We start from the raw sequence: 118438 nt of genomic DNA on the forward strand, positions 1-118438 counted from the left end.
TCTCGATATCCGTTTTTGAAATTCCCGCTCGCCAACTCGGTTTGAGGTTTACGGCCAGCGTCCGTTCCCATCGCCCATTTTCTCTTTCGTCAATGGTTTGCAGGTACACTGAAGTACAAGAACGCCTTTACTTATTTGTTCCTGCGTATACGTCGTATTTCCTCCGCCACCGCTACGTGGCGTACGTCACGCGAGGACCGTTCCTATTTTTCGACGCGTACCGTGAAACGTGATCCTGAAGTGATATTCTACAAAGTGACTTTAAGCTCTTCCAAAGTCATTTTCACTTCCAGGTACTTCTGACGAGACCGATAATATGACACACCGCGGTTGGATCTGGATTTTCACAGTCATTAGAGCCATCTAAGAGGAACCATGACTCCCTGTGGCCCGTGACGAAAAAGAGCAAAAAAAAAAAAATCAAATAAAATAAAACATCTGTTCCCGTATACGTACCGTATATCCATATCTGTGCGTACAAATGTGGAATACGGCGGTGCCTCGACCACGACATACGAGCCGACGTTTGGCTGATTTTTCTGCTCTGACTTGTGAGCGCGACGTTGAGATATGAGCGCTCTGCGGCGGCTTTGTCAGATATGGAATGAGCAAACAAAACCCAGAAAAATGGCTTCAAGCTATTTATCGCCTCTCTTGGTGTAAATTTACCGTCAAACTAAACATCAAACAAAGAGAATTGCATCTTCTGTATTTACAGCAACCGCATAGCTTAGCTTTACATCTGCTAGCTGAAAGCTATCGCGAACGTTGGCGATTACTCGCATCCGTGTGCGTGTGCTATGACCGGCGTTGGGAAGCGACGAATACATGAAACTAGATGATGTACTTTCATTTCAAAATTGGTGTACGTGTGAAAAATTACATTACTGGGAGAAAATGTACAGTTTCAGTTTCTTTTGGAAATCTCCAGTATTAAAATTTTAGTTACAGTTTACTTTTAGAATAGTTTACTTTTGAAAATAGATGCACAAACTCTGAATTTTATTAATATTTTAACGTCACTTACTCCTCGAAAGTCCACACTTGTGATTGGCTCTCTTTGGTCATGTGCCGTTCTGGTCTAGTCTCAAACATGACATATTTTTCCAAACCTTGAAGTACCGTAGATCCCGGCCTACACAGCGCACCTGGTTGTAAGCCTCGGTACACAGAAAGAGCTTAACCTAGCGTTAGCGCAGGGCTAGCATTAGTGCGGCGCTAGCGTTAGAAAGAGTTTAACGCTAGCACCGTGCTAACGCCAACTGGTTGTAAGGCTCGGTACGCAGAAAGAGTTTAACGTTAGCGCGGCGCTGGCGTTAGAAAGAGTTTAACGCTAGCACCGTGCTAACGCCAACTGGTTGTAAGCCTCGCTACACAGAAGTAGTTTAACGTTTGCGCGGCCCTAGCGTTAAAAGACTATGATTAGTGCGGCGCTAGCGTTAGAAAGAGTTTAACGCTAGCGCCGTGCTAACGCTAACGCCGCATCACCACATAAAACGCAGAGTTGAAAGCATGTGGGAAAAAGTCGCGGCTCGTAGGCCGGATATTAGGATACTACCTTGAATATTGATTAGCTGAGATTTGGAAAAGGTCGGATACGTAGTCACACCTTTTGAACACAAAAGGAACGTTGCCTTTTGAACATTTTCAACTTTATACGTAATTTTGGACTGTTTCATACATAATTCACTTATCTGCGTTGTCAAGGATAACAATGTTGCCTAAATTTTACACATTTGTCACTCGGTTGACAAGGTATGGCGCGACAAACACTTTTTTCTATATATTTACACCTTGTGTATTTTCATCAATTTGTTATTTCTGTAAAAAAAAACAAACAAACATAAAAATGGGGTAATTTCCAAAATATTGATCTGTAGTTCTAATCTACTTTTTTGGGGGGAAGTAATCATACAGGGGACTATGCATTCATTCAAAAGTTATCAAAATGTCATCAAATATATTACATGTTCAACCGGGTAACTTGCGATTTTTCTCATTTAAAAAAAAAAAAAAAAAAAACCCTGCAAAATTTTGTATCGTTTACTTTGTGAGGCTGGAACGGATTAATGGCATTTCCATTCATTTGAACAGGGAAAGGTGATTTATTTGCGTTTAAATTAAAAAAATTCCCCAAACGGGACACCCGAACAGGAAATATATTTCGGAGCCGTCCCGCTACGGTAGCGTTCAGACCCGGCGTTGCAAACGAAGCCGCGTCGACGCCGGGCACACGCTGAGTTGCATATTTAGCATCGATTATACCAACTCCGACTTTGTCTGCTCGCGACGCGGAGCCGCCAGAAGCCGGATTTCCAGTCTGCCGCGGCGGCCTCACGGGACCGCGAGGCGCGGGGAGGCGGCCGGCCGCGGGTCAAGGCCCGCGGACCTCCCCGGCCGCGGCGGGATGGGCACGGTCGCTATGGAAACACAAAGGGCCCAGCAACTGGTAACTAAGTAACAGGAAACAACAGAGCCGCGGAGGGCGATGAGTCTGGTTAATCGCGAAGGGAGGGCGGGCGGAGAGAAAGGGGAGGGACGATAATATGGCAGCGAGGGCCGCGCCGCAGACCGACCGGTACCGGCGGAGAGCTCATTGCCGCCTCGCGTGCACTCCGGTGACACCAGATTAGTGTCAGAGACCGACACAGAGAAAGCGAGGCGGCAACCACCGCAGGGGAGGAGAAAGACGGATTTCGACTGTGCCTCGGGCCGACACTCGGATTCATACTGGAAAGGGGGGGGGGGGGGGGCAGATCCCGAACGGTCCGTTCCAGGCCCAACTCCTTTATTTTTTTGAATCCGATAATCCTCCTGCGATTTCCAACACGACAACAAAACATCGTTACGGACGACGATTCAACAAAGCCGGGGTGGGGGGCGGGGGGGGGAGGGGGCCACATTGATTACAGGCCGCGGCGTGCGTTTATGATTCGTGACTTCATCGGACACTCGTCGTTGCGACCAAAAACTGTTGCGGGAGACACGCCGGAAGCGGGTGGTCTCCGCCCCCCACGCCAGACCGGAACCAAAATGGGCAAAAGCGGGGTTATGGCAAAATATTACAAATAGCAGACTGCGCAACTTTTCAATACTTTAGTCCTGATCATCAATACTTGCTGGTCCTCACCATCAGAAAACGATTACGTCTCTGCGACCTGATGAACATATGATTTGATATGGATTCATCTGGGCACGGGGGCTCATCTGGAAAGCGTTGGTCTCACAGTTTCTGAGGTCCCGGGTCCAATCCCGGACCCGCCTGTGTGGAGTTTGCATCTTTTGCCTGTTACTTGCGTGGATTTTCTCTGGGTGGGCACTCCGGTTTCCTCCCACATCCCCAAAAACATGCGACGTTAATTGCACGCTCTAAATGGCAGGTGTCAAACTCAAGGCCCCGCGGGCCGGATTCGGCCCACCGCATGATTTTACGTGGCCCGTGAAGCCAAATCACACGTCAACTTCCGTGATTCTTGTTCAGATCTTGACCAACATGTCAAACTGGCATGTCATAAATCATAACGCTGAAGTATTGCAAGCATTTTTACATTACCAAACATCAACAATAGTTGAAAAAAATGTTACCCTTTTTCACGTGTCAATATGATGAGGCGATAAACAATTTTGATGGTTTCACAGTCACGACGGCCCTCTGGGGGAAACCCGAACTACAACGTGGCCCGGCCCGTGACAAAAATGTGTTTGACACCTCTGCACTAAATTGCAACTAGGTGTGATTGTGGGAATGCGGCTGTTTGTCTCGATGTGCCCTGCGATTGGCTGGCGACCGGTTCAAGGTGTTACCCCGCCTCCTGCCCGTTGACAGCTGGGATGGGGTCCAGCACTCCCGCAACCCCTGTGCCCTTTTCTCATTTCAAAGAAAAAAACCCTGCAAAATTTTGTATTGTTTACTTTGGGAGGCTGGAACGGATTAATGGCATTTCCATTCATTTCAATAGGGAAAGACGATTTGCGTTTTGGTTTTGAGTTTTTGGCCAAATGACTCACGGGCGGATGCAATGGAAAAAATCTCACTCAAGCCATCTGAAAATTTTAGGGGCATAATGTGAACACTTTGGGGGCAATCTGGAGCCCCGCAGCTTTTGATATTGTTTAAAAAGATATCCAATTTAAAATCAAAAGTCACGTAAAACCGCGCCAGGCAAACTCTCAGGCACGGATTCTTCCCTATGTAGCGCCGTTTTGTGCTCCGTTGTTTTGCTCAGACGGGTTCCGTCACTGCGGGGCAATAAGCGGGGGCCGGGGAGGGAAACGTGTGCTTAAAGAAACCTCATTAGCTAATTTAACGCAGACTAGCGCTGACTGATAGAACGAATCGCAAGGTCAACGACAGACACACTCGTCGGCGCACTTTCAATTGTTTTATCGAACAAACGGTAAGAAAAGAAATACACGTATTCATTCAACTCGCTTCGCCGGTTCAGAGGCAGCCGAGGCTGCACTGTCATTTGCTGAATCCGGCGTCCATTTTTAAAGTCACACGCATTCAGTCACAAATAGACATCGACACTACTGTACAGTAGAATGTAATAATAGTGACTTTGCGTGGATAAAAAGGAAAAACAAAAACACACCAAAAAAACTTTGCATCTTACGTGCATATATTTTTTATTATTTTATATATTATAGTCGGAAAAGGGTGGCATGCCCTCTCCGGGTCGGGGAGGAGATTCTGTTGAAGTATCTTGTGGTCTTGTTCACGAGTGAGGGAAGAACTGAGGGGGAGATCGACAGACGGATCGGTCCAGCGTCTGCAGTGATGCGGACTTTGTATCGGTCCGTTGTGGTCCAGAGGAAGCTAAGTCGAAAGGTGAAGCTCTCGATCTACCAGTAGATCTACGTTCCTCCCCTCGCCTATGGGCACGAGCTGTGGATCCTGACCTAAAGAACAAGATCCTGGATCCAAGCGGGCGAAAAGAGTTTCCTCCGCAGGGTGTCCGGGCTCTCCCTTAGAGAACGGATGAGAAGCTCGGTCATCAGGGAGGGGCCCACTGTTGAGCCACTGCTCCTCCGCATCGGGAGGAGCCAGATCAGGTGGCCGCGGCATCTGATCTGGATGCCTCTCGGGTACCTCCCTGGTGAGGTGTTCCGAGAACCTGGGGACGACCCAGGACACGCCGGAGAGACTACGTCACTCGGCAGCCTTGGGAACTTTTCGGGATCCCTCCGGAAGAGCTGGAAGAAGTGGCTGGGGAAAGGGAAGTCTGGATATCCCTGCTGAAACTACTTCCCCCGCGACCCGTCCTGGAGAAGCGCTAGAAAATGGATGGAAGCTTTAAACTACATAGAAATAATATCAATATTCGGTCACTACGTCACGGGTTTCACCTATCGTGCGGTGTAGTTTGGAATCGGCAATCGCTGTGATTACAAAGTTTAGCTTTTGTGCAAGAGTCACGACTGGTGTAGTGCAGGGGTGTCAAAATTTCCCTCGGAGGGCCGTTATGAAACCATAAAAATCGCCCCATCATATTTACACGTTAAATTTATGAACTAGTTTTGGAATCAAAAGTCAAAGGGGTAATCTTTTTTTTTCAACCGTTGTTCATGTTTGGTAACAGAAAAATGGTTAGAATATCTCAACGTTACCATTTATGACGTGACAATTTGAAATTTTGGTACCAATTTTCCAAACAATCACGTTAATTGACGGATGTAATTTGCCTTTGCGGACCACATAAAATCATTTGGTCGGCCAGATCTGGCCCCCGGGCCTTGACTTTGACACCCGTGTTGCAGCGGTACACTCACCCGACTTTAGCGCAAACTGACGGTGTGGACATGCGCCCAGCGACTGACGGGCGACCAATTCAGGGTGTAGTCCGCGTTTCGCCTGAAGTTAGCTGGGTTAGACTCCAGCACACTTGCGGCCCTTGTGAGGATAAGCGGCTTAGAAAATAGATGGATGGCAGATTTGAGCAGTTGGTGTTATGAAGCGATATGGTAAAAAAAAAAAAAATGCTTGTAACATGTGTCACGATCACAAATGACTAAATTTACAATGTTATATATTTATCAATTTTCTTTCGTGGTCCACATCGTTCCAGTTCTGGTCCCAGGTCCTCGATTCGGGCACACGTGCTGTGAGCGTGTTGAATTGACATCAAAACATCGCCAGTGGAGTTTCCACGTGGGCCGAGTGGCGGCTCCAGGACGGGACTCAAAGGTCGCCGCGGTTTTCAGCTCCACCTTGGGAGAGGCAGTCGTCGTCGTCGGGTCTGTTTTTCACGGCGGCGGCGGCGCCGTATCGCGAGCGGGACGGGCGGCGTAAACTCGTCACCCTAAGTGAGGCTGATTCCCCATCAGTGGCCGTCAGCGCGTCTGCCACGCGTCGTCTTCCCTTCAACACTCACGGCCTCGACGTCACTTTGATTCCTCGCTCGGCCCTGCTCGCCGGCGCCCTGCTGCGGTGCCCCCGGTCCCCACCCCCAACGACCCCCCCCCCCTCCAGCTCTCTTTCAGGTTCCATCACATATGCAGGGGATGTGTGATGAGATAAATGCGTAGCCTTCAGCTCTGAGTAGAACTAGACGGTGTCACAAACAAAATCAGTAGTACATGAAAACGGGTCCAAGGGCTTTGCAAGGACACGTCTGAGGGATGCCGGCGACTGTTTGGAGTCCGATTTGTCTGGTGCGGGTCACTCGAGCGCTCCGAGGTGGCTGGGAGAATACCGTCATCTGCGGATTGAAGTCAGGAGTTTTATTTTGGACCCAGGAGTCGGAGAGGGGCGGAGGGGGAAGAGTGAGGCTCCAGGGAGAAGCGATGGCGAGGGTGGAGGACTTCAAATACTTGGGGTCAACAATGCGGAACAATGGTGAGTGAAGTGAAGGAAGTGAAGAAACGGGTCCAAGCGGGGTGGAACAGTTGGCGGAAGGTGTCTGGTGTTCTATGTGACAGAAGAGTCTCGGCTAGGATGAGGACGGGCAAAGTTTTGAAAACGGTGGTGAGGCCAACCGTGATTGACGGATTACAGACACTGAAGAGACGCCAGGAAGTAGAAATGAAGACGTTGAGGATCTCGCTAGGAGTGAGCAGGTTGGATCGGATTAGGAATGAGCTCATTAGAGGGACAGACAAAGTTGGATGTTTTGGAGACTTGGATGGTTTGGACTTTTCCAGAGGCGAGAGAGTGAGCAAATTGGTAGGAGGATGGTGAGGATGGAGCTGCCAAGGAAGAGAGAGCGACAGGAAGACCAAAGAAAAGGTTGATGGATGTTGTGAGGGAGGACATGAGGACAGTTGGCGTTCGAGAGGAAGATGCACGAGATAGGCTTGGATGGAGAAAGGTGACACGCTGTGGTGACCTCTAACGGGACAAGGCGAAAGGAAAAGAAGAAGAAGAAGAAGAAGGGGTGGACAGGAGTCGATTACCTTATGGTAACCATAACTAATGGATATCACGTTTTTAGCAAAAGGGAAGTTGAAGTTGAAGAAACTCCGGCAAGCTTTCACAGTCAGTGTAAAACGAGGGACCAGACCTTGTCCACGAGCCTCGGGTTTGACACCTTCGTCTTCGGCCTTGCAGGAAACGTGAAAAGGTGAATATTTTACAGAATAATTTGTATTCACAGTAGTTCGACTCCAAAACAACAACAAAAAAAAAAAATCAGGAGGGGGTGCGTTTACGGAGGGTGAAAGGTCATTCCCTTCAAGTTTTAAAATCATAACACGACATGCTAACGTCCATAGCGCGGAGAAATCCACTGAAATACTTCAACGCAACTACACCACGCAATGTAAATAAGGTGCTCATGAGGCCGAATCATGACATCTGCCGTCAAGCGGTAGCGCCGTCTCTGAGTGGACTCACATTTTACGTTTTTGTGTCAAGTCGCAAATAAGAATTTGAGTGTCGACCGTTTATCGGTGGCAGGGAAGGTCACAACTAGTGTCGTCTTTGCAGATAGTCAATAATCCTTCCCCCCAAAGGTCTTAAAAGCCACTTCCACCTGAGGGTTACTGTCAAAATAAACATCAAATAAAAGTGTGTGCAGTAAAGCCTCGGTTCTTGAACGTCCCCGTTTTTGAACAAATCGTTTTTGGAACAAATTGGTTTTTCAACTAAAATTTTGAGATTTTTTTTTTTTTTTTTTGCTTCTGTGTTCGAACAAAAATCGGGACTCGAGCGCCCCCGACAAAACCCGGAAATAACATATTGCGCGCGGCCAGACCAGCTGACCCACGACAGATACGGCAATGCACTCCCAGCTGAGCCTACTCTACTACTAAAGCATACATTTTAAGTAAAAAATAAATACATTTCTTAAATTATTTTATTATATAAAGTATTTAAATTATACATGCATTTCTACTATGCAGTTAATTATCAGGAAAAGCTAAAAAAAAATCACTTTAAAAAGCCTAAATTTTTAGGCTTGTGGAACGCATTATTTCTTTTTCCATTCATTGTAATGGGAGACATCGATTCGGTTTTTGAACAAATCACTTCTCGAACCATTTTCTGGAACGGATTGTGGCCGACTTTGCCTTACTCATGTCCACTAGCGTTATGAAACAAAAGCAGTATTGAAATTGTGGTACTTCTAACCCTTTAAGTGCTGCGTAATTCAACAATGGTATTGCAGCAACACATGTAGACAGACAAAATAATTACAGGCATACTGTATATTCTCTTTCGTATCTGCGAAATACGAGTACTATTACTGCAGCATACTCGACAGTTGTGCCAAATGTGTAGTGCGCATGTATAAAACTGCCCAGTGGTGGCTCAAGTCCACACACTACGAGGTTTTGGGTTTTGCAAGTCCGGGTACGGAACCCATTAATTCTGAAGTCAAGACTCCGCCGTAGTTTTGGTTAGACAAACATTGATTGAAGGTTTTAACACTCCGCAGGATCGTTGGGGGTTTGTCTGAATCTGAACGCGGTCCACGCGTGTAGTCCAGGCCTCGATTGCAGGACTAGTTTCCGCTCGGCTCTTCAGCACAAACATCGGTCAGAAGTCATTCCAGACAAGTGCGAGGCAGACCTGCACCGATCTTTATGCATGCGCGACTTAACGTGACTGATACCCACCGAGGCCGGCTCAGATGGGCGCCCCGTCGGCGTTGTCGCCGATGCGGAACCCGTCGGCAAGAACCAGGCCGGTCCCGAGAAAAAAAAAAGACTGCCGGAGACCAAAATGATGAAACGGGATGAAAGAGCTCAGCACAAAGGGCTCGGGCCAATCACCGGTGCTCCGCATTTGACGTGGCGTTGGGTTGTTGTTTTTTTTTTTTTTTTTTTTTGCCGGGGTGGGGCTTTTTGTCCGACGTTCCATTTTCAGAGAGTGCGGATGGAGACATGAGGACGGGGCGTCCCACTCACCCTTTTGCGCGGCCGGAGGAGACTCTGCTGAGCTGCTGTCATGGCAACAGCAGCAGTCCCCACCGCCAGCTCGGGCCTGTAATGCACAGGCCAGGGGGGAGTCGAACACACGCGCACACACATCCACGTGCACACGGGCGCAGAACTGTACAAACAAGCCCCCCAACGGGGCGGGGGGGAGAAAACAACAAAAACATCCAGACTATGTGTGACGCTCCCGCCTCCATATAGATTTCATTTTAATATAGATATGTATATTTGCCTCCCGCGTGTGGACAAGTGCTGACATCGAGAGCATCCAATAATTGCGTGGCGATAAACGGAATTTATTTTTATTTTTTTTAGATACCCGAAGTGGAAGTGAATTAAGGAATGCTGAATTGTTTTTTTTTTTTTTTTACCCTGAGCGTGCAGATGTTGTGCAATTTTTTTGTGATATTTTTCGATGCATAGACAAAAATCCCTCCCCGCGTTTCGTGCGTAATTTCGCAGTTTGAATGGCAAACGTCTTATTTGAAGGCCCGCGGCTGACCGGATGGCGATCGAACAAAGAACCCCCGCGCTTTGTTGCACAACGGGACGTTCGAAACAACCCTGCAGCGTCGTCGTCGTCCCCCCCCCCTCACCCCACCCCAACTCACACCCCCTTTTTCACGTTGAGTGCAAAAAAAAAAACAAAACAAAACAAAAAACGCACGTGCCAAAAGTGTCGTCGTCCTTAAACCGGACGTCGCAAAGAGGTCAACGCGGGAAAAGGAAATCCAACAAATCCGCGGACCGGAGCATTTCCTCCTTTCACTTCGCGTTTTTTTTTTTTTATTTCCATCACCCCCCCCCGCCCCCCCCCTCCCGTTTTGCAACATCACCCCGAAGGAGGCCGCGCTTTTGTTGCACAACGGGACGGGAACACCCAACCCTTTTTTTTTTTCTTCCCCTGTTCCTGACATCGGACGTTCGCATGCGGCCTGCGTGCCGCGTCGTCTGGATGTTGTTCCGGTGACGCACATGCACGTCGGAGATTCGCTCGGGGGGGCGGGGGGGGGGGGGGACGACAATGCAAAGAGGCGCATGAGATGCCATTCAAACAGGTGTGAGGAAGAGGCCCCCCCCCCCACCCCCCAATCCCCCGCACCCCCCACCCAAGTCGGAAGTAGGTCGATAGAAACTGAAAGCGACGTGTTGTTTCTTTTGTCTCTTTCCTGAGCTCAACAAGAAGGTTTTACTCACAGGTGGGAGATGACCGCCCCGGTGTAGGACGCCCCCCTTTTCCCACCCGTGCGGCCGAAACTCACCCTTTCCCTCCCCTCTCTACCTCCCTCTCTCTCTCTCTCTCTCTCTCTCTCTCTCGCGGATCCTCAGCTCCCTAATTTGAGGAAGTGACATTTTATCACCGCTGCGGTCGGGACGGCGCTACTTTGCTGCAAACAGGTGTGTTGCCGTCCGGCCCGGGTCAGTCGCTTGCGACCAAAAGGGCGTCCCAGAATCCGAACCGAGCCGCGTCGGACGTGGGACGGCTCCGGCGGCGGCGACGGCGGCGGCGGGGTAGGACGGGGAAGCAGGGGTGTGGGTGGGTGGGTGGGGGGGGGGGGGGTGGCGGTTAAAGGAGGAGGAAGCCGCTCAAGTGTGCTCTTTATTAGCCGGGCCGTTGGATCCAGACGAGCGAGAGGGAGAAGGGCCAGCGAGGGCGAGCGATGGCAACCAAGAAGGCGGCGTGCGCGGATGCGCCCAAAAGGAGCCGGAGCCGGAGCCGGAGCCCCGTCGTGCTGGAGGCGGAGATGTTCACCGAATTTCAGGACTGGTGCCTCCGCACCTACGGAGACTCTGGCAAAACAAAGACCGTCACCCGCCGGAAATACAACAAAATCATGCAGACGTTGTTGCACAGCGACGAGTCGGACGGCGTGTACGTCGACAACAGCCACATTAACGCCAAATTCAAATTCTGGGTGAAGTCCAAAGGATTTCAGGTGGGGACCAACGTTTTGGGAGAGCACAACAAGAAAGGAGCCCCGGGGAAGCCCGTGCTGTACGTCCCGGTCAAGTCAACGGTAAAGTCTGCTTTTGCGTGCGTGCGTGCGTGCGTGCGTGTGCGCGTGTGCGCGCGTGTCCGCGGAGCTGTCCCGTTCCCGTCTGCTCTGCTCGAACTTGTCTCGATTGTCGGATTCTGCGGTCCCACCTCCGCCCCGAGAGCCGCTCCACTTTGTCCGTGCGTGCAACATCCCAGCCGGAGCGGCCCCCGCGCATGCACTCTCATCCCTGCTGCCATAGCAACGCCGGTGCCTCCCGGCAGTGGCGATGCTGAGAGGCTGTTGTGCACAGCCGTGACAGCCGAGCGCAGCCCCCACCCCACCCCACCCCCAACCCCCAACCCTCCCCTCACCAAAATTGACAACCGGACCCAGGACGACTCTCGCGCGCTTCGGACACTCCGGGGTGCCCCTTTGGGGGAGGGGGCGGGGGTTAGAATCACCTGCTCACGACACGCGCCCCCGCTCGCTGTCCCGTCCGAACCCGGTGACAAAACGCGCAAGCGTATGCGATCGCATGCGCCGCGTTTTTCCCGTGAAATATTCCCCCAACCCCGTTTTTGAGTCCGAAAAATGTTGAGCGGCTGACAGCGAGCGGGTAAGCCCGGGTGGCACTTTTCCATTGTCCTGGCCTGGATGCGGATCGACTCGCAGGCACTCGTTGCTCTGGCAACACCTGTGTCAGCTCCGCCGTCGGCTGGCTCGTCCTGCCGCATTTGGGTGTCAACGAGGCGTGAGGCTCAAGTCGCAGATCCGCCGCATATATCGGAGGCCGGTCGCAACTGTGAGGGGGCAACGGGGGCTAAATTGCTGCCCGTGCACGCCCGTCCGGGGCTACGCGTGAAACGAAAGGGTCTGAGAGCTTCGCGCAAACAAACGCACACAGTCGGCGCTAAGTACGAAAGGTCAGGTCGTCTGTCCCACGTCACGACGTCGTCTTGTCACGGTTTTCGTGCGGCCCCCGTGGACCACCGTTTGCGACGGGCCTTCTGGCGCTCATCAGACTCCCGCCCAAGTTACGTTAACAAAACCACGGGACACGTTGTAGCGGATTTGTAGCAGATTTGTTGATTTGGCTCGCCGATCGCTCCACAGGTGCTCCACCTGCGGGGCTGCACAATTTCGACGCGGGCCGAACCGCCCCGAGAAGCGCCGCTAATCTCTGCGCCGTATTACGTTTCGCCCCCGGACAAGAGGGCAGGTGGAAAGGGTCCGCAGGTGCGCGAGCCGCTCCCAAAAACTGGTGACGGCGTCTTTTGTGCGGATCAAAGTTCCGGCATTGATTCGTCGGGCGGTCTTGGGGCAAATCTCGCTCTTCTGGCCTCTCGCGGTGTTCAGGACCTCTGCTGAGCTTTCCGTGAGAGAGAGAAAAAAAACAAAACAAAACAAAAAACAAATAAAAACTGCAGCAACCAGTTAAATTCTGTACAGTGCTGTGAAAAATAAAAAAAATTGGCTTCCTTCTAATTTTTTTTTAAATATTTTTGCATATTTTCCCCACTTTATGATCACCAAATAAATGGAATTATCACACCTAAATACACAATTTTTAAATGATGATTTTATTTTTAAAAAAAAAAAAAATATTGAGAGCTACCTGGCCCTGTGTTCAAAAAAAAATAATGTCCTACCTCTTCTGACATCATTCATTAACTCAGTTTTTAATACACTTTTAATGACCACATTCAAGCTTGGTTACCTCTTGGCCCGTTTTATCCAGAAATCACTTAAATTGGACAGGAAGTCAGTGAAAACAAAATGCCACTGTCCAAAGAAAGTCAAAAACAAAATAAGAAAGAAAGTAAGGCAAACGGATCAGTCGGGAAAGCCGTTTCGAAAGCTTGAGGACTCCAGCGAAGCACAGTGAGAGAAATTAAGAAAGCACAGAACAGTGGGGAACATTCCCGGGAGGTGCCTGGCCGAGGGAAATTCGGCAAAAAGCACAGAAACGACTCGTGCGGGAGGTCGCAAAGGAACTCGGGACAAGGTCTGTAGAACGGCAAAAACGGGCAGTTCCAGGGCTGAAACCACAGCTGACTAAAAAGAACATGAAAAGTCATCATAGTTTTGCAGGCAAAATAAATGAGACGCAAGACTTTAGGGAGACTATTCCATGGACTGACAAGAAGAATGTTTACCTTTGTGGAAGGTAAGTTCCTGGTCATGGCTGACGTGAATTTAACACAGCATCTCAGAGAAAGACTAGCAAAGACGGTGGCGGTAACGTGAAGTTCCGGGGTTTACCTCCATTTTTTTTTTTGGACAAATCCACACAATCCTGCAATGGAGAGACCATCCAAATATCTCCAGAGGTGTGGAAAAACTCATTTCCACTTTGAGAAAACGCTTGATTTGAGCCGTTGCTGCTAACCAGTGAGCCGTTCCCTTTTCACGCAGAGTCAGGTCGCCGGCCGGATGCAGTACCGTAGTTAGGGTTAGTACAAAAGGTCATACGTATTTATTAAATTGACATTGGTCCGCTGAGCTTAAACACTCAAGTGGAGAAACTAACGATATGAGAGGGCGGGGGGTGGGGGGGGGGCATATTTGCTGCTCATCCCCACTAATATGGAAAAATAGCAATCAATATTATTGTTCGATGTAAAAATAGACAATAATGACATCATCAAATAGAATGAAAAGAAAGTTTTTGTCACACTGCATTAATTGAATGGGCATTGTGCTGCTCTTCCTGGAGTTACCCACCTTTGCCACTCAGAGGCAGTATAAGACAGATTGATATACTGTTCTTCGAATAGTGACAAAGTACCGTCATATTTTCTGTCCACATGTTTTGCTGGACCGTTTGTGTTCAATTCGTTGCTTCAACAGCTGGTGCACCGCTTTAACATAAGTACTCAGCTCGGCGACGGAAAGTCTCAGCGACGTACTCGTTTCAAATGCTGTACAAAACCGTTTTATGTTTGATTTGACAGTAAACTTCAGATGGCTGCGGCAATAAACAGCTTGAAAGCTTTTTTGATGAAATTGTTCATCCATCCATCCGTTTTCTACCGCTTTTCCGGGTCGGGTCGCGGGGGAGGTAGCTTCAGCAGGGATGCCCAGACTTCCCTTTTCCCCAGCCACTTCTTCCGGCTCTTCCGGAGGGATCCCGAGGCGTTCCCGCGACAGCCGAGAGACACGGTCTCTCCAGCGTGTCTTGGGTCATCCTCGGGGTCCCTTTCTGGTGGGACGTTCCCGGAACACCTCACCAGAGGGGCGTCCGGGAGGCATCCGAATCCGATGCCCCAGCCACCTCATCTGGAGGAATTGTTCAGTGTTTGCCAAAATGTCGTTATTGGCGAAGTGAACCGAATCCACGGCTCGTTTCTCAAGTCTGTCAAAGCAGAACATGGGCCGAATGACAACAATTCCCAAGCGTCACTCGCACCTCGAGGCACCGCTGGATGTTTTATCGTAGAAAAGTCGTCATTTTGCGACCAATGGAGCAAAATTGCGTCATTCGTGGCACAGTGTGTTTCCACGGCGACTTTGTGGCCAATATCACGTGGAGGGGGGAGCTCAGCACCGCTTGGGAGACGGGAAGAACGGACAAAATATTAGGCAACGCAAGCTGCGTCTTGTCATGAGTCAGAAGCAACGACTCGTTCGCCTGCTATGCGTGCTGATGCCCGCTGGACTATTTGAACGTAATTTCGCTTGGTTTGTTTTTCGCGCTTGCGACCGGCGGTCAACAGGCTTCGGCGGTCCGGCGCGTAAGTGACGCCCGTCCCCGCAGAGGTCCCGAGACGCCACCGCGAGGTTCACGGCCTCGCGGCCCCCCGAAGCGTGGGCATGGGACGCCCCGCCGCAGCTGCTACCGGGCGGTGCCAAGTTTCTGTACGGGGTGGGGGGCGGGCGTCGGGAGGACGGGTGGGGGCGGGGGACGGACGCCGGACGACGCGCGCACAGAGAAGGTCTCTTCTATGCGTCCGCCCGGCGTACAAGGCGGCTTCAGTGCGGGACGGGACAAAGGCTGGGCGCAGTCGTGGCCAACGGTGGCGACTCCTTCAAGAGGCTTCTGTCCCGGCCAGATACTGAATTCTTCTCAGTCCGTGGCTGTGTGCCGCTCTTGTCTCACCCTCTTTCTGCACGGCTCTCCCAGCAGCCCCCCCCCCCCCCCCAGTGCGCAGAAGCAACCTTGTTTAGCTCCCATTATGTCCTGATTAGAGGACGCCACAGAGGAGGAGGGGGAGACGGACCAGAGGCAGACGGGAAAGAAAAGCTGCGCCACACAATTGCGTCCCGTGAAAGGCAACCACCCCCCCCCCCACCCCCGAAAAAAAAAATGCATTTGCCTTCACGTGAGGGTGTGCGGAACATTACACACACGGGGTGGGGGGAATATATGTTGCGAGCTGTTGCTTTTAGTTGCCATGTCAACTGAAAGCTGCAACTATCTGTGATTAGCGTCGCCGCGGGTTTCGGTGGCCGCTTGACAAATCGTGCGACTCTCGCCGAGCCTGCAAAACGTTGCGACGGGGGCGCCGGCAAAAAATAGGTGCAGGATAACCCTGATGTTTAAATTGAGATGAAAATAACAATTATTTTAATAATCAATTCCTCTAAATAGATTTTTTCATGGTTAATCGGTGAATCTGAACAAAAAAAACCCCAAAACATTTTTACATTTCATTTCATACAAAAACAGGAAATTATTTCAAATTGAGAGAATCCCACAATTTAGAGTGATTATGATTCAGCCACTGGTTTGCTCCGTAACATGTCAGAAAGTTAAACAAAATATTTTCCCATCTAAAAATCAATGTTTGAAGTCTCCTTTAATGGAGGACTGCAGAAATGTAAGAATATTTTCGGTTGAGGCCGAATTACTCAGGATGAAGTTTGAGATCAGCAACGTCTCTAAATGATTAATCGACGATCCAAAAGGTTGTTGGGAGATTTGATAACCGTTTACCGTAATTCCCAGGCTACAGAGCGCACCTGCTTATAAGCCTCACCCAGTACATTTGTAAAGGAAATACCACTTGGTACATACACAGCTGTGTAAAAGCCGCAAGTGCTCACATTAAAACCCGAGATATTTGCAAAAACAGACGGTACACAGAAAGAGTATAACGCTCGTGTCACCGCGCTAACGCTAGCGCCACGCTAACGCTAACACTAACGCCGTGCTAGTAGGTCCAGTTAAAAAAAACACTTACTGAGACACGGCAGTAACACACTAGCGCAGCGCTACAAACAAAGACGTAGACAGAGTTTAATGCTAGTGTTGCCGCGCTAATGCTAACACTAACACTAGCGCCAAGCTAATGCTGATGCTAACACTAACACCGTGCTGGTAGGCCCGGTTAAAAAAAAAAAAAAACACTTACCAGTGAAAATCACTGGGACACAGCAGTAACACACTAGCGCAGCGCTACAAAGAAAGATGCTACAGAGAGTTCAACTCTAGTGTTGGCGCGCTAATGCTAACACTAACGCTAGCGCCACGCTAATGCTAACAATAACACTGTGCTAGTAGGGCCGGTTAAAAAAAACATTTACCGGTAAAAATCACTGAGACATAGCAGTAACACACTAGCGCAGCACGACACAGAAAGGCGGTACACAGAGTTTAACGCTAGCGCTGCGCTAACGCTAGCTAACCTTAGCGCCACGCTAACAGGGCCGGTTAAAAAAAAAAAAAATATATATATATATATGCCGGTGAAAATCACTGAGACACGGCAGTAACACACCAGCCGAACCGGTAAAAAGTCACTTCCTCGGCACATATATTCCACCGATCTCACGCTTACCTTTTCCGCTCGAGTGCCCCCTTGCTGCTGTTAGAAAAAATGCACAAAAGAGCCGCATCACCGCGTAAACCGCAGAATTGAAAGCGTGTGGAAAAAAAGTCGCGGCTTGTAGGCCGGAAATGACGGTCGTTGTTGAATAATTGTTGCAGTCCAAATCCAATCGAGGAAAGTGTGCTATCACATGTCAAATATCAATATCACATATCTGATATTGGCACGCATAAATAACGAGATGCTTGCTTCGTTTGTTTGCCGTTGAATACAAAGATGAATGTCTTTTAATAACGACCTAAAGTTATAATGGCAAACGAGCACCTTTTTTTTTTTTTTTTTTTTTTTGTTGTTGTAGGTTGAAATAACACAAGGCACTCGTTTCCCATTAAGCCTTAAAAAGGGATCGATAAAGAAAATTCACCGGCTTTGGACAGTCTCATCCTTTTTTTGCGCGTGTGTGCGCGCGCGTGATAGGACGGAGACAATTAAACGGGCCGACGTGCGGTTTTCGATTTACAAACCGAAGGACTTCATCTGGACTGCGGCCTTTTGTGCGGCGGATCTTATTATTCTTAACCGTCGCAGGTCTTGAAAAGGGGACCGGAGACGTTTGCATCTCGAGGGAGGAGGGAGGGGGGCATCATCGTTATTATCTGATTAATTAGGCGACGGAGGAGAGCCTCTTTTCGGGAAAAGGGCCACACAGTCAAAAGAATATTGGCCCTATTATTTCGCAGCATTTGCGTAAATACTTTTTTAGTTTTTGTTTCATCGCCGGCCGGCAGCACTCATCAGAGGACCGCACGGCCTCCCCTCCCAGGGCTCCGAAATCTTCAGCGCCCTCGAACCAGAATCTCGGAGCCGTTCATAGGCTGGGAGTCGCTCGTGCGCTTGTTCCGTCGCCGATTCCGAAGGTGTGCGGTCACAGGCGACGTCTTTGCCCGAGTGGACTCCAAACAAAAACAGTGCCGCGTTGAGTTTCCTTCGGGTTTTTCCAGACGCGAGCTGACTATTTTTTTGTTGTCTTGACTCGAGATTCGAGCGCCGATTCAACTCACTTCACGATGAGCAACAGTTGGGCAAATAGTAAACGATTGGTTTAAAAAAAAAAAAAAAAAAAAAGAAAAGCTTTAAGATGTTGAATAGCGCTTACCGTCAAACCAAACATCAAACAAAGAGAATTTCAAGTTGTTTTCAAAACCATCAAGCAAGAACGGACCTCTCGATCAGTGGTTCTCAACTAGTGTGCCGTGTGCCATGAGAGCTCAAATGGTGCGCCGTGGCAAATGATCAAATTTCCCTTAATTGGTCAAAATATTATTCATTTACAATAAGAAAAAAAAATTATCTTTCTTCATCGATCTATGGCAGCGGTGTAAAAAGATAGAACAAAAAAATGCTTTCCTATGAGATGGAAGAATGTGTATCCACACTTTGCCATGTTTTTGTTTGTTGGTGTGCCGTGACATTTTTCAAATGTAAATTATGTGCCGTAGCTCAATAAAGGTTGGGAATGCCGGCATAAAATGGAAAACAGCATTGACATGCTAACAGTTAGCATCGATGTCACGATTTTAGAACCCTTTTGTTAATGCGATGAATCTTCAAAATACAAACAGTGGCGCAACACATGTAGACAGATCATAGAACAATACCCAGGTGCATATATTCTTCATCCTCTATGAGAAACGACTCATGTTACACCATCTTACTGAGTCACTGACAGTAGTAGTAGTACAAGAAGAAGTATAGTCTTCCCGGTAGTCAAGGCGGGTACACCACAAGGAGCACCACGATCAACTGAATTGCAGCACTTAACTGTTTGATTATTTTGTGACAGAAGAGTCTCTGCTAGGATGAAGGGCAAAGTTTATAAAACGGCGGTGAGGCCGGCCATGATGGACGGATTAGAGACGGTGGCGCCGAAGAGACGACAGGAAGCAGAACCGGAGGTGGCAGAAATGAAGATGTTGAGGTTCTCGTTGGATAGGATTAGAAACGAGCTCATTAGAGGGACAGCAAAAGTTGGATGTTTTGGAGACAAAGTTAGAGAGAGCAGACGTCGATGGTTTGGACACGTCCAGAGGCGAGAGACTGACTAAATCGGTAGAAAGGTGACGAGGATGGAGCTGCCAAGGAAGAGAGAACGAGAGGAAGACCGAAGAGAAGGTTGAAGGATGATGTGAGGGAAGACACGAGGACAGGGGGTGTTATAGAGGAAGATACAGAAAATAGGCTAAGGTGGAAAAACGACAAAAATGACCCCTAAGGGGACAAGCCAAAAGGAAAAGAAGAACTGTTCAACTCTTTACATTCTGTTGAATTATGTTTTTACTCTGTATTGTACAGCGCTACCTACTTCGCCTGGAAAAAAGACCATTTTGTTGTTTTGGGGAGCACGTAGAACGGATTAATGGCATTGCCATTCATTTCAATGGGGCAAGATGATTCGAGAGCGTTTTGATCGTGGAACGAATCAACGTGGCATCTCGGGGCACCTCTGGATTCATCTGGAAATATTTCAAATGTGGTTATTTTAGCTGTGCCTGCACTCGTGTCAAAGTACTTAGCGCACAAACGCACGCCGGTACAAAGATGGGGGGGCGGGGGGGGGGGGGGTCGCCGATCGCCTGCTCGGCGTTTCCTCCCTTCAGCACCGTCTCTGTTGCCATGGAGAGACCGTTCTTTCTTTCCCACAGGAGGAGAAATTAACACCATTTTTTAAAAACTGGCCCGGGGGCCTCCCCCCCCCCACCCCCCGCGTGCGGGAGACAGTCGGAGTTGCGCTCCTAACACACCCACGCACGTCTTTATGCCGACAATCGAATCCCTTTTCCCGGGGCCGGGATCGGACGAGCCGGGGCGGGTGGGGGGTTCCGAAAACGGACTGGATGCAGAACGGCGGTCCCGGGACCTCACCGAGATAATCGGGAACGTCGCACTCGCTCGCCGATAACGTTCATCACGCACGCAGGACAGAAGGTTGGGGGACGGGGGGCACCTAATGTGGATTTAATGACGGGTTTTGTGAGCCGAGGCAGACGCGAGGGGGTGACGGTAAAGCGAACGGGCGGCGATGAAGGAATAGAAAGGGGGCGTCGGCGGGGGGGTGGGGGGGGGGGGGTTTCGGAGAAAAAACGCCAGGGTAATGATCTCTTATCCCTCACGTGCGCCTTGACTGCCCGCCATTAATCATCGGCGCAAACGCCGGCTCGCTCCATTGTCCCCTTTCCGTGTCCGTTAGCCGGCTCGTGTTTGCGGACTTCCCGTCCCGTCAGAAATAATCACGTCGCGAGGCGCGGCTCGCCGTGGACGTCTTTCGACTTCTGTTTTTGGGCGCGCATATTTTCAAACCGATAACTGCGCTCCTACGACGACGCTCGTTGTCATGTACGGACAGTATTGCCTTGAGAAATTAATTTGCTCGGTGACGACGCTCGCGTCTCAAAAGAGTCAAATCGTCTTTCCCCGTTGAAATGAATGGCAGCCCGGTTAATCCGTACTGCCTTGCTCCCAGAAAGAACAACCCAAAACGTTGTCATGTCCATTTTAATGTGTAAAACAGCACCTTAAAATCATAATCGCGCAATTGGATGGAATATGAAGATTGAAACTAATTTTGCATCACATTTTGTGCGGTGGAACGGCTGGTTAAAGTGTTGGCCGCGCAGTTCTGAGGATCTGGGTTCAATGCCGGACACGGCCTGTGTGGAGTTTGCATTTTCCTCCCCGTGCCTGCGTGGGTTTCCTCCGGGTACTCCGATTTCCTCCCACATCCCAAAAACACGCAACATTAATTGGGCACTCTAAATTGCCCATAGGTGTGATTGTGAGTGCGGCTATTTGTCTCGATGTGCCCTGCGATTGGCTGGCGACCAGTTCAGGGTGTACCCTGCCTCCTGCCCCTTAACTGCTGGGATAGGCTTCAGAACTCCCCGTGACCCCCGTGAGGATAAGTAGTAAAGAAAATGCCACTCACAGACTACAGTCGCACTCACAATCACACCCATGGGCAATTTAGAGCGTCCAGTTAATGTTGCATGTTTTGGGGATGTGGGAGGAAACCGGAGTGCCCACCCGGAGAAAAGCCACGTAGGCACAGGGGAGAACATGCAAACTCCACACAGGCGGGGCCGGGATTGAACCCGGGACCACAGAACTGTGATGACAACGCTTTAAAATGTCTTCCTTTAACGAGGATCCCTCTTTCCGACTGCCGAGCTTGAGCTCCGCCCCCTTAGCTTACAGTTGTCCCGCAAGCTTCCAAAATGGCGACCGAACAGAACAGGTTCGAAGTGGATTCTCTATCGCGTATTCCAGAATATATTACGGTATGTTTTTTTGCTAAACGCGTCAGAGTTGTCAAAGAGAGTTCTGCAGAGAGGTGTCAACTATTTCGCGCAAGGATATTTACACGTAATTTCGATTTTGGACAGAGCAGGACGCAATGTCAGAGTCACAGCGAAATTTTTGACGCCTCACAAACTTCATATTGAAATCCAACAGGATAAAATAGTGGAATCGCACTGCGCGCGTAAATCAGGGTGAGTACTTTTTACTTGGAAAGATCACGAGTAATATCATTGTAGTCTTTAGAAGTGGGTGGGCGATATTGTCCACATTTCGTTGTACGCGCGCTCTTCCGCGAGCCTTAATCCATCATAGACACTTCGTCAACTGTGTTTTAGGCTTTGGAAAATGAACCAAGCGGGCGGGCCCCTTGTAAGCTAGCAGGTTCTCTTTCATCAGAATTGCACGTTCCCCAAGCGCATCTGAAGCACCATTTCCTTCGTAACATTAGCGTTTCCAGGCGCACGCTACTATCAACCGGCATTGCTTGTGGGGCAATACGGCGAGAGGGGGCGTGTCAAGATAACGCAGCTATCTGATTGGCTATTATCGCACGAGTGATTAATTGACAGGTCGGAAAGGTCCATTGCGGACATTAGCAAGGAGGTCATTTTTGATCGTAACGAATGGAAATTTGATGACGACGTGGCCGCGATCTTATTTGAACAGTCACGGTAGAACCGAATTAGAATTCACGATCGATTCTCCGTAATGAGATTAAATATGATTTTTAAAGCCGTCGTATCGCAGCGGGCGAATCGGGTCTTGACCTCTGTATGTCGTCCATCGGGGGGGCGTGAAAGGTTCATTTCACTGTTTGACTAAGTTTTGTTTTTAAATGACGACGTTTGGCAAAGTGCGTCGGCGTCGGTGTGCCGCTGTTGACTGGTTTTGAGCTCTTAAAACTCAGTTGACGCAATCGAGCAGCCCTCATTTTGTCTTGAGTTGCATAAAAAGTAAAAACGGGTTAAAACTGCGAGCAAGTCTTTCATTTCGCCTCACTTCACTGAAAATCGGATTAAACGGACAAGACGAGGCCAGAGACGGACAAACTTCTTTTTTAACAAATTTAACAAATGCCTTAAGATACGAGCGACTCCACTTCTGAGTTTTTTGAGGTACGGGGCTGAAGTATTTTTGACATTTGAACGCGGTATGGCAACGGGTGTCAAACTCAAGGCCCGGGGGGCCAGATCTGGCCCGCCGCGTGATTTCACGCGGCCCGCGGAGGCCAACCATTTCCGTGATTCTTGTGAAAATCTGCAGCAAGATTTCAAAATCGTCAAAAGCGTTTTTTGCGTGACCAAATATGAACAATGTCGGAAAAACGCCATTACACTTGATCTCGGAATCAAAACAAGTTTATGAATTTCACGTGTGAATATGAAGAGGGGATGACAGATTATGGTTTTAGGGGAACCGTAACTGCAATATGGCCCGCGACAAAAATGAGTTTGACACGCCTGCTCTATGGTGTCGGTGAACTCATCTCAAATAATGAATAATTCTTTAAAAACGCAGCAAATGGACAAAAGTTGGGTCTTTTTTTTTTAAATTATGCCAGGCACGATTTTCATTTTCATCACTATTTCCATGTTGGAAAAAAAAAAAAACCAATTAATTTATGCGCAGATTGCTTTTCCAGCCTTTGTACAGAACTGTCATGTTTTTTTTAAATTTTGCACAAATAAGTTATTATTGTGCAAATACTCAACATCTGATGATTTATTCCTAGAAAAATGTGAGGTGATGGAGCAGACCTCGACCAATATTTCACTGAATCCATAAAAAAACTCTTTGAATCGATATTGAATCATTTTACGAATATGACACCATTTAAATGTTGAATTGGCTCATCAGATTGTGACACTCGGTACGCACAGCAAATGGACAACTACCGTAATTTCCGGCCTACAGAGCGCACCCGGTTATAAGCCTCACCCAGTACATTTGTAAAGGAAATACCATTTGGTACATACTTACACCTGTGTAAAAGCCGCAAGTGTCCACATTGAAACCCATATCAAAACACGAGATATTTACAAAGAAAGACGGTACACAGAGAGTTTAACGCTAGCGACAAGCTAATACTAGCGCTACGCTAGCAAGGCCGGTTACAAAAAACATACAGCTCTGTAAAAGCCGCAAGTGCCCACATTGAAACGCGAGATACTTACAAAGAAAGACGGTACACAGAAAGAGTTTCACGCTAGTGTCGCTGTGCTAACACTGGCGCCACGCTAATGCGAATGCTAACACTAACGCTGTGCTTGTAGGGTCGGTTAAAAAAAAAATCTTACAGGTAAAAATCACTGAAACACGGCAGTAAACATGCTATCGCTGCGCTAACAGGGCCGGACCCGTAAAAGTCCCTTCCTCGGCACATGTATTCCACCGGTCTCACTCTTACCTTTTCCGCTCGAGTGCCCCCTCGTGGCCGTCAGAAAAAAATGCACAAATTAGCCGCATCACCGCATAAACCGCAGGGTTGAAAGCGTGTGGGGAAAAAAAGTTGCGGCTTGTAGGCCGGAAATGACGGTCGTTGTTGAATAATTGTTGCAGTCCAAATCCAATCGAGGAAAGTGTGCTATCACATGTCAAATATCAATATCACATATCTGATATTGGCACGCATAAATAACGAGATGCTTGCTTCGTTTGTTTGCCGTTGAATACAAAGATGAATGTCTTTTAATAACGACCTAAAGTTATAATGGCAAACGAGCACCTTTTGTTTTTGTTTTTTTTTTTTGTTGTTGTAGGTTGAAATAACACAAGGCACTCGTTTCCCATTAAGCCTTAAAAAGGGATCGATAAAGAAAATTCACCAAGGTCAAAGGTGATAGTTTGTCCAGCTAATGGATTTGGTAACAAAAATGCTTGCCATATTTTTGTGTTGTTGTTGTTGATCATTTGAGACAATTTTAAATGTCGCTACAGACATGAGGAAGAATCCTGATTTGCTTTTACGGGCCACATAGAAAGAATGCGGCGGGACAGTTCTGGCCCCTGAGCCTTGAGTTTTACACCTGCGACCTACTGAATCCAAAAGGACTCGAATCGCAAATGTGAGGAATCAAAACCGTGAGCTACTTCACGGAAAAATATTACGTGCGGTCACACGTGTAATTCTGTGTACGCACATATGTACGGTACGGTACATGTCATGTCGTCATCCGAGCCGCTTATCCTCACAAGGCACGCGGAAAAGCTGGAGCCTATCCCAGCTATCTTCGGGTGAAAGGCGGACGACGCCCCGAACTGGTCGCCGGTCAGTCGCGGGGCAGATAGCGACAGCATCGCCGAGCGGGAATCGATCCCACCCTCCCCGCGCCAAAATCAGGCGTGTGTACCGCTACGCTGGTACAGTCAATGTATTTTTTTTTTTTTTTTTTTTTAAATTGTAAACTTCCAGTTGAAGTTCCCCGCTCATGTATTTGTGCACGTCGAGCACCTGTATTTATGCGTCGGCCCAACGGATCGGATTTGCGGCTCGCGGCCTGCCTTTTGTGACCCAGCTGCTTCCCGTGAAGCTCGCTCGCTCGCCCCCCCCCCCCCCCTCCCCACCCTGACCTGCCTGTGCGCAGGACCGCTTCTCTCTTCCCCGTCGTGTGTGTGACTGCCAGCGGGGGTGGGGGCGGCCGGCTCAAACCCTCCAGTCTCCTAGCAACAGAGCGGTTTGTTGCGGGACAGGGAGCCGAGGATGGGGGCTGGTTGCGCGGGCGGCTGGGGAGAGGAGCAAAGTCCTGCGGGATTACAAAGAAAGAGAGACGGCGGAGAGGAGAGGAGGGCGAGGGCGCTTCGGCGTCGTGCTCGCGACGACGACGACGACGTCTTGTTGCCATTTAGGGCCGCTGCCACGTCGCCGACGAGACCAAATCGCTCCGGCGCCGCTCGGCACTTGCCTCCGGCTCAAACACGCGGACTGGAGACCCCGCTGGGCCCACGTGCCAATGGTTGACCCCCCCCCGCTTGACTCTTTTTGGAAGCCTTTTCGCAATCTGGCGTCGAGCCCAAAGCGGCCGTCGGCGAATTGCTTTTTCTTACCTGTACACAACAGGTTGCAAATATTTTCCGTTTTGAGCGTTCTTTTTTTTCCAGCCCCCTATGAAAAGATCAGTTTGGCCTGTTCAAAATTGAATATTGATCAGTCCATTGATTGAAAATTTATTTTGCATGAAAGTTCAGCCACCCTCCGTGACTGTAACTGATCAATTATGATTATTAGGTATTATTTTGATACGTCCCACCTAAGAGGTTGCGACGTGGCGTCGTACTCGCCAACCTTAAAGAAACTCACAGCGACTGATTGATGTGAACAGAACCGCTACTGGGTTGACATACGCGACCGAGTTTGATTCACATCTAACCAAATGTGTGTAAATTAGATTATAAATTATACAGTGAAAAAAATATGGATTTGAACACCCTGCTATGTTGCAAGTTCTCCCACTTAGAAATCGTCGGAGGGGTCTGAAGTTTTCATCGGAGGTGCATGTCCGCTGCGAGAGAGATCATCGAAAAAGAAAAATCCAAAAATCACAATGTATGATTTTATAACCATTTACTTGTGTGATACAGCAGCAAATAAGTATTTGAACACCTGAGAAAAGCAATGTTAATATTTGGTACAGAAGCCTTTGTTTGCAATTACAGAGGTCAAACGTTTCCTGTAGCTTTTCACCAGGTTTGCACCTACTGCAGGAGGGATTTTGGCCCACTCCCTCCACACAGATCTTCCCGAGATCAGACCGGTTTCTGGGTTGTCGCTGAGAAACACGGAGTTTAGGCTCCCTCCAACGATTTTCTATTGGGTTTACGTCTGGGAACTGGCTAGGCCACACCAGAACCTTGGTATGCCTCTTACGGCGCCAGTCCTTGGGTTTTCCTGGCTGTGTGCTTCGGGTCATCAGACCTGGCCGCGACCCATCTTCAGGGAAAGAGGTTGTTCCCCAAAATCTCACAAAACATGGCCGCCGTCATCCTCTCCTTCATACAGCGCAGTCGTCCTGTCCCATGTGCAGAAAAGCACCCCCAAAGCATGATGCTAGCACCCCCGTGCTTCACAGTAGGGACGGTGTTCTCGGGGTGAAACTCATCATCCGTCTTCCTCCAAATACGGTACGTGGAATTATGACCAAAAATTCCATTTTGGTCTCATCTGACCACAAAACTTTCTCCCATGACTCGTCTGTATCTTCCAAATGGTCATTGGCTTAAGTTTGCCAATGACCGTTGACCATGACGTCTTCGTGTATTACCATCAGTCACCTTGGAAACGGTGGTCCCAGCTCTTTTTCAGGTCATTGACCAAGTCCTGTGGTGTAGTCCTGGACTGATTCCTCACCTTTCTAAGGATCATCGAGACCCCACGATGTGATATATCTCGCACGGGGGGCTCCACTCCGATCCAGATTGACCGTCATGTTTACCTTCTTCCATTTTCTGACGATTGCTCCGACAGTGGACCTTTTTTTTTTTCCCCCCAAGCTGCTTGGGAATTTCTCCGTAGCCCTTTCCAGCAATTTTGTCTCTGGTGTCTTTGGACGGCTCTTTGGTCTTGGCCGTGTTACACGTTTGAGTCTTACTGATTGTACGGGGTGGGCAGGTGTCTTCTGATTCAGGATCATACGTGGAGCGGAGGTGGACTTTTAGAGGCGGACTAACGGGTCTTTGAGGGTCAGAATTCTAGCTGACAGACAGGTGTTGAAATACTTATTTGCAGCTGTATCACACAAATAATTTCATACATTGCAATTTCTGGATTTTTCTTTTTAGTGGACATGCGCCTACGATGAAAATTTCAGACCCCTCCATGATTTCGAAGTGGGAGAAGTTGCAACATAGCAGGGGTGTTCAAATACTTTTTTTCTTCACTGTATGCTTTTCAATCTCGGGCTCCATTTTTTTCAGTCAAGTTGATTCAAGTTACAGGAAAGTTTTTGTCCGTGACTTGATTATGATTCAGTTGCCGGTTTGGTCAATACCGTGTCAGAAAGAAAGAAAACAAAGACAAAAGTGTGAAATATTGTTTTCCAAAATCGGGTCAAATGTTTGCAAATGTCTTATTTTCATCAAACACATGCTTTCATAGAGGAGTGCAGAAATTTGTGAATATTTACCACGACTGAGAAGCTGACATCAGAGGATTTGAACAGGTTTGAGATCAACAATGGCTCGATATGATTCATCGATTATCAAAATGTTTGATTTGATTTGCTATTGATTAATAAATTCACCTTTATTAATCTCCAGAGGGGAAATTCATCGCTTACGGGCAGCACTCAGGAGATTATTAAAGAAAAAAAAAATTAAGTCAAGTAAATAAGAATACAGGGTAAGAAAGATTTTTTTGTAATTATAATTTTATTTTAATAATCGCTAAAGGAAAAAGAGAACGCGCAGGCCCCCGAAGTCGGCGTCCAAATCCCGCTTCCGAGCGAGCGCCGAGGGATTCGGCAGAGATGCAGCAGTGCTGTGGGTGCAATGCACACCCCGCACTTGTATGAGATTATCTAAATCCAGCATGAATGGACCTGACACCATTGTCCCGAGCAGCGGTAGCTCCGGTGATGTCACCGCGAGTTTTTTTTTTTTTTTTTCGTTTTTTTGAGGGGGGGGGGGGGTTGTGATGATACCTTGCTAGATTACTGCTGCAATGATGAGGTGGAGGATTGTTATCATTTCATTTATTAGCGTTACATTTGGCCCATGCTGACAGGGGAGAGTGGCTGGGAAGGGGGTGTGTGTGTCGGGGGGGGGGGGATTAAAACAAACCCGCTCTGTGAGCTGGTTTTAGTTGCCATGGCAACGATCATTACCTCGCACTTGGGAGAGCCGGAGCAAGAAGAGAGAAGGAGAGGGGGGCGGGGGGGGGGGCGTAAGAAAACAGCGCGAGATGGTCCGTCCAGGACGGATGGACGGACGGGACGAAGGCGACGCGAGGGGACGGGAGGGGGGGGGGGGGGGGCGAGCCTGATCAAATGTCAAATCCCAGGAATGCCAAGGTGGGAGGGAGAAAAGTCTCCTCCCGTAGTGGGACAACTTTGTGAACTCGGGATGGTCCTACAAACCAAGATCACTTGCAAATCAGCCGTCTCCAAAACTTTCTCGTCCATAATTTGGATGAAAATATTAGTCAAAGTGACTCCACGTAATATTTCCAAGGGGATGGAGAGTAACGAACCGGCAAACGCGGGGAGGGGAAAGCACCGTGCGACGCGGCGGACGGAGGCGGTTGTCCTGGCGATCCCGCTTCCAGCGCGATGTCACGTGACCCCTTCCGCCCGCCACACCTGCCCGGGGAGGAAACGGCTGGCAGTTTCTATGGCGACAGGGTCAGCGGTGCGGGAGAGCAGGATGACTGCCAGAGGTGGCGGTCGGCGGGAGGGGACTCGACGTCGCTCTCCCGGCTGCTCTATTTTTAAACGGCGTCGGAGGTGAGGAGACGTCCTCGCGACTCTGCGACCGAAAGACCAACGCGTCGCGGCGTGTCTGCGAACAACCCGGGTAGCCCTGTCGTTGGCCGGCGACCGGTCCGGGGCGCGCACCGCCTGTCTCCTAACGTCGGTCGGCGTACAGCTATCCCACGAGACTAATCAAAACAAGTGGTAAAATATGGATTGATGGACACATACAGGCCTGAACGCAGAAGGACTCGCGTTCAGTACTTAGGAGGAAGTACAAATGCAAATACTACTCCTCCAGGAATGTACAAAAAGTAAAAAAAGAGATGCGTAAAATCGCCACACACCGTACTCAAGTAAGAGTAGCGTTACTTGACAATCACGTGACTCGGGTAGAACTAAAAACTGGTCCTCCAAATCGTTCCTTTCTGGCGTCTCCCAATTTGCCACCGTGAGGAATGAAAAAAACCCGTCGTGTGCGTTTCAGTGTTCGGACGGCAATTCAGCCCAGGACAACTCGTCCCTGAAGCGAGTGGCCGTGGTGGAGGACTTCTTCGACATCATCTACGCCATGCACGTCGAGATCGGCGCCGACCCCGGCAGAGCGCCCAAGCACGCCGGACAAAAGAAGACCTACAAAGCGGTGAGTTGGGAACGTTCGAATTAAATGTAAAGGGGAACACAAATGATTTAGCAACACATGCAGACTGTAAAACAACACCAAAATACTCTTTATCTTTGGCAAACAACGGCCAATATTTTTCCACTTCCCAGAGACACCTTTGTTTGTGTCTTTAGTACTGTATTATAGTTTATTACATTATTATTATTATTATTATTATTACAGTACACTACTCCCCAAACCCCCGGTAGGCATAGTGGGCACAGTAGAAGGAGGAGTGCAAACCCATCGAATTGACGCTTTAAAATCATGATGTTACATTCCCGATGTTCTATTTCAGGGCGTGTCAAACTCAAATTCGGGCCAAAATTTGAAAATTGAACAAATGAACCTTTTAATATGGAACCAAACAAATTTTGGTTTATCAATCAATATTGAACAATATTGGCTAATGGCTTATAGAACTTAAACGTACAGGTGTGCAAAATCGAGTTGCTAATAATACTATTAATAATAACAATATTATTTCTAATAATAATAATAATAAAAACATATCAATGGCATATTAAATAAAATTTGCATCCTTCTGAGACAAATGTCAAAATTAGCTTCTTACACAGGCTAAAAAAATTGAAAAACTACGAATAAATCAACCATTCAAGTCTTAATTTGAAATTATCTCGCGGGCCAAATATAATGACACTGCGGGCCAAATTTGGCCCACAGGCCAGACTTTGACACCGATGTTCTATTCGATTATGTTATTCGTCAGTTTTTTTTTTTTATATAAAGTTCAGTTGCTATTTTCCTTTGAAAAAAGATATTCCAAACGTTTTTTAAAATGATTAATGTGAAAAGACCAATGTTTTGAGTTACGAGCAAGCTAACAAAACACAGCGAACTCGTGTGTCAAGGCACCAAAGGTTGGATGCAGGGGTTAGGTTTTCTTTTCGTCCAATCAGATTTCAACCTCTCTGCGTCGCCACGTGAACGTAATCCGCCATCACGGTCAGAAGTGCTGACCCATGTGACTTCAATTCGATATTGGCTAAGGGAGGTTTTTTTCTAACTACCGTAATTCCCGGCCTACAGAGCGCATCTGGTTACAAGCCTTACATTTTTGTACAGGAAATACCATTTGGTACATACGCACGCCGCAGCTGTGTAAAAGCCGCAACCGCCCACATTGAAACGCGAGATATTTACAGCGAAAGACGGTAAACGGAAATAGTTTAACGCTAGTGTCGCCGTGCTAACGCTAGCACCACGCTAATGCTAACGCTAACACTAACGTCGTGCTAGTAGGGCTCGTTAAAAAAAAAAAAAAAAAAACTTACCGGTAAAACTCACTGAGATACAGCAGTAACACACTAGCACAGCACTACAAAGACGGTAGATGGAGTTTAACGTTAGCGCTACGCTAATTCTAGCTAACCTTAGTGCCACGCTAACAGGGCCGGTTAACCAATATATATATATATATATACCGGTGAAAATCACTGAGACACGGCAGTAACACACCAGCGCAGCGCTAACAGGGCCGGACCGGTAAAAGTCCCTTCCTCGGCACATATATTCCACCGGTCTCACGCTTACCTTTTCCGCTCAAACGTCCCCTTCTGGCCGTTAGAAAAAATGCACAAATTAGCCGCATCACCGCGTAAGACACAGGGTTGAAAGGTTGAATCTATCTTGTACTGCCCCCAAGTGGCCATCGTGTGCATGCCAGAACTAGCAGCGCAGCAGTGTGCATTGAAGTGGGAATTGTGGGGAAAAAAAAAGATGGTATTTAATAATGTCATGGTTTGTTTTAGGGTTATTATAGAGTACTATTTTTATAATTCAAAAACACTTTTTTTTTGGTTTTGTTTTGCAAGCGGTTGTGACAGATTAACGCCATTTCCTTTCATTTCAATGGGGAAAGATGATTTGATCGATGATGATGTTTTTGAGTTCCGAGCGTGGCGACGTGGGACAAATTGAACTCATATCTCGAGGCACCGCCGTAGTATTTTTTTTTTTTAAACTGTAAAAAATGTTTGAAAAATGTATTGCGTCAGGCGGGAGGGCCGCGCGTCTTTGTTAAGAACGTGACATTTTTTTTTTTCTTCTTCTTCTTTTTTTCTCTCGCACTGGCAACGCAACGTGTAATTTTTAGCATCGGCAGTTTCCAAGGGAACGCAAAACAACTTTTTCACCGTCGCCTCCGGAAAACGAAAAGGCGAACGCGGGGCCGTGCGGCTTCCGGCGCAGAGTGGCGCGGGACGAAAAACCGGCTCGCTTTTGTGTGCAGGACTTTGGTGGAGCGACCGACCCCCTCCCTCCGAGGTACGGGGGGATGAATTTCTACTTGTGCCCCCGCCCTGTAGAGAGGTCCTGTCATATCTGATCGAGTGTACCCTTTTGAGGATGTGGCATCACTGGGGCAGGGCATAATATGGAACTGTCACTGTGGCCTTCTGGGAGGAGTGCGCTCCTCTGGGTGGCCTTTCGCTCTCAGCCGCCTCAAGGGGGGGCTGCGATGTGTGGAGAGGAAGGAGGGGGAGTGGGGGTGGATTGCTGGGCCCGGTGGGGGGGCGGGCACCCCTGCCGTGTCTCTCCGCGGTCTTGTGAAGGTCGCCTTTTACCAGGGAAACGCCAGCGGGGACGAGGAAAAGGGGGAGGGCGGCGCTGGGGAGTCGCGGGTGGTTGGGGGAGGCCGAGCGTGGCGCCAACACCGAGGCGGAGACGCCGGTTCAGCATTCCGGAATTTGTTTCCAAACGCGTGACTGAGAACTATGTAGCGCTGGATTGTGGAGGGATCTGCTGTGGTCAAAATGGCACCCTGTGACGCACTTTAGACTCTGGCATGAGTCACCCCGTCCCCCACTATAAGAACTCGAGGTCCTGCCATGAACGGGGGAAGGAGCACTGCCAGGAGGGGCGGGGCCTGGTTTACCGCTCTGGCACTCGTCCCGTTAATTGACCACGTATTTATGCTGGAGTTTTCGTCACCGGCTTAACACGTTTCATTGAGTTTGCACCGGGTCACCGGGTGGAGGACGCCGTTTCTGAAATAAAACCCACTGGACATTATGCCTTTGCCTCGGGGTCCTGCTTTTGGGACCTCCCCCGCACCGATGGCTCGTGACAGCTCCTTCGTTGGGATTAGCAGTTATCCAGCCCAGGACTGCAACGGACGCTTTAGAGCGCCTCGTTGTCAGCTGTGAGTGCCAGCAGATCACGTAGCGAAAGACGGTGGAGAGAGAAGGAGGGATTTCTTTTAAGTCTGCTATCGTCTGGACCCAGGGTTACCGCTTTAGAGTGCGTTGTTGTCGGCCATGAGTGTGCGTATGTCACCAAGATAAGGTGGAAGAAAAGTGAGACGTGGCAACAAGTTATCTGCTACATTTGCAACGTATATTTAACTAGCCTGCCATGGCTTTTTCTTTGATATATTTTGGTTTGAATGGTTGCTTTAGAGTGCCTCGTCGTCTGCCCCGAGTATACGCATCTATAAAATACATCTGACTTGACAGCCAGGGTCTAGACCGAGGGTTATCGCTTTCGAGTGCGCTAGCTGGCCATGGCTCTTTCTTTTATATATTTTCGTTTGAATAGTTGCTCCAGAGTGCCTCGTTGTCAGCTGTGAGTGCCAGCGGATCACGTAGAGAAAGACGGTGGAGCGAGGAGGAGGGATTTCTTTTAAATCTGACTTGACAGCCAGCATCTGGACCGAGGAGTGCGCGGTTGTTGGCCATGAGTGTGCGCATGTGAGAAGGTGGCATAAAAAGTGAGACGTGGCAACAAGTGATCCGCTACAATTTCAACCTGCACTTAGCTAGCTGACCGTGGCTTTTTCTTCGATATATTTTGTGTCATGCTCCTGGCTTCCTGCTCAGGCTGGGCGTGGCTAGCCAATTAGTCAGCGCACACCTGCACCTTGTCCCAGCTGATGCCTACAAGTGTATATAGGACCCGGGGGACGACCTGTCCCCGTCGTCCTTGATGTCTCGTTCCCGCACCCCTGTTTGGCTGACGTCTGCGCTCCGCGTACCGACCCACGCCTGTCCACTGACCACCCTCGTAAGCCTGCCGTACTATTCCTTCTGATTGTTTGGACTGTCCGCCCGATCCCAGACCTTGGACCGAATAAAGGTTTCCTCTGCACTGTCTGCTTGTCTCTTGAGTCGTGCATTTGGGTCCACCCTCGAGCCCCGTTCATGACGTTTTGGTTTGAATAGCTGCTTTAGCGTGCCTCGTTGTCTGCCCTAAGTTCATGTCACAGATGAGTGAACGGGGAAAAAAACCGTCTGACATGACAGCCAGCAACTGGATTGAGGGTTACCACGTTAGAGTGCGCTGTTGTCGGTCATGAGTGTGCGTATGTCACCAAGAGAAGGTGGAAGAAAAATGAAACGTGGCAACAAGTTTTCCGCTACAATTTTAACCTGCACTTAGCTTAGCTGACCATGGCTTTTTCTTTCATATATTTTCATTTGAATAGTTGCATTAGAGTGCCTCGTTGTCTGCCACGAGTACACGCATGTCACACATGAGCGAACAGGGGAAAAAAAAAAAACATCTGACTCAACAGCCAGCATGTGATTCGGGGCATCAAGCGTGCGTGGCTCCTTTAGAGCGCCTCATTGTCACGCCGTGGAAAACCGTCGAGTCCAGCCACCGGAGGTTTTCAGTGGCTATATTTTCATTTTTATGGTTCCAATATCTGCAGAGAAAAGACGCTAGACTAGACAAAATCGTTTTGGCGTTGTCCAGGTCGTCGAACGGCGCCATCAGCAGATGCCCACAGCGTTCGAGCTCGGAGAGAACGGCCTAATTTTTCCATGATTTTGAAACCTTATTTTTGTTTCTAATCTTTTCAATTCGATGGTTGTCATTGACACACTTCTCGCCCCTCAAATCGACTTTCACTTCACGGGGACTTTAAAAGACGCCGTTTTCCAAGTTTACAGCTTTGAAAAGGTCCCCCCGAAAATTTAGCAATATGAATCAGAAGAGAAATCGATGCGAGTGAGAGACGAAAAGGGAGGGGAGGGAGCCCACAACCTGTTGGGACGTTTTGGCGCCAAATTTTTGGCAAAATCCCACTTTTGATGTGATCCCCCCCGCCGCAGATCGCGGAGACGTACGCCTTCCTGCCACGCGAGGCCGTGACTCGCTTCCTAATGAGCTGCGGCGAGTGCCAGAAGAGGATGCACATCAACCCCAGCGCGGCGGAGTTCAAAGGTAACGCGACCCGCGGACGGCCTCCTTCCCTCCGGAGGCGTCATTATTTTTCAAAATCAACCTTTAGCGGCCGACGCCAAAGCTTTTATAGCAGGTACCGCCTTCAAATATAGAAAAATAAAAATGATATATTTGGCTCCCAAAGTGGCACCGTAAGGTCCGCCATGAAAATAGTTGTTGGAATATTATGCGCATAAACGGGAAAATGAAAAAATGACGGCAATGAATTGTGTTGCAGGCGGCACGGTGGCGCAGCTAGTAAAGTGTTGGCCTCACAGTTCTGAGGTCCCGGCTTCAATCCCAGCCTGCGTGTCCTCCTTGTGCCTGGGTGGCTTTTCTCCGGGTGCTCCGGTTTCCTCCCACATCCCAAAAACATGGAAAATTAATTGGACTCTCTAAATTGCCCATAGGTGTGATTGTCAGTGCGGCTGTTGTCTGCCTCCATGTGTCCTGCGATTGGCTGGCGACCAGTACAGGTTGTACCCCGCCTCATGCCCGTTGACGGCTGGGATAGGCTCCAGCACTCCCCGTGACCCTTGTGAGGATAAGCGGCTAAGAAAACGGATGAATGGGTGAAATTGCCTCTAGGTGTAAATGTTAGTGCGACTGTTGTTTGTCTACATGTGCCCTGCGAGTGGCAGGCGACCAGTTCAGGTTGTACCCTACCCACCTCCTGCCCGTTGACAGCTGGGATTGGCTCCAGCACTCCCCGCGACCCCTGTGAGGATAAGCGGCTAAGAAAACGGATGGATCGATGAAATTGCCTGTAGGTGTGATTGTGACTTTGGCTGTTTGTCTACATGTGCCCTGCGATTGGCTGGCGACCAGTACGGGGTGTACCCCGCCTCATGCCCGTTGACAGCTGGGATAGGCTCCAGCAATCCCCGTGACCCTTGTGAGGATAAGCGGCTAAGAAAACGGATGGATGGATGGATGGATGAAATTGGCCCTAGGTGTGATTGTGAGTGCGACTGTTGTCTGTCTCCATGTGCCCTGTGATTGGCTGGCGACCAGTATGGGGTGTACCCCGCCTCCTGCCGGTTGACAAATGGGATAGGCTCCAGCAGTCCACGTGACCCTCGTGAGGATAAGCAGCAATGAAAATGGGTGAATGGAAATTGCCCCTAGTTGCGATTGTGAGTGTGGCTGTTTGTCTCCATGTGCCCTGTGATTGGCCGGCAACCAGTTCAGGGTGTGCCCCGCCTCCTGCCCGTTGACAGCTGGGATAGGCTCAAGCAATCCCTGTGAACCTCGTGAGGATAAGCAACTAAAGATGGACTGATGGATAAAATTGTATTTGACATAAAACTAAGATTTCAACTAAATAAATGTTTGAAAACAAACCTTTCAGCAAGATTAAATGCAAATTTTCATGTCCTTAAAGTTCAGTCCAATTGCATGAAATATTACATTATGGACAGTTTGAACATCAACACTGCGTTTTACTGCAGTTGAAAAAAAAAAAGTCATAATAAAAAAAAATAAAAATACAATGCAAAAGTTTGAATTTAAAAAAAGATGAAATCAAATATCCATCTCCTTAGCTGCTTATCCTCACAAGAACCGGTTCGGCAACCAATCGCAGGGCACATCGAGACAAACAGACGCACTCGCAATCACACCTATGGGCAATTTAGAGTGTCCAATTAATGTTGCCTGTTTTTGTGGTGTGGGAGGAAACCGGAGTACCTGGAGAAAAGCCACGCAAGCATGGGGAGAAGATGCAAACTCCACACAGTCGGGTCCGGGATTGAACCCGGGACCTCAGAACCGCGAGGCCAACGCTTTACCAGCTGCAATCCCCATTTATGCACAATGTAAATGTTGATACTGCGCACAATATTACAACAGCTGTATTTTCATTTCATTTTTTTTTTAAATCTTACCCAAACAAATTGATGAAAATAAACTGTTTTAAAGGATTAAGTGAAACATTTCGTTGACATAAAAGTTAAATACACGTAAACGTAACATATTTAAAAGTTATGCAAATTCTGAGCTTTGAATTCAGTTCCGCTTCCTCCCACTTACCCAAAAAGATGCACGCTAGCCTCGTCGAAGAATTCAATTGTCCGTAATATGCGAATTGTTATTTGCTTGTCTGTGTTTGGCCGGCGACCAATCCAGGGTGCACCCTGCTCGACGCCCGTTATTCAGCCGGGATAGGCTCCGGCTCACCGGAAAGAGGAGAAGCCGTGTAGAAAATGGATGGCCGAAGAAAGAAAGACTCGAGCGGGCCCAGGACCACCGGTAGGATGCGGGAAGACTCCCCCTAGTGGACGATGGGGAGGATGCAGACATAAACCTTTCACTTATTTTGTTACAAAATTACCAAAATAACGATATGTAATACGTTTTAAAGAACACACCCGTATAGAAATTAATGAAAAAAAAGTGATATAAAAGAGCAACAAAAAGAATGTTGCACTCATTGGCGTTTTCCACTCGGCAGAAAATGACCGCCCGACCTCGCTCGTCCCGGACCTGATTGACTACAACATGCCCTTGACTGCCACCTACCTGAAGCAAATGAAACTGCAGTGCATGACCGCCACCGAAAGGGTAAGCCTGTTATTATTGTTGTTGTTTTGAAATTGTTATTTTGCATTTCAACACAAAAGAGGGGTAAACAAATCCATTCATCTCCATGTGGCCTGCGATTGGCTGGCGACCAGTTCAGGGTGAACCCCACTTCCTGCCCAATGACAGCTCGGATAGGCTACAGCACTCCCGCGACCCTTGTGAGGATTAGCGGCTCAAAACATGGATGGAAGGATATATACATGATGAGGAGGATTTTTGAGGGCGATTACCAATCAATGATGACCAATCACTAATCCCATTACAAATTGAGATTTTCATCTACATTATTGCTAAATATAAAAAATATAGTTACAATAAATAATTGTGTAATAATACATTAATTAATGTATCTACTTTTTGTGACACAGCTGAAGCAGTTAGCATGGCATCTAACACAGCTAGCATGCGCTATTGAGCAAAAACATAAAAGACAAAAAGAAAAATGACGAAAATATTAATCTTGTAGCATTATTATAACAAATCAAAGTTTACTTTCCTAATTGATCCTAATCCAGCACTCACACGACCCTCGTGAGGATAAGCAGCTCAGAAAATGGACAGGATATATATTGCGCTTTATTTTTGGGAGCGATTACCGATCAATGATAACCAATCACTAATCCCGTCATAAGATATTCATCTACAGAATATACTTGCGTGCTTAAAATAAATAAAATAAAAAAATGTATTTACAAAATATAATTGTGTAATAATACATTAATTAATGTATCTACTTTTTGTGACAGCTATTTTTTTTCTGGAGCGGTTAGCATGGCATCTAACACAGCTAGCATGCACTGTTGAGCAAAAAAAAAAAAAAAACCCAAGAAAGACAAAAACAAAAATGCTGAAAATATTAAGTTGGAATCTTGTAACATTTTAGCAACAGAAAAGTAAATGGAGTATTCAAATCAAAGTTGACTTTCTTAATTGAATTGTAAATGATTTGCGATTAGTTCAGGGTGCGCCCGATGACAGCCGGGATCGGCTCCAGCACGCCCGTGACCCTCGTGAGGATAAGCGGCTCAGAAAATGAACGGACGGATGGATTGTAAAGGAGTCACTCGGCAATGTTTTAGAAACCAACACTTGCACGTCTTGAGTATCAACGCACCGAAAATAATCCGATAAATGCAGCAAATGATGTGATGGATTATTAATAAAACATCACAAAATATGAAGAAGGAAAAAAAAAGGTTAGTGGTCCGTTTTTCATAAATGTCGCCGCCATAAATTGTCCAAATCTGGAATGGCCGCTGCCACGTCACGAGGGCGAGAGGAGGGCTTAACCCCCCCCCCCACTCGAGGGTGTGACGTCACACGCGAGACCACTCCCACGCGAGGGTGCCCCCCCACCACCACCTACCCCCCCATCCCCCGCTCGACTGTCTCCGAAGTGCAGGGAGCGGCCGGCACTCGCCCAAATAATAATAATAATAATAATAATAATAATAATGTGGATGATGAAGAAATTTGGGAGTCTGGCTGCGATTTGCGGGTGAGTACCAACAAAATACAACAAAAAAAAAATGTCGACACTCGCGTTTTGTAGATGGAGGGGGGGCCCGGGGGGGGGGGGCAACCCCGGCATCACCATCTCTCGGTCAGCGGAGCAAAAGTACACCGAAACCGGTCCGGATTTCTCGGTCCAATTTCGCCCGCATTTTGGCGTCGGTACATCGGTCGGTGCTGACCCAAAAGTAGATTCTTGCAGGGCTGCTGAAATATTGACACAAATCCGTTTGAAACACTTTGGTCAAAAAAAAAAAAAAAAAAAACAGGCTCAGCCCCCCCCCCCCCCCCGCCCGCCACCACCATTTCGGATACATTACAAGATACAAATATGTCACCTCAGCAGCGGCGAGCAGTAAAATTAATATTTTGCCTTCATCCACTTAGTAAAAGAAGATATTTTTCGTTTTTTAAAAAGCGCAATTTTTGCACACACACAAAAAAAAAGTGGTCAAGGGAACGGGTGTGGTGTGTGCCAATTTCAAAACAATAACATCTATCCATGCATTTTCTTTTGCTGCTTATCCTCACATGGGTCACAGTAAGTGATGGAGCCTATCCCAGCTGTCAACGGGCAGGAGGCGGGGCACACTCGGAACTGGTTGCCAGCCAATCGCAGGCCACATAGAGACAGCCAACAGCCGCACTCACAATCACACCGAGGGGCAATTTATCCATCATTCCATCCATTTTCTTTTCCTGCTTATCCTCACGAGGGTCACGGGGAGTGCCGGAGCCTATCCCAACTGTCAACGGGCAGGAGGCAAAGTACACCCTGAACAGGTCGCCAGCCAATCGCAGGGCACATGGAGACAAACAGCTGTACTCACAATCACACCAAGGGGCAATTTATCCATCCATCCATTTTCTTTGCCGCTTATCCTCATGAGGGTCACGGGGAGTGCCGGAGCCATTCCAGCGGTCAACTGGCAGGAGGCGGGGCACATCCTGAACTGGTCGCCAGCCAAATAGAGAATCACAATCACACCTAGGGGCAATTTATACGACCATTTTCTTAGCTGCTTATCCTCACGCGGGGCACGGGGAGTGCTGGAGCCTATCCCAGCTGTCAACGGGCAGGGGGCTGGGTACACCCGGAACTGGTTGCCAGCCAATCACAGGGCACATGGAGAGACAGACACAATCACACCTATGGGCAATTTAGAGTCTCCAATGAACTTTGCATGTTTTTGAGGATGTGGGAGGAAACTGGAGTACCCGGAGAAAAGCCACACAGGCACGGGGACAACATGCAAACTCCACAAAGGCGGGGCCGGGGAGTGAACCCGGGACCTCAGAACTGGACCGCCAAACAATAACATATAATAAACATAACATTTTTAAAAGGAAGTGTACAGTGTTCAAATTCGGCAGCAGTTGACAATTTGTGGGTCAGCAACATCATCATCATCATCATTGTTGTGACAAATTATGAACATGATCAATGTCTTTACCCGGGCTAATAGCGACAATTATTGAATATGGCATGATTTGAAATCATTTGAGCAAATTTGGTGTGTCAGCTCCGATTCCCGCTCAGTGACTGTTCAGGGCGTAGTCCGCCTTTCGCCCGAAGCTGGCCGGGATAGGCTCCGGATCTACCGTGACCCTTGTGAGGATAAGCGGCTTGGATAATGGATGAATGGTTGCGTCAGCTCTTTGCATTCATCGTTGCCCAAAAAAGTTGCTCTCGCTTTCATAAAGGTCAAGGGTCAGTGGTGTTGATTGTGCAAAGAAAAAAATACATATTGTGCAAGCTTTTGACTGGGCAAGGTTATCGCACAATTTATATTTAATGTTTTCGACTGGCAGAATGATTGATGGCCAATATTTCTGGCACAGTTTTTGGTTCTCCAATGAAACAATCGATTCATAATTGACGTACTCATTCGCTATTATGACGTATACTGTGTATTCGTCCATTGGGATCCGACTATTTACTGGTGCTGAGGTACCTTAATTACCGGCCTACAGAGCGCAACTGGTTATAAGCCTCGGTACACAGAGTTTAACGCTAGCGCGGGGCTAGCGTTAGCGCGGGACTAGCGTAAAACCCTTTCTGTGTGCCAAGGCTTAGAACCAGGTGCGCTAACGCTAGCGCCGTGCTAATGCTAACGCTAGCGCCGCATCACCGCACAAACCACATAAACCAACACTGATTCCCTTCCCGGCCATCCTCCCGCAGGATGACTCGTCGGTGAGCAGCGAGGACATGAACGGCGCCGAGCCCGCGTGGGTCGCGGCCGAGCGTCCGCCGGCGCCCGAGCCCAGTCCTCCCAACGGGGCGAGGGTCTGCAACCCGCCGGCCGCCGTCAAAGAAGAGGACGGTGAGTTCGCCGTCGTGGAACATGTCGTTTTTTTTTTCCTCCCCCATTAAAATGATTGGAAATGCCGTGAACGTATTTTGGACGGTGGCCTGGAAGTGCAAAAGAGTCACACAGAGCGTGAAACTGTTTTACATTTAAGAAAAAAACAAGATTGCAGTGGAAGGCAGTGTCTGAAATGGAACCGTCACAATCGATGTAAAAGTGATCTTGTTCTAAATTATTCCGTAATCTGCAGTAAAAAAAAATTTCCCCCAAAAAACAAAAAAATTCTCCTGTGAGTATTATTATTTCGTCTATCTCCATGTGTTGCTCCACCGTTTGTTTTCAAACATCCATGGCCTGCAGTGTTTTTTGCTTTTGGTGTTTGCGTTAAGCTAGCACAGTAAAGGCAGTTATGCGGTCGTTATGAATACACGCATAATTTTGATACTTTCCGTTTAGCGTGACGGTCGTGTCGGCAACAAAGCTTGAAGAAGTTGGCAAATTTGTGAGCGGCGTCGCTTACTTTCCTCCCGGAAGTGACTCGACGTAGTACTTAAGTGCGCCGGGCGTTGGGTCGGAAACAGCTCGGCTTGTTCTCAGTGGACTAATCCCAGTAAATCCACGTTTGCGGTGGGCGGGACCAAATGTGCCGCGCCCCACTCGGGGTGGGCGCCTCAGAAAAGTAGGACAAAGGGGAGGAGGACTCGAACACGAGCGTCACGCCACTAGGAAGCATCGGCGGAGTCACGTCCGCCTGTCCGTCCATTCGTTTTCCTAGCCGCTTATCCTCACGAGGGTCGCCAATCGCAGGGCACACGGAGACAAACAGCCGCACTCCAAATCCCTCCAATGGGAAATTTATCCATCCATTTTCTTAGCCACCTATCCTCAAAAGGGTCGGCAATCACAGCGCACATAGAGACAAACAGCCGCCCTCACAATCACACCTATGGGCAATTTATCCATCCATCCACTTATTTTCTCAGCAACTTATCCTCAAAAGGGTCGCCAGTCACAGGGCACATAGAGACAAACAGCTGCAGTCACAATCACACCTATGGGCAATTTATTCATCCATCCATCCATTTCCTTAGCCGCTTATCCCCACAAGGGTCGCCAATCACAGGGCACATAGAGACAAACAGCTGCGCTCACAATCACACCTATGGGCGATTTAGCCATCCATCCATTCATCCATTTCCTTAGCCGCTTATCCCCACAAGGGTCGCCAATCATAGGGCACATAGAGACAAGCAGCCGCGCTCACAATCACACCTTTGGGCAATTTATCCATCCATCCAATTATTTTCTCAGCCACTTATCCTCACAAGGGTCCCCAGTCACAGGGCGCATAGAGACAAACAGCTGCAGTCACAATCACACCTATGGGCAATTTATTCATCCATCCATCCATTTCCTTAGCCGCTTATCCCCACAAGGGTCGCCAATCACAGGGCACATAGCCATCCATTTTCTTGGCCACTTATCCTCAGAAGGGTCACCAATCACAGGACACATGGAGACGAACAACCGCACTCACAATCACACCTATGGACAATTCATCCATCCATCCATCCATCCATCATCCATTTTCTTAGCCACTTATCCTCACAAGGGTCGGCAGTCACAGAGCACAAAGAGATAGACAGCTGCACTCAAAATCACACCTTCAGGCAATTTATCCATCCATGCATTTTCTGAGCCGCTTATCCTCACGAGGGTCGCGGGAGTGCTGGAGCCTATCCCAGGTGTCAACGGGGCTCCTCTGATCACCCCCCCCCCCAATTCTGTAGTGGCCTTTTCCTGACATTTATTTGCTTTCCAACGGGAGGCTGAAGGTGTTGTGCTCACAATGGCCGTTATTTGTTTACCAAGGCCCTACTTTCAACCTGTGCTGCCACCCCATTATTGACTTTCGATACGATGTTGTTCTCGGGATGAGCAAGTTTTGCGTTTGCGCCGAGCCGAGCATACCTTTTGGAATCTTGGTGTCGGTTTACCGTAGCACATGAAATTTAGCTATGCAGGATACAAAATTAGTTATCCTGGATTCAGTTTTTATGTAGCCACGAAAACCTTGCATTTGAGCAGCCGTGCGTAGACCTTTTCCATTTTTCCATTTTGCTGTCTTTGTCGAGTTTTGCCTGAATCCAAAATGGGAATCAGCCACGCAACTCTTCCCCTCCAGCAGACGACAACTCCTCGGAGAGCGGCAGCGGCAACGGGATGCCGGCCGCGACCTCGCCGGAGGTGCCGCCCGCGGGCGCCGACCCCCCGGAGAACCGCAACGGCCCGAGCGCCCCCCTGGACTTCAGCGCCGCCTTGTCGTCGTCCTCCTCGGACGACCAGCAGCCGGTCAACCTGAGCGAGCGCCTGCTGCCCGCGGGCTGTTCGCCGCCGAACTCCTTCCAGGCCGACCCCGGCAGGAAGTACCCCATCAAAACTGAGTACGCCAAGGTAAACCCCCAAACTTGACATCCTCGCAGAATGTTTATCTCACCCTTTTTTATGCCTGACAAGAGGACAAGTCAAACTAAACATGCAATAATGTAGTTGCAAAAGTGTGCACACCCTCTCACGACCGGCGGCCGTGCGTCGACAGTCGCCCCCGTACAGCTCAGGAAGTTACGACTCCGTCAAGACCGAACTGAGCATGTGCGCCGAGGACCTGACCTCCGGCCGGGCGCAGATCGTCGACGACGACGACGACGATCACGACGACCACGACGACGGCGATAAGATCAACGACGCTGAGGGGATGGATCCGGAGAGACTGAAAGCCTTCAACGTAAGCGACCGGACGGCCTGGAACTATTTTGTCGCCAATGCAGCAAAACAGGCGTGGGGGGCGGGGGGCATGCAAGCTCCCCACAACCAAGGCTGGATTTGAACCTGCGTCCTCAGAACTGTGAGGCAAATGTGTTAACCGATGACTGATGACTGAAATTGAAAATTACTTTTGTGATTGTGATTTGGGTTGGAATCTACAGCGGCGTCAAACAGTGAGTGTCCAACCATCCGTTTTCTTTGCCGCTTATCCTCATAAGGGGCGCGGGGAGTGCAGTTGAAAAGCGTTGGCCTGGCATTTTTGAGGACGAGGGTTCGATCCCGGCCTCACCTGTGTGGAGTTTGCATGTTCTCCCCATGCCTGCGTGGGTTTTCTCCGGTTTCCTCCCACATCCCATTAATTGGACACTCTAAATTGCCCCTAGGTGTGATTGTGAGTGTGGATGTTTGTCTCTATGTGCCCTCCGATTGGCTGGCGACCAGTTCAGGGTGTACTACCCCCGCCTCCTGCCCGTTGACAACTGGGATGGGCTCCAGCGCTCCCTGCCACCCTGGTGAGGATAAGCAGTAAGGAAAATGGATGGATGGACGTTTCGAGGAGCTCATCGCGACTGCCATCTGAAGTTTAGTGTCAAAGTAAACATCAAATGAAGAAGTTCATCTAGCTAAGTGCCGACAAAGCAATATGCCATTGACGGATAACAGATAGTACCAGTGTTATAACCTATTAATTAACGAATATTTGGGACAGACAATATAACAATCAATAAACAAAATAATAAACATGAAGACAAACAACATAACAATACCCATGTGCATATTTTCCCTATCCTCTGTGAAAAAATGACTTTTATTCGGGCATCTTACTGTCCGCGCGTGCAGTATATCCGGTCGCCTTCGAAGGCATAATGTGACACGCGAGCAAAAATGTTTTCCGGGCGATGCGAGGGTTGAATTTTTACGGGTCGTGTGCACGATTCCTAACAACCTCTCCCGTCTTCTTCCACTCTCCGTTTTATGCCCCGCCCCCTCCCGCAACCCCTCTCTTTTGTTTTCAACTCGGCACCCCCCCCCCCCCCCGCCGCACCTCTCAGATGTTCGTGCGCCTGTTCGTGGACGAGAACCTGGACCGCATGGTGCCCATCTCCAAGCAGCCCAAGGAGAAGATCCAGGCCATCATGGAATCCTGCGGCCGGCAGTTTCCCGAGTTCCAGGAGCGCTCCCGCAAGCGCATTCGCACCTACCTCAAATCTTGTCGCCGCATGAAGAAAAGTGGCTTTGAGGTATTCATAAATCATCTTTTGATATATTTCAATATGATGTCACGCGCACTTCCTGACATTTAACCAAGGCAGAGTGGTTGCGAAAACGGTCCAAAGAACCGAGGAGAGGATTTTGTGTGAGTCCCCCCCAAAAAATGTGGCGAATTGTTCCCATCCATCCATTTTCTTAGCCGCTTATCCTCATGATGGTCACGGGGAGTGCTGGAGCCAGGGTTAGGGTTGGGGTTGTCTGTCCTCATGTGCCCTGCGATTGGCTGGCGACCGCACTGGTCTTGATGCAATTCACAGTGGAACGATCAATGAAAACCTATGATTTGCATATTTCAATCAATCAATCAATCAATCAATCAATCAATCAATCAATCAATGTACTCTTAAACCCTGTGTACAATAGCTGGATTATATTTAAGATTAGCCAGATCAAATGGAAACAAACATCCATCCATCCATTTTCTTAGCCGCTTATCCTCACAAGGTTCGCGGGGGAGTGCCGGAGCCTCTCCCGGCTGTCAACGGGCAGGAGGCGGGGCACGCCCTGAACTGGTCGCCAGCCAATCGCAGGGCACATCGAGACAAACGGCCCCACTCAGAATCGCACCTAGGGGCAATTTAGAGTGTCCGATTCACGTTTTTGGGATGTGGGAGGAAACCGGAGTGCCCACCCGGAGGACTTCACACACCAGGGGCCGGGATCGAACCCGCGTCCTCAGAACTGTGAGGCCGACACTCGACCAACTGATACGCCGTACCGCGTTTTAAACATAAATATACATATTTACATCGATTCCCTTGCAATTTGGCCGGCATCCGAAGATTCTGACAGCGCCCGTACAGATTTTGCCCGAATCCCGCCGGCAGATCAGACCGACGCCGCCTCACCTGACCTCCGCCATGGCCGAGAACATCCTCGCCGCCGCCTGCGAGAGCGAAACCCGAAACGCCGCCAAGAGGATGCGGCTCGACGTCTACCCGGCGGTAAATATCGCGCCTCGCTAGCGTGAACGAATCGAATCAAAAGATGTGAGTCACTTTCGCGTGATTCCATTCATATCGCTACAAAGCGTTTGTAATTGTGCAATTTTCACGTCTGACATGCGAGCATGACGATCCATTTTAGCTACAGGAAGAAAAGTACGACTAAATGAATTCCTCTCTGCGTACCTACCGGAGTCTCTCCGACGGCTCTGTGCCACTAAAGCGAAACGTCCGTACGCAGGACGAGCCCGCCATCGCCGACAAGCCCGGCCCCCGAGACCCCGCACCCGTGGCCCCGTCGGGTTTCGTCATCTCCAGCGCAGCTTTTGCCCAAGACCAGCTCTACACCAATGGAGGCCTCAACTACAACCTGCGTGGGTACGGCAACCCGCAGAACGCCGCTGCGGTCCAAACCAACGGTGAGCAGAGCTGGTGTGACGTAGTATTGAGAAAAATAACGGTGGGGGGGGGGGGGGAGACGACGGTGAAGGAAACTAGCCTACCGCCACTTGTTAATCCATAGCAGGTGGTTAGGATAGAAGGAGAACAGGAACAGCCGCTGACGCTAACGAAATACCGTAAACAGGAGCACATTTTGAGTTTATGCTAGCGAAATACTGTAAACCGGAATACATTCTGAGCTGACGCTAACGAAATACTGTAAACTGGGGCACATTTTGAGCTGACGCTAACGAAATACTGTAAACAGGAGCACATTTTGAGTTTATGCTAACGAAATACTGTAAACTGGAACACATTCTGAGCTGACGCTAACGAAATACTGTAAACTGGGGCACATTCTGAGCTGACGCTAACGAAATCCTGTAAACTTGAGCACATTTTGAGTTCATGCTAGCGAAATACTGTCAACTGGAACACATTCTGAGCTGACGCTAACGAAATACTGTAAACTTGAGCACATTTTGAGTTTATGCTAGCGAAATACTGTAAACAGGAGCACATTTTGAGTTTATGCTAGCGAAATACTGTAAACCGGAATACATTCTGAGCTGACGCTAACGAAATACTGTAAACTGGGGCACATTTTGAGCTGACGCTAACGAAATACTGTAAACAGGAGCACATTCTGAGCTGACGCTAACGAAATCCTGTAAACTTGAGCACATTTTGAGTTCATGCTAACGAAATACTGGAAACTGGAACATATTCTGAGCTGACGCTAACGAAATACTGTAAACTTGAGCACATTTTGAGTTTATGCTAGCGAAATACTGTCAACTGGAACACATTCTGAGCTGACGCTAACGAAATACTGTAAACTGGAACACATTCTGAGCTGACGCTAACGAAATACTGTAAACTGGGGCACATTCTGAGCTGACGCTAACGAAATACTGTAAACAGGAGCACATTCTGAGCTGACGCTAACGAAATCCTGTAAACTTGAGCACATTTTGAGTTCATGCTAACGAAATACTGGAAACTGGAACATATTCTGAGCTGACGCTAACGAAATACTGTAAACTGGGGCACATTCTGAGCTGACGCTAACGAAATACTGTAAACAGGAGCACATTTTGAGTTTATGCTAGCGAAATACTGTCAACTGGAACACATTCTGAGCTGACGCTAACGAAATACTGTAAACTTGAGCACATTTTGAGTTTATGCTAGCGAAATACTGTCAACTGGAACACATTCTGAGCTGACGCTAACGAAATACTGTAAACTTGAGCACATTCTGAGCTGACGCTAACGAAATACTGTAAACTTGAGCACATTTTGAGTTTATGCTAGCGAAATACTGTCAACTGGAACACATTCTGAGCTGACGCTAACGAAATACTGTAAACAGGAGCACATTTTGAGTTTATGCTAACGAAATACTGTAAACTGGAACACATTCCGAGCTGACGCTGACGAAATACTGTCACTAGAGTACATTCCGAGCTGACCCCCCGATCGCCACAAGTGACGCAGAAGCTCAACATGCGACTCGGCTTTTCTCAGTTTAGCTAGTTGACAGGCAGGCAACTCTACACTCTGATTCGCTGAATTCCACCTCACTCGATAGGTCAGGCCCGCCTTTTAAAGGCGCACGTATATTCCACATTGCAGATACTACAGTGGTCCCTAGTTCCAGTCCCTCCCCCTCACTATTCTGCAGTGCAAGTTTTTGTCTTTGTGCTCATTTCAGGTCAGCATGACCGTGTCGAAACGTCTCAATGAGGTTTCTGCCATAATTCTCCCGAGTGACGTGGATCGCACTTGCGTCCGCAGGTCCAACAGATCTGAGTATGAAGTCGGTCGCTCCCAACTCCTCTTCCTCCAGCTCCAACAGCCACGGCCAGGGCGGCGGGGGCGGAGGCGCTTCGGCCCAGCTCAGCCCGCCGGAAGTCACGGCGGTCAGGCAGCTCATCGCCGGCTACCGGGAGTCGGCCGCCTTCCTGCTCCGCTCGGCCGACGAACTGGAAAACCTGATCCTGCAGCAGAACTGAGCTCCGGTCCGCGCTCGGCCCGTCTACAAATGTAAATATGTCACGCTGACGTGTAAGTCGCGGGGGGTCTTGGACACAGGCACAAACGAAGAGGAGCGGTTCTGGCAAGCACAGCGGGTCCCGCAGGTCCCGCAGGTCCTGTGAGGTACCTTACTCATCCGCATGACTATTTATGCATTTGGTTCCCTCGCTCCGTCTTCTTCTGTGGTCTCCCCGCAAAGTTTCTTTCAGCACCTCAACCCCATTTGTCTCAGGAAGTGACGACGTGTGGAGAAAACTAATCCGACTGTACATCTTGCGCAGTTTTTCCCGACCTTTATTGAAATTAAGCACATATTGAACAGTACAAAAAATCTCTCGCCGCACCGCCAAACAAAACCGTCACGCAAAAAAAAAAAAAAAAAAGTGTATTTACTTGCAATTATGATGAGTTTGTTTGAATTTACTCACAAATACAGTATACTGAGTGCGAAGTCTCAATCAAGGCTATCAATTATTCAGGTGGTTGCGCTGGTTGACAGTGGATTAAAAGTTTACACACCCCTGTTCAAACGGCAGGTTTTGAGACCAGGATGAACAATTTCACGAGTTTCTCAACAGAAAATGTTTAAACCTTCTTTTCAGAGTGGGAAGTAAACGCTCCAATTTCACATTCAATATCACGTTCAGTTGGAGTCAACATACGATTTACTTCAGCTGTTCCAGGAGGCTTTTCATGCCAAAAACCCGAAGGGTTTCGTTCACACCGGCATCTTTTGGGAAGTGTTCCAAATTCCGTCCGCTTTGACTAAAAGGCCGAAAGGAAAGAAAAGCGGGCCGAAAGCCCGCTGCCGCCCTCACCGTATTGCACTGGAGGTCCGGTGTTCTTTTGAGCAGTGCTGTGTTGGCACCATCCATCCATTTTCTTTGCCACTTATCCTCACGAGGGTCACAGAGAGTGCTGGAGCCCATCCCAGCTGTCGACGTGCAGGAGGCGGGGTACACCCTGAACTGGTCGCCAGCCAATCACAGGGCACATAGAGACAAACAATCACACCTAGGGGCAATTTAGTGTCCAATGAATGTTGCGTGTTTTTGGGATGTGGGAGGAAAGCGGAGTGCCCACCCGGAGAAAACCCACCCAGGCACAGGGAGAACACACAAACCCCACGCAGGCGGGTGCGGGATTGAACCCGGGACCTCAGAACTGTGAGGCCAACGCTTTACCAGCTGCTCCACCGTGCCGCCCGCCATCGAACATACCTTTCGGAATTATGGTCCAAAAGTTCAGCCTTGCTTTCATCAGACCGTAACATTTTTTTTTTTTTAATGCATTTTGGGATTTTTAAAAAAAATTTCTTGGTACAATCCGGCCTCCATCTTGCCCCGCCACCCAATAATAATATGAAATAGCCGGAAGACTGGCGTCATTCCTGCAGCTTCACTCGCCTCCTTCTTAATTTTTCTTCAATTTTGGAGCGATGTGGACTTCTCGGTTGTGGAATTCTTCTTTTTTATGGTTGGAAAAAAAAAAAAAATCAATCTTGGTCTCATTTTATTCATCTCACCAAAACGTGCAATTGAAACAAGGGTGTGTAGCGCTTTTATAGCCACTCGAATTGTTCCGCCTGACACCGGCGAAGATAGATGAACAAAATACGTTAATTGTAGTTAATAAATCATCATTTTGGGGCCGGTCTTCCGGCGACGTCACGGTCGGGAATCCGCCGATCGTCGTGAGCACCGCAGAAGTTCAGTCGACCCTCGCGGGATTTCTCTGCGGGTTCCTTTCACGCCTTTTGATTATTAACCCCCAGATGAAGTCCAATATCCTGTACGGCGACGAGGTTGGATTAGGCGATCGCCATCTGTGCACGGAATAATGAAAAAAAAATAATAATAATTAAAAAACATCCTTATCGTTGCTTTTACTTCTACAGAAGTCATGGGGATGCTGCGCATTCAATCCAAATGAGGAGAAAAATGTATCAAATGTGTCCTTAAATTTTTTTTAAAAAGTAAGAATAATAAATAAAAAAATGACAACAATATTTTTAATGCAAATTCAAAAATTCACTGGCAAACTGAAACACATGAAAAGGTGTATTACTAAGGTAGTAAAGTCTTAAATTATTATTATTCAATTTTAGATAAAAGGCACAGAATTACAAGAATCAAGCTTTAAATTCCCTTGTTAAATGTTGAATTTAATATGAAAATATACAACTGTAACATGAAAAAATAAGACTTTATTCTCATATGATTACGAAGCATTTCGTCACTAAAAAATATGTCTTAAAACTAAAAACATTCTCATAAAATGTCAACTAGAATATCTGAATTTACTATTGCAACATTACATCTTTGTCGAAATTTTTTTAAATGTATCTTAAGGTACAAATAATGTTTAGAATATTATATCACGAGAGGCTTCTTAAAGAGTTTGAAAGCCGCTAAATATTTAACGACTTTTATGAAAGTGAAAAAAATGAATGTCAATTCATTGCATTACAGTGGTTCTTGTCTTTTAGTCAAAGTAATTCAAAGTTAACTTAAAATTAAAAAAAAATTAAAAGTAGCTTGCTCTCTAAGTAGTATCATCATGGCTAACATTTAAATACCCCCCCCAAAAAAAGAAATATATATATACAGGGCCCAAAATTTTAGTCCTAAAAAGCGCATTTATTAAAGTTAAATACAACTGAACCGTACTAAAAATGTACTCTACGGAAAAAGTTAATAAAATAAGTTGAAATAATGTGTATGTCACTGATGGTGTAGTGGTACACACGCATGACTTTGGTGCGGGCAGCGTGGGATCGATTCCCGCTCAGCGAGGGTGCCGATATCTGCCCTGCGACAGACTGGCGACCGATCCAGGGCGTAGTCCGCCTTTTCGCCCGAAGCTAGCTGGAATAGGCTGCGGCTCTCCCGTGACCCTTGTGAGGATAAGTGGCTTGGATCCTGACATGACATTAAATAATGTGTTGCATGGTTTCAAGCGCCATTCTAACATTTGATCGTGTTTTGTATTTATTTCAGTGATTCTTTCGGTTACCGCTAGAGGGAGCCAAAGGAGCGCCAGGAAAAATCGAGACATTGTTTGAGAATATTACTTTTTCTTCAATTCTGTAAAGAAGTAGCTCATTTGATACATTTTATTCCCGATTTGGAGTGGAATGCGAGCTTTTAAAGACGCTGCTGAAGTTGTACAGCCAAGTGTCCGCCATGTTGATTTTTTTTTTTTGGGGGGGGGGGCTACAACGGTCCCGTCGGATGCGCCGATTCCACACGTCCGTAAAAAAAAAAAAAAAAAACGAAAAAAAAAATCCCGATCGTTTTTGTGATGGCTTTCAATCGCGTTGGCTTTCCCAATTGGACCCGGGCTGGCCCGCGAATATCGAATTAAAAAAAATAAATAAATAAAAAAGAGGAGGTCACACACAAAAAAAAAAACTTGTCAGGGAAGAAAGAGATTAAGAAATTATATTGTCGAGTGCGTTGAGAAATTGTGCAATGTTGATGATAATCACTCCAAGGTGCACGATTTATGTTGCAGGCAAAAAAAAAAAAAAAAAAAAAAAGCGGGCGTCATTGAGGGCGATGTTGTCCGGTCCGAAAAGTCGCGCAGAATTGTAGCCAACTCGATTGTCGCTGTTCTCCACGTGGGTCATAAACGTCATCATCAATTTTCAAACGTAACACCAATTGCACTTTTGTTTTTTTTCCTCGTCGTCGTCGTTCTCGTTGCTGATGAATTGTTGCGCGCAGCTCGTCGCGCGCATCGGATACCGCTCGCTCAACTCCGAACATCCGCGTGCGGGCCCGCGGGGAGGAACCGAGGCGCCCCCCCCCAGCCTCCTCCCCCCTGCGTGACCCCGCCCTACGATCATCATCATCAGGCTCATCGATGACTGAAATGGTGGCCGTTTGACGCAAGAGACAATCTTTGACAAAGATGTAATTAATTACATCAGTTTACGCTCCCTGCTGTGTGGCGGTGGGGGGTGCAAGGGGGGGGGGGTGAAGTCTGAGGTCCGGACCCAGAGCACAGTCTGGCATTTTTCACGCTGAGTCACTCCGCACAAACACGGTTGTCAAGTGTGTTTCTTGTTTATGGTTTTGTGTGCCGCCCCCCCCCCCCGGCCCCCTCCGAACCCCTCCCCCACGCTCCCCCCCCGGCTCGATGTAAGTGTCGTCGTGGACCGTTTGTGTAAAAGTGAAGTGACCCAATTTGTACAGAGATGTAATTCAGTCGCTCGGCACATTCCAAACAAACGACAGTTACGCTAGCAAGCAGCCGACTGGGCTCGCACCTTACAAAAACAAACAAAAAAATAAGATAAAAAATACACAAGATATATATATATATATATATACGTTTTTATTTATTTACAGTTTACGACACATTCTGTATCGGCGCCCGTCCACCACGCAGTCGAGGGCGGTCCGTTCGCATTTCAAGCGCAGTCTCGATCCGCTATTGCAAGTTTGGAAGCACTTTATAGCTCAGGATTACGGAAAAAAACAACCCGGGGGTGGGGGGGGGGGGGGTGTGATACGTTGCCGGGTCTCGAACGCCGAGTCGGGGGTCACGGGTCGCTCGGGAGGGCCCGCGCCGGGCGCCGTGGAGGCCCGAAATGGCGTCGAACCTTCACACTCGCGTGCACGCACAACAAAATAAATGTAACTCTCACGTCAGCCAGAGAAAGAGGGAGGGGCTTATTGTTTGGCAGAGCCAATCAGCGTTTGGGATTTCACACGGCTTGTCCTTCCGCTTTGGAGCTTCCTTTCACGCTCACAAGTTTGGACTCTCACAAAACAAAACAAAAAGAAAGTCTCCAATGACAAAAAAAAAAAAAAGTGTTTTTTGTTTCCTTCCTGTGAGTATTTTTGTACAGAGGCCCTAAAGGGACAATAAAAAACAAAATGAATGAAATTTTCTCATTGTAACGAGAAACTTTTCTTGTTTGGATGAGAAAGTTTCTCTTTAGAATGGGAAACAACTTTCTGCCCCCACCCCTCCCATGTCCCTTTAGCGGCTCCGTAATTTTGCTTTCGTAAGACGGGCTTTGATGAAGTTTTTTCGGGGGTGTTTGCATCAACTGTTCTATTTCATGTGAGAAAGTTTTTGCTGTGTGTAATTTTTTTTTTCTGTGATTTTTGAGAGTTGTTGGAACTATGTGGTAAATGTTTTCAATCTAAGTCTGTTTTTTTTTTGGGGGGGGGGCGTTTCAGGGTATGGTGTTTTGGTTTATGTGAGAGTTTTTGGGGTGCATTTGAGAGTTTTTTTTTATGCGCGGGAGATGTAAAATGTGAATTTGGGCCTACATATCTGGTTCGCGGGCGTGTACCGCCCCCATCGGAAGTACCGTAATTCCCGGCCTACAGCGCGCACCTGGTTACAACCCTCACCGAGTGCATTTGTAAAGGAAATACCATTTGGTACATACATAAGCCGTACGTAGCTGCGTAAAAGCCACAAGTGCCCACATTGAAACACTGAAACACGAGCTATTTACAAAGTGGGTACATGGAGAGTTTAACGCTAGTGCTGCTGTACTAACGCTAGCTCAGGCTAGCGCCGCACTAACAGCGCCGGTTAAAAAAAACATACTGGTAAAAATCACTGAGACACCGCAGTAACATGAGATATTTACAAAGAAAGATGACACACAGAATGTTCAACGCTAGCGCCGCCGCGCTAAGGCTAGCGCCGCCGCGCTAAGGCTAGCGCCGCCGTGCTAAGGCTAGCGCCGCCGCGCTAAGGCTAGTGCTGCACTAACAGCGCCGGTTAAAAAAAACATACTGGTAAAAATCACTGAGACGCCACAGTAACAGATATTTACAAAGAAAGATGATACACAGAATGTTTAACGCTAGCGTCGCTGCGCTAATGCTAGCTCCACCGCGGTAACGCTAGCGCCACACTAACAGGGCTGGTTAAAAAAAAAAAAACATGCCGGTAAAAATCACTGAGACATGGCAGTAACGCGAGATATTTACAAAGAAAAACAGTACACAGAAAGAATTTAATGCTAGTGCTAATGCTAGTGCCACGTTAATGCTAGTGGTAACGCTAGCACTGCACTAAAGCTAACGCTAACATGGCCAGTTAAAATAAAATTTACCGCTAAATATCATTGAGACATACCAGTAACACAGAAACAACACGCTAGCACAGCGCTAACTCTAACGCAGCGCTAACTGGGCCGGTAAAAGTCACTTCCTTTAGCCGCTTCACCGCATAAACCGCAGGGTTGAAAGCGTGTGGAAAAAAGTCGCGTCTTGCGGGCCGGAAATTACGGGAGTCCTGACGCGGGCGGGAGTCTTCTTCGCCTCCCCGACTCGTTTGTTGTCGTTTTGCGCTTTGTTTTGTTTGGCTGCCGTCGCCATGGCGCCGCCACTCGCGGGCTCGTTTCATCCCGACGTCGTAGCGGCGCCGGCGTTTGCGCGCCACGGTCCGTTGCTTTCGTTCTCCTCCCCCGCCGGATCTTCTCTTTGCATCGACGGAAACGCCCCGGCAGCTTGTGGTCGGATAACTGAAGCGTACTGTATAGCTGTACAAAGAGTAACAAAAAATATGCTTTTTTTTTTTAAATGTTCTTTTTGTTTTGTTTTGTTTTTCCCGTGTGGGTACAGCGCTGTTTGGGGAAAAAAAAAAAAAAAAAAAAAAAGAGAGAAAAAAAATCTCGAACGTGGTTTTTATGAAGCCGTTGCCTGTTTGAATTTATCATTTGGTGGTGGTCTGTGACGCTGTTGTTATTTATTTTGATTTGATTGGTCGCCCTCTCCTGCACTGATAAAGACTGTAGCTCGGTGCATTGGGGAGGGGGGGGGGGGCGTCCTGTGTACCCGTGTGAAACTTTGTATTGACCCCCCCCCACCCCCAAGCCCCTCCGGTTTTGGACTCAGTGAAAGTGTGATGTTTACATGTACAGTTTTTCACAAATTTTCTTTTGCATTTATTTTAGGATTCCCCCCCCCCCCCCCCCCCCACTACACTCACCGGTCGCCCTTTCCAATTTACACCCACTCGCGCGCAAAAACGTCTTCTTTTGCCATCCGGAGTTGAAAGGTCACGGCCCGGGCTCGCTAGCAGAGAACTCCCCGACGTCTCTGAGTAGGCCGGCAAAGCGAAATACGAATCCGTTCTCTCTCGTTTTGTTTTTTTGTTTTTGTGGCCTAGAAGGAGAGTTCGGAGTCGGCACGTTCATAAAAGTCAAGCGCTCAGAAAAGCGTAATCCGGTACCCCCCCTCCAAAAAAAAAAGGGGTACGCACGTCCTCGGTCACGTATAAGCCATTCCCCCTTCTCCCGGCCTTGAACGGGGAACCACACAAACCTCAGGAAATACTCCGCGTGGAGTCCGCATCCGCCGATTTCCTCCGACGCGAGGCTGAAATCGCAGACGAAAAACACATTCGCATTTTTATGGAGATGTCTATTGTTTTGTACATTTATCATTGTGTTTGCAAAAAAAAAAAAAAAAAAAAAAAAAAAAAAGTGGATCTTTTTTCCCGGTTCGTGTGACTTAATATTTGGATTACGTTGGGGTGTTTATAGGTATGGATATTTATTATTGTATGTGGAAATACAAAAAAAAAAAAAAAACCTGTTTCATTTTTATGTTTCATGCAAAACTGTCCAGGTGAGATTTTTTCTGCCTCTTACATATCACTTAAGGAGGGACCTGTGTGTTTGTTTGGAAAAAATTAAAATTAAAAAATAAAAGAAAGCGCTTTTTCAGTGTTGCATCAACGCGGTGGGGGAAAAAAAACAAACAACAAAAGAAAAAGAAAAACAAAACAAACAAAAAAAAAACACAACACGGGTGGGAGGCTCTCCTTTTCTCCTGAGATGTCAGTAATTGAATAAAATAGTGCGATGAGCCATCAAAGTGCGACCTCGCCTCGTTATTTACATATTTCATTCGACACGTACGCACCACTCATCCCGCAATTCCTAAATCATATTTCTGCAAATATTCTTCATCGTTTCAAGACTGAAATGAATGTACAGTGATGCCGAAGTTCTCCACCACAATCAAAACGGTTTGAGATGTAATTTGTTCAAAAGCCGAATCAATGTTTCCCATTACAATGAATGGAAAAAGAAATAATGTGTTCCACGCCTAAAAAAATTAAGCTTTTTCAAACATTTTTTAGCTTTTCCTGATAATAAACTGCATAGTAGAAATATATGTTTAGTTTTGGTTCTCAACCACAATCCGTTGCACAAAACAGTTCGAGAAGTGATTTGTTTGACAACTGAATCAATGTTTCCCATTACAATGAATGGAAAAATAAATAATGTGTTCCAAGCCTAAAAAAATTAAGCTTTTTCAAACATTTTTTAGCTTTAGCTAAACTGCAGAGTAGAAATGTATGTATAGTTTCGGTTCTCAACCACAATCCGTTGTGGAAAATGGTTCGAGAAGTGATTTGTTTGAAAACCAAATCAATGTTTCTCATTACAATGAATGGAAAAAGAAATAATGCCCAAAAAAATTAAGCTTTTTCAAACATTTTTTAGCTTTTCCTGATCACAAACTGCATAATAGAAATATATGTTTAGTTTTGGTTCTCAACCACAATCCGTTGCAGAAAACAGTTCGAGAAGTGATATGTTTGACAACTGAATCAATGTTTCCCATTACAATGAATGGAAAAATAAATAATGTGTTCCAAGCCTAAAAAAAAAAAAAAAGCTTTTTAAAGCAGACAAAACGGCTGCCTTGGCGGAGTCAAACTCTCACCAGAAACAAGTCCGACTTGCTGCTGGGACCAGACAGTACCAGGCGCTCGCCTTGGAACCCCACCTCCAAGCTTGGCTCCAGAGGGTTGGGGCGGCTGATGACTTGTGACTGGGCAAGGGAAACCGAGATCAGTTTTTTGTACTCTTCGTATGGGTTTTGCGGAGTCCTGCTTTGTCGGTTCCTCACCGGGGACCTTTTTGCCGTGGGTGACCCAAGCAAACAATATCACACAAGGATGCTCGAACCCCCCCACCACGAGAAGGTGACGGCTCAAGGGCGAGACCAAAATGCATTCGAAGTGAAAATCAAAGTGATGCATATTTATCGCTATCATTTGTGTTTATTTATGTTTACATTTTGATCGCAAATCAACTGAACACAAAATTATGGCAGATTTCCCCCCCCCCCCTTATCTTAGAAAATATACTTCTTTTTAGTTGATGCATTTTCATGAGGTTTTAGTTTTCTTTCTTTTTTTGTTGTTGATGTTGTTGTATTACGAATTGAACTTTTTGTCCACGAGAGGGCGGCAGAGTTACAGAAACGCCAGCAAGCTGCCATCACTTGTTTTTTTCTCTTCTTGCTGGAGTCCAATCATTTTGTGACTTGTCACTTTTTTGTGGGGGGGGGGGGAATTGTCCACTTATGTTGAAAATCTGAGCTTCTCCCACTGTTAAAACCAAGTAAACAAATGAAAAAAAAATTCAAAAATAATACAGCGAAAGATGAAAATGAGAAAAAAATTGTTTTGAGTCCCCCCCCCCTCCCTAATGTTTTGGCATGTCCTCATTTTTTCCTTTTGTCGTAGTTAACAATGAATCCGTCACGTCTTATTTTCTTCTTCATCCGGGAGTATTTTAAGAGAATAAAATCATCAATATAGCTTATTCCGCTTTTAGCTATTGTTGAGAACATATACAGAAGGAGCGACTGCATGGATATACATTTACATATTTAAAGTTTATATTCTGTGGTGCGTTTTGATGTGATTATAAATACACAGAAAACCTATTTATTCTTTCAAAATAGTGAATATTTAATTTTTTTTTTTTTTTTTTTACAAATACAGTGTTGATAACGGCTCGCCGTCCAATGATGCAACGTTGCATGCTATGCTAAATTCAGCACTACAAAATTTCGAATTATGTGCCTCAGTCGGATGGACTCCTATCGTGTTTTTGCGTCCGCTTTCAAGTCGTGTTGTGTATTGGACAATTAAATATCGGCAAAATTGTTTCTATCTGGCGACTTTCCGGGCCGAAACCGACAGCTGAAGCGCGAGCCGACGTCTTTTTGACCTGCAGCCAAACGCGAGCGGGCGCCTCCTGCGCTTTGGCCTACTTCTGAAATATGATTGACACGTTGACGCGGCAACCGGGTCAGATTCCTCGGCCCGGAATGTTTCGCAGCTGCAGTATAGCTCGAGTACATCGCGGGGCGGAACCTCAGGACCGGCAAGACCTTCTGTGCTGGGGGGAAGCGCTGACCTACATTTACAATCTCATATTCTAATATTTGTTCCAGAAATTTGGATTTTGCAATTTTAATCTTGGCTGTACTGCTTCCAGTCCCTTAGATACTAGACTCTCTTTTTTTTTTTTGCATGTTTGTCCAATCAGGTTTTAGCGTTTATGTGCTGCCATGTCAATCTAATCTGGAAATTGTCACCCCTGACAAGTAGAATTCTACGTTTTTATTTTTCTAGGTCACCAAATTGCCGACCTGCCAAATGACAAATATGATTTTACCCTCAAAAATATGAGTACAGTATTTGTCCACCCCGGTACTGTACATACTTTATGCCCTGGAGACGTAAATCGAACTTTCATCCCGTTTCCGTCCGTCATCTCATTTGCGGCCCGTCAACGTTTCGTAACCTCGAAGTTCTCGACGGGCCAAAAATGCAGCACAAATGTAAACAGGCCGAACTTGACAAATCAATTTAATTTGAGTCGAGTTGAGTTTTTTTTTAAGTTTTAGCCAAACAAGTCCCAAGTCCCAAAATTGGCGACTCCAATTTTTTTTTTTTGCAGACCTAGAGAAAGCCGATGACAAAGTACCAAGTGAGGAACCGTAGTACTGCATGCGCAAGTCTGGTGTGGCGGAGAAATATGTTAGAATAGTACAGGACGTGTATGAGGGCAGCAGAACAGATGTGAGATGTGCCAGAAGTGTGACAAAAGAATTTAAGGTGGAGGTGGGACTGCATCAGGGATCCGCTCTGAGCCCCTTCCTGTTTCCATTAGTAATGGATAGGCTGACAGACGAGGTTAGACTGGAATCCCCTTGGACCAGGATGTTCGCAGATGATATTGTGATGTGCAGTGAAAGCAGGGAACAGGCGGAGGAACAGAAAGATGGAGGTACGCGCTGGAAAGGAGAGGAATGAAGATTAGCCAAAGTAAAACAGAATATAAGTGCGTGAATGAGAGGGGAAGGGGGGGAGGAGTGAAGAAATGGCGAAGGTGGATGACTTCAAACACTTGGGGTCAACAATACAGAGCAATGGAGAGTGTGGGAAGGAAGTGAAGAAGCGGGTCCAAGCGGGGTGGAACAGTTGGCGGATGGTGTCTGGTGTTCTATGTGACGGAAGAGTCTCCGCTAGGATGAAGGAGGGCAAAGTTTAGAAAACAGCGGTGAGGCCGGCCATGATGGACAGATTTAGAGACGGTGGCACTGAAGAAACGACAGGAAGCAGAACCGAGACATGAAGATGTTGAGGTTCTCGCTTGGTGTGAGCACGTTGGATAGGATTAGAAATGAGATCATTAAAGGGACAGACAAAGTTGGATGTTTTGGAGACAAGGTTCGAGAGAGCAGACTTCGATGGTTTGGACATGTTCAGAGGCGAGAGAGCGAGGGAATTGGTCGGAGGGGGACGAGGATGGAGCTGTCAAGGAAGAGAGAGCGAGAGCGAGAGGAAGACCGAAGAGAAGGTTGACGGATGTGGTGAGGGAAGACGTGAGGGCAGTTTGGTGTTAGAGAGGAAGATGCACGAGATGGGCTTGGATGGAAAAAGATGACACGGCTGAGGCAACCCTGTACTGGACAAGCCGAAAGGAAAAGAAGAAGAACAACAATTTGGCACACGGCAATTCGAGTCGCCCGCTTTCGTGTTGCTGGAATTTGGACACAAATCGGACGATCCCAAACTGCTTTGGTCGCCCCAACCCGAGAAAATGAACCCTCCCGCTTAAACTATGTTGACCCGAACCAGGCCAGGACCGGGTCCGCGGCGGACACTTTTGAGGGTGTTTGACAAGCGCGGGCCGGCCAGACGGAGATCAGGAGCCAGCCCAGCGTCGCTTCTCGGCCTGGAAAGTGGAGCGTGTATTATTACTGCAAAGGCGTCGCGCGATTTCATGCACCGGGTCAGGGTGAAGCTAATTTTAAACGCAGGTCACCGAGATGGACGTTTGGGGAAGGGGGGCCGGGGGGGACGTAGACACGGACACGAGGCGGCGGGGGCCGCGCACGTTGCCGGCTCGTGCGATTCAGCAAACAGAAAGAGCTAAAAACAGGACGACCCTGAGCGGACAAACACGAGCGGTATCAAAAGTCATCGCTACCGATAAGCGAGGAGCCGCGCCGCGATCCTGTTTACGAGCTTTCCACTGGCGAGCCGCGAGGCCGGCCGGGGCGCCTTTGGCCCACATTCCTGTCCGGGTTCGCCCGAGCACGCTTTCCATTACAGTGTACATCGTTACATTCATTGATGTACAGCAAAAAAAAATAAATAAATAAATAAAAATGAAAAATGAAAAATCGACCCATCACCCGACATCATCAGCAGATGTCACACCGGGACATTCGCCGTTGAAAACACGCAGTGGCGCCTGCTCCGGGACACGGAAGCGCTTTTTGAAGAAGAGAACATCTCGGAATCGAGTGAAGTGACCTGGGCGATTTTACCCTATCCTTTTGAGCCATATTTAGATGATATGCGGATGACTTCTAACGTACAACAGACTCCACAACAGTATGTACGAGCCACCCCGGCCGAAGCCGTGCTCGGCGGACAAGGCACATCGACACATTTGGCATCCCTGACTTCCATACGCGGACCTTTTGTTCCGTTCTGGGAGGGTTACGACCCCCTCCCCCCCCCCCCTCCTCAACTATTGTTTATTTTAGTAGCTGTACACACACACCTACCTGTCATTTGGAACCCACAAAGCTGTCGTTCCATTTTTCACGACGAAGCGGGTCTCTTGCAAACTTATGAAGGGTAAATCCATCCAATATCCGACAATTCAACGAGTCGGCATTTTGGCTGACACGAAGGAACAAAGAGCTGACTTCCCGCAGATAAAACTTGTATAAACACACGAGGCCGCCTGAGTGGACGTCTGCCAATGACGTCACTTCCTGTTTCTTCTCCAAAACAAAACCCTCGAGAGGATTTTCATAGCTACAAAAAGCCAAACACGTCAAAATCATGTCGTGTGGCGAAAAAACGGATGGTCCATTCCATTAAAAACATACTAAAAAAAAAATCATGCTTTTCGTGTCAGTGGGGCTTTAAACCATTTGGGAACTAATATGATGTAACAATCAATTCATTTTACATACACTTATTGTACGTTTATTAAGTTATTGTCAAAATGCGTAATTCTCATTTAAATTCAATCAAAAGATTTACTCGGCACCGATTTAAAAGAATGATCGTTGTGCACACTTTATTATACCGAGTGAATATATATTTTTGTTACCTCATCAATGCATGAGCTGGCCAAGTTTTAAAAATGCTTTAAAAATACTTGAACATGTAATGGAAAATTTCCCATTTCATCTTACATAACTGGCTTACGGAAGCGTATTACTGCCACACCCAAAAAAAAAAAAAAAAAGGTTGCGTTTCACATAATTATGTGATACGTTTCACATAATTATGTAATACGTTTCACATAATTAAAATCAACGAGCGTATGTTCAGTAAGCGTATGTAAAATGTATTGGTTATGTGAAAACGTTTTCAAATAATTATGTGATACATGACCTTTTTATTGTTTTTTTTTTTTTTGGTGTGGCAATAATACGCTTCCGTCATGGCTGGCGTGTTTTTGATGCCCTTAAAAGTGATTTGCATTCGAAAAACTGCAAAGTGCACTTTGTCTTGGAGTACAGTCCGAGGACTGCGTTTGTTTCCGGTCTTCTCTCGGGGCAACGAGCGCATTTACCCGTGGCCGACACAGAAGACGAAAGCTTTCCGTTCGTTTATGCCTGCCCGCGTGCATCAATGTTTCATAACTAAACGTAACGTGTAATAAATGTAAACGTGCGGAACAAAAAAGAAGGGACCCGAACTCGCCTCGGTTTTACATTTCACGCCCCGGGGACGATGTTTTGTTTTCCGCTGTAGAGTCGGGTTGTTGTCACGCGAGAGTGTGTGGCTTGTGACCTTTCCCCTAGAAAACTTGGAGAGCCCCCCCCCCCCCCCCCAAAAAAAAAAAAAAAAAAACTGCCCACACTTCGCCTCGCCTGTTGCTTGTCAACGGGAGATTCCCGTCTGACCTTGCTGACACCGGACTTTTTTTGGCAAGTGTCGCGGGGGCCATTTTTTTTTTTTTTTTTTATGGCCAGGAATAGAGCAGCTTTTATGGGCATGGGGGGGGGTGGTGGCAAACAATCCATTTGGACTTTCACGTGGTAGCGGTCCCAGGAGGAGGCCCCAGAGCTTTCCTGGACTTGACTGCAAAAATTCTGAGCAGACTTTGCCCGGCGCGCTTTGTCAGCTCTCCCGATGTTCTTTTCGCTTCTCAGAAATGTTTGCGCATACATACGGGGCGGCGCGGCGGCCTAGCGGTTGGCGGGTTCTGAGTTCGGCTGTTTGAACCTTCGCCAAGATCGTTCTGCGCGGATGTTGTTGTCCCGTGGCCTCCTCCCACGTTCCACGAAGAATATAGGTTAACCGAAGGCTGTATGGGGGGGGGGGGGGGGCGGTCCAGAATCGTCACTCCAGCACGTACATTTTCCGACCGCGGCTCGGTTGTGACCCACTTTTAAAGGAGGTGAAGAAAATTTATGGTATGAAAATAGCCTCGCTGTGGAAAACACATTTGCAGTGAACTGCCGTCTACTCGCAGTTTCGCATTTCACAAATGTCCCGATTCACTTTTTTTTTTTTGTCAGCTGATAAACACTAAGAAATGATATTTATGGATTTCGTGCCTTAATATTCTATGAGATTACGCCAAAGCCCCGGCCGGGGGGTGGGGGCTCAGTTCCCACTGAGTGCCGGTCCGCGGCGCCATCGGCCTTTTTACCCAAAGTCAGGTGGTCAAGATCAGAATTCTGTCATCTTAATAAACAACAACAAAAGAAAAATGCTGTAAACACAAACAAAGCACACACAGAACAAATGTTGTAAACTCACGTTGCACACAGGAAGTCCGCCAAGCCGCTAGGGGGCGACCAATCCCACACAGCTGCATATGGGTCAGCGATTCTCAAACATTTTTTGGCACGCCCTCCTTTTTGGAGACGACATTTTCTGCAGGGGGAGGGCTAAAAAATAGTACACGAGGGTAGGGGAACGTGGGCGGCACGGTGGTGCAGCTGGTCACAGTTTTGAGGTCCCGGGTTCAATCCCGGCCCTATCTGCGTGGAGTTTTCATGTTCTCCCCGTGCCTGCGTGGGTTTTCTCCGGGCACTCCAGTTTCCTAAAAACATGCACTCTAAATTGCAACTAGGTGTGATTGGGTTGTCTGTCTCCACGTGGCCTGCGATTGGCTGGAAAGGTGTCTCCTGCCCGTTGTCAGCTGGGATAGGCTCCAGCACTCCCTGCGACCCTCGTGAGGATAAGCAGCAAAGAAAATTGATGAATGGTAAGGGAACATTCTCATCATGACAGTGCACCCCCCCAGTTTCGAAAAAACATGTGTTGAGAAACGAGCCCGTTCCGGAAACAACAGCGGCCCCAACATGGCCGCCACGCGGGCACTTGGATTAGTCGGATTGCATCAGGGCGATGGCCTCCCTCGTGTCGACGGAAGTTCGTTGTGAGTAGCATGAAACGATCTTATCAGTCATATGAAGAGAGAACAGATGCTACGACTGATTAGTTTGTGTTTATGATTTGTGGCCTAAGAGAAACGTGATTACCGTAATTCCCGCGCAGCGCACCTGTTTCTAAGCTAAGGGCTAACGCTAGTTAGCATCATTTCTGGCCTACAACCTGCGACTTTTTTCACGTGCTTTCAACCCTGTGATGCGGCGCTGGCGTTAAACTCTTTCTGCGTACCGAAGCTTGTAACCAGGTACGCTAAGGCTAGCGCCACGCTAACGCTAGCGCGGCATCACCACATAAACCACAGGGTTGAAAGGATGTGAAAAAAGTCGTGGCTTGTAGGACGGAAATTACGGTAACTCTGTCGTGTTGTGAGCTGGAGAGAAAAAAAAAAAAAAAGCAGACCATTAAGCATGCGCGCAGGCATTTTTGGAGGCAGGTGCTCAAGCCCAAAAATCACGACGCAACGTGAAAAGGCACAACAAGAGAACCGCAGTTGAGATCTTGTTTTATGAGGCGGAAAACGAGGAACCAGCTGCGAGGAACGAGAGCAGACGGAATACTGACGACAATGATGTGAAAGTGGAGGGGAAGAGAAACCCCAATGAACCCGACACAGGGTCAGCTGGGATAAGCTCCACCAGATCCGTGACCCTAATGAGGATAAGCGCTGTGGAAGAAAGATGGCTATTTAGTCAGACAACCAACGTGAGATGGATTTATTTTTGTTTGTTTCCGGGCGGCTGGTAAAGCGTTGGCCTCACAGTTCTGAGGACCCGGGTTCGATCCTGGCACCGCCTGTGTGGAGTTTGCATGTTCTCCGCGTCCCTGCGGGGGTTTTCTCCGGTTTCCTCCCACGTCCCAAAAACGTGAATCCGACACTCTAAATTGTGATTCTGAGTGCGACCGTTTGTCTCCATGTGCCCTGCGATTGGCCGGCAGCAAGTTCAAGGTGTACAATGACAGCTGGGATAGGCTCCGGCGCTCCCCACGACCCTCGTGAGGATAAGCGGCGAAGAAAATGGATGGATGGATATTTGTTTCCACTTGATCTTGCTAATTTTGTATTACAGCTGTTGTACACGGGTATTAAGCGTACAATGATTGATTGATTGAATTATGCAAATCACAGGTTTTCATTGATCGTTCCACTGAAAATTGCATCGAGTCAGAAAAAGAGGTCAAAGATCGCGTTGCTGAGTTTGTTTACTGAGTCGCCACAAATTGTACTCATGTAAGAGTACTATTACTTTACAATAATGCGAGATAATACCATATGTCAATATTGTACAATAATAGATACAATACAACAATAATAGATACAATAATGTAGCGTACAAAAGTACAATAGTATGGTGCAAGTAAAAAGTAGTACTCAAATTACTACAGTAAGCAATGGGGGGAAAAAACTACTCAAGTACTGAGTAATCAGCAAAACCCAGATTTTTTTTTTTTTTTGGGGGGTTAGATGTTTTGTTATATAACTATATTTTCAAGTACTTGTATCACTTCCGTGTTTAATTTGGAGTAACCTCAAACGTATAAAACATAACCACCACCGTCAAAGTTTATTGCGGACGGTGTCCTATTTATGGATTCCCTCAAAACCATAACGATCATAATCAGGATCATGAATGCGCAATCGCTGCGATTATTTATTGCGTACAGACAGTTGCCCTCGCCGTTCTTTGTGCGATACATTTTTGCGTGTTTGATAAGTCACGGGAAGCGGCGACAACCGACTATGAAGACGTACGTTTTGAGATTTGGTGAAATCAATGTGAAAAGATGATTTTTTTTTTTTTTTAATGAACTTGAAACGTTGACGCTCGTCACTCAAAATTGTCCATCCATGTCAACGTGATTGTGAACGACCGCTGAAGTGTCGCTGTTATTTTCTTTCCAGACATGCAAGTGAAATGATTTGACGATAATAAATCATATATTATCTATAAATCACAACGATTGTATGACATCTACTGTAACGGTAATATGTAATATTTCCTCACAGGATGACCCACAAACGTTTTTGCAGCCGCGTCTCTCCGCCCAAGACCGGGTTTCATTCCCTTTGACCTACTTAAGAGCGACGGCCAAATCGACGTCGCCGACGCACGCAAGGCGACTCGACCCGAGTTACGAAATCGCCGCGCCGCCGAGGTCGCCCGGAGAACCGCTTTCGCTGGCGGATTCCGGGAGAAAAAAAAAAAAAAAAAAAAGGACAGCGTGGGCGGCAAAGTTGAAAGTTTGATCTTTTTTTTTTTTAATTTCATCAACAATGGGAAGTCACATGAAGAAAAACATTTTTTTTTTTTTTTGGTCGTGGGTACAAATAAAACTATACAAAGGCAAAAACAAAAATTATATTTACTGGAAAAAAAAAAAAAAAAAAAAAAAAAAAAAGTGAGTCATGGTCACCGCCACCATCTCCATCTGGACCGCGATAGCAAGTTGGCAGTGACTGTGTCGGGGGGGGGGGGGGGGGGGGGTGTCATCTAGGAGGAGGAGGAAGTGGCCGGCGGAGGAAGGCCGGAGGCCTCAGACTTCCCGGCGGCGTCGCCGCTTTCGCTCATCTGCCGCTTCAGAAGCATCTCCCTGGCGATGCAGGTCACCTGACCGTTGGCCACCGTGTAGCTCCCGTTCCTGAAAAGAACGCGAGCGTCAGTTCGGCGACGCCGAGGACGGACAAAAAAAAAAAAAAAAAAAAAAAAAAAACACACACACACACACCGGTGGTGTGACGGTCTGAGCGCTCCCCCCCCCCGTGCTGAAAAGTCTCCTTGTGATGAATGCGCGTGCGTTACGAATTCACGGTTTCCCCTCAGAGGGCCGTTATGACTGTGAAATCATATTTACACGTGGAATTTATGAAGTACTTTTGAAATCATACAATCAAGGGAAGGGTTTTTCCAACTGTGTGTTGACGTTTGAAAAACACAAAAATTGCTTGCAAATATCTCAATATCACTTAGGATGTGACAATGGGAAATTTCGGCGCAGATTTTAACAAAAATCGTGGAAGTTGTTACACACGATTTGCCTCCGCGGGCCGCATAAAAATCATGGGGCGGCCCAATGCTGGCCCTCGGGCCTCGAGTTTGACACCTGTGACATAGAGAGAGCTTACATAAAAAAAAAAAAAAAAAAAAAAAAAAGATATTTCACACATATGTACGTTCGCTGTGTTCATCTTTCTGAGACGAACACAGCGAACATGAACGCTCGGCGACAAGTTGAGCGATTGTCTGGAAGTTTACAAAATATGTGCGCATTATTATTATTATCATTATTATATGCGCTTTACTCATAAAAGAGACTTTGCAGCACTGGGTGCGCTCAAACCGTCACACCGGCCCCGATGGACGGACGAAGAGCAAAAATTGCAGGCAGGGGCTGCTGTCATTTATGTATTTTGCATTTTAGGGCCACTGGAAAATAAAAAATAATAAAAAGTCTGAATTAATTGGAACATGCTTCAGTTTCACAAGATTCAAATGTTGCCTGCTGATGGAATTTTCCAGAATTATTATTTTTTTTTAATTCCAATCATGTGCAACCGACATGCTCAAATTTACTGACTGCTTGTCTCGCATAATGTTGATTATTTTTCGCTGAAGAAATTTGGGAAAGCACCGCAAGCGTTCATGCGGGAGGCAAACAAGGGGGCCCCCCCCCCAGAGCCATCAACTGCTTGAACTCAAACCACGGAACATAACAACGATGCAATGTAATATTCATAATATTTTTCCAAAAATAAATATATTTTGTGCATTTATTTATTTAAGCAAGATGTTTAATCTTTTTTTTTTTTTTTTAAACCTAAAATGTTCTCCGATTTTTATTCTATTTTATTGCACCTTGTGGAAAAGCATTCATCATTTTATTGTATCCACAGCAGATAATGATTTTTATTTTGATTTAATTTGAAACAAGCATTTTACTGGCTGACAGAAAATACATTTAAAAAAAATTTTGGGGAAGCCAAGGAGCAAATAAAAGCTACTTTTATTCGGCTCGTCTTAAGTGCGCGGTCATCAGGGGAAAAAAAGCGCTGAAATGACCCAAACGCAAGCATTTTTGAGTTATGAAATTTGGCACGACTCCTCGACCTCATCCGGAAGCTCGAAAAAAAACTGCATTCAAACGTCTCTAATTTTTGCTTCTGGCATTTCAAACGTGGAAAGGAGCGGAAGAACCAGCTCTCGTTTGGACTGCGCCGGTTTGCACCTGCCTTCCGGACTTTTCTGTTTGCGGGCCACCGCGACCCGTCTCAAATTGAATAAATCGCTGGAGTTTTTGTCCATTCGGCAGACAAAAATCCCGAACGCAGACGGGCTTCTCTATTTTATTTTTGCGCGGCCAAAACTTTTCGCTTCACGTAATCTTACTTTGGGGTTTCGGCTCCGGGCTTTGCGAAGAAAAAGGAGGTCCACCAGTGGCCAGAGTCTTGTCTCGGAAGTCCTGCGTGGGGGGGGGGGAGCACACGCAACACTTACAGACAGAACGACAAGCCCCGCCCCCAAAAGCCCCCCGACCCGGGTCGCAGCGTACCAGGATGGTGTGGGATGACCTCCCCCGTGTACTCGGCGCTGCTGCAGGAGCTGCCGCTGGAGGTGGAGCCGATGCGCCCTGCGGAAGGACGCACGTTCATTGGATCAGAACCACAAATATGTATGTCAGAAACATCCCAACAATATAAATTTCTCTCTGGTAGTTGGAGACACTTGTACACAGTGGAGTGGACCCTCACCGGTTCCGAGCAGTTTTAATCGACTTATTTTTCACACATTTTAACTTATTAAAACCACGCTGCAAACATATTTTGTACAACACAATTTCATAGGGCGGCACCTCAGCTGGTAAAGCGCTGGCCTCACAGTTCTAAGGACCAGGGTTCGATCCCGGCCCGGTTTCCTCCCGCATCCCAAAAACACGCAACATTAATTGGACACTAAATTGCCCCACGGTGTGATTGTGAGTGCGACTGTCGTTTGTCTCGATGTGCCCTGCGATTGGCTGGTGACCAGTTCAGGGTGTACCCCGCCTCCTGCCAGCTGACAGCTGGGATAGGCTCCAACATTCCCACGACCCTTGTGAGGATAAGCGGCAAAGAAAATGGATGGATGGACATTTTTGTGGTTTCACACCGTCATCAGCGCGTGAGTGTATGGGTGTGAGCTGCGGTCGACAGCAGCGCGCTCATTTTGTTCTCCTGGTGTACAATTAAGAGGTAAAATGGTCGCCCGTGGGTCACAGCGTCGGGAGGTTTTTAAGCGCATGCGGAAGCCGGTAAAACGACGCGACTTACTTCTGTAGTAGTCGTGGGTGGCAATGAGGGAGCCGCTGGATGGAATTGCTGCCATTTTGTCCGACCTGAGATGGAAAAACCGCTGAACTGATGGACGGAAACCGCAAGGGGGGGTTCCTGAGGGCAAGAGCGGAAAACGCAAGTTATAACAATACATGCATACATGTTACGTCTCCTCCGCTTTTCCAGTTTTCTGGCAGCGTGTCACACACTTTTCATGTTTTCCCAAAGGAGTTTCCTCAAAATGGAACAACCATATTGGAGCGCCGATTCTTCACGCGTGCTTCCACATTTTGGACTCCTTGACGTGTTACCGTTCTGCCTCCGTTTGTATTTCACTTTTTTTTTTTGAAGCAGGCGCTAAGGCGAAGCTCTCAATTTACGTTCCTCCCCTCACTTATGGGCATGAGCTGTTGGTCGTGACCGAACAAACCGGATCCAAGCGGCCCAAATGAGTTTCCTCCGCCGGGTGTCCGGGCTCTCCCTTAGAGAACGGGCGAGAAGCTCGGTCATCAGGGAGGGGCTCAGTGTCGAGCCGCTGCTCCTCCGTATCGAGAGGAACCAGATGAGGCGGCTGGGGCCTCTGATCCGGATGCCTCCCTGGTGAGGTGTTCCGGGCACGGAAAGAGACCCCGGGGACGACCCAGGACACGCCAGAGAGACTACGTCTCTCGGCTGGCCTGGGAAAACCTCGGGATCCTTCCGGAAGAACTGGAAGAAGTGGCTGGGGAAAGGGAAGTCTGGCTATCCCTGCTGAAGCTTCTTCCCCCACGACCCAACCCAGGGAAGCGCTAGAGAATGGAGCATGTCCCACTGGAAAGAGACCACTGGGATGACCCAGGACACGGCGGAGAGACTATGTCTCTCAGCTGGACCGGGACCACCTCGGGATCCTTCCGGAAGAACTGGAAGAAGCGTCTGGGGAAGGGGAAGTCTCGGTATCCCTGCTAAAGTTACTTCTCCCCACGACCCGACCCGGAAAAGCGGTAGAAAAATGGATGAATACTGTCCACCTTTGTTACACGGTGTTCAAATCAAATTACGTTCATAACAAATGAGTGATGAATCATTTTTTTTTTGGGGGGGGGGTTTAAAATCACACAGAAACTCTTAAAACTCCCCCTAAATGCTGCTCTCGGGTTTGTTTGAGCAACGTCAGTTGTTTCGCAAGAAAAGGACTTCGATGTACAGCGGAGGGGCAAACATGTTTGCAACTGATAATAAGCACGTTGAAACGGTGACTCAGACCGAGGGCCACGTGCGCCGTGTTCCTTCGCGCGTCCACATACGTCGCTGCGGGCGTGTACATATGTATACACAGACAAGCTGCCTGCGGGGATCCGGTTTCAACTCGTGCGAGGCGGTTTTAGGACTACGTCAGTGACGAGATAAGCAAAGCAAAGCTGGAAGCTTCCCACGGGGATTCACGGGAAGACATCTGGACGCTTGAACGTAGCAGGTTGAAATCGGTTTTCGCAGAATCCAGACGGCCCGAGAGTTCTTCCGACTGTCACTCGGCGGACTTGTTTGAAAAAAAATTGACGCTCCGGGCAAACTTCAGATACTTGCGTGAAGTTAAGTTAAAAGAGGGAAAAAAAAACAAAAAACGGGGGGAATAAAATGTTTTTTTTTTGCTCTCATCTGTGGACATGGAGAAATATTATTTTTTTTCTCCTTATTACAAAACTACATATTTATGTTAATTCTCGAGTACGAGACCTTTCCATTAAATGACTGTTCCTTTAATTTGCACATTCACCCAGAGCACTTCCAGGAATCTTTTACCATTTTTCCAACAGTACTCATGACCCCCCACATATAAGTTTCTTCACAGGAAAATGTCAAGTACTGCACTTTATTGTCATTCGGAGGCCATCTTGGAGTCTTAAGGATCCGCTTAAGTGGACGCGAGGGGGGCAGATGGCTTTGGGGATTTTCGAGGAGCGGGCGAGTACACCGTGTACCGCGTAAACGAGACGCTTTTGTACAGCTGGCCAAATAAACATTGAGGAATTTAAAAAAAAAAACACCGCCGGGCTGCTATGTGCTTGTAAAAAAAAAATAATAATGAGGACCAAGATGCAACTGGGGAGTCCAGGATAGATAACGCACACAAAAATCCTAGTTTGTGGCCACAAAATACTAAATTTACAAGACAGCTAAACCTTCTGCACAAAATATTAATTTGTGACCACGTGGTAGGTATGACGTACAGACAGACAAAATATGTATAACAGATACGTGAAATAGATACTTCCCAGGTTGGCCTTGCAATCTTTAACTGGATCAATAAACATTTTCAAATAAAAACAGTACAATCTACATAAACCAAGAAATGGAAATGAAATACTAATTTGAGATAATGAGGTAGGTACAGTTTTACGTGCCCACGTTATATGTATTTCGTGAGCACAAAAAAAAACCTAATTTGTGGCCAACAAAATGGGTAGAACGCGAGTATGAAATACTAACTTTTGGCAAAAAAAAAAAAATGGTAAATGGTACAATGATTGCGTAAAATTGGTGAGAAGGGAAGCAAAATAAATAAATAAATAAATAAATAATGATGATATTTGGGGGGGGGGGGAACAGTAAAGTTGGGAAGGGCAACAAATGGAGCGCACCATCCCGACAAACTCTTGAGTAGCTGTTGAGGCTCGAGATGAAGACAATGGACGGCGATTTTCTCATTGGGGATGAGCCGCAAAAAGATTCGGACAGGCCCGACTCGGTCGGGAAACCCAAATGTACAGTACTTGAAAAGACGTCGCGGATTGTAGTTTGTCGCGAAAGTGCGCCCCATTTTCTTCCCGAGACCCCCAAATTGCTGACCGGAAACGGTTTCAAAGGTTCGGTTCTGAGGCCAAGATTTCGTTTCCACCACCCCCACTCCCACTCCCACTCCCATGACGTCGCGTAAACAAGTCCGGTTTTCGTGCTCGTGGGCCTTTACCTTTGGCTTGAGCTCGGGAGGCTCTCGTTGGTCGCTGGTGCGGTTGGAAGGTTCGGATGGCGGCGGGCGGGGCGGAAGAGCTACTCACTGGTTCCAATGGCCCATTTGTGGTTCGGCGGCGACGGTGTCGACCTTCTCGCGGTCACTCGACGGCAGAGTCTGCCGCAGGAGGGCGAACGGCTCGCTTTTAATCGCTCCGGGGCCTGCGGGCGGAGACTGGCAGCGAGGCAGGCGTGGACGCGAAACGTGACCGTGTGGGACACCAGTGAGGGCGTGGTGACGTCATAACACCCCCCCCCAAGTCTCTGCCTTTGTCGAAAGAGCTGGAACTGATTACTGGAAGAAACCGTCTCAAAATCATATTTGAACGCCTTGAAACCGTCTCAAAATCAGATTTAACCCCCTTTAAAGAAAAAAAAAATGCGTGCGGTGTCACATTCATGTCTGAAACAGATTCGTACAGTTATCACTTCCCTGGTGGTCTAGTGGTTAGGATTCGGCGCTCTCACCGCCGCGGCCCGGGTTCGATTCCCGGTCAGGGAACTACTTTTGCCTTTTTTTTTTTTCCCCACGTCGTTTATATCAGTGATTTCCAACCTTTAAAGAGCTAAGGCACATATTTTACAATCGAAAAATCCCACGGCACACCAACAAAAGTAAATGTCACCACTGTATGTAATTCCTGCCATCTAATAGAAGATGATTTTTTTTCTTTCTGTCTGTCATTGTGCCTCACTGACATGAATAGATTGAATAAACATACATTATTCATTGAAATAAATGTTTTTTTTTTTTAGCAATTACATAAAATTGGATAACATCCCACGGCACACTGTTTGGGAATCACTGTTTTATATTAAAAGCGTTACAATTCTTTTTAATTGGCGACAAAATTTGAGGGAGCAGACCTCGATGGTTTAGACGCGTCCAAAATGAAAGAGAGAGCGAATATATTGGTAGAAAGCTGATGAGGATGGGGCTGCCAGACCAGAGACAAGATTGATGGATGTTGGAAGAGAAGACATGACGGTTGTTCGCGTTATGACAGGAAGACGCAGCAGAAAAGGCTTACATGGGAAAATATGACGCGCTGCGGCGACCCCTCGCGGTACAAGCCGGAATGAATAGAAGATTTGGCATTCAAATGAATCTTTTTGTTTAATTCCATTAACTACTGACAATGTAACCCCCACCCCCAAATTTAAAAACCGGATTACAAAAGATCCAGTGTTGTTTTGGCAACCCATCCCCCCCCCCCCCCCGAACTGCTGCACATAAAACAACAGAGTACGTACGTACTAAAGTTGGACAAATTCCATCCATCCATTTTTTTAACCACTAATCAAAATACTAAGCTTGGTTAATGTCTAGCTCACCTGTAACCATCATGAGGATAAGCAGGGCCACGAAATGGATGGATGGAGGGAAGAATGAGGAAAACAAATCAAAGAGTAATTATTAAAAAAAAAAAAAAGACACCTTGCTGGACAGCAAAAGATTATTCTCTTCTTTTCTATTATAACAAGATACGAATAATTATCATTTTGTTGCATATCGTGGTTGTAAAGAGTTATATAAAAAAAAAAACCCAACAAGAGATAGCCGTCATCTTTCTCATCTATTATTTATAAAATATAGTGTCGTGTTCTGAAATTCCGTGATTCACTTCACATGGGAGACGGGAAGAAAACAAAATGCAAATAAAGCAGGGATGCATTCAATGACACTTGAAATTAAACATTTGAAATCTTTTCTTTTTTTGAGGGTACCGTTGGCGGCCGATTACATTTCGCGGGCAAACCAAATAAATGAAAAACGGGGGGATGGGGGGGGGGTGTTCTTTCGAAGCAGGATGTCCCGGACTGCCAGTCATCTTCTCTTCTGGAAAAGAAAAAAGAAAAAGAAAAAACATGAAAGGTGGGCCGCCGTCAGACGCGATCCTCAAACATTCGACGCAAAGTATCGCCTCGAAATACTTCGCTTCCCAAGTGCCACCAAATGACCAAATGCAATATTAAATTTGGGGAAGGTTATAAGATGATTTTTTTAATGAGTCTTATGAAATGTATTGCACAGAAGGTAAAGTGTTCTTAGATACCTTTAAAAAAAAAAAAAATAAAAAAAAACTTCTTCATAAAGATTCAATCCAAATATAGAGAGAGCCATGTCATTATGCAAGCCGCTTAAGCTCACAAGGGTTGCTGGAAAGCTGGATGGTTAAAAATCGGTACAGTTAAAAGTTAAAATAAACAGAGTTGCAATTAGGTTATCAGTTTTCTTTTTACAAGGTGGGGGAATATTTGTAAGTGTGTGCTGAATTTATGTTACTTTGGAGGGATTTCTATTTCAACGTGTTTTGTTAATTTGTGAAAATAAAAACTTTTGTTTGTCATTTTATTGTTGTAAACAGTGTTCAAGAAAGACAGGAAGTGATGTGTTGACGAGGACGCTAGCGACGAGCAAACGCTAGTGAGGCCCGTGTTGTACCACGTGGAAGAAGACGAGGATGCTAGCGACAAGCAAACGCTAGTGAGGCCCGTGTTGGACCACGTGGAAGAAGACGAGGACGCTAGCGACGAGCAAACGCTAGCTTGGCCTATGTTGGACCACGTGGAAGAAGACGAGGACGCTAGCGACGAGCAAACGCTAGCGAGGCCCGTGTTGGACCACGTGGAAGAAGACGAGGACGCTAGCGACGCGCAAATGCTAGCTTGGCCTATGTTGGACCACGTGGAAGAAGACGAGGACGCTAGCGACGAGCAAACGCTAGCGAGGCCCGTGTTGGACCACGTGGAAGAAGACGAGGACGCTAGCGACGCGCAATGCTAGCTTGGCCTATGTTGGACCACGTGGAAGAAGACGAGGACGCTAGCGACGAGCAAACGCTAGCGAGGCCCGTGTTGGACCACGTGGAAGAAGACGAGGACGCTAGCGACGCGCAAATGCTAGCTTGGCCTATGTTGGACCACGTGGAAGAAGACGAGGACGCTAGCGACGAGCAAACGCTAGCGAGGCCCGTGTTGGACCACGTGGAAGAAGACGAGGACGCTAGCGACGCGCAAATGCTAGCTTGGCCTATGTTAGACCACGTGGAAGAAGACGAGGACGCTAGCGACGAGCAAACGCTAGCGAGGCCCGTGTTGGACCACGTGGAAGAAGACGAGGATGCCAGCGACTTTGTTTATTGGACAGTGTGTTTGTTTTTGTATACATATTTGATATTCCATCCTTTATTTTGTTATTAAATGTTCGGACTTTTTGTTGCGTAACCAGATCTATTATTTGACAATCTGAAAGACAGTTAATAAAAAGTGGAGTTTATTTGGTAGCTTGTTTTTTTTTTTTTTTAAATTCGTATAACCTTAACTCATAAGGGGAAATATTATTTCAGAGAGCTTTTGAGAGGGAATAAGTAGAGTAAAGTTGTAATAGAAGTTTTGAATAATTATCATTGTGTTAATTGATTAGTTCCTAATTTAGATTTCGAAAAGAACTCAGGTTAGCCACCTCTCGTCAAAGTATTATATATTACATGTGCTTAAAAATGAATTGAAATGTTAAAAATCTACTGCGCTGGGTAAGAAAAAAAATGTTGAAACAGGCCGCGTGCATCAGATTCCTCCCACCGCAGGTTTCAAATATCATAAAAGACGTTTGTTTGTTTCGTTTTTTTCTTCTCGTCAGCGCCCGCGTGCCACTTGTAGGTAAAGGGGCTCACCTTCGCACCGCCCACCATTTCCTCAAAAGACTTGAACGTGGAGGAGTGTCTAGGACGCAAAAAGCACAATTTGTTCAGGTTTCCTCGAGCGAGGACGACAGTTTGGAAAACTGCACGGGCCGCATATTCACCTCATGGATGGCACGCTCACGGTGTGGCTCAGCGTGCTGTCATCACACGAGACAGATGGAAATTACGCAGATGAGCGTTATTGAAATATGTATATGTAGTACGTACACAGTTCTTGCAACGCTTACCGCGGTGGGCTCGGGAGAGGCAGGGCTCTGATGTGTTGGCAGCGTGGACACAAAAAAAATGGAACAAAAACACAAATATGTAGTGAGCTTTTGCGGCATTTCATTTCAGCTGAGCACAAAAAATGTATTGCCCACATTTTTCTCAAAAACTTTTTCCATAAATCTGCCGTTTTTAAAAAGGTGTAATCCAGAGGAAATGTATTTTATTTGTCAATCATACAATGTAATATTTAAAAAAATATGTTGAAAATTCTCAAGAAATGAAACTCTGAACTGTTCTTGTGATTTGTTGTATTTTTTTTTATATCTTTGCTAGCATTTTCACTCTCTTGCTAAATATTGTCTAGATGTGACATCACATAATTTGCCGAATCCAAGCGACATTTCGAACAAAATCTCGAGACTAACTTTGACGCTAATTTATTTCATTTCAGTTGTGTTGAGAATTTTTTAATTATTTCTGAAAATGAAATTTTAGCTACATTTGTATCCTAGACAAATAAAGGTCATGGTCCCGCCGGTCCAGCCCTGGCTGCGCGGGTCTTGTTCGGGACGTATTCATAGCTCGCCGGCGGAGCGTGTAAACACGGAAGCGGAGGACGTCATGGAGCCTACCCGGATCGGACGGGCTTGGTCCTCCGGCGGTCGGTCTACCTTGCGTCGGTCCCGGCGACGCCGGGTCTCTCCTGCTGGGTCCTGTTTTGGCCAGATCGTTCTGTCACGACCCATCGAAACGGAAGTAGGACCCAAATGCAGGAGTGGGGAGACGCAGAGGTAATCCGGGAAAAACGTTTATTGTTCCACGGTCGGGGATCGAGCAAGCAGTCAGGACGTCGGGCCGAGAGAGCAGGTCAGCTGGCAGGCGGGAGTCGGTACACGGGAGATCGAACAAAGCAGGCAGGAGTATCAAAGGAGTCAGGCTTACGGGGTCGGTCGGAGAACAGCCGGAGGGCGGTGCACACGGGTTGTTGACCAGAGATACGGGAGTGCCGGAACGGGGCATGAGTTGCGACGATCTGGCGCCGGACCGGTCGTCCCCATGGTCCGATATACACAGGGGCCAATCAGCCAGCATGAGGCGCAGGTGTGCGGGAACCCGCACAGCCAGGGCTGGACCGGCAGGACCGGCAGGACCGTGACAATAAAATACATTTCCTCTGGATTACACCATTAAATATTGATTTTAATCATTCAGGGGAGGTAAAAAAAAAAAAACTATTCAAAGCGACCTGGATCACATTCAGACGTTCACAGATCCAGTCCAATCGGGAGAACCTGACGGCCTTCGGAAACATCCGGAAACTGTAAAACCGCGACAGCCGCTCACGCTCGCCACTCGCGGGAATTACGGGAATTTGCCGACAGCCGGCGTGAGGATTTAAGGCTCCTTGTCGGCCAGCGTTATTAGCAGATTCCTTTTTTGTTTTTTGTTTTTTTTTTTTAACACGGTGGCTTTTGTAAAATTTGCAAATAACATTCCATATCTCGACGGCGTCATTTTGATTAAGATTCTTCTCGTTTGCCGCAAGCTGTCGATTGCGGCGAGGCGTCCCTAATGAATCGTCCTTTTGCTATTACCATCAACCGCAAAGTAATCGAGTCGACTACTCGACCGCTCGGTTTCGACCCGTACCGTCATGCGGACCACCGGGAGGGGGGATGGGCCAAAAATGATCCGTTGTGGAACGCAAACTTATGCTTCCGATGAAAGCGAAAGAACGAGAATGGCGTGAAACCGCCCGAGCAACGCATGGACATAATGCAACGAGAACAAATTGACAATCTTTTCCCCGCCTGGGGTGTCGCCCAAAAGAGATTCAAAATGTCGTCGGATCGTCACATACGAGGAACGGCGTACTTTATGCCTAACACTCGATTCCAGCGTTGGGTCGCGACGGAATTCACGTATGACAAGGTTAAATTCTGATGCGGGTTGAGGCAGCTGCGTCGATACTAAGTATTACTTATAGGCGTCACGGCGCAAGAGGAACGACTTGACTGGACTTGCTTGAAATTCAGCAGACACGCCACTTGCTCAATTTTTGCCACAGTCAAACTGCGAGCTTAAGACTTCATCTGTCCATTTTCTTAGCCGCTTATCCTCACAAGGGTGGAAGGAGTGACGGAGCCTGTCCCAGGTGTCAACGGGCAGGAGGCCGGGTACACCCTGAACAGGTCGCCAGCCAATCGCAGGGCACGCACATCGAGACAAACATCCGCACTCACGATCGCGCCCAGGGGCAATTTAGAGTGTCCAATGTTTTAGGGATGTGGGAGGAAACCGGAGTGCCCACCCGGAGAAAAGCCACGCAGGCACTGGGAGAACATGCTAACGCCGCACAAGTTGGGCCAGGATTGAACCCGAAATCTCAGAACTGTGAGGCTAACGCTTTCCAGCTGATCCACCGTGTTTGGTTTTCTGCTGTGGTGCTTTTGCAGATGTCAACACACCCTGTAACGGAAGTTCGGTTCCTGGTCTGTCCCTTCGCACGCGCCGAGAAGTTCTTGCCATCTTGCCTGTACGACAACGGCACTACTTAGGACGTGCGCCGTTTTTGCGGTTGTGAAGTTTTGTCACGATTTGAGTTCAATTTCGCCGCAGCCGATGGCTTTCTCCCACCGGCGTCGATTTTTTTCCGACCATCGCGGAAAAGGAAGCCACGGGAGGTTACCTCATCTGGGCCAGCCTCCTGGTGATGGCCACGCCCACGTTGGACAACGCGGAGGAGGTCACGTGACCCGCATGGGCCAGACCTTCCTTGGTCCTCACGCATCTGCAGCCAAAAGGGAACGAAGAAGAACAAAGAGTGTGTAGTTGACGAAACACCAGGCTAACAGACGGTTCTACGCCGGACCTCCCGCTAATTCCGCCGGTCCTTGGACTAATTCGGGCCGTAAGGCTATTAACAGAGCACCAATCCTATCGGACTCCGAAAATCCCATCACTGGGTCCTTTGAGGAAACCGTAACACGCGAGCACCTGACAAAAACAACATCCCGTTCCCAAATGCGAAGGAGGAACAAAACAACTCACACGCTGGACTGGTTGATGTCGTCCAGGACCGCCGAGGCCGTGAGGTACCTGCCCGAGAAAAAAGCGTCCGCGCGGATGAGTTCCATAATCAATCGCGAGCGCGTACGAGCGGCACGCAAAGCGGTGAGCTGATAGCTGAAACACGCGATGAGCGAGCGCACTGACGGGGAAGAAGTCTGCACTTCCTGCCAGCCTTTGGACAGGTTCTCTTTGAGGTTGGTGAGAGGGCCCAGACCCAGTTGCCTCCTGATATCCGCAGCGTCCCGCTCCTTGGTCAGCAGAACCTCCCTGAGGGTATGAATTTCCTCTTCCATCTGTAAACGACAACAACAACAACAACATCAAGATCGCTCCGACGAGGTTGCGGGCGCTTTGCCCGACGCCTTCGCCCGAAAACCCGCTCGCACCTTGGCAAGTTCGAACCTCAGATTGTCCTTGTCCATGTCGCTCAGCTCCGCGGGGGCGCATCCGTTTCCCGGCGCGCCGGAGGAGAAACTCGTGGGGGAAGTCCCGCCCAAGCCTTTAGCGCGACGACAGCAAATAAATTCATCAAAAGCGCAAAAGACACAATTTAGTCTTGAAAACCAGTTTGTTGTGCGGATATTCGGATTGGAACTATGCGCAATTATCATACGAAAAGTAATAATTGTTTCTGGGGGGGGGGGGGGAATCTCTGTGCTCAGATTTTTAACATTTTAAAAGTCAAAATGTCTTCATCATCGTGTCCCAAATTGAAAAAAATAAATCCTTAATGCGGCTTTTCAATGAAAACAAACATAAATGCATTTTAGCGTCTGAGGGAAGAAGATTACGATTAATTTTTTCAAACACCTCAGAGGGATCCGCGATCTGAAGTGCCAGGATGCGGCGGCCATTGTGCACTGGCGCAATAACAGAGAGTTAAAAAAAAAAAAAAAAAGCGTCAGAACAATTTTATTATTTCCAGTGACGAATTTGGATGCTCGTGCGAGCCATCTCTTGAGAGAGATGCACGTTCGCCAGCAAATAGTCTGCACCAAATTGTGCGTTCCGGCTCAGAAGAGGACGCGTTGCTCACACGTGCGTTCGGCAGAGTGACACTTCGATCGCAGATAAACGCTAAGTAGAGTGATGTGAATTTGATCCCTGCACCGGGAGACAGATATTGAGCTTCGCGTTCGTATTTCAGTCACCAGCGGTCACATTGTACGGTGCCCCTGCTGGACTGGAGGAGTAAAAACACGAGACTCGCGTTTGGATCCTTGCGATTACGCATGGTCCTCTTCGCCATAGCTATCATTTCAAGGCAAAAGGGGGAGCCACTTTGATTCATACTTCTTCCATATTTCTCCGGCACACCAGACTTGCGCATGTGCAGTACCGCAGCTCCTCTCTTGGTACTTTGTCGTAGGCTTTCCCTAGATCCACAAAGACACAATGTAGCTCCTTCTGACCTTCTCTGTACTTTTCCACGAGCATCCTCAAGGCAAATACTGCATCTGTGGTCCTCTTTCTCGGCACGAAACCGGACTGTTGCTCGCAGATACCGAGTCGAGCCTCCACTACTCCATTATGTGACTCATCAACTTTATTCCTCCATGTCAGCGATTCTCAACCTTTACTGAGCTAAGGCATTAAAAACAAACTTAAAATAAAATAAAATAAATAAATAAACTTAATCTTACAATAAAAATAATGAAAAAATAAATAAACTGAAACTTACATTAAAAATAAACCAAAATAAAAAAACTTAAACTTACATTTAAAATGTCACGGCACACCAACAAACAAAAAATATCACAAAATGTGGATACACAAGTTAATTATACACATTCTTCCATCTCATAGAAAAGCATCTATCTTTATACGCTGCTGCCATAGATAGATAAAGAAAGATACATTTGTTTTGTTATTGCAAAGAAATCATATTTTGACCAATTAAGGGAAATGTAATCGTTTCCCACGGCACACCGTTTGAGCTCTCGTGGGACGTCCATGCGGCACAGCGCTCGATGCGACAGGAGAATCTCCGCCAGGATGACGGGGCAAAGTTTAGAAAACAGCGGTGAGGCCGGATTAGGGACGGTGGCGCCGAAGAGACAGCAGGAAGCAGAACCGGAGGTGGCAGAAATGAAGATGTTGAGGTTCTCGCTCGGAGTGAACAGGTTGGATTAGGATTAGAAATGAGATTTTTAGAGGGACAGCCAAAGTTTTGGCGATAAGGTTCGAGAGAGCAGACTTTGACGGTTTGGACGTGTCCAGAGGCGAGAGAGTGAGCCAAATTGGTAGGAGGGTGGTAAGGATGGAGCTACCAGGGAAGAGAGAACGAGAGGAAGACCGAAGAAAAGGTGGAGGGAAGACGTGAGAGCAGTTGGAGATAAGAGAGGAAGATACACGAGATGGACAGAGATGGAAAAAGATGACACGGCGTGACGACCCCTAATCGGGACAAGCCGAAAGGAAAAGAAGCCGATTTCAAATCATCAAAATTCCTGTTTAATAAGCTTTCCATTGGCACAAAACTTTCGAAAATAGGATAAAGATGAAGAACGTTCTGAAAGCTTGAAACTCATTCAATTTAAAAAAAAAAAAAAAAAACATTCTTAAAATTTCGACCCCCATCGCTTTTCCATAAGCCCATAAATTGATCTCTTTTCACCGTCGTTTAAAGTGTCTTGATTTTCTTCAGATTTGCCACAGGGGAAGAAAAAACGTTACCTATATCACTGCAATCGTTTTTTTTTAAAGATGTTTCTAGTAATAATCCTCGCGTATATGAAGATGTAGAACTTGGACAAAATGCGTCCACTCAAATGGAGCCGACGGACGGACAGATCGCGCTGCTGTCCGCAGTTCTGATCCCTGTGCTAGTTGCGGCTAGCGGCTAATACTGGACAACCTGTTGTACACGGTCGTGCTCACATATATAGCCAATAATAATAATAATAATAACAATAACGTGTGACTATAGACGCCAAACAAAACGGGGGAGGTGATCTTACCTGGTCGGTTCATGGCTCGTTGTCAGGTTTCGAACGTACGAACGAACGAACGAGGCTCGTCCGTGTGACTACTTTGTTTGCATCCAATCAGCCCAAGTGGGGCGGGGGGGGGGGCGCATGCGCACGCACGCACTCGTGCACGCGCTGACGCACGCAAAAGGATCACGAGGCTATTCATAGAAATACAGCAAATTACACACACTGCACGCCGGGGTGCAGTCAGAGTGGTGATGGGACTGGATTACAGTAAGAAGTCATGTTAAGAAAAGTGACTTGACATGAAAAATGATAGCAAAGTATCAATATGGTGGTTCAAAAAAAAAAAAAAAAGGCATCATGCGAGGGGGGGATGATTTTAATATGCAAGTTGCATGCATAAGATGGGTTGAATATTTGGGAGTAAGTCATACTAAATGTACTTTTCATATATTTCAGATGGATTTGAAAAATGATTTGCTGGGTTGGGTTTGAGTTTATTTGGTGTGAGGGAAATATTTTTAGGCGCGTGAGGGGTTATCTGGGTGCGTGTACGTGCATTTAAAGTTCAAGATTTTTGTGCAGGTATGAGTTTCGGGGAAGTGTGAAAGTTTTCTCGTGTGAATGAGAGGAAAGTTTCAGTGTATGTAAGATGTTTTCAGTGTGTGCGTGTCTATATTTACGGTTCTATGTGAGGTTTTCCCTGTGTGAGCAATTTATTTTGTATGAGTGAGTTGATTTTTTTTTTTTTTTTTCCATTTTTAGTTAAGTTTTTTAGGGTGGGGGGGGCACTGTGGTGCAGCTGAAAAGCATTGGCCTCGCACTTCTGAGGATCGGGGTTTAAATCCCGGTCCTCCCCCTGCCTGCCTGGGTTTTCTCCGGGTGGGCACTTCGGTTTCCTCCCACATCCCAAAAAAACATGCAACATTGACTCACGGACCCTTGTGAGGATAAGCGGCTAAGAAAATGGATGAATAAGTTTTTGGGTTGCAGCACCTGAGAAATCTTTTGCTGCACGTGTGTATATGAAATGTTTTCCAGATTGTGAGAGGTAAATATTTTTTTTCCAGCTCCCCCCCTTCCATATTGTGACTTCCGTAGCCAAAATTTTAATATGTGAAGTGAGCCGAAACTTTTTGTTCTTTCAGGGAAAAAAAAAAAAAAAAAGTCAATTTCTCCTCAACTCCTTCAGTGCAGTAATTGAAAGTCCGGGATTTGTCTCCATCTGCTGGCAATGGACTTGCACAAATCACCTTCATAAGCCCACGAAAAGAGACTTTTGTTCAATCTTAATTAACTTAAAATTCTCGAGGCGATTCACCTGGTAAAGCGTTGGCCTCACAGTTCTGAGGACCCGGGTTCGATCCCGGCCCAACCTGTGCGGAGTTAGCATGTTCTCCCCGTTCCTGCGGGGTGGGTTTTCTCCGGGTACTCCGGGTTTCCTCCCACATCCCAAAAACTCGCGACATTAATTTGACACTCGAAATTGCCCCAAGGTGTGATTGTGAATGCGGCTGTTTGTCTGCATGTGCCCTGCGATTGGCTGGCGACCAGTTCAGGGTGGACCCCGCCTGCTGCTCGATGACAGCTGGAATCAGCTCCAGCACTCCGGTGACACTTGTGAGGATTAGCGGAAAAGAAAATGGATGGATATTAGTTTGGTCACATGCACAGAGCGAGTGTCCAAATTGGAAAAGTCCAAAGTGTGGTTCCAATTTTTTTCTTTTTTTTTTTTTGGCTTCTGCACTATTTTCCCACTTTTCTCCCAATCCAAGCAGCATAAAAAGTATAGATCACACGAAATCCATCCAAATGTTTAGGAACATTTATTCACCAACAGAGAATTGAGATCAACGGCCCAAGTTTTCTTCCAGACACACGATAACCATGCTAGAACATAAAAGATTTCTTGTACTTGTACTCGTATGTACAACCACCCCGAACGGTCACGGTCTCCTCGCACAACTGAATGGTTACAATACAACACTGCACCGATTAAAATTATTTCCCCACCACAAAATCATGACATAAATAAACCTCCGCGGATGCATCGTGAAAAGCAACTCACGACAATTGCACTCGACACGGCCGTTTCGGCGCCGCCGCCTCCCGCTCGCCGATCCGTTCCGCTCGCTTCGCTTTTCTTGCATTTTCAAGTTTTTCTTTTAGTGCATTCACTTTAGGACACGTAATATTCGGACAGGTAACACCTAAATGTCGTCGAGGGGGTTACTTTACGTGGGGAAAAAAAAACATCATACGAAACATCCATACCGTTAATAGCAGAGGGCGGGACAGTCGGTCACACGCGGATCGCCGCTCGTAAACCGTCGAGACGCGCGAGTCGGGACACGTCGTGGGTGTTGGTGGGGGGGGGGGGTGGTGGATTTGCGGATGTGTGGGCGACGCATGCAAATCCGAAAGATGCCGTGTGCAAAAATCCGATTCCGTGGGCGACGCCGGATCGACGGCCGAATTCCGTGTGATTCAAACGGGTCGACGACGGATGAGACGCACTTCCAAACACGCCAACTTCAAAAACAGGGTGACGATTCTCTTCGAAATAAATACACAAATAAATAAATGTTTGCAGTCACCTGAATTTCCACGCAAAAATATGATGAGTGTCATGTTTTTCACAACTCATGCTCTGAAAAAAAAAAAAAATACAAATGAAGAAGAAAGAAGAAGAGCCGCGTCTGGCGATATGACAACATTCCTCTCGGGAGGAGATGAGCACCGCAAAGCAACGTTCGAACAAATATGGTGTGACAAACCCCCCCCCCCCCCCCCCAACCGCCCGGCGAACCGGCGCGGAACCCGAGACGCCGCCGAGAGCCTCGCCGCTCTCGCGCTGCGCACCGGACTCGTGTGGACGAATAATTCTGCGCGAGAGGAAATTGTGGTGCATGCTACACAATAACGCACAATGTGGGATGAGAGGGATGAAGTTGAAAAAAAAAAGAAAATGGAATCATTTCTTGTAATACTCGAGGAAATAAATAGTGAGAAAGGAGGGATGGGGGAAAGGGGTGGGGGTGGGATGAGTAGTTCCTTTCATGGACCATGCTAACGAGTCCCTCTCCTCTGCATGGGCCTTCCTTGTGAAAGACGGTTTCCTTTCCCGTCACGTGGGTGGCGCAGGGGGGCGGGGGGGGGGGGGGTTCGCAGACGGGACCGAGGCGAGGACGGGCGGGGCGCGTCCGTTTAGTTGAAGCCGGTGTCGGTGTGGTAGGAGTAATGGCCGTCCGAGGTCAGCTGGGTGGTCTCTGTCGCCGTGGGCTGCAGCATGATGGGCTCGCCTCCCGCCTCTGTTGGGGGTCACGGGAGCAAGGGGGTCGGTTTTTAGCCACAAAGTCACGGACAACCAGTCAACCGGCGTTCATCGCAGGGGATGTGATCCGCACCCGCCGGCCCGCCATCCAAATTGACTTTTTCATTTCTTATTTTGGAATAGTGCAAGGTCAAACATTTGGACTCCAAATGATTCGTTACCGTCAATACAAATAGCGATTGAGGTTTTAGGGTGCGTGTCCGACCACGACTGTGAAGCAATGTTCTTATTACTTATACTGTGACGAACATAAATATTTGAACACACTGGTATATTGCAAGTTCTCCCACCTGGAAATCACGGAGGGGTCTGAAATTCACAGAGAAACACCGAGTTTCAGCTTCCTCCGAAGATTTTCTATTGGGTTTAGGTCTGGAGACTGGCTAGGCCACGCCAGAACCTTGATATGCGTCTTACGGAGCCAGTCCTTGGGTTTTCCTGGCTGTGTGCTTCATGTCGAAAGACCCGCCCACGACCCATCTTCAGGGAAAGAGGTTTGTTCCCCAAAATCTCACAAAACATGGCCGCGGTCATCCTCTCCTTAATACGGCGCAGTCGTCCTGTCCCACGTGCAGAAAAACACCCTCAAAGCGTGATGCTAGCACCCCCATGCTTCACAGTAGGGAGGGTGTTCTTGGGGTTGAACTCATCATTCGTCTTCCTCCAAACACGGTTAGTGGAATTATGACCAAAAACCTCCATTTTGGTCTCATCTGTCCACAAAACTTTCTCCCATGACTCCTCTGTATCAACCAAATGGTCAACTTAAGACGGGCCTTGACATGTGCTGGTTTAAGCAGGGGAACCTTCCGTGCCCTGCGTGATTTGAAACCATGACGTCTTAGCGTATTAGCAACAGTCACCTTGGAAACGGTGGTCCCAGCTCTTTTTCAGGTCATTGACCAAGTCCTGTCGTGTAGTCCTGGACTGATTCCTCACCTTTCTAAGGATCATCGAGACCCCACGAGGTGATATATCTCGCACGGGGGGCTCCACTCCGATCCAGATTGACCGTCATGTTTCGCTTCTTCCATTTTCTGACGATTGCTCCGAGAGTGGACCTTTTTTTTTTCCCCCAAGTTGGCAATTTCTCCGTAGCACTTTCCAGCAATTTTGTCTCTGGTGTCTTTGGACGGCTCTTTGTTCTTGGCCGTCTTACAAGTTCGAGTCTTACTGATTGTATGGGGTGGGCAGGTGTCTTCTGATTCAGGATCATACGTGGAGCGGAGGTGGACTTTTAGAGGCGGACTAACGGGTCTTTGAGGGGCAGAATTCTAGCTGATAGACAGGTATTCAAATACTTATTTGCAGCTGTATCACACAAATAAATGATACATTGTGATTTCTTTTTAGATGATCCCTCTCACAGTGGACTTGCACCTACGATGAAAATTTCAGACCCCTCCGTGATTTCTAAGTGGGAGAACTTGCAATATAGCAGGGTGTTCAAATACTTATTTTCTTCACCGTGTAGTGGACCCCCACGTGCTCGGGTTTCAGAAATGTGCATAAAAACGTTGCTCTCACCTCTCTCGTCCGACTGCAGCTGAGCCTCCAGGTCCTCCGGGGAGACGTAAAAGTCCTGCTCCTGGCCTTCCCGAGGCCGAGGTTTACATCTTCCGCAGCAGCAGTTGCAGCAGCAGCACAGGCAGCAACAGAAGTAGCAACCGGTGGCGAGACCGCAGAACACAAACAGCGCCTTTGTGGGAGCCGCAAAAAGATTGTGACTTGGATAGCAGAGAAATAGCAAAAAAAAAAAAAAAAAAAAAAAAAAAAAAAACGTAATTCCCGGTCTACAAGGAGCACTTGGTTCCAAGTACATTTGTGAAGGAAATACCATTTGGTATGTAGATACGCCGCAGCTGTGTAAAAGCCGCAAGTGCCCACATTGAAACAAGAGATATTTACAAAGAAAGACGGTAAACAGAAAGAGTTTAACGCTAGCGCTAACGCTAACAGGGCCGGTTAAAATAAAACTTACCGCTAAACATCACTGAGACACTCCGGTAACACAGGAGCAACACGCTAGCACAGTGCTCACGCTAGCGCAGCGTCAGCAGGGCCGGTAAAAGCCACTTCCTCGGCACATATATTCCATCGATCTCACAGTTCCCGCTCGAGTGCCCAATTGCGGCCGTTAGCAAAAATGCACAAATTAGCCGCATCAGCGCATAAACGGCAGGGTTGAAAGCGTGTGAAAAAAGTTGCGGATTGTAGGCGGGAAATTACGGTACTTGTAGTTTCCCTTCCATCCAGTCTTACCTTTGCCCACCAGCTCGAGAGGACAAAGTAAGTGTTGACGTTCTCCTCTCCAAACTGCTCGGCCACGTACAGACCCAGCGAGCCGTATTTGTCGTAAATGTTGCGCTTGGTGGGGTCATTCAAGATGGCGTGGGCGTTGTTTATCTCCTTGAACTTGTCAGCCGCTTCCGGATTGTCGGGATTCTTGTCAGGGTGAAACTTTAAAGCCAGTTTCCTGCGTGGAACAAGCAAGGACGTCATCATCGATTGCTCATCCCGTTTTGCGAAAATGTTCACGAACATTCCTGCCCGCAGAACAGGACCGGCGAAGAAATGCAAAATAGTTTGTGGCCGGCGGACTTGAGATTCTTCCGCAGACTCTTCGGGGGAACTCATACTAAGCCGCCGTTCAGCATCATTTAATCAGCGTCGCGTCTTATCAATGTTTTGCATTGCGAACGTACCATTGCATTTACTTTTTGCGATGTTTTTTTGTGGGGGGGGGGTGTTGTGAGAATTTTCACGCCAGGTAAGGAAATTCATTCATGAATTAAAACAAGATCATTGTTATATCACCGATGGGAATTCCGGCAATTTTCCGAGATCCCCTTCTCGAAGGGAAACCCCCTAAAAAGAGCCAATTTGTGGCTCGGACGTGGCTCCTCCATTTTTTTCGTTGCTTCAAAGAATTCGTTTCCAAAATAATGTATGAACCGATTACTAATTACAATCATAGAGAAAGAGAGATAGAGAGACAAATGCATGATGTGTATTAATTCATTAATCAGAGATGTGATTTGAGTGAATGAAAAAAAGATAGCTGGGGGGGGGGGCTGCAAGCATGATCAAAGGATAATCAATTTTAACCTGCAAGTTTTATAAATTGTATTACAAATTAAATATATCTAGTACATCTATAAATAAATACTTTTCAATACAATCGTTCATTCTTTCGGTGCATACCTTTACCCCCAAAAATGACAAATTCAACGAAGTAAACTACTAGAAGTGAAACCAAATTGAATTCAGATTTGAATCATGGCATGCAAGCGTGCTTTCATAGCATGTATATCGTATCCATTCAAAAACGTTTTAATTTCTCGTTTTCATAAATGACTGAAACACATGAATTCAACAAGAATTATTAACGTCACGCGTCGTTATCAGGAAATAAAACAGACATTTTTACAAGTAGTTGCTTCTGAACTCTCACCGCAATTGTGTTTACTTATTATACAAATGGCCCCATAAACTGCCCGGTATACAACAAGCGTTTTCATTGGTCAGGAGGAAGACAATCGACCAATCAACAAACGCGTATCTAATCTTCCAACTCGCTTGCAAAAGTCGGAACGGAATATGAACGAGCGTTTTTTTTTTTTTTTTTTTAATCAATGGAATTTAAAAAGACGGAATCTCGCTCATAAACGGAAAAATCATGTCTGATTAATACCCCTACTCAGAGTGCTACCAAATATAAACAAACACACAGGATAATCAAAAAGTTATGATATTTTGGTGTAATCTTGATGTACTGTAGGAGCAAGGAACAGCTGCTGGAGAACTTTCAAATTTCAATAACAGCAACTTTTCTTGCATGTCTTTTCTTCTCTACTGAGAAAATGGGTGAACTTTTTTTTTTTTTTATATATGCGAAAAAGAACTTCTTCTTGGAGCCTGGCCAACACGAAATTTCAATTTTGCAAATTCTGCATTCTCCGTTCCAACTAGCGATTAACTTGAAAATGCATCCAAATGCTACTTTAATTTGTTCATGTTTATTCTTTCCTTTTAGCTGCTTAGTAGTACATTTCTCAACATAGAAACTGCCGTCACGCGTTTGTACGCTCACTACGATGCGTGTCGGTGACCCCCCGCTCATTGTGGACACAAAAATGTCACCACACATCTCAACCAATCACTTTTTCTAACAGAAAAATAAAAAGAAGATAAAAATAACAAATGGGCTCCCAATACGGAGCCCCCGAGGTTCTGACCTGTAGGACCGCTTGATGTCATCGTTCGTGGCGGTCTTTTCCACTCCCAGCACGTGGTAGAGAGACTCGCCGGCGGTGGACAGAGAGCGCTGCCTCTGATGCTCAGCCATGATGCCTCACGTCCGCAGGCTGGACAGACAGACACAAACACACAAAGGAAAACATAACTACATAAATAAAATTAGCACGTCGGCATCCGTCAATCTTTTTTTTTTTTTTTTTTTTAAAACACCCTTTCTCCCCATTAAGGTCACAGGTGAGCAAGAGCCGAGCCCCCAGTCCGGACGTGGTTGTGAGAGATCGATCTCATGCGCACTAAAACTCGTCCTATTCACCACGTAAATGCACGTAAATCGCTTCAAATTCTTCAGAACTTTAATGATGACTGTCATAACTATATCCAGAAGCGTCTCCAGATGACTTCAGTTCAAAATCAGGTGCTGTATCACTGTCTAAAACTTACAATCACAACAAAAATGAGATAAGGGTTTTTGGCAATAAAGACAAGAGGATTGCTCTTAGTAAATACCCGGACTCACTCTTTAAAAACCAAAGACCAAGTCATAATAATAATAATTACAACAGTCATATAAAATCAGTTAAAACTGCCTCCTACCATCTGAAGAACACGTACAGTGTGAAGTTTAACATTTGACAAGCAAACAAGTTTGCTGCACAAATTGAAGTTGCCAGCATAAGTCCCAAGTGTCAATTTTTCCAAGTCTATTCTGCTAATTCCTCACAATTTTTAGACCATTCCACCTTTAAAATGTCACATTCAGCTATTTCTTTGCTTTTGTCTTTGTTTTAAATGTTTATTCTGTGTTTTTAAATGTAAAGCACATTGCGTTACCTTGGGTATGAAATGCGCTGTATAAATATCGGTCTGCTAAACAGGGCAAGACGTTACATTTATGTCAATTTGAGAATACATTGAGACTAAATTATTATTTGAGGATGTAGTTTTGGTGACATTCTTTTTTGTCAGTGTTCTGACATTGTAAGATACGACCCCTGGCTCGATAAAGGTTGCAAAACACCGGTCTCCTCATCTCTCGCCATTTTGCGGCAACTAGTTCCGCATTCCCCAAAACGAGTCGAAGCACTTCCTTCCGGTTCGAGTGCCTATCGAAGGTGGACGAAGCGCGTGTTTAAATAAGTGGCATGCGGTACACATAGTTAACTTTTTTCAGAAGGCAGGAGTCATTAATAAAACAACAAATATTAGCATGCTCGACTTCAAACAACCATATAATCATACCATAGTCGCGCTCACTAATGTCGCAGACAGGAAGTGAGCTAACCCGTTTCGTCACGTGAAGTTCCCAGAGCGCGGACTCCATCGGGATATTTCGCTACATTGCTTCTCCAATCCCACGTAAACGAGACAGAGAATGTGTAAAGTTCTGGATTACTTCATACTTAAAAAAAAACGATGATAAAGTATCATTTGGCTACTGCTAAGTGGCTGGGCTAAAGTAAACGTTGTTAGCTCCTTTAGTGTAGACTACCAGCCTACCCTAACATAACTCTCGCGATAAAACAAAAACAAACAAGCACTCATCATAATTGTCGTCACACCTTATCGGAAGACAATTATTAACTCAATTTAGCGTGAATGTATTTTTTTCGTGCCGGAGTACCCGCTGAAAGTCGGTGCCAAGATTAGAACCTTCCAAGAGGGTGACGCGAGCATTATTACTTAATTCTACAAATCTACAAAAGCCCTCCAACTTCGGGGGAGATTAAATGGCGCAGACTGGAGGGCAACAGATGGCCCTGTTCTGCCCGCTTTTTTTTGCGCCGCCGCTCGGCCGAGCTCTGCGGAGTCAAAAAGGGGGCGAGCGAATCGTGGATTTACGACACACTCCCGCGGTGCGTTTCTCGCGCTCAAATCGAGCCCCTCGCACACTACGGGGCTTTTTTTTTTTAAGTCATTTTTGTGCGTTGAAGAAAAACGACAGCTTTCCAAGAATAAATGGACTATGCGGGGTGGGCGCTTGAGCGAAACAAACGGTACAGGCCGCGTTCAACGCCATCTTTGTCAAGACCTCAACAACACCCCCCAAAAAAACCGGACAGATTGCATCCAAATTATAAACGAGCAGGATTAGAGGTCGTGACAAAACGTTGCAAGGAGCAATAATCTCCCCGCATCGTCGCCATCATCATCATCATCACCACCATCAGCAGCAGCAGCATCCATATTGGTTCGCCTCATCCTGGCCTACTACTGAGGATGCGAGGCACGGGTGCTCATTGTTTTGCAAAGGGCGCGAATCGCCCCCGCCGAGGGGGAAGATGTCCCGGCCAAGGAGGAGGAAGACTCACCGTTCACCAAACCACAGTACGAAACGAACGACGGACGGGAAGCGACGAAGGACGGACGGCGTCGCGTGACTATGGCTGCATCTCTCCGCGGACCCTCCGTGCGTGTGTGCGCGCGCGCGGATCCCACCAACCACAAGACAGCCGCAGCGGTACGTTAGCCCCGCCCCCTTAGTACGTTTGCCGAGGGTACGTGCGCGCACACCCTGGTCCGCGGGGGCGCGCGCGCTGAGAGACGTGACAAAACCGTTACTTTGGTTCAAATGTGCTCATTCCTTTTTTTCTTTTTTAATAACATATATGAAACAATATCAATAGAAATCCTTTTTAAAAACATTTTCAGGCCAAACTTTCAGAGCACTGATGGTTTGCCGTCCGCTGGTGGTGGTCCCGAGATGGGTTCAGGTTCCCCAAGGGACGGAGAGAAAAATTGCCATATATCATCATCATCATCATCTTCTCCATTCACATATTCAATTTCAGCAAAACAATGCACATTTGCTTCAGCTAACGACGGATAGTTGCGTATCCTTTCGTGATTATGAATGTATTTTTATGCAGAGGCAATGTCACGCCCCCGGCGAGATTTTATTTGCCCCCTTCGGGTCATCTATTTTAAAAATAATTTGAATATAATTGTTTTTTTTATAGTCTCTTTGATTTACAAAAAAAAACAGCACATCCAAGAGTAAAATTGCATTCAAAATTGTTCAACTACTACTGTTTAAAATGTAAAAATGAAAAACTATATGCATCCATCCATCCATCCATCCACACAGGCGGGTGAGGGGTTGCACCCAGGACCTCAACACTTGGACCATCTGAGCCACCGTATGCATATACACAGTAATATACAAAACATTTTTTTCTGAGGTGCATTTTAGTAGCATAGATTAGGAGAATGGAGGCATCTTCACAAATGATCTATACAGTAATAATTTAGATACCTCAATGTCACAAAGCTACAGAAATATCCATCCATTTTCTTAGCCGTTTATCCTCACAAGGGTTGTGGGGAGTGCTGGAGCCTATCCCAGCTGTGAACGGGCATGAGGCGGGGTACACCTTGAACTTTTTTTTCACTGATCATAACGCAAAATGTGTATTTATGACTACACAAACTAAATGAACAACAATGTAAGAGTATGATATTCAATTTGGATATGTAATGCACACGTATGTTTTGTAGCATTTGCAAGAGTGTTTACAGTTACTGATGCAGTATATGGAATAAACATGTAATCATCATATTTAGACATTGCCTGGATTTCTTTTATGGGTGGGGGGCATATTGTTTCAGGTACACTAGGTGTTGGTGGGGTGCAAATTGAATTGTATATGTACAATTATTACATTTTAAGAAAAACATTAAACAAGTGAGCTCCTATATTGGCGTCAAGTGACCAGCCATGCACCTGGAACATAAGAAATAAATAATAAGAGGAAAAGTAATCATAATTTGTGTTGTCTGTTTAGGAATTGCTTTACTTTTGTGTTAAAAAAATTTTTTATTAAAAAAGTGTTATTAATGAATTCTATCAATTTGTAATGCTGGGTTACTTTTACTGTACATGTGTACAGTAATGATTGTTGAATTACATTGACAACTATTTTTTTTTTTTTTAAATATACTATTATTGTTGCATTGTATTGAATAATTTTTGAGGAACAACCAAAGCCGTCGAAAACGAAGTCTCGGTCAGGCCTTGAACTCACCGCACTGCTCCACAATGGTTAAACGCACATCACGTGGTTTATGTACGCCATGTTGTTGCTTTTGCTTACATTTTTTTCGACCTTTTCAAGTGGGTTTTTTTGCCAAAAAAAAATTTATTGATTTAGACAAAGTGGTGGTTTGTGTGGGGCGATCCACTCATCGCGGACAAGTCGGGGGGATGCATATTTTACTGAAAAACCCCAAAAGACAATACTTGTGTGTAATCCAAATATTGATCCAAACAAAATCTAGGATAATTACTTTGAAGAGGCTAAAAGTGTGTTATTTGTGGCAAAAAATAATATTTTCTCAAAACGGGGGTGTATGCCAATGCACCAGAAAAACGTAGGTCTATATTGTTGTAATAATTAGCCCTTTTTAAAAAAAAAAAAAAAATATATACTATTCGATTATTAGCCATGATGAAAATCTCAGATTAACATAAAATATAAATAAAATTTTGGTGTTGTTAAGGTGGGTGGGAATATGGAAGCCGCGCATGTCAATGCATTTTTTTTTTAAATTTCTTTATTTTATTATTATTATTATTATTATTTTTTTTTTTTTTACAAGGCCACACACTGCCAGGAGTGCGCCTCGGCAACCGTGACGTCACCGCCACTCACCAATGGCTGCGCTCGCCGGGATGACGTAGGTTGCTATCGCGAGGGTATCACGTTTAGCTTCTCGGCTTATTAGCCATTAGGCCGCCAAACGCTCGATTGGGGGGACCTCGACCTTTCCTAATGTTTCCCCCCCGGAGAAACTAAACGTCTCCGCGCTCCCGTTCGACACCTCCGACGCGCGTCCACAAGGCAGGAAATTAACAGCGGACCTCGCGTCGGGCGGTAGGTTGTCGGTTTACAGCAGGCTAACTAGCCCCGGCATGAGGAAATGCGTTTGTTTTGGGATATGTCGCCGGACGTCCAAATTAGTCCAACCCTCGGAATCTTTCACATACATTTTTACGGGGTTATTGCATATTTACTCTATTCATCGCTGCTCAATTGTCACGTTTTCCCCCCGTTCTCGTTGTCGTTCGTGTTCAGCTGTACCTTTGAGTGTTGCTGTAGGAACCCGAAGCCACCAAACCGTGTCAGTCTTGCTCACGTCTGCCGGTTTCAGCCCTCCTTTCTCGCTCTCTCTCGCTCGCTCTCCTCCAGCCTTCCAATGATGAGTTATGCCGACAAACCTGAAGACATCACGAAAGACGAGTGGATGGACAAATTGAACAACGTCAACATTCAGCGGGCGGACATGAACCGGCTCATTATGAACTACCTGGTGACCGGTGAGTGCAGCTCTCGCAATTAATCGCTTTATAAAGCAGTTTTGGTTGTTGTTTTGTTTGGTTTTTTTTTTTGCACATCTGCTGACGTGTTTTTGCTCCAAAACAGTTTTAATCTAAGGTGTAAGTTGTTTGGGATCGCACTATCAATAACTTTTATTTGGCATGTAGTTGAACCTCAAGCAGATTCAGAAATTCGTAATCAGTATCCAACAAGTGGGTCATTTTTCAAAAAAAGACGGGTGAGTACAAATATCCCTCTCGCTCATGTAATATGTCTTGACTATTTTTCGTTTAATCATTAAACGATAGCAATTCAACATCGATTGGAAAAAAAACAAAAACATTTGGCAATAAGTTTTGGTGCAAAATAAATGATCTGATTAATCAGTACAACGATAGAATAATCATCCATCCATTTTCTTTGCCGCTTATCCTCACGAGGGTCACGGGGAGTGCCGGAGCCTATCCCGGCTGTCAAGGGGCAGGAGGCGGGGTACGCCCTGAACTGGTTGCAAGCCAATCGCAGGGCACATCGAGACAAACAGCCACACCCGCAATCACACCTAGGGGCCATTTAGAGTCTCCAAATAATGTTGCGTGTTTTTGGGATGTGGGAGGAAACCGGAGAAAAGCCACGCAAGCACGGCACGGGGAGAACGTGCAAACTCCACACAGGTGGGGCTGGGATTGAACCCGGGTCCTCAGAACTGTGAGGCCAATGTTTTCCAGCTGCTCCACTGTGCTGCCAATAGAATAATCAATTATTAAAAAAAAAAAAAAAAAATTTGTATGATGACAGCTATACTCGCGACATTCCTCAAAAGCTGTTAAAATAGCTAAAACAAACACACAGGAGATGTTTCTTCACCGCGCTCCGAACTTGTGTTGAAGAGGGATTCAAGGAGGCGGCCGAGAAGTTCCGCATGGAGTCCGGCATCGAGCCCAGCGTGGACCTGGATTCTCTGGATGAAAGGATAAAGATCCGGGAGATGATCCTGAAGGGGCAGATCCAGGAAGCCATCGCGCTCATCAACAGCCTGCACCCGGAGCTGCTGGACACCAACCGATATTTGTACTTTCATCTCCAGGTACTTTCCAGCTACGCTCTACGAGTAGTGCCCAAAACTTCTCCCGACTCTGGTAGTGAGAAATGGCCGGGATCTGAAATCGTGCCTTTTGGCAAGTTTTTCTTTCCTCACCGCATCAATTTGTTGTCGTCGTCGTTTCTCTCGGCGCAGCAGCAGCATTTGATCGAGCTCATCCGGTTGCGGGAGACGGAGTCGGCGCTGGAGTTTGCCCAGACGCAGCTGGCCGAGCAGGGCGAGGAGAGCCGCGAGTGCCTCACGGAGATGGAGCGGACGCTCGCCCTCTTGGCCTTCGACAACCCCGAAGAGTCGCCCTTCGGGGACCTGCTCAACATGATGCAGCGTCAAAAGGTACTCGGACCAACTACTTTTTCCCAGAACCAGAGGCTTGGTTTTGGACTGAACATAATACATTTTGCTAGGGTAGGCCATATTGCCCTTGTACATTAAAGCCTCGGTTCTCGAACGTCCCCGATTTCGAGATTTTTTTATTTGCTTCTGAAAATCGGTGCTCGAACGCCCCCCGACAAAACCCGTAGATAACATTTTGCGCGCGGCCAGACCAGCTGACGCACGACAAATACGGCAATGCACTGCCAGCCGAGCCTCCTCTACGACTAAAGCATACATTTTAAGCAAAAAATAAATATTTCTTAAATTATTTTTATATGAAGTATTTAATAAACTATACATGTATGTCTACTATGGAGTTTATTATCAGGAGAAGCTAAAATAAATTTGCTTTAAAAAGCCAAATTTTTTTTAGGCTTGGAACTCATTATTTCTTTTTCCATTCATTGCGGTGGGAAGCATCGATTTGGTTTTCGAACAAATCACTTCTCGAACCGTTTTCTGGAACGGATTGTGGTCGAGAACCGACACATCCCTGTATAAAATATTTAATTTCTGATTTACCCTGTCATTTTTTTTTTTTTTTATTAATTCAATTTTGGATTTCATTCCCAATTGTTTCATTTCTCCTGAAACCAATCACAGGCATTTATAAAAAAAAAAATGTCATCCAAGCAATTTACGACATAAAATAGATGTGAAATATCCCAAATAAAAATAGAGGTTTCAAAATATTATCTATAATATATCTATATTACTATATTAAAAATAGAGGAACCAGAAATAGAGTAATCGTGCTCGATTCACCCCAAAAAAAAGTCTATTTTCTGCATTTTAACGAACCAATTTCCCCCGCCTCATCCGTTATCCTGCCCTAAACAGTACTTGTACAAAAAATGTTATTCGAGTATGTCGGCATAAATCGGAGTGATGGAATATTAACCGATTGTCGACGGGTGCGAGGGCGCACGCATGAGAAAAGGTGTCGATGTTCAGGTGTGGAGCGAGGTGAACCAAGCCGTGCTGGACCACGAAAACCGGGAGTCCACCCCGAAACTGGCCAAGCTCCTCAAGTTACTGCTGTGGGCGCAGAACGAGCTGGACCAGAAGAAAGTCAAATACCCCAAAATGACTGACCTGAGCACGGGAAGCATCGAGGACCCCAAGTGAATCCCCGAGCGAGGAAGACCGCCGGGGTTTGTTTTTTTTTGTTTTTTGTTTTTTTTACGGCCTCCTTTTAATTTATCATCATTTGTTTGCTTCTGGATAACGTGCTAAAACTGGCTTCGGGTGAAGGTTCTTGCCCGAACCTGCCCCCTATCGACTTTGTTGCGTTCAAACGGGACCGTCTGAGTTAGCGTCGTCCTATACGGCGGTGCCTTGAGATACGAGCGATCCGACTCGCTAGTTTTTGAGATACAACTCATCCCTTCGACCGTTTCTCGTTGGGTTTTTCCCCTTCTTGGGAGGAAAAAGCGGCAAATCCAGCAGATCGTGAACAATTTCAAAGAAAAGTCTTCAAGCTGTTCGCCAATTTCACTTGTTTACTGTCAAACTAAACATCAAACAAAATAGATGTGTGTGTATATATATATATTTTTTACCAAACCACATAATTTTGCTAGCTCAGTGCTAACACACAATGCAAAATGCTATAGCGCTGTTATAACACTTTAAGCTGTAAGATTTATGCCAGAGATGCGGAACAACGTGGTAAAAAATTCTGCCGCTCAAAGTACTAATGGTACTAATCGATTTTTGTAAACGCTGCCTGGCAGGTTCAAGTTTCAGCGAACAAAAAGCGCCGCTCAGGATCACTGATGTGTTTTACGTGACCGGTGCGGCGGTCTGAGCGCTCCCCCTGTGCTGAATAGTCTCCTTGTGATTAATGCTCATGCGGTACTAACAGGGGAACTCTGGATACGTAGCAAACTCTTAATGTGAAATCCCCGGTCTCATAGTTCCCCTTCTTCTACATAGAGGGAGCTAACATACGTTATATCCGAACTATGTAGAGGTATGTTTGTTGGGTTCGTCTTTCTGAGACCACAGCGAACATGAACACTCGGCGACAAATTGTCAAATGGCACATGTTGAAGCACGGGCGGGGATGTTTCAGACTGGCCGGAAGTTTACAAACTATACTCACAAAGAGACTTTTCAGCACCGGGGAGCGCTCAGACCGTCACACCGGAAGCGGCGGTGCGGTATCACCAGGACCTTCAACCCCGGAATTCCGTGGCATAACCCCCATTGGTACTGGAAGACAAACAGTGGGGCAACACACGTAGAGCGATAATAAACCTATGCACAGGGGCACATATTCTTTTATCTGTTGTGAAAAAGTTTACCGTAATTCCCGTGCTACAGGGCGCACCTGGTTATAAGCCTCACCCAGTACACTTGTAAAGGAAATACCATTTGGTACATACATACACACAGTATATTTGGAAAGGAAATACCATTTGGTACATACATATGCCACAACTGTGTAAAAGTCGCAAGTGCCCACATTGAAACACGAGATATTTACAAAGACGGTACACAGAGAGTTTAACGCTAGCGTGGCTAACGTTTGTGCCGCCGTGCTAACGTTGGCGCCACTCCGTGTGCTAATGCTAACGCTAGAGCCGCCACACTAACAGGGCAGATTAAAAATAAAACATACTGGTAAAAATAACTGAGACACAACAGTAAAACAGTAGTGCTGCGCTAACAGGGCCGGACCGGTAAAATTCACTTCCTCGGCACACATATTCCACCGGTCTCACGCTTTTCCTTTACCGCTCGAGTGCCCCCTTGCGGCGGTTCGAAAAGTTGCACCAATTAAGCTGCATCCCCGCATAAAGGGCAGGGTTGAAAGCGGGTGAAAAATTTTTTGGGGAGCGGAAATTACGGTACTGCAGTTTCCTGAGCCAGTTGCGAATCTCTTCTTCACGGCTCCTGTCTGTATTATACTGCCCCCAAGTGGCCAAAATGCGCACGGCAGAAGTTGCAGCACAATTTCCATAGATTCTAATCGAAAAATTTGGGCAAAACGTTTTGATTCTTTACTTTCTGTTTGATAGACTGTACTATATATTTTGTAATCAGAGAGTTATAGATTTTATTTTATTTTTTTTTTTGGAATGGATTAATGGCATTTCAATGGGGAGGGGAATTTAAGATCAAATCTCAAGGCACTGCTGTATTTTGAATTATCGCTATTTTCCATAACTTCAGAATTTCAGCATGGTAACATTTATCATTTTGTGATCAAATCATTACTACATGAAAAGTGATTCCGTTTGTAAAACGCTGGCGTCACTTTTTTTTTGCGCAAATCCGTCACGGCGACGTTCCGAAACCGGCCTTACCCGACCCGCTATCCAGGACTGGCGCAACAGCGTCTACGTACAGTAGAATATTAAATATTGCGTTTCCTTTTCACGCGTCATCGAGACCAGACTGTAAATTTGCTGTATGTACAAAGTAACACTGAAGTACCGACACTGTTTTTTTTTGTTTTTTTAGACAAACGTGGCGTCGACAAATACGAGTCGCTATTTTCTACGTTTGTGTTGCTCAAAAATACGTCGAGTTGTGGAAGTATTTATTTGTCGACGATCTGCGTTTTTTGCGAGCTGGCGGGAGGAAAAACTGCGAGGTTTTAACCAGGAAACAAAAAATATTTTAGACTGAGCCTGTGCGTGCGTGTGTGAAACTGCGATGGAATCTAAATGTAACTATATCGAAATTACAACTGAATATACTTTATTTTCTTTTTGTATATTTGTCAAACTTTTTAAATTGCATGTCTTTTTATTTCGCGCGGGAAGGTCACTTGTTTGTTTTGTATCTTTTTTTTTTTTTTTTGGAAGTAAAGCTGCTAGTCGTCCACCTTTTAAGTTTTGTCGACCTTTCCAGCGCTCGCCTCGCTTTTATTAATCCACATTTCTAAGAGCGGATTTGCAAATAAACATAACTTTTTGTGAAACATTTTTGTGTCGTTGAGATTTTTATTTCCCTTATGTGATGCTAAGCAATGTGACGGAATCTGGGTGGACTTTGCTCGTTCCTTCAAATGTCCACTTAAAAATCCATCCATCCATGTTCTTAGCCGCTTATCCTCACAAGGGTCACGGGGAGACCTGGATCCTATCCCATCTGAGGACCTGGGTTCGATCCCCGGCCCCGCCTGTGTGGAGCTTGCATGTTCTCCCCGTGCCTGTGTGGCTTTTCTCCGGTTTCCTCACACATCCCAAAAACATCCATTCATTTTCTTTGCCGCTTATCCTCACAAGGGTCACAGGGAGACCTGGATCCTATCCCATCTGAGGACCTGAGTTCGATCCCCGGCCCCGCCTGTGTGGAGTTTGCATGTTCTCGCCGTGCGTGTGTGGCTTTTCTCCGGTTTCCTCACACATCCCAAAAACATCCATTCATTTTCTTTGCCGCTTATCCTCACAAGGGTCACAGGGAGACCTGGATCCTATCCCCTCTGAGGACCTGGGTTCGATCCCCGGCCCCGCCTGTGTGGAGTTTGCATGTTCTTGCCGTGCCTGCGTGGCTTTTCTCCGGTTTCCTCCCACATCCCAAAAACATCCATCCATCCATTCATTTTCTTTGCCGCTTATCCTCACAAGGGTCACAGGGAGACCTGGATCCTATCCCCTCTGAGGACCTGGGTTCGATCCCCGGCCCCGCCTGTGTGGAGTTTGCATGTTCTCGCCGTGCCTGCGTGGCTTTTCTCCGGTTTCCTCCCACATCCCAAAAACATCCATCCATCCATTCATTTTCTTTGCCGCTTATCCTCACAAGGGTCACAGGGAGACCTGGATCCTATCCCATCTGAGGACTTGGGTTCGATCCCCGGCCCCGCCTGTGTGGAGTTTGCATGTTCTCGCCGTGCCTGCGTGGCTTTTCTCCGGTGTCCTCCCACATCCCCAAAACATCCATCCATCCATTCATTTTCTTTGCCGCTTATCCTCACAAGGGTCACAGGGAGACCTGGATCCTATCCCATCTGAGGACTTGGGTTCGATCCCCGGCCCCACCTGTTTGGAGTTTGCATGTTCTCGCCGTGCCTGCGTGGCTTTTCTCCGGTTTCCTCCCACATCCCAAAAACATCCCTCCATTTTCTTTGTCGCTTATCCTCACGAGAGTCACGGGGAGTGCTGGATCCTATCCCAGCTGTCAACAGGCAGGAGGCGGGGTACACAGACAAAAATCACACCTCGGGGCAATTTAGAGTGTCCAATTAAAGGGCCACTGTCATGAAATGCATGATTTTTAGTATGTTACTAATGAAAAAAAATGGCAGGCAACATGGACTCATGTGTTTTATCACCACAAAACATGATTTTGACATAAACGGCTTTTTGTAACTCCCGCCATGAAAATCGCAAGTGACGTAAATGGCGGGACCGCCCTCAAGTGGACTCGTTCGTTTCTATTAGTTTTACCTCCCGGGAAGGTAGCTCGTCGTTCCTTCGCGTTAGCCAAAATGCCGGCTCGTCGCATTGCGCGAACGCTCGGGAGGACGGATTTACCCTTCAGAAGTTTGCAAGAGACCCGGTTCGTCGTGAAAAATGGATTGCACGGGTACAAATGACGAAAACTTCGTGGGTTCCAATTGAAAAAAAAAAAAAATAGTTTGGGGCGGACCACGTAATCCGTCTCTCATAATGTAACAAAAGATCCGCGTACGTGAGCCAGGGGTGCTAAATGTGTCGCTGTGCTCGCTCTCGAAGGCTGCCGCATCGTGCCTCATACAAGCCAGCCTGGCTGAAGCCGCGTTCGTCCGCGAGGCACGCCGGTCACGGCTTCGGCTCGGGTGGCTCATCACGGTGCCGAGCCGGGCGGCTTTACGGTGTTGTGTGCGCCATTGCCGACAGGGTTGTTCGCAGCCGCCACCGTCGTCTGCGATGAACAATACCGCCGATGGCGGCAGCGATAAACAATTATTTATCGCGCACTATGCTGCGAGCGACGGCAACGCCGTAAAGCAACCCGGCTCGGCGGCGAAAACGAGCCACCCCGGCCGACATGGCGACCGCTTGGATGTCGTCGAATGAGACTTCGGCAACTTTGGATGACGCGCTCTCCGCTCATATTTATTTTTTTACATAGACATTGAAATGAATAATGTTATATGTATTTTACAGGGATGACACTTGACCTTTAAATGTAATTTTATTTGAAAGCGTACTAAAACTTGTACGAGTAATCCGTTGCTACCCTTTCAACGCGGCTTTTACGAGGAACTTTATCAAATCCTGGAAGTCGGAATGTTCCGGACTGCAGTATTTCCTCATCTGCGGATTCAAACACGCCCTGTTCAATAACTTCCTGTAAGTACTTGTGATGTCACACGGCAACATACCTCAGAGGTGTTCTTTTTCTTCTTCTGGAGTTTTGTTTGAACACGTCGTACCCGTTTAGCTCGTTTGCATGCAGTCGGGTCACGCGAGCTTCTCCGGGAGCAGAACCGCGGCGTTCTCACCTGAATGGCGGACGAACGCACACCTGGAGACGCTCCGAAGGACTTTTCTGCGCTTCTCTCGGATGGCGACGTGCGCTCAGGGTTCGAAGCCCCGGAGGCGTCGCGGTGGCCCAGGTCAGATGCGCTTCGGCGCCGGTTCGTTAGCCACCATTTATAATCTTGTCCTCGTTGTGATCGATTTCATGGGTCCGGTAGAGCCGTGGCACGCAAATGGATGCCGGTTCTGTTTATGGGGGCGTGCCTGGTGTACTGCGCCCGGATGACCATGCCCGTCTGCGCCGTCGCGATGGCCGCCACCTTCCGCTGGAACAAGATCGACACCGGCGTGGCCCTGGGCGGGTTCTTCTGGGGCTACTCGTGCACGGCCATCCTCGGCGGCCATGCGAGCGACAGGCACGTGGTTCCGCTCGGCCCGCTTCTGCTCGCGTCCGTCGTCGCCAGCTGACGTGCGCCGCTTGCGCTAAAAACGTGGCTGCGAGCGGAGATGCTGCTTTAAAAAAAAAAAAAAAAAAAAGTTTGCATTGCAAACTTTTGACGCTATATTTGGCAGCTTCTCTCAATTTCCCAGCCACTAGTTCCAAAATATTAACTCTACTTCCTGCTAAGAAAATATTCATGAAATCATGTTTCGCTTTTGTGACGCATCATCGCGGATTGTGCTGAACATTGCCAAAAACTCAACTCAATTTGACATCTTTAACGTCGCTGATGCGGCGCTAGCATGAGCGTGGCGCTGGCCTTAGTGCGGCGCTGGCGTTAGTGCACCGGGTTGTAAGCCTCGGTGCGCGGAAAGAGTTTAATCCTAGCGCCGCGCACGTAGAGACACCAATTAAATGTGATAAAATTCAGTATTTATCCACAGAGCTACAGGTATCCGATACGCACTGCTTATACTAACAATGGGGTTGCGTACCGAAAGAAGCTAATTTGCAACTTTTTCCCCACGGTTTCAACCCTGTGGTGCGGCGATGCGGCTAACTTGTGCAATTTTTTTCTAGCGGCCGCAAGGGAGCACTCTAGCGGAAGAGGTAAGAGGGAGACCGGTGGAATATATGTGCCGAGGAAGTGACTTTTACCGGTATGTTTTTTTTTAACTGGCCTTGTTAGTGCTGTGCTAGCGTTAGCGCTGTGCTAGCATTAGCGCTGTGCTAGCGTGTTGCTGCGGTGTTACTGGCACATCTCACTGATTTTTACCGGTATGTGTTTTTTTTAAACCGACCCTATTAGCGCTGCGCAAGCATTAACGCTGTGCTAGCATGTTGCTGCTGCGTGTGTCTAAGTGATTTTTATGGGTTAGGATTTTGTTGTGTGTTTTTTTTACTGGCCCTGTTAGCGCTGTGCTAGCATTAGTGCCTTTTTTTTTTTTTTTTTTTACCAGCCGTGTTCCTGCTATCGTTTTGTTGCTATGTTAAGCTAAGCTAATGTATTAAAAATAGCGTCACGCTAGCATTAAGCTTTTTTGCGTACCATCTTTTTTTGTGAATATCTCGTGTTTCAATGTGGGTTTCACTGTGAGCACTTGCGGGTTTTACACAGGTGCGGCGTACGTACGTACGTACCCAATGGTATTTGGTACTGGGTGAGGCTTATAACCAGGTGCGCTCTGTAGGCCGAGAATTATGGTACTGTAATTTCTGATGGAAAGAATGCGCACCCATGTACAAGCCCAAAATTATGATTGACAGCGCTATTTTGATGCCGTAAAAGAGAAAACACACAGTTGTGCTCATACGCTTGCTTACCCGGGCAGAACTTGCAAGATGGGGGCAGTTCTTTAAAGAAAACCTTGGTTGCGAGGAAAAACACGTTTAATTTTATTTTTGCGGGATTCAATGGGATTTGGTGAAAAAAAAAAAAAAAAGAAATTACAAAGAGACTAATGAGGGTTGTTGTTCAGTCATCACTCGTATTTAAAATATATTTCACAAATTCTGCCGGGATATGCAAACTTATGAGCGCAACTTTGCAAATATGCAGTCACGCGTACCCCTGTCATCTTGGCGTGAAAGCGTAGCCTGGAGCTGTTTCATAACCTCGAGGTGGCGGTGGCATATTGGAATGCAAGTGTTCATCCATCCATTTTCTTTGCCGCTTATCCCCACGAGGGTCGCGGGGAGTGCTGGAGCCACACTCACAATCACACCGAGGGGCAATTTAGAGTGTCCAGTTTTTTTTTTTTTTTTCTGCGATGTGGGACGAAAAAACCGTGCGGGGAGAACACGTAAACTCCACACGGTCGGGTCTGGGATCGAAGCTGGGTCCTCGGAACTGCGAGGCCAAACGCTCAACCAGCTGATCCAACCTCTAAATGGCGGCATACATTTATGAAATCCGACTATCCCCCTATACCCGTGTATAATGCGCACTATTGACTTTATAACGGATTAAACATGAAAAATGATTGCAATGTTTGCATGGTGGAGGATCCCAGTTCGAGAAACCGTTGTGGGAATTTTTTGGTCATTCAGACAAACCTTTTGACGCCGGACGTTTTATTTTGTAGGATCGGAGGCGAGCGAGTGCTGTTGTTCTCGGCCACCTCGTGGGCGGCGGTCACCGCCGCCACGCCCCTTCTGGCCCGCCTCGGCTCTCACAGCCTGGCCCTCATGACCTTGGCCCGAGTCCTCATGGGAGTACTGCAAGGTGACTTTTCGGGGAAAGCATCTAAAAAAAAAAAAAAAAAAAAACATGTAACGTGCAGAGCGACACACCTTCTGGATCGATGTTTGTTGGGTATGAAAAGTGCACACACCCTTCTTCAAGCCATCGGTCCAAGATAAATCGCTTCAAAATGTTTTCCACAATTTTCGTTAGCAAGAAGCTTCACGACTCTTGATTTGATAGATTTTTCAGAGGGGAAGTAAAAACAAATGAGTGAGAAAATGTGGCTGCATATGTGTGCACACCCTCTTATAACGTGACATGTCTGTGTTGAGAAATAAGCAATAACACGCAAACTTATTTCGTTTTTTTTAATCCAGCTAAAGACTACACAAAACCTTTTGAGATGAAGAATAAATTCTATGCTTTTTTGACAACAAAGCAGACTTTTACAAATTATGTCTGTCACCGACTATGCCCGTCTACCCACTGTTTTTCATTTTTATTATTTTTTTTTTATTTATAGGCGTATTCTTCCCGTCTTTGGCCAGTCTGATCGCCCAGCGGGCACCGGAAGGCCAGAAGAGCTTTTTAAGCGCCATCGTGCAAAGCGGTACCTCTCTTGGGTACGCAACGCACACACACCCCTGTTCATCATAAAACATATGTTGAGATGCAATATTAATTTTGTTTTGGTGTGCTTTCAGAATATTGCTGGCAGGGCTGCTGGGCTCGGTGATGTTGGACCGGTACAGTTGGGAAAAGGCGTTCTACGCTGTTGGTTTTCTGTCTGGGCTGTGGGCGCTCGTCGTGTGGCAGTATTTGCCGAAAGGTGCCAGAATTCTCCGGAAAGTCGCGTACACTAATCTCTCAATGTTGATCGGTCGGACGGTGAAATCCAAAACCGTATCTCACCCCTGCCGTCACGATGGATTCCAGAGCGTCTGATCCGAGTCAGCTCGAACGCTGTTTTTCCCCAAATTGACGTCCAGTTGACTTGTGGCACCTTTGCAAACATCAGTAAAATGTCCGCCGCGTGATCCTTTCAGGCAAACCTCATCCGGAGCTGAAAGAAAGAAGAAATGATGACCAATCAAAGACTTTCTCGTGGAAACGTCTGCTGAGACTCCTGAGGAAGCCGTGCATCTGGTATGGATCAAGTACTTATTATAATGCAGTACTAGTGCAGTAGGTTTGTCCGTGAATCAATTAAAGTGTATTATCGGAGGGGCGCTACGGTGTATCACCTGGAAAGCATTGGCCTCACAGTTCTGAGGACCCGGGTTCGATCCCGGCCCCGCCCGTGTGGAGTTCGCATGTCCTCCCCGTGACTGCGTGGCTTTTCTCCGGGTGGGCACTCCGGTTTCCTCCCACATCCCAAAAACATGCAACGTTACTTGGACACTCTAAATTGCCAATAGGTGTGGCTGTTTGTCTCTATGTGCCATGCGATTGGCTGGCAACCAGTTCAGGGTGTACCCCGCCTCCCGTCCGTTTACAGCTGGGATTGGCTGCAGCACTCCCCGCGACCCTCGTGAGGGTAAGCGGACAGGAAATGGATGGATGTTAGCCTGGCCGCGAGCACTAGCGTTAAACTCTCTGTGTACCATCTTTCTTTGTAAATATCTCATGTTTTAATGTCGGTTTCAACGTGGGCACTTGCGGCGTTTACGCGGGTGCGGCGTGTGTACATACCAAATGGTATTTCCTTTGGGTGCTGGTACTAGGTGACGCTTAGAACCAGGTGCGGTCTGTAGGCTGGGAATTACGGTAAACGCCGTGACAGGATCATATCGTTTGTTTTGTTTCGGAACGTGGCGATCCGATCCAGTCAGGAATCCGGTCGGTCGCCGTGCCGCCAATAACTTTGATGTGTTCCATCGTATTAAAGTTCAAACGCTTGTTCTCCAGCCTACCAGACTCAAGAAATGTTTGTCCTCAAGACAATTTTCGATAAAGATCGAATCAAAACAGGTTGGGGGAGTTTCTTCTACAGTGTGAACAAAGCGTCTTGTCCTGTTCCTGCGTCACAGGTCGATGGTCTTGGCTCACACGTGCACGTGCGGCACTTCCTACACGTTACTGTCGTGGATGCCGACATACTTCAGTGAACAGTATCCGCATCTCAGGGTACTCCGGAGGGGTCAGAGGGCACCGCTTACGTTCCAGTCAAGGGCCGTGATCGCATCGCCCGCCTTTTCTTGCAGACGTGGGTGTACAACGTGGTTCCTTGGACTGCTGCCATCCCAGCAGCTCTCTGCGGGGGATACGTTTCGGATTCGCTCATCGGCCGACGATACAGCGTCGCGTTTGTGAGGAAGTCAATGCAAGTAAGCGCGCTCGGGAGACGTCCGACGCCCGAGCTTTGTCGTGTTTGAACGTGCACGTCTGCCACCCATCAGTTCATCGCCATGGGCGTTTCCACCGCTTTTGTGCTGCTGCTGTCCGCAAAGATGTCGCCTCCCGTCGCCGTGATCTGCATTACTGCTGTCATGGTTTCGCTCTCCTTCACCAGCTGGTATGTGCGAAAGCTGAATAAATCTTGGAAAATTGTAATACTGGCCTCATGTCCTCCCTCACAGCATCCCTCAACCTTCTCTTTGGTCTTCCTCTCGGTTTCTCTTCCTTGGCAGCTCCATCCCTACCATCCTCCTACCATTTTGCTCACTCTCTCGCCTCTGGACAAGTCCAAACCATCCAAGTCTGCTCTGTCTCGAACCTTGTCTCCAAAACATCCAACTTTGGCTGTCCCTCAAATGAGCTCATTTCTAATCCGATCCAACCTGCTCACTCCGAGCAAGACCCTCAACATCTTCATTTCTGCCACCTTCAGGTCTGCTTCCTGTCGTCTCTTCAGTGCCACCGTCTCTAATCCGTCCATCATGGCCGGCCTCACCACTGTTTTAGAAACTTTGCCCTTCAACCTAGCGGAGACTCTCCTGTCACATAGAACACCAGACACCTTGTGCTAACAGTTCCACCCGCTTGGACCCGTTTCTTCACTTCCTTGCCACACTCACCATTGTTCCGCATTGTTGACCCCAAGTATTTGAAGTCGTCCACCCTCGCCATTTCGTCTTCCTGGGGCCTCACTCTTCCCCCCCTTCCCCTCTCATTCACGCACTTATATTCTGTTTTACTTTGGCTAATCTTCATTCTTCTCCTTTCCAGTGCGTACCTCCATCTTTCTGTTCCTCCGCCTGTTCCCTGCTTTCACTGGATATCACAATATCATCTGCGAACATCCTGGTCCAAGGGGAATCCACTCTAACCTCATCTGTCAGCCTATCTGTGACTACCGCAAACAGGAAGGGGCTCAGAGCGGATCCCTGATGCAGTCCCACCTCCACCTTAAATTCTTCTGACACACCTACGGCACACCTCACCGCTGTTCTGCTGCCCTCATACACGTCTTGTACTATTCTAACATATTTCTTCAACACACCAGACTTGCGCATGCAGTACTACGGTTCCTCTCTTGGTACTTTGTCATCGGCTTTCTCTAGGTCTAGAAAAAAAAAAGAAAAAAAAATCGGAGTCGCCAATTTTGGGACTTGTTTGGCTAAAACTTAAAAAAGCCTACGGCACACCTCACCGCTGTTCTGGTGTCCTCATGCATGTCCTGTACTATTCTAACATATTTCTCCGCCACGCCGGACTTGCGCATGCAGTACCACAGTTCCTCTCTTGGTACTCTGTCATAGGCTTTCTCTAGGTGAACAAGTGTACAAACTGCTGTATTATCATAGTTTTGAGCCCTGGTAGGGTCACCCGCAGCAAAAAGGTCCCAGGTCAGGGACCGGATAAAGCACGGCTTCATAAGTCCCTAGGACGAATACAAAACAGGGATCTAGGTTTCTCTTGGCTGGACGCAAGTGCGGGTATACTTATTGCTCCCCCCTCTCACCGGGTTCTGGTGGGGGGACGGGTCCTGACTGTTGTTTGTCCTTACGCACCAAACGACAGTTCTGAGTAGCCTCCCTTCTTGGAGTCCATTAATCTGCTGGGGGACTGCAATGCCCACTTGGGCAATGACAGTGAGAACCAGCCCCTCCCATCAGAACCCGAGCGGTGTTCTGTTACTGGACTTCTTTGCTCATCACGGATTATCCCTAACGAACACCGTGTTCAGCTGTAAGGGTGTCCACATGTGCTCTTGGCACCAGAAGCTGTCGACTGATCACCACCTGGTGGTGAGTTGGATCTGATCGTGGGGGAAAATGCCGGTCCGACGTGGCGGGCCCAAAACATATTGCGAGGGTGTGTAGACTTTTCCTAACCCCTCTGTTCCCTGCCTGATGAGTTTTCCTGCTTTGCAGTGGTTCTTCTGTGAACGTGCAGGACCTGACCCCTTCGAGCGCCGGCGCCCTCTACGGTGAGTTCGGCGAGTGACTTGAGGAACGCGTCCGCCGTCCTTCGTGCTCGGTGACTTTCTGGCACTTTTTCTCTAACTGGAGTCTTCAAAAGTATTTTGCAAGAAATTATTGGGTAGATTTTTTTTTTTTTATGTTCATACCGACATATGGGATTCATTTTAACCACATATACTGAAGCAATTACCGTAATTAAGAATAATAATACCGTGATTATAAGCCTCACCCAGTACATTTGTAAAGGAAATACCATTGGGTACGAACGTACACCGCATCTGTGGAAAAGCCGCAAGTGCCCACATTGAAACCCACATTGAAACACAAGCTGATCACAAAAAAGATGCTACACAAAAAGAGCTTGATGCTAGCGCGGTGCTAGTTTTAATACCTTAGCTTAGCTTAACATAGCAACAACACGATAGCAAGAACAGGGCTGGTAAAAAAAAAAGAAAAAAAAATGGCGCTAACGCTAGCACGGGGCTAAAGCTAGCACAGCTCACAGAGCCAGTTAAAAACAACATAACATAAGCCTAACCCATAAAAATCACTTAGACGTAGCAGTAACACAGCAGCAACATGCTAGCGCAGCGCTAACATGGGCCAGTTAAAAATAAAAACATACCGGTAAAAATCACTGAGATGTGGCAGTAACACAGCAGCAACATGCTAGCACAGCGCTAATGCTGGCACAGCACTAACAGGGCCAGTTAAAAAAAAAAACAAAAAAAAAACATACTGGTAAATGTCACTTCCTCGGCACATGTATTCCACCGGTCTCCCTCTTACCTTTTCCGCTAGAGTGCCCCCTTGCGGCCGTTAGAAAGAATGCACAAATTAGCCGCATCGCCGCATAAGTCACAGGGTCGAAAGCATGGGGAAAAAGTTGCAAATTAGCTTCTTTCGGTACGCAACCCCATTGTGAGTATAAGCAGTGCGTGTCGGATACCTGTAGCTCTGTGGAGAAATACTGAATTTTATTCCATTTAATTGGTGTCTCTAAGTGCCCTGCGATTGGCTGGAAACCAGTTCAGGGTCGACAGCTGGGATAGGCTCCAGCACTCTTGTGAGGATAAGCGGCTAAGAAAATGGATGGATGGGTGGAAGTTTGAAATTCTGGCTAACGACATGGTAATTACTGTATGTCTGATTGGCGTTTGGGATTGCGAGCGCGTCTGAGCTCTGAGGGGTCCTTGGACTCAAACGGTTTGAGAAACTGTAAACAATGTTAAGCGGCTTGGGAAAAAAAATGTACGCGTTAATCGTGTCTTTTGTTTTTTTGCACTAGGTTTCATGAATATGCTTGGTTCTTTCATGGGTACGTATCCTCAACCTTTTCATTTTCATACACAACAAACGAGAATGTGAGAATTTTGAGATCCAAACGTGCTCAAAAGCGGGCTGCCAATATGGCCGCTCGTCATGAGGCGAAACGGGAACGTATTCTTCGCCCTTTATGGAAAATGACTAATATTACAGCATTTACTGAATCTCTTTAATCGTGTTATTTCTTTATCCTTTCATAAAGTGTAATAATATAGAGTGCTATTTTTTTTTTAAATTTAAAACAATAACAACAACAACAAAAAAACCCCACAGCCAAAAACGGATTAATGGCTTTTCTGTTCATGTGAATGGGAAACGATGACTTGAGATCGAATACGTTGGCGCTACGATTGAATCATGTGTCCATAAGAAAAACGAAATGATACAGTAAATGTTCCGAATGTGAAGGGATGCTGATGGTGGCGCTGTCGGGCTACCTGATCGAGGGAACCGACTCGTGGGCCCCCCTTTTCTGGCTGGTCGGCGCCGTCCACGTCGTCGGTCTCGCCGTCTTCCTCTGCTTTGGAGACGCCCGACGTGTCGACCTGGAAGACTCCAACGTCGCCGCTTTGGATTGAGATGTCGCAACGTCTCCGCCATCGTGTTTTATCTTATAAAAAATAAAAATTTGTTACGATGCGTTTGCTTTGTGGATGTCCAGAAGTGGAAAGGAAGTCCAAGCGGAAAATTGAGATATGACCGTGACAAATCTGCACTTCAACCACTTTGAGGCAACAAAAACGACGACTAGAGTGCAATATGTCTTTCTTCTCTTCTTCCTTGCTAATACAGTATTAATATTTCTGGTACCGGTTGTCTCGTGCACTTTGACTGAAATGCGGCGTTGTTGAATTTTCCCAATAAACATCTGAAAACTTTCAAATCTGTGTTTCTTGCGGATTTCCGAGCAAGGCGAGGAAGACTTGCGACTCGGCAAAAACTAGTCAGTCAATCATATACGGTACCGTAATTCCCGGCCTACGAGCCGCGACTTTTTTAGCAGCCGCCGCGCTAGTTAGCGTTAGCGCCGCTGTGTCAGCATTAACAGCGCCACATTAGCGTTAGCGCCGCCGTGTTAGTGTTATCAGTGCCGCATTAGCATTAGCACCACCGCGTGAGCACTGCCGCATTAGCGTCATAACTTTCTGTGTACCGAGGCTTGTCACCAGGTGCGCTCTGTAGGCTGGGAATTACGGTAGTTCCTTTCTATTAAACTTTTGTTTTTAGTGCAATGCATTTTTTTCTGAACTGTTTTCCTTTTAACTTTTATTTAGGTACAATTTCTATTACCCCCCCATCTTCACATTGTTTTTTGATGAACACTTCATCCTACTACACTACTGTATTTTAGTTTTCGTCGAGTTGGTGGGAGTTGAAGGGACAAGTATTTACTTCGTTTTTTTTTTTTAAAGATGGTACTGGTGCGAAAACAGTTCAAATTGAGGAAAAACACTAGATAAAAGATTATTCAGATGATTATGAGTATTAAAAGTCTCGGTTGACCAAGGAAGCTTTTTTTTTTTTATTTTTGTGAGTGTCGTGCACAAGTCAACAGTATATGAAAGACATTTGGGGGGGTGGGGCATTTTTAGGGGGGTCCTCAAAAGCTGTTTGGTGTTTGAAATCATATTTAGGAATCACTTTTACTCCAGAATTTTGTTTTCGTTCAATAATATTTGAAATGCAATCGAGGCGGGAGGCAGGCCTCCACATCCAACATGGCGGCGACGTCACGCACGATGACGCGCTCGACGCGTGACCCTTCGCGGATTTGACGTCTTCCGCGAGCTTTTTCAGCACCGCGGTCAGCGCAGCCGCAGGACACGCGCGGACGCCGCGGTCACGTCCGAGCCCGAACCCGGACCGGCATTTCGGGGAAGGAGGAGGAGGAGGAGTTGGTCCATTTGACGCGTTCCAGACGACGGAGCCTCCTCGAGTGCGCGAGCAGGCCGACGTTACCGGGCCGAGGGGACGACGGGGGTGGGGGTGTAGGGGGGGGGGGGGGTTGGTTGGTTGCTACGCAGACCGGAGCCTGCGCGGTTCGAATGGCGGCCCGAAAAGATGCTTCTCCTTGTGTTCACGGTGGACCTTGATTGCACATGCGAACGATTAAGGCACGCGGTGAATGCCAAGAGAGGAATCGCTGATCGAAAGGACCGACAGGGAAGGAAGGAAGGAGGGAAGGAAGGAAGGAGGGACACGTTCGTACGTTTCGGGAGGGGGGTGGGGGTGGGGGGGTTGTGGGTCCCCCCCCCGCCCCCTCCCTTTTACAAAAAAAGGAATAATCATTTGAACGTCATCATAAGCCGTACAAATGTTCCGTGACGTCGAGTTTTCACACGCGTTTTGACTATTACAAGTTGCAAAGATGTATTATAATAATAATAATAATAATAGTTAAATCGATGTTTATGATCTTGTTTTACATCAAGTAATGTAAGGCAAGATGGAACATAAACGTTATGGGGGGGGGGGTAGCGGGTCGTACAGCCAGGGTTTTACTTTTAGACTTCAACATATTGGAAAAAAAATCATAATAAAATGGAAATACCTCGACAAGACGTTCATTCATATTTTAAACACGTTTCTGTATGCATATCCTTAAAAAAAAACAAAACAAAACAGAAGCTTATTTTAAAAATGTTTCATCAATTTAATTCGGAACAATTTCAATGCCAAAGATGATCAAAGCCCTTATGGTCCAGGAAAAAATATATATTTACAAAAATCAAATAAAATAACATTTTGGTCTCCTTAGGCCCAATCCAACCTCTGAAAATATCAAAACGATCAGGCCAATATTTGGAATTTTGTGCAGATGAAGCTTCCCACGAGAAAATGAATGCCGTTTAATGATGAAAAGAGCAGAAAATCATATTTGTGTGTTCACTTTGAGATTTTCACAGGTTAAGTGGCCAAATATCACCAAATATGCTTTGGTTATTTTTTGGACATTAGACAATGTTAAGATATTTACGTGTATAAATGAAGCGTTTTTCTACCATAGTTGACAATTTTTTTTTACTTCTCTCTCACTTCCATATTGAATGTAACAGAAGTTTAAAATCATTTCATGTTCATAAAGGAAATGTGAAATAACGGAATAATTTGTGTTTATATGATGGTAATACATGTCTTATAATGCCGATACAACCTATATTATAATATTTGCTCCGTGAGATTGTTTTGAGTTCTTTTTGATCTGAGCTTCCGTATGTTGCCATGGCAACACGAGTACAGCCCTGGCACATGCAACTTTAAAATATGTTAGCAAATAAATTTTTTCCACATTTTAGTTGTCCTCAGAGGGTAAAAAAAATACAATAAATAAAACTAAAAACAGTTGACATGTGGATATGACTGGTTAGCACGTCTGCCTCGCAGTTGTGAGGACCGGGGTTCGAATCCCGGCCCCGACTGCGTGGAGTTTCCGTGTTCTCTCCGTGCCTGCGCGGCTTTTCTACGGGTGCTCCAGGCTCCTCCCAGTCCCCCAAAACTAAATGCCAGAGTCAGCTGCGGTAGGCTCCGGCAGGCCCGTGACCCGAGTGAGGATAAGCGCTACGGAAGATGGACGGCGGGACGGATGGCGTGGGCACACTTTGAAGTCACCAATTAATTTATTGAAATGAGCTTCATCCCTCTTTGGCCTACTCTTATGACTTGAAGACAATTACACACACACACACACACACACACATATATATATATATTTTTTTATATACATGTATTTTTAAATTTTTTTTAATTGTCCCGCTGCGATTTGACCAACATTTCATCGACTGTTGTGTCAGAAGGCGTAACCGAAGAATGTGACTCTCCGTGCCGTGCGACTGACCGGCAACCGGGATAGGATCAGGCCCTTGTGAGGATAAGCGGCTCGGGAAAAAACGGACGGACGGACGTTAGCGAGGCTTTGGTCCGAGATGCGAGGGGTGGAGCTACATGCAATCTTGCTAACCTTATGTTTTGTTTTTTCTTTTAAGATACGAGACAATCTTGATGTGCTGGATCCAAATACCAGATTGAGCAAAACCAATCTGGTAAATTTTTTTGATCAATTGCCACGTTTTGGTTTTCTGGTAGTTTCACTTGAGCACAGGTGTCAAAGTCAAGGCCCGGGGTGCCAGATCCGGCCCACCACCTGATTTTGCGTGGCCCGCGGAGGTAACTCACGCGTATCAATTTTCATGATTTTTGTTCACTATGTAAAGATTTTTACGGTTTCACAGTAATAACGGCCCTCTGAGGGAAACCAAGTACAATGTGGCCCGTGACAAAAATGACTTTGACACCCCTGCTTTCAAATACATTGCGCATCGTGGGCTGAATTCTAAACAATGATGAAAGTAACTTTGGAGCTTCAGGTACTTACTTTTATCGTATGATTCAATTTACAGTAAGCAACGTGTTTTTAACATTTCATTGATACACTGGTTACAACTTGCTATGAAACCCTGAGCAGAGCAAGAGAAAACGTTGTCATTTTCAGACTCAGTGATGCAAAATTGTCATAAATCAGTTGAAAAGTCACACACACACACAAAAAAAAAGATACATTTTTTTACCCAGTATAACTGTAACTTTTCTTTCTCGTCTCAGATTAAATCCCTCTTCCGTCTCTCGTCACGTCTCACCTTTTTCATTTTCCATACCTGTTCTATTGACAAGCGTCGGCCTCACAGTTCTGAGGTCCCTGGTTCGATCCCGGACCCGCCCGTGTGGAGTTTGCACGTTCTCCCCGTGCCTGCGTGGCTTTTCTCCGGGTGGGCACTCCGGTTTCCTCCCACATCGCCAAAAATATGCAACATGAATTGGAGACTCTAAATTGCCCCTAGGTCTGATTGTGAGAGCGGCTGTTTGTCTCCACGTGCCCTGCGATTGGCTGGCGACCAGTTCGGGGTGTACCCCGCCTCCTGCCTGTTGACAGCTGGGATAGGCACCCTTGTGAGGATAAGCGGCTAAGAAAATGGATGGATGTTCTATTGACAGTTCTATGTTACAGTGCAGATAGAGCGCAAGGTGAGGCGTACACACTAATCTAATAAAAAAAAAAAAAAAAAAACGGGATAGCTCATACGTATCTAGCGGTTATGTGGATTGGTTGAAGCCAGTTGGCCGCCATCTTGGTACTCCCAAAACCTGTGGAGGACTCAGGTTGGATTATGGCGGGGTTTTTCTCAAAGTTTGGCATGTAGAATTCAAACTGGTCACGTGAGCTTTACATTTTTTCAGCTCTGGTAACATTTAGGATTTTTAAATCGACTTGCTAAGCCAAAAAAGGCAAAGTGCAAAGGAAAGACATACAACACCGTGACTAGCAAGAAAGCTTGCACATTACCTGGGGCCCGATTTCCGTGACATGTTAACTTCTCCCAAAATACGCAGTGAAACACTATCATCATAACATAGCAAAAAAAAAAAAAAAAAGCATTTTTTGTCAGAAAAACAAAATCGGAAGTCAATCAGTTCAAAATATTTTTTGAAATAAGGACTCGCAAGGGGAAAACACATGCTACACGCGTTGTTCATTTTTTGTGTCTGCGACGTCCTATTTCAGACACAAAATTTCAATTTGTTTCCTTGCATTTGAAAATCATATTCAATTTGCAGTGTTCTGTATTATGAAATTCAGGAAAAAATTTTCACAGAAAATGTGTTTTCTTGCTAGTGTGGGAAAATATTGACATGGCTTTATCGCAAAAAAAACATTGGCCTATAAATGTGAAGCAGAGTGAACAGTGAATAACAACAACCGTAAACAAAACTTTGTTCGAGTGAATTAAGCTCATCACAAAATACAAAAAACGATTTCCAAACAACCTTTAACAGTGTCAAAGTAAATCTTTCTCACTTACCTGGGGAATGTTTTCTCACAGCCACGAAACTGGCGATCAACGCACAGGTCGGCGTGCTTGTTTTGGGAGGATCAAGATGGCGGAAGGCGACTTCAGTTTTGGCAGCCAATGAGCCATCCAGTCTTTTTTTTTTTTTTTTTTTTTAGATAAGCGGGCGTACATCTTTGTGCCTCCGCTAAAGCGCAGCATGCAGTATTTTTGAAATCTGACAAGTTTCGGTGCCTCACCAGCCGTGAATGTCACCGCCGCAGGCGTTATTACATTTTCCCGTCGGGCGTCTCCGCCGAGGACGATGCGACGCCGCTCACGGGCGCACTACAAATTCAAGCAAAACGTAACCAGATAAGTATATCTTTAATAATGAATATGATCAAATATAAGAATGTGATAGTGACCTCTGATACAATGACATTTAATTCAGGGGTGACATTAAACTTTTTTCTTTTTTTTTTTGCATACCTTTTTCAATCATCCAATACTGTTATATAGCTCTGGTTGCACCGCAGTCATACTCCCTCTCTTTACTTCCACCCACAGACATAGTACAGCAAGTTATTGAAATAAAAAAAAAATAAAGAAAAAGAAAAGAAAACAAACAAAAAAAAACAATCACAAACATATAGCATATAGGCTAATCTCCGGGTTTCCATACACATACGATAAAATCAGTTATAGTGCTACAGTTAAACATTTGAGGCGTTTGCAATTAGAAATGCCAGTACATTAAAGCTTATATTATTTGATGGCGATGGCGCGGGGGGGGGGGGGGGGGGTTAACAGCAATGCAACTGCCAAGATTAAAAAACTAGTAAAGAACAATAACCAAAACCAAGTGAC

General features: G+C 46.9%; 6 protein-coding genes, 2 long non-coding RNA genes and 1 other non-coding gene across 14 annotated transcripts; 4 read left to right on the top strand and 5 right to left on the bottom strand.

Annotated features, from left to right (window-relative positions):
* The first annotated feature begins 10994 nt into the window (after positions 1-10994).
* nol4la (nucleolar protein 4-like a) lies at positions 10995-49948 on the top strand. Of its 2 annotated transcripts, none has more exons than XM_061846009.1 (11): positions 10995-11399; positions 29378-29533; positions 34630-34741; positions 37194-37303; positions 41022-41163; positions 43334-43602; positions 43748-43933; positions 45027-45215; positions 46074-46190; positions 46432-46609; positions 48432-49948. In XM_061846009.1, the coding sequence occupies exons 1-11, from the start codon at positions 11043-11045 to the stop codon at positions 48647-48649; spliced, it is 2034 nt and encodes a 677-aa protein (XP_061701993.1). In that variant the 5' UTR covers positions 10995-11042; the 3' UTR covers positions 48650-49948. The 2 variants fall into 2 exon arrangements, with proteins under 2 accessions (XP_061701993.1, XP_061702000.1); XM_061846016.1 differs by having other exon boundaries at positions 43337-43602.
* A 32-nt stretch (positions 49949-49980) lies between these two features.
* On the bottom strand, positions 49981-61659 carry LOC133514374 (uncharacterized). The gene is made up of 2 exons (XR_009798792.1): positions 61541-61659; positions 49981-50496 (listed from the first exon to the last, which is right to left on the bottom strand). It is a non-coding gene; the product is annotated as an uncharacterized LOC133514374 (long non-coding RNA).
* A 5143-nt stretch (positions 61660-66802) lies between these two features.
* ppdpfa (pancreatic progenitor cell differentiation and proliferation factor a) lies at positions 66803-72904 on the bottom strand. The gene is made up of 5 exons (XM_061846035.1): positions 72656-72904; positions 69703-69819; positions 68946-69023; positions 68783-68855; positions 66803-67037 (listed from the first exon to the last, which is right to left on the bottom strand). Exons 2-5 carry the CDS (start codon positions 69755-69757, stop codon positions 66890-66892), a joined length of 354 nt encoding a protein of 117 aa, XP_061702019.1. The 5' UTR covers positions 69758-69819; positions 72656-72904; the 3' UTR covers positions 66803-66889.
* Positions 72905-73126: 222 nt separating this feature from the next.
* On the top strand, positions 73127-73198 carry trnae-cuc (transfer RNA glutamic acid (anticodon CUC)). Its single transcript has one exon. It is a non-coding gene; the product is annotated as a tRNA-Glu (tRNA).
* Positions 73199-73993: 795 nt separating this feature from the next.
* LOC133495356 (tumor protein D54-like) lies at positions 73994-82742 on the bottom strand. Its single transcript, XM_061809905.1, has 9 exons — positions 82646-82742; positions 80072-80184; positions 79830-79978; positions 79665-79712; positions 79303-79404; positions 76631-76657; positions 76505-76540; positions 76374-76422; positions 73994-74536 (listed from the first exon to the last, which is right to left on the bottom strand). Exons 1-9 carry the CDS (start codon positions 82656-82658, stop codon positions 74525-74527), a joined length of 549 nt encoding a protein of 182 aa, XP_061665889.1. The 5' UTR covers positions 82659-82742; the 3' UTR covers positions 73994-74524.
* A 1690-nt stretch (positions 82743-84432) lies between these two features.
* dnajc5aa (DnaJ (Hsp40) homolog, subfamily C, member 5aa) lies at positions 84433-95434 on the bottom strand. Of its 4 annotated transcripts, none has more exons than XM_061846092.1 (5): positions 95294-95434; positions 90194-90322; positions 88218-88431; positions 87483-87654; positions 84433-85932 (listed from the first exon to the last, which is right to left on the bottom strand). In XM_061846092.1, exons 2-5 carry the CDS (start codon positions 90301-90303, stop codon positions 85829-85831), a joined length of 600 nt encoding a protein of 199 aa, XP_061702076.1. In that variant the 5' UTR covers positions 90304-90322; positions 95294-95434; the 3' UTR covers positions 84433-85828. The 4 variants fall into 4 exon arrangements, with proteins under 4 accessions (XP_061702076.1, XP_061702065.1, XP_061702084.1 ...); XM_061846081.1 differs by lacking the exon at positions 95294-95434 and adding an exon at positions 92525-92682; XM_061846100.1 differs by lacking the exon at positions 95294-95434 and adding an exon at positions 91455-91745.
* LOC133514397 (glucose-induced degradation protein 8-B homolog) lies at positions 94878-100951 on the top strand. The gene is made up of 5 exons (XM_061846068.1): positions 94878-95086; positions 95402-95529; positions 96421-96617; positions 96768-96965; positions 97962-100951. Exons 2-5 carry the CDS (start codon positions 95409-95411, stop codon positions 98133-98135), a joined length of 690 nt encoding a protein of 229 aa, XP_061702052.1. The 5' UTR covers positions 94878-95086; positions 95402-95408; the 3' UTR covers positions 98136-100951.
* A 2486-nt stretch (positions 100952-103437) lies between these two features.
* LOC133514388 (voltage-gated purine nucleotide uniporter SLC17A9-like) lies at positions 103438-113598 on the top strand. 2 transcript variants are annotated; one of them, XM_061846047.1, is made up of 12 exons: positions 103454-103563; positions 103645-103842; positions 105953-106092; positions 106577-106676; positions 106758-106882; positions 107100-107199; positions 108084-108180; positions 108258-108380; positions 108453-108568; positions 110370-110425; positions 111709-111738; positions 112155-113598. In XM_061846047.1, exons 1-12 carry the CDS (start codon positions 103454-103456, stop codon positions 112322-112324), a joined length of 1365 nt encoding a protein of 454 aa, XP_061702031.1. In that variant the 3' UTR covers positions 112325-113598. The 2 variants fall into 2 exon arrangements, with proteins under 2 accessions (XP_061702038.1, XP_061702031.1); XM_061846054.1 differs by lacking the exon at positions 103645-103842 and having other exon boundaries at positions 103438-103563.
* LOC133514424 (uncharacterized) lies at positions 105980-112305 on the bottom strand. The gene is made up of 3 exons (XR_009798802.1): positions 112184-112305; positions 106966-107116; positions 105980-106113 (listed from the first exon to the last, which is right to left on the bottom strand). It is a non-coding gene; the product is annotated as an uncharacterized LOC133514424 (long non-coding RNA).
* Positions 113599-118438: the final 4840 nt, after the last annotated feature.

The sequence above is a fragment of the Syngnathoides biaculeatus genome, chromosome 2 (genome assembly GCF_019802595.1).
Source record: "Syngnathoides biaculeatus isolate LvHL_M chromosome 2, ASM1980259v1, whole genome shotgun sequence".
Taxonomy (NCBI): domain Eukaryota; kingdom Metazoa; phylum Chordata; class Actinopteri; order Syngnathiformes; family Syngnathidae; genus Syngnathoides; species Syngnathoides biaculeatus.

Excerpts from the sequence above, each read along its gene's own strand:
- LOC133514397 (XM_061846068.1), top strand. The coding sequence starts at position 95,409 with ATGATGAGTTATGCCGACAAACCTGAAGACATCACGAAAGACGAGTGG. Across the intron at positions 96,618-96,767 it reads ATTTGTACTTTCATCTCCAG|CAGCAGCATTTGATCGAGCT; the intron begins GTACTTTCCAGC and ends CTCTCGGCGCAG. Across the intron at positions 96,966-97,961 it reads ACATGATGCAGCGTCAAAAG|GTGTGGAGCGAGGTGAACCA; the intron begins GTACTCGGACCA and ends GTCGATGTTCAG.
- nol4la (XM_061846009.1), top strand. The coding sequence starts at position 11,043 with ATGGCAACCAAGAAGGCGGCGTGCGCGGATGCGCCCAAAAGGAGCCGG. Across the intron at positions 11,400-29,377 it reads ACGTCCCGGTCAAGTCAACG|TGTTCGGACGGCAATTCAGC; the intron begins GTAAAGTCTGCT and ends TGTGCGTTTCAG. Across the intron at positions 45,216-46,073 it reads TGAAGAAAAGTGGCTTTGAG|ATCAGACCGACGCCGCCTCA; the intron begins GTATTCATAAAT and ends TCCCGCCGGCAG.
- LOC133495356 (XM_061809905.1), bottom strand. Across the intron at positions 79,405-79,664 it reads GACATCAACCAGTCCAGCGT|ATGCGTGAGGACCAAGGAAG; the intron begins GTGAGTTGTTTT and ends TTTTGGCTGCAG. Across the intron at positions 76,423-76,504 it reads GTGAGCGTGCCATCCATGAG|ACACTCCTCCACGTTCAAGT; the intron begins GTGAATATGCGG and ends TTTGCGTCCTAG.
- ppdpfa (XM_061846035.1), bottom strand. The coding sequence starts at position 69,757 with ATGGCAGCAATTCCATCCAGCGGCTCCCTCATTGCCACCCACGACTAC. Across the intron at positions 69,024-69,702 it reads CACCCACGACTACTACAGAA|GGCGCATCGGCTCCACCTCC; the intron begins GTAAGTCGCGTC and ends GTCCTTCCGCAG. Across the intron at positions 68,856-68,945 it reads GGTCATCCCACACCATCCTG|GACTTCCGAGACAAGACTCT; the intron begins GTACGCTGCGAC and ends CCCCCCACGCAG.
- dnajc5aa (XM_061846092.1), bottom strand. The coding sequence starts at position 90,303 with ATGGCTGAGCATCAGAGGCAGCGCTCTCTGTCCACCGCCGGCGAGTCT. Across the intron at positions 87,655-88,217 it reads TCTCGAGCTGGTGGGCAAAG|GCGCTGTTTGTGTTCTGCGG; the intron begins GTAAGACTGGAT and ends GCTCCCACAAAG. Across the intron at positions 85,933-87,482 it reads GCTGCAGTCGGACGAGAGAG|AGGCGGGAGGCGAGCCCATC; the intron begins GTGAGAGCAACG and ends GACCCCCAACAG.
- LOC133514388 (XM_061846047.1), top strand. The coding sequence starts at position 103,454 with ATGGCGGACGAACGCACACCTGGAGACGCTCCGAAGGACTTTTCTGCG. Across the intron at positions 106,093-106,576 it reads CCTCATGGGAGTACTGCAAG|GCGTATTCTTCCCGTCTTTG; the intron begins GTGACTTTTCGG and ends TTTTATTTATAG. Across the intron at positions 108,381-108,452 it reads TTGTGAGGAAGTCAATGCAA|TTCATCGCCATGGGCGTTTC; the intron begins GTAAGCGCGCTC and ends GCCACCCATCAG.